At 39.3% G+C, this 144179-nt stretch overlaps 2 protein-coding genes and 1 pseudogene across 2 annotated transcripts; 1 reads left to right on the top strand and 2 right to left on the bottom strand.

Moving 5' to 3' along the window:
* Window positions 1-49667: 49667 nt before the first annotated feature.
* On the bottom strand, window positions 49668-57727 carry LOC121994790 (annotated as a pseudogene).
* A 573-nt stretch (window positions 57728-58300) lies between these two features.
* On the bottom strand, window positions 58301-59731 carry LOC121993930 (peroxiredoxin-2C-like). Its single transcript, XM_042548171.1, has 3 exons — window positions 59565-59731; window positions 58970-59049; window positions 58301-58614 (listed from the first exon to the last, which is right to left on the bottom strand). The coding sequence occupies exons 1-3, from the start codon at window positions 59717-59719 to the stop codon at window positions 58358-58360; spliced, it is 492 nt and encodes a 163-aa protein (XP_042404105.1). The 5' UTR covers window positions 59720-59731; the 3' UTR covers window positions 58301-58357.
* A 978-nt stretch (window positions 59732-60709) lies between these two features.
* Window positions 60710-114733, top strand: LOC121993929 (rRNA N6-adenosine-methyltransferase METTL5-like). Its single transcript, XM_042548170.1, has 9 exons — window positions 60710-60843; window positions 61041-61097; window positions 110931-111028; window positions 111223-111292; window positions 111668-111716; window positions 112459-112547; window positions 112627-112674; window positions 114281-114340; window positions 114602-114733. The coding sequence occupies exons 1-9, from the start codon at window positions 60784-60786 to the stop codon at window positions 114704-114706; spliced, it is 636 nt and encodes a 211-aa protein (XP_042404104.1). The 5' UTR covers window positions 60710-60783; the 3' UTR covers window positions 114707-114733.
* The last annotated feature ends 29446 nt before the right edge of the window (window positions 114734-144179 follow it).

The following is a 144179-nucleotide window of genomic DNA, read 5'->3' as shown; positions in this document are numbered from 1 at the left end:
AAGTATATCTACCATTCAAGATTAAGTACTTAAGTGTAGTGAAAATAAGTCCTTAAGGTTAGGACAAAACTCATACCAAACTCCGTATAATACTTAGCTTATTTCATGCTACTAAAGAAAGTACATATAATAGAAAGTACATATATTTAGTTGTACCAATATGAGTGTGTTAGAAGTGTGTACTCTTAATCCTAATATAATAGAAAGTACATATATTTAGTATATATTTCTTTGACTTATCAATGGGTGAGATTTAGTTCGATAAATCAAGAAGTCCGATAAGTTGGGAAATAATATTACTTATAGTGTGCGTTGTTGATTATAGAAGGAAACTGTGTCCTAGTGATCTAGGTTGATAATGTCCCCAAGAGGAGCTCATAAGGATTGTCATGTTAAACCCTACAGGTGGACTTAGTCTGACATGACGATAAGGTTGAGTGGTACTACTCTTAGAATTAGATATTAATTAAGTGAGTGTCAGTAGCTCATTTAATTAATGGGCATTCGATATCTTAAACACAGGGAGACTAACACACTCATAGTAAGAAGGAGCCCAAAATATAATTTGGGATTGGTGCGGTAGTTCAATAATAGTTCTTTAGTGGTATGAATTATTATTGATGAAATTAAGTTGTGTGTTCAGGGCGAACACGGGATGCTTAATTTCATCAACAGACCAAAATCAATTCCTCCTCTCGGTCCCTATTGTAGCATCTTAATTAAAGGGTAATATACCCACCTATACCCACCTTCCTACCCACCATTAGGTGGCCGGCCAAGCAAAGCTTGGAGCCAGGCTTGGGGCCGGCCAAGCCTAAAGGAGGAGCCTTGGTTTGTGGCCGGCCCTAGCTTGAAACCCAAGCAAGGGTGGCCGACCACAATTAAATTAAAACGAATTTTATTTTTTAAATTTTTCTTATGTGGATCACATGATTTAAAAGAGAGTTTAAAAATTTAAATCTTTCCTTTTATAAGATTCTACAAAAGATTAAGAGAAGGGTTAAATCTCTTTCCTTATTTGTAGATTAAAAGGTTGATTTTAATTTTGACATAAATTTTCCTTATTTGTAAATCATCCACATGTTTAAAGAGAAATTTTAATTGATAAAATATTTCCTTTTATAAACCAACCATGAAGAGATTTTAAAAGAGAAATTTTATTTTTAAAATTTTCGGAAACAAATAAGGAGATTTTAATTTTGTGTTTAAAATTTGCCTTATTTGGAGCAAAGGATGTGGCCGGCCATTAAAAGAGAATAAGGGAGTTTTAATTAATTTTTCCTTATTAGTTCATGTCAAGGAAAATAAGGAGATTTTAATTGTAATTAAATTTCCTTATTTGTCATGACCAAGGATATAAAAGAGAGGGTAGGGGTGACTTCATGAGACACAACCTCTTTTCTTTTCCTCCCTCTCTTCCTTGGTGGTGTGGCCGACCTCTTCTTCTTCTCTCTTCTCCTTCTTGTGTCCGAACCATCTTGTTCTCTTGGAGTCCTTGTGGTGGCCGGATCTAGCTTAGAGAAAAGGAGAGAACGGAGGCTTCGCTCTTCCATCCCTTAGAGCTTGGTGGTGGTGGTCGAACCTCTTCCTCTCTTGGAGTCTTGTGGTGGTCGAACATTGCAAGGTGAAGAAGGTGACTTGGTGGTTCTCATCTCGAAAGATCGTTGCCCACACAATGTCTGAGATTAGAAGAGAAATACGGTAGAAGATCAAGAGGTCATTAAAGTTTACAAAGAAAGGTATAACTAGTATTTATTTTCTGCATCATGCTAATTTTATTTCTTTGTAAGAATTCCAAACACAAGAGGCTAGATATTCTAGGTTTCAAATTTATATTTCGAATCGTGTTCTTTTGTTTTTCTTTTTTGAACTTGTGTTTCGATTGTTCTTTGTGGTTAACCTAGAGTTACTATGGGAAGGTTAAATATTGAATTTCCTTAAAAGGCTTTGTCTAGTCGGTAGTGGTTGCTCCCATATCCAAGAAGGCCAAGTGCCTCGCCATGCAGTACTGGAAGCTAATTTTGGGAAAAAAATATTTAATCGACTTTGTAACCTAGGTGATTTGGATCAAACGTGTTAAGTTCTGCAGGAGATCCAAGTCTAAACCTAAAAGAACAAATAAGTTAAATTGAGGATCAAACGTGTTAAGTTCTGCAGGCGATCCAAGTTTAATTTAAAAGAACACATGGTAGCTAGGAAAGGTTGAGACCTTGTACAAAATTTTTGTACAGTGGAACCATTAGGTTTTCCGAGTAGCAACCAACAATTGGTATCAGAGCTAGGGTTTGCCTCTGTGTGTTTGGTTTTCAATAGAATTATGCACATGACATACATAATTTAGGCAGGATAATAGTAGGATGTACTAACTCTGTGTATGTAGGATCCAACTATTATGGCTTATAGATATTGTGTGTGTGATTGGACCCTTGGACATGTCAAGGGCATTTTATTGTGTGTGCATGATTGTATGTAACTAATACAGCAGGAGCTGTGTTAGCCCTAGGGTTTATTTTACATTTTGTTTGATCTAGACCTCTTGTACATTCCCTTGTGGAATATAGGATCGATGTATGTAAAATTTATTTTATTGTTGTCGCGGATCGTATCCTTGCGAGGCGCGGTATCATTGAAGGACCAGAGGCGCAGCGGAAAAGGAAGCTCGATGGACCCGGCGGCATGAACCCTAGGAGTGGCAGCACGCGAAAGACAGTGATGGAAAAGGCCATAATAGTTGAAAAATTAATTTCCATATTTATTGTTTTTATTTACTGTGATGTGTGTGATGCTAGCCTAGGTTAAAATTCCTCACCTTAAATAATTAAGTGGGAGAGGGATTTTTAGGATAAAAATTTCACGGTCTCCATTACTGGTTTGTAAGTGATGCAAATAAACTTACGCGTTGGCTCTGAGTGCCTTCCTCCATATCAGATGAGTTTGTTTACGGATCACTAGATCAAACTTCTATTTTGGATGACTATAGGAAATTAATTAGGAGCGTGTGATCTTCCCCATCGGAAGGGGCACAATCCTATTTAATGGACTAAGTGTCAAGTAATGGTATATACTTAGGCACATTTAAAAGTATCCTCCCCATCGGAGTCACTGCTATTATTTGTGTGACCGAAGGAAGACCAACTATTAATTTGATTTGTATACGTCCACACTATCGTGGCAAGCAAAATCATCGATTTTTGAGGTGTTGGTTAATTTAAAATAATATTATTTTATGGAATCAATATTATTCTAAATTTAGAGTATTGACCAAACTTATTTGTGATTCTTAGGTATTCAAATGACCTTCAACCCACTAGCAGCTATTCTAAAAGAGAATAAACTTACTGGTCCCAACTATATAAATTGGAAACGAAACATAGACATTGTCTTGACTGCTGAAGGTTATAAGTATGTATTGTTAGAGGCCTGCCCTAATGCACCTAATGATGATTCTAGTGAAGAGGAGAATGAGTATTATAGAAAGTGGATGAACGCAGATGAAATGGCACGATGTTACATTTTGGCATCTATGTCAAATGTATTCCAACATCAGCACCAAGCCATGCCTACTTCTTATGATATGATGTTCAATCTCAAGGAACTCTTCGGACACCAGAATCGGGCTGCTAGGCAAGAGGCAATGAGAAATTTGATGACAGCCACCATATCAGAGGGCACACCTGTAAGGGATCATATCCTCAAGATGATGGCTTCCTTGAACGAAATATAAATACTTGGAGCAGAAATCGATGCAGAAACGTAGGTCGATATTATTCTCCAGACACTTCCTAGAAGTTTTGAGCAGTTTCGCCTGAACTATAATATAAACAAAGGGACATATACGTTGGCGGAACTTCTGACAGAACTTCAAGCAGCAGAAGGGTTATTTCGTCATAATTCTTAGACTCATTTTGCTGTAAATGTTTCTACTCCTAAACCGAAAGGAAAGAAGAAGAAGAAACAAGTTGGCTCAGCAAAGAAAGTGATCCGACCTCTAGGTACTGGACCAAAAGCTGGAGTGAAGAAGTCGAAAGCCAAGTGCTTCATTTGCAAGCAAACTGGACATTGGAAGGCGGACTGTCCTAATAGGAAAGTGAACAATAAAGGTATATCTTATTCTCTAGTTATTGAAACATGTTTAGCGGTGTTATCTACCAGCACCTGGTGTGTAGATACAGGAGCCACTGATCATGTCTGCAATTCTTTGCAGGGGTTCCAGGAAACCTGACGACTATATGAAGGGGAGATAACCGTCTACATGGGCAATGCTACGAAAGTGGCGGCTGTTGCAGTGGGAGACATCTACTTGTCTTTTGATAGGAATAGTGTTTTAGTTTTAAGAAATTGTCTCTATGTACCGACTTTTAGAAAGAATTAAATTTCAGTTTCTAAATTATTTGGGGATGGATATTCTGTCTATTTTGATGACAAGGTTGTTATCAAGAAAAATAGAGTTCTTATCTGTTTTGGTACATTGATTGATAATTTGTATACCTTAAATGCAATTACTCCCACAAAGCAACAAATGGAAATTAATAACGCATCTTCTAAATCTAATAAGAGAAAAGAACCTTCTGAAATGAACCAAACATATCTTTGGCATCTAAGATTTGGTCATAGTAATTTAAGTAGGATTCAAAGGCTTATAGCTGATGGACTCTTGGGTTCAATAGAGTTGGAAAACTTTCCAACATGTGAATCTTGCTTGGAAGGTAAAATTACCAAAAGACCTTTTAAGGACAAGGGGTATAGAGTCAAAGATGTGTTAGGATTGGTTCATTCTGATTTGTGTGGTCCTATGTCTATCCAGGCAAGAGGAGGTTTCGAATATTTTGTCACCTTTATATATGACTATTCGAGATATGGATACATTTACTTGATGCGCCGCAAGTCTGAATGCTTTGATAAGTTCAATGAATATAAGGCTGATGTGGAGAAATGTCATGGTAAAAGTATCAAGACACTACGGTCAGATCGTGGTGGTGAATACCTCTTAGGAGAATTTAGGAATTACTTATCAGAAGTCGGGATTCAATCTCAATTATCTGCACTCGGTACACCCCAACAGAACGGTGTGGCAGAAAGAAGGAATAGGACTCTTATGGAAATGGTTAGATCGATGATGAGTTATTCTGAATTACCTAATTCGTTCTGGGGATATGCTCTGGAAACGGCAGTGCATATTCTGAACCTGGTACCTTCTAAATCAGTATCTACTACTCCTACAGAATTGTGGAATGGGTGAAAGCCAGTCTAAGACATATTCGGATTTGGGGTAGTCCAGCACATATGCTGAAACCAGATGCTAATAAGTTGGAATCTTGTACAGAAGTTCACGTGTTTGTGGGTTATCCTAGAGGAATGAAAGACGGCTTATTTTATAATCCTAAAGATCAGAAGGTCATTGTTAGCACCAATGCCCGATTTTTAGAAGAAGACTATATAATGGATCACAAGGTCATGAGTAAAATTGTTCTAGAAGAAATTAGGGAGGACACGTCTAACTTAGTATCAACAGTACAAGATGAAGTACCACAAGAAACTGCAACACATGTTACAGATGATACACATTTGCAGACGATGCCTCGTCGTAGTGGGAGGGTTGTGAGGCAACCTGAAAGATTCATGTTCTTAGGAGAGTCTTCGGACTTGATCCCTGGAGAACATGAACCTGATCCCCGGGCATATGACGAAGCACTCCAAGATAAAGATGCAGTATCTTGGCAAAAAGCAATGAATTCTGGAATATAATCTATGTATTCTAATAAAGTCTGGGAGCTTGTAGAACCAACAGATGGTGTAAAAGCCGTTGGATGCAAGTAGATCTACAAAAGGAAAAGAGGGACAGACGGGAAGGTGGAAACCTTCAAAGCAAAGCTTGTTGCGAAAGGGTATACTCAGAAAGAGGGAATCGATTATGAGGAAACTTTTTCGTCGGTAGCCATGCTTAAGTCTATCCGGATTCTCTTATCCATTGCCGCTCATATGGATTATGAGATTTGGCAAATGGATGTCAAAACAGCTTTCCTTAATGGAAGTCTTGAAGAAAACATCCATATGAAGCAACTAGAAGGATTCATAGCAAAGGGCAAAGAGCATCTAGTATGTAAGCTTAATCGGTCCATTTATGGACTAAAGCAAGAGCTTCAAGATCTTGGAACATCTAGTTTAATGAAGTAATCCTGACCTATGGATTTATTCAATGCTCGGATGAGTCTTGTGTATACAAGAAGTGTAACGGAAACGTGGTGGTATTTCTTGTACTATATGTAGATGATATTTTATTAATTTGTAACAATGTCAAAGTATTATCAGACATAAGGGTATGGTTTGTTGGAGGATCGGTGGCTGGCTTGAAGGGGGGTTGGATAGCTAGGTCACCCCCAAATCGATTTCTTCTCTACAAAACGGTTAGTTTGCACAAGCGGAAATATAGAAACACAATGAAACACAAACAAGAACACAAACGCTAACACGCTCGATGTAACGTGGTTCGGAGATGATGCTCCTACTCCACGACGTGTCCTTGAGGTGGACGAGCCCTTGATCCTTCGGTGGATCAGTCCCCGGCAATCTCCGGATAGAGCTTTCTCCTTCTCGGTGGAGCAAACCTCTCACAAGATGATCTCTTCCTCTTTACAAGATAGAGTTTAGGGTTGGAGAGGAAGAGTGTTTGACTTGGAAGCTTTGGGCAAGATTCAGAAGGTTTACAATGAGTATCAGTAACCCCTTCAATGCCCCAAAGCTCCCCTTAAATAAGAGGAAAGAGTTGATCACCAATCAACTCAAACCCTGACACCAGTCGACTGGTCCATGCACCAGTCGACTGGTGCTAGCCGTTAGGCAACGCCAACGGCTCTCTTTAGAGCCCGTTTTCTGCCAACGGTCATGTACCAGTCGACTGGTCTTAGGACCAGTCGACTGGTCCCCTTAGTCGACAAGCACAGAATGCTTCTGTGCATTCTGTGAAGCTGGATCAGTCGACTGGTCCCATGACCAGTCGACTGATCCCAGTACATTCACTCCTCTCATCCTTTCCGGAGTCGCCTTTGAAGTCCTCTTCCTCGGCCTTCGTCCCTCAGATGCACCCGAGCCCGCGGCTCCTCTCCGTGCCATCCTTCACGCTGCCTTGAAGTCCACTTCCCTCGGCTCCACTCCATTACTCCTCGTCTTGCGGTCCTTCGGATGTCTTCCACACCACCCTTCACCGACTCAACGATCCGAGCCGTTGGATGAGCTTCCCACACTTGGCCGCACCAAGTTCTCATGTGTTCCACAAAGTCCTGCAAGACTCAAACACATATCAAATACATATGAAAGCCTAACTTAAACTCTTTGACACACACATCAAAACCTAGGTCGATTGCACCAACAATCTCCCCCTTTTTGATGTGTGGCAATATGTTTAAGTTAGGCATAAATAACAACTTTGAAAATTTTGAAGCAATATGTAAACATGAAGCATAAAACCCAAGCTCCCCCTTAACACATGCTTTCAATCTTAATTTTCAAAGATTAGTAAACCAAGTAGGTTACTAACTTAACTTAACCTTCCCTTTTCTCCCCCTTTGACACCATCAAAAATATTGTACCAGAGACGTACACATACTATGATATCAATTCTAATCAATGTTGGACCAAAAACTTGATTTCAGAAACCCTCATAGTGCTGTAAGGCTGGTACCAGTCGACTGGTACCTGTCACAGTCGACTGATACATGCTGAATTCGAATTTCAGCCTTCTGAGGCCAACTTCAGAAATGTATAAAAAAATTCCAGAAAATTCAAAAAATCATGAAATTTTGAACACATATTTCTTGACATGTTCTTCAATAAGGAAAAATATGTTTTCATGAAAAGTCAAAGTATTTTTGAAATTTTGACCAAATCTCAAAAATCTCAAAACCATGCAAGTTTGTATCAATTTAAAACCCAGTTTTGCACTCATATGTTTCAATATAGCTATACCATAGTAAATAAAACATAGGATTGTTTTCAAAAACATTTAAAATATCCAACTATGATCTATGGGCAAGATGTCCATTAATTAAACATTTGCTTTCCCCATAGTTGGCCTATGATCACTAAACATTGATACACTTCATAACTCATCAAAATGCCATAAGCATAAGTGAATTATTTGTATCATCCTAATATCTCACATTCATGGTTAGAAAATAATACAAATCATTGTGAGATAAAGGTAACCTCTACTTAGCCCTCTTGATCATAAATCTCTATCAAGGCTAAGCCCTCCCCCTTAAGGTCTCAAGTCAACCATATAGGAAAAATTTGAATTATTGACTTCCATGGTTGACTTGTCATAAAATCCTCTAACCCTTGAGGATTGATTTTGGTACCCAATAGAAATTCTTTCTAATTGGGTTGACCAAGTACTCTTTGGGGATCCATTTCCTATCTATGGTCTTTGTTTTGGATTGCCCCCTAGCAAGTAGACAATGATAGGTCTTTTCATTATTTTGTTCATTGTATCCTATCCCATTTTTCTTAAAACTTGCCCTTTGGCTCCCAATGATCATATTTAGGGTTTTAGAGCCAATTTCAAATTTCCTAAGGGCATTGGTAAGGTATTCTATCTTTTCCCTTAATTCCCTATTTTCTTCTTCTAAACATGATACATTTGAACTTGAGGAAGAAAAAACATGCTTATTATAGTCCTTAGAGCACATGGATTCTAATTTTTCTTCAAGCATGCTAATATCATGTTTCAAAGACTTGTTTTTCCTTTTTACCTTGAACAAGTCATCATTTGTGCTTGAAATAATTTTAATTAAAATATGAGGAGGAAGATTATGTACCTCACTTACCGAGAAGTCCGAATCCGATGATTGACCTCCCCCTTCACTTGAGCTCCCCTCTTCATCTTCACTTGAGCTCCTTCCTTCTTCTTGTTCGGATGAGGTGGAGGCTACATCATCAATCCCCATGAGAGCAAAATTGACTATGTGATGCTCTTCTTCCTCCGATGATGATGAAGGATCATCCCATGTTGCTTTTAGGTTTTGATCCTTCTTCCCCTTTTCTTTTATCTTCTCCTTCTTCTTCTTCCCTTCCTTCTTTTTCAAGAGAGGATAATCATCTCTTATGTGTCCTTCTCCTTGGAAATTATAGCAAATTATCTTTCTTGTCCTACTTTTGCTTCTTGAGCTTTTCCTAGCATGAGATTTGTTAGATGAAAATTTTCTAAAAGCTCTTCTCATTTTCCTTACCATATACGCCTCTTGATCACTATCCATTGAGGCGCTTGATTCTTCGGAGTCGGAGGATGGTGGGGATGAAGACTTCTTCTTCTTACCCTTTCCCTTGTTTGCCACAAGGGCTACTCCTCTTGATCTATTTGCTTCTCCCTCTAATCCTTCAACCCTTGTTTCGTGAAGCTCCATGGTTGAGAAGAATTCATCTAGAGAGCTCTTTTCAAGATCCTTTGAGATATAGAACGAATCTACAATGGAGCTCCATGTTGAGGATCTTGGGAAGGCATTGATAGCCTTCATTATGATGTCCCGGTTGGAGAGTTTCTCACCTACACTTGTTAGTCCACTTAAAATTTCTTTAATTTTAGCATGAAGTGTAGATACCTTATCTCCCTTCTCAAGCTTTACATTGTTGAGTTGAGTTCGAAGGAGGTCCCTTCTTGCCAATTTAGCCTCCGATGTGCCTTCATGAAGCTCCACTAGCTTCTCCCATAACTCCTTGGCACTTGAGTAGGTTCTAACTCTTGTAACTTCTTGTTGGGGAAGAACATGTAGTAGATGATGGATGACTTTCGAATTTGCTAGGTGTTCTTCCCTTTGTTTCTTGCTCCACCTTGTTTTCTCAAGTATCTTGTTGTCTTGATCCCTAGGCACTTCGAAACCATTTTCCATGATTAGCATAATATCAAAATCGATTTCGAAGAATACCTCCATTCTCTTCTTCCACCAAGAGAAGTCCCCTTCGAATTTGGGTGGATGAATGTTTGAGCCGGCCATTGATGATGTTGTTCTTCTTGGCGATTAGTCCGTTGAAGAGCGTCCTTGCTCTGATACCAATTGTTGGAGGATCGGTGGCCGGCTTGAAGGGGGGTTGGATAGCTAGGCCACCCCCAAATCGATTTCTTCTCTACAAAACGGTTAGTATGCACAAGCGGAAATATAGAAACACAATGAAACACAAACAAGAACACAAACGCTAACACGCTCGATGTAACGTGGTTTGGAGATGATGCTCCTACTCCACGACGTGTCCTTGAGGTGGATGAGCCCTTGATCCTTCGGTGGATCAGTCCCCGGCAATCTCCGGATAGAGCTTTCTCCTTCTCGGTGGAGCAAACCTCTCACAAGATGATCTCTTCCTCTTTACAAGATAGAGTTTAGGGTTGGAGAGGAAGAGTGTTTGACTTGGAAGCTTTGGGCAAGATTCAGAAGGTTTACAATGAGTATCAGTAACCCCTTCAATGCCCCAAAGCTCCCCTTAAATAAGAGGAAAGAGTTGATCACCAATCAACTCAAACCCTGACACCAGTCGACTGGTGCTATCCGTTAGGCAACGCCAACGGCTCTCTTTAGAGCCCGTTTTCTGCCAACGGTCATGTACCAGTCGACTGGTCCCCTTAGTTGACAAGCACAGAATGCTTCTGTGCATTCTGTGAAGCTGGATCAGTCGACTGGTCCCATGACCAGTCGACTGGTCCCAGTACATTCACTCCTCTCATCCTTTCCGGAGTCGCCTTTGAAGTCCTCTTCCTCGGCCTTCGTCCCTCAGATGCACTCGAGCCCGCGGCTCCTCTCCGTGCCATCCTTCACGCTGCCTTGAAGTCCACTTCCCTCGGCTCCACTCCATTACTCCTCGTCTTGCGGTCCTTCGGATGTCTTCCACACCACCCTTCACCGACTCAACGATCCGAGCCATTGGATGAGCTTCCCACACTTGGCCGCACCAAGTTCTCGTGTGTTCCACAAAGTCCTGCAAGATTCAAACACATATCAAATACATATGAAAGCTTAACTTAAACTCTTTGACACACACATCAAAACCTAGGTCGATTGCACTAACATGGTTGTCCAAACAATTTGATATGAAGGACTTAGGAGAATGTGTACACATTCTTGGGATCAAAGTTATAAGGGATCGCAAGAAAAGAATGTTGTGTCTATCTCAAGCTTCATATATAGATACAATCCTTGCTCGTTTTAGCATGCAAAACTCCAAGAAAGGTTTTCTACCTTTTAGGCATAGAGTGGCTTTATCTAAAGAGATGTCTCCGAAGACATCAAAGGAGATAGAAGACATGAAGGCAGTTCCTTATGCCTCGGCTGTAGGAAGTCTAATGTATACAATGCTATGCACGAGACCGGATATCTGTTTTGCCATGGGCATGGTTAGCAGATATCAAAGTAACCTTAGACAAGGACATTGGACTGTGGTAAAGCATATTTTGAAGTACCTAAGAAGGACTAGAGATTATATGCTAGTTTCCTAGGCAGATGATTTGCTCCCTGTGGGTTACACGGATTCAGATTTCCAATCGGATAGGGACAATAGTAAGTCAACCTCAGGATATGTGTTTACTTTAGGAGGTGGAGCCATATCATGGAGGAGTGTTAAGCAGAAATGCGTTTCAGACTCTACCATGGAAGCTGAGTATGTGGCAGCCAAAGAAGTAGTATAGCTCAGGAGCTTCTTAATGGACTTAGATGTGACTCCTGATTCGCCCAAAATTATTACAATTTATTGTGATAATAGTGGTGCAGTAGCAAACTCGAAGGAACCACAAGCCCATAAGGCAAGTAAACACATAGAGCGCAAGTACCACCTGATACGAGATATCGTGAAGCGAGGAGAAGTTGTCATCGCCAAAATTACATCAGCGGATAACCTGGCAGATCATTTCACTAAGGCCCTTCTAGCAAAATCTTTTGATCGGCATGTTGAGGGGATGGAAATCAGATATATGGCAGCAGACATGGCAGCTTAGTCTTTTAGTATAAGTGGGAGATTGTTAGAATGTATACTAAAAGCCTAGCTTTTGTAAACATTTGTTTTGAATAAAGAATCGCATTTGGTCAAATTATCTACATTTATTTATTAAGTGTAGTTGTTCAATTAATTTATATTGTAGATAACATAGTGTGTGGTGTCACACACAGAAGATTATGTTATCAACACTTTATAAATTATAAACAGTAGCTCACGATCAAGATGGAAAGGAACAAACCATTAGAAGATCGTAGTGTAATTAGGTATTAGTTTATCTTAGCTATATAATTACACTAGAACACTTAGAGTGTATTGAGTAGGACCATTTAAGGAAAGTTCATTTAATACTGACTAAATAAAAGAACTAGACCTTAGTTATTATAGAAGTGTGTACTCTTAATCCTAATATAATAGAAAGTACATATATTTAGTATATATTTCTTTGACTTATCAATGGGTGAGATTTAGTTCGATAAATCAAGAAGCCCGATAAGTTGGGAAATAATATTACTTATAGTGTGCGTTGTTGATTATAGAAGGAAACTGTGTCCTAGTGATCTAGGTTGATAATGTCCCCAAGAGGAGCTCATAAGGATTGTCATGTTAAACCCTACAGGTGGACTTAGTCTGACATGACGATAAGGTTGAGTGGTACTACTCTTAGAATTAGATATTAATTAAGTGAGTGTCAGTAGCTCATTTAATTAATGGACATTCAATATCTTAAACACAGGGAGACTAGCACACTCATAGTAAGAAGGAGCCCAAAATGTAATTTGAGATTGGTGCGGTAGTTCAATAATAGTTCTTTAGTGGTATGAATTATTATTGATGAAATTAAGTTGTGTGTTCAGGGCGAACACGGGATGCTTAATTTCATCAGCAGACCAAAATCAATTTCTCCTCTTGGTCCCTAACGTAGCCTCTTAATTAAAGAGTAATATACCCACATATACCCACCTTCCTACCCACCATTAGGTGGCCGGCCAAGCCAAGCTTTGAGCCAAGCTTGGGGCCGACCAAGCCTAAAGGAGGAGCCTTGGTTTGTGGCCGGCCCTAGCTTGGAGCCCAAGCAAGGGTGGCCGGCCACAATTAAATTAAAAGGAATTTTATTTTTAAAATTTTTCTTATGTGGATCACATGATTTAAAAGAGAGTTTAAAAATTTAAATCTTTCCTTTTATATGATTCTACAAAAGATTAAGAGAAGGGTTAAATCTCTTTCCTTATTTGTAGATTAAAAGGTTGGTTTTAATTTTGACATAAACTTTCCTTATTTGTAAATCATCCACATGTTTAAAGAGAAATTTTAATTGATAAAATATTTCCTTTTATAAACCAACCATGAAGGGATTTTAAAAGAGAAATTTTATTTTTAAAATTTTTGGAAACAAATAAGGAGATTTTAATTTTGTGTTTAAAATTTGCCTTATTTGGAGCAAAGGATGTGGCCGGCCATTAAAAGAGAATAAGGGAGTTTTAATTAATTTTTCCTTATTAGTTCATGTCATGGAAAATAAGGAGATTTTAATTATAATTAAATTTCCTTATTTGTCATGACCAAGGATATAAAAGAGAGGGTAGGGGTGCCTTCATAAGACACAACCTCTATTCTTTTCCTCCCTCTCTTCCTTGGTGGTGTGGCCGACCTCTTCTTCTTCTCTCTTCTCCTTCTTGTGTCGAACCATCTTGTTCTCTTGGAGTCCTTGTGGTGGCCGGATCTAGCTTGGAGAAAATGAGAGAAAGAAGGCATCTCTCTTGCATCCCTTGGAGCTTGGTGGTGGTGGCCGAACCTCATCCTCTCTTGGAGTCTTATGGTGACTGAACCTTGCAAGGAGGAGAAGGTGACTTGGTGGTTCTCATCTAGGAAGATTGTTGCCCACACAACGTCCAAGATTAGAAGAGGAATACGGTAGAAGATCAAGAAGTCATTAAAGTTTACAAAAAAAGGTATAACTAGTATTTATTTTCCGCATCATGCTAGTTTTATTTCTTTGTAAGAATTCCAAACACAAGAGGTTAGATATTCTAGGTTTCGAATTTATGTTACGAATCGTGTTCTTTTGTTTTTCTTTTTTGAACTTGTGTTTCGATTGTTCTTTGTAGTTAACCTAGGGTTACTATGGGAAGGTTAAATATTGAATTTCCTTAAAAGGTTTTGTCTAGTCGGTTGTGGTTGCTCTCATATCGAAGAAGGCCAAGTGTCTTGCCATGCAGTACTGGAAGCCAATTTTGGAAATAAATATTTAATTGACTTTGTGACCTAGGTGATTTGGATCAAATGTGTTAAGTTCCGCAGGAGATCCAAATTTAAACCTAAAAGAACAAATAAGTTAAACTTAGGATCAAACGTGTTAAGTTCTGCAAGCGATCCAAGTTTAATTTAAAAGAACACATGGTAGCTAGGAAAGGTTCAGACCTTGTACAAAATTTTTGTATAGTGGAACCATTAGGTTTTCCGAGTAGCAACAAACATCCGCAATTGCACAGATTCGTCGTCAATAATAAAAATATCGATCCCACAGGGACTGGTTATAAGCACTAGCAATTGTTCACTTAGGTTTAGCTAGACTACCAATGGTTTTGAATAATCTAAGGAAGAAAAGTCGGGAAGCAGAATTGAGAGCCGCAGGGTCAAAGTGTTCACTTGGTTGTGAGGAGTTCTAGGAGGTCGGTTTCGTCATGGTGGTATTGATGTGTCACGTTTTATCCTACACTCGCTGTCCTTTATCATGCGATTCCCGGAAGCTAAAGCGACTATTCTTAAGTGACAGAATAAAGAAGGACCTAAGAAGTCCTGTTACGATTTACCCCTGTCACTAGGGCGCCTCTGCAAATCTTGAGGATACGACTCTAATTGGTAAGTTAAGAATAGTGGTTAAGAGCTAAGTTTAGTCTCTTGCTTCCTTGGAGAGAATTTGCCTCTCCTTTTAAGGAAGTATCCTAGATGTCCGTGAACGGGTTACCCCTGTCACTAGGGCCCCTTGGGTGTGCGATCTAGGGATAATCCTCTACGAGGTTAACAAGTTCTTCACAATCAAGCAACAAGCAATTGAAACAAAGCAGGAAAGATCATCCAACGATTATAAGCATAATGCGAGTTTTACATCAATCCGAACCACGACTACTCTCTAATCCTAGAACAAAGGATCTACTCCATGAGTGCTAGAGAAATATCTGAAAACGTAGTGTAGACAAACATACAGTCTTCAGATATGGAGAGAGAAAGAAGGAATATGCTTATCAGATGACGACGAGTGGCCTTCCGATCCAATTCTCTGCTTCTAGAGTCAATGTGGTGGTGGAAGATCCCTGGACGGAGGTCCAAGATGGCGTAGGATAGCTCCAAGATCTCTCTTCCAATGACGGATCCTCCCCCCTCTAAAAAGGGTTAAAAACCCTTATATAGCTTAGGCTTCGGCCGCGGTGGCACAACCATGTAAGGATGGCACGGCCGTGCCCTTCTTTGACTCTGGCTGCGCTGCACGGCCGTGCCAATAGGCACGGCCGTGTGGTCTCTGGGCTCGGTCTCCTAGGGCACGACCATGCAGGGTTGCACGGTCGTGCAAAGCTTCGTCTCTGGCTTGGGGTGGCACGACCGTGTGCTGACTTGCCTTTGTCTTGGCTGCACGACCATGCAGGGTTACATGGCCATGCAGCTTTCCTCTCCTGTTTAGCCACACGGTCGTGCAGGGTTGCACAGCCGTGTTATCTGGCTTGTTCCGGTGCATCGATAATCCCTGTTCAAGCTCCGAAAGTCATCCCTGTCAACACAAAACCAAATAAAAAGCATATATCCGAACAAAATAATATATATATGATGAATATAAGATAAAAGAGGCGATCATGCGAAGAATATATGTGCATAAGGCAAGTGAACGTGCTCTATAACATATGTAAATGATCATAATATTTGCGCACATGACACCCCCAGACTTGAACCTTTACTTGCCCTCAAGCAAAATGCTACAAACTATGTTTATGAAATCCTACAGTGTTTCATAATCCTTAATGTATTCACCTAACTCTATCAACTAGTTTCATTGATAAGCATGACTGTGGAGTAACCTAAGTATGGCCAAGCATAAGTCCTTTATGCTCGGTGCAGTAAGTAGCTCAAACTCTTCAAGTTTCAATTTTCTGTCCTAGTTAACTCGTCATACAATCGAGTTCCTAATGTTCCCGGTGATAGGCACTTACCTGCCACACACTTAGTTCATTTTCCTTAAATCACACAAGGTCTCAAAGGGTACTTCTTGGAATCAAGAGAAACATAACATTCATTTTCCCAATAACCTAACTCGGTCTCAAAGGGGTGAATTGTTAGTTTCCACTCATGACAACTGTTTTTATTCCTTATTATATTTTTTTTTGTGCTATAGAGGTGTAGCACTTATTTCACATGCGATGCATATGTTGGGATTTAGATTTTTCAAATGAGCTTCCATGATCCGAGGTTATCCAGTAACCAAAATGTAAATAAGAAATCACCATGGGAACAAAAGTACTAAACAATTTGGATGAATCATAACTATTTTAAAAGTATATCTACCATTCAAGATTAAGTACTTAAGTGTAGTGAAAATAAGTCCTTAAGGTTAGGACAAAACTCATACCAAACTCCGTATAATACTTAGCTTATTTCATGCTACTAAAGATAGAGAAAGGAGATACACCAAATATACTAACACTATCTGAACAATACATGAACTAAGAAAATGTTGGACATTTTACTATTGGAAAAGTTGCAGAAGAAGTATGGATGGTCTTGATGTTCTCAAATATACTTCAGAAAGAAATGAAAAGAAAGTGCAAATGAAATGCGAATAAACAAAATAAGACCAAGTAAAACAAAAACTAAGAAAGAGAAATACTTGACTCGACTCAGGTTGTGCAACAACACCCCCCCCCCCCCCCCCAGACTTAAACCTTTCATCGTCTCGATGAAATCAATACGGTGGAGGAGGTGGGGGATAAGGAGGCCCCTGATGTGGGCCCGGGGAAATCTAGGCATACCAGGAAGATGGCCAAGGTGTTAATGATATTGATACAAGGCGTCTACTTATTGTCGAGTGATATCCATATCATCCATAAAAATTCTCATTCTTTCCTGGTCAACTTCATAATCCTGAATGAACCCAGTCACCTAACTATGAAAGTCTCTAGTGAACTGAAAATGATCTCGCACCTCCCTAAAGTGATCATCAGATAGCTTGAAGTGACCCTCCAACAATTGTTGTTGGGCATTGTGCTTCTCATGAAGGGACTCTAAAGAGGTGCGGAAGTTAGAAAAATCGAACCTAGAGGGTCCCGTGCCATAGGCAAAAGAGTGCCTAGGAGGTTTCGGATATTCGGAAGGTTGCAGGACACCTAATGACGAAGTCTCTTGGTGGAACTCGGTCTCTACTGCAGAGGAGGGAAAAGTCTCAGGGGCTGGATCAGTGATCACCCAATTCGCGGGGTTGCGAACTGAAGTGCACTCGGGACAAGGAAGGGGTAATGGAAAACCATAATTTCTAGGAAAGGCAAACTCATTCTCATCCCGACAAATCATCTTCATTGCAAGACAAGAATCGATGTCGATCTTGTCATTGCCATGAATAACCTCTAATCCATCAAGCTCACAACATAAATTAAATGCTATTAGAGTGATCAATCCACCAAACACTATCGTCCTCGAAGATGCCTTAGCTGCCCTTACAAGAGTTTGCAAGAATGGAATTCGGAATCAAAATCAACTTTCTTCAACATTGCCCAAAGAGAATAGAGTTCTATCTTTCTAACCACCCCGTCACTCTCTACTCGACCAAAGATCGTTTTGCTCATCACTCGGTGTAGGTATCTAAAGGTCTGGTTTTGCATGCGGGATGCCTTGGCTCTAGAGGATTCATAAGGGTCGTTTGATTCGGTTATTGACCTCCAAAATTCATTCCATCTAATCCCACCATCAAATCCTCAGGCACCACCACTAGGTAAACCAAAACAATCGTTAAAATCATTAAAAGTCCACCAAACTTCTTTATTCATCATCCTAAAAGTTACGATCCCTATGTAGTCCTCTTCAGATGAAAATTTAACATCATTAACATCAATTGAACTCGAGAATTCAAGGGCTAGACGAGGGTAAGTCGGTGCATGAGAGTACATAATATCATTCCAATCCAAAGAGCTAATCATCCAATCAATGTCATCCCTAATTCCTAGCGCATCCATAGTAACGGGATCCATATATTTAGTGCATACAATTTTTCTAGCAACAAGGTTATCATATCTAGCTTTTTTATCATGATTTCTAAAAACAATATTGAACTCATTTTCGTTACCTTCATCGCGTGCCACCATCTTTCCTTTACCTTTTGATGATGAAGCTTTCCCTTTGCCTTTGTCACCTCCCGGTGCATCTCCTTCTCCAGATCCACCACTTCCTCGACGAAGTCTCTTTAAGATCTGCGACATGATGAGCTTTGAGGAATTTTAGAGATGAGTCTTGAGGATGGGAGTGAGGGGAGAGAATGAATAAGGGATTTACTTCTCTTTTATAAATTGGTGGCTTGAAAAGGTGTTAGATCTTGATGTAGATCTAAGAAAAAGGGAACTCTAGAGGGGGAAATTAGGGTTAGATGAGGTGTAGTGGGGAGGAGAAATGTTTTGGGAGAGAAAGAGGTGAAAACCAGGGTTTCTTGGAAAAGAGTGTGGCACACACAGGCTGGGGCACGACCGTGTCTTATAGACACGACCGGGTTAGGTTGGGTGTTGCACGGTCGTGTCAAATGGCATGACCTCCTTCTTTCTCCCCTTGGCCGAAGTAGCACGGCCGTGCCGGATGGCACGGCCCCTATCTTCTTCTCCTCTGTACACGTCCGCACGGCCATGCCGATTGGCACGACCCTTGTCTCTTTCCTCTCTGCACAAGCCACACGGTCGTGCAGAGTTGCACAGCCTGTGGCCCTTTCTTTTTTGCTGGCTTCACACGGCCGTGTGAGGTCACACGGCCTCCTCCTTTAAGCTCGGGATGACTCGTCCTTCGTTGTTCTGACTCCTCTAATGCCTCCACACCCATGAACTACTCGCCGCCAGCTCGTGGAGGACATGCACATCCTGAAAATAAACAATCAAGAATAAAACACTTAATTAATCCTACCAAAGAAACAAAACATATAATGGAATGATAAACTAAAATGCAAAGACCCTTGGGTTGCCTCCTAAGAAGCGCTTGTTTTAGGTCTTTAGCTTACCCCGTTTCGGTCAGTGTGGACTAAATTCATGGGAGCACGACTCTCCTCCTAGGGTTGATGCTCTAGTCTGTGTTTTAAGTTTCGCTCGTGCAAGACAGATGTACTTCTTGTTGCTCGCGAGAGGGGAACTCTCATGGGAACTACACTCCTCGACTTTTTGTATGTTGGTCTTGTGAGAATTTCCCTGAGAAGAGGGGTTGCAGATGGAGGAATTAGATAAATCAAACTCGATCTTTTCTTTGCCGATCTCCAAGGATAACTTATGACTTTTTACATCGATGATAGCTCCAGCTGTGGCAAGGAATGGTCTTCCAAGGATAATCTGCATCTTAGGGTCTTCCTCCATATCCAAGATAATGAAATCTGTGGGAACTATACATCCACCCACTTCAACTGACACATCTTCCACTATTCCCATTGGGTATCTGCATGAATGGTCAGCAATTGCAGTGTCATAGTGGTCAATTTAATGTTTTGGAGGCCCAGATTCTTGCATAAAGAGTACGGAAGTAGGCTAACGATGCCCCCCCAAGTCATAGAAAGCTCTCGGTATCAGTTTAGAACTAATTTTACACGGTATGGAGAAACTTCTTGGATCCTGAAGCTTTGGTGGAGAATTCGCCGTAAGGAGAGCGCTGCAATTCTCTGTTAATGCTACAGTATCGAAGTCGCCCTTCTTCCTTCTGTTAGATAAAATTCCCTTTAAAAATTTTACGAACTTCGGCATTTGGTGCAGCGCATATATCAGTGGTACTTCTATGCAGATTTCTTTTATCTTCTTCAGGAATCGGTTGAATTCTTCGTCTTTCTGGGATGCTATAAGCTTCTGAGGAAAAGGGATCGCCTGATTCTGTGGGGTAGCTTGGAGAGTTTCTTCAACTTTTTTAGTAACCTCTTCTCCATCCCTGTTTTGAGTCTGATTGGACATTAGGAGAGTGGGCTCCTTCTCTGAGTCAAGCTCCTTCTAAGTAATGATTTGAGGATCTCCCATAGTACGTCCGCTCCTCAGCTCAATGCGGTTGCAATGTTCCACTGGATTTAAATCAGGCTTCCCTGGGAATGTACCCTGTGCTCTTGAGACGGATTGAGCTATCTGGGCTATCTGGCTGTCTTACATCTTCTAGTGTTTTTTTGAGTTTTCCAGGCTCTGAGTCAGTTGTTTGATATTGCTCCTCATCTCCTTTTGCTCTGAGATAGTTTCCTCAAGCATCCTTTCAATTCTGGACAGTTGTGAAGGTTGCTGTTGTCTAGATTGGTAACTCTGTTGCCCAGGCTGATAATTCTGATGTGCTGGTCCTTGATCCTGATTATTCCAGTACGAGAAATTATGGTGGTTCCTCCATCCAGGGTTGTATGTATTGGAGTACAGATTATTTTGCCTCTGATTATAGCTGGTTATTGCATCACACTGCTCAAGTTGGTTCATATGTGCCTGAATCGGCCCAAAGGGCCAAGTGTCTTGAGCGTGATCCATACTTCCACAAGTGTCGCAAACACATGCCATCGCATTAGCTGTGTTGTTCCCCATGACTTCAAATTTCTTGGTCAAAGTGTCCAGCTTTGCAGACATGAGTGTAACTACATCTACATCGAATTTCCCTAACGCTTTAATTGGATTCCCCGTAAAAGAGCCATTAGATCTTTCAGATGCCCATTGATGGTGGTTCTATGCCACATTCTCTATGATTTCTTCAGCTTCATCGAGGCTTTTATTCATCAGTGCTCCTCCTGCAGAATCAAGAGATACCTTTGTGTGATAATTTATTTCATTGTAGAAGGTGTGCAAAACCAATCATTTTTCAAGGCCAAATGGGGTCACTGTCTTAGCATACTCTTGAATCTGTCCCAAGCTTCAAATAATGATTCTGTGTCTATTTGCTTAAAGTTGGCAATCAGGTTCCTCATGTGAGCGGTTTTGCTGGGTGGGTAGAACTTATCCAGAAACTTCTGCTCACACTGCTCCCAGGATGATATGTTGTTTGCTGGAAGAGAGTTTACCCACTACTTGGCCCTGTCTTTCAAATAAAACCTGAAGAGAAGTAGTCTGACTGATTCTGGAGGGACCCCTTTCACCTTCATAGTGCCACAGATCTCGTAGAACAGCTCAAGGTGGTGGTTCGGGTCATCATGCGGTCTTCTTCCGAATTGATTTTGCTGGACCATGTGGATTACTGGGGGCTTGATTTCAAAGTTGTTGGCTTCAATTGGTGGACGGGTGATGTTGGACCGCACCCCTCGTGCATATAGTGCCACATAATCTTTCAACAGTTTGTCGGCCATTTCTGAGGATTCTTGTGCTGCTTGGAATGCCTTCTGTAAATTTCTTCTCCTCAGAAATGTCCTATCAATCTCTGAATCAAAGGGTAGTAGCTGTCCTGAAAGGTTAGCTCTACGCATGCAATAATAAAATATGGGATGTAATAACAGAATAGAAGAATAAACAAAAGAAATGCAAAAAATGAAGAAAAGAAGCAAAGCCTAGTCTAATCCAATATGATTGTTGCTAATGTTATCAACGTAGTCCCCGGCAACGGCGCCAAAAACTTAGCTTGTTACGTATTCGCAAGTGCACGGATTCGTCGTCAGTAATAAAAATATCGATCCCACAAGAACTGGTTATAAGCACTAGTAATTGTTCACTTAGGGTTAGCTAGACTACGAATGATTTTGAATAATCTAAGGAAGAAAAGTCGGGAAGGAGAATCGAGAGCTGCAGGGTCAAAGTGTTCACTTGGTTGTGAGGAGTTCTAGGAGGTCGGTTTCGTCATGGTGGTATTGATGTGTCACGTTTTATCCTACACTCGCTGTCCTTTATCATGCGATTGCCGAAAGCTAAAGCGACTATTCTTAAGTGTCAGAATAAAGAAGGACCCTAAGAAGTCCTGTTACGGTTTACCCCTGTCACTAGGGTGCCTCGGCAAATCTTGAGGATATGACTCTAATTGGTAAGTTAAGAATAGTGGTTAAGAGCTAAGTTTGGTCTCTCACTTTCTTGGAGAGAATTTGCCTCTCCTTTCAAGGAAGTATTCTAGATGTCTGTGAACGGGTTACCCCTGTCACTAGGGCCCCTCGGGTGTACGATCTAGGGATAATCCTCTACGAGGTTAACAAGTTCTTCACAATCAAGCAACAAGCAATTGAAACAAAGCAGGAAAGATCATCCAACGAGTATAAGCATAATGCGAGTTTAACATCAATCCAAACCACGACTACTCCCTAATCCTAGAACAAAGGATCTACTCCATGAGTGCTAGAGAAATATCTGAAAACATAGTGTAAACAAACATACAGTCTTCAGATACGGAGAGAGAAAGAAGGAATATGCTTATCAGATGACTACGAGTGGCCTTCGGATCCAATTCTCTGCTTCTGGAGTCGATGTGGTGGTGGAAGATCCCTAGACGGAGGTCCAAGACGGCGTAGGATAGCTCCAAGATCTCTCTTCCAATGACGGCTCCTTCCCCCTCTAAAAAGGGTTAAAACCCCTTATATAGCTTAGGCTTCAGCCGCGGCAGCACGACCGTGTAAGGATGGCACGGTCGTTCCCTTCTTTGACTCTGGCTACACTGCACGGCCATGCTAATAAGCACGGCCTTGTGGTCTCTGGGCTCGGTCTCCCAGGGCATGACTGTGTAGGGTTGCACGGCCGTGCAAAGCTTCGTCTCTGGCCTGGGGTGGCACGGCCGTGCCGGATGGCCCGGCCGTGTGCTAACTTGCCTCTGTCTTGGTCGCACGGCCGTACAGGGTTGCACGGCCATGCAGTGTTCCTCTCCTGTTTGGCCACACGACCGTGCAGGGTTGCACGACCGTGTTGTCTGGCTTATTCTGGTGCATCGATAATCCCTGTTCAAGCTCCGAAAGTCGTCCCTATCAACACAAAACCAAACAAAGAGCAGATATCCGAACAAAATAATATATATATATGATGAATATAAGATAAAAGAGGCGATCATGCAAAGAATATATGTGCATAAGGCAAGTGAATGTGCGCTAAAACATGCATAAATGATCATAATATTTGCGCATATCACCCATGTGGTTGGGCCACAGTTTTGATATGAGTTCAACAAGATTAAGTTAGATCTTATGGATTAAACGTGTGCGTGCAGAGACTTAGAAAAACACACAAGCATCCAAGATGGCATAAGACATAAGCAATCATAAAGGATGACATGGGAATGAGTTGACAGACTTAGTGCATCCGAGGAACGAGAAGTTATGAAAGAGTACTTTGATGGAACGAGAAGAGCACATAGGATTCATCCAAGGGATGAGGAGTCAGAAAGAAACTACTCTTGAGAAGAACAAGATTGAATTGGGGTGAGCTTAATTTAGGAGAAGAAAATCAGCCAGACGGCTCGAGAAGAAAATGGTCAAGTCTAGAATTTGACCGCTCCAAACACCCAGATGCCATCGCCACGTCAGTAGGAGTTGTTGCCAAAATGGATCAGGATGGCGTCCACATCAGCAAAGTCTAATTTCCCAGACCACTTCCTAGCACCTAGAAAGTGAGGAGTCATCTAGAGCCATTAACAAATCATTATCAGAGTAGATGGAGGTCTATAAATCTAGGAACTCAGACTATTTCTAGGTGCTTGAAAAGTGTCATGTCAGCAAATGGTTAAATGGAAGCCAAAGGTTATAAATAGAGTCCAAATCTAGAAGTAACACACTCATTTTAATTCAATTTTTTTAAATTTCTTTCAAGTCCTTTATTGGTGCTGGAAGCACTAACTAATCAAACTTGTGTTTTGATATTTGGAAAAGGTTTAAAGTTTAGCTATGTTGTGATCTAACAAGTCTAATTAAGTGTGTAGGAAAGTTCTAAGTGATCTTAGGCAAGGTGAAAGTCCTAGTTGAGGCTAGGCAAAGAAATCCTAGTGGACACTAGAAAAGTGGAAAGTCCTAGCTGAGGTTAGGTAATGAAGTCCTGATCCATGAGACTGGGTAAAGTCTTGGTAGGTCAAGGATATTGGGCGAAACGCTAGGGTCGAGGACACTAGGTGTAAGTCCAGGGGATCACGGACACCAGGTGAAAGACTGAACAGGTCAGGATTCAGACGTCTAGCGGAAAGTCTTGAGATCTCGGATGCTGAGCAAAAGTCCAGATGGTCTGGAGGACTAGTTTGGAAAAAAATTAATTTCTCTTGAGATGAGGAGATGAGGACACATTCCCTATAGAGGGAACAGTAGATGTCGATCCAAGCTAGAGTTTCAGTAAAACTCAAAATCAATACCAGACAGTCCAGAGACTATCAAAATTATTCTACTTTATATATATTATTTGTGCTTGTACTAACCTTGTATTGCATAAAGTTGATGGCTGGAAAAGAGGAGTCTAGGAGCCTGGAGCATGTCCAGTTGCAAGGATGTTTGAATACTTGGAGTTGCTCCCGGGTCAGTAGTGAAGAGGAGCCCCAAGATAGCTGTCGAGGCACCTGGACATTCCGAGCGCCCGGACGGGTCCAGGAGCACGGATCAGCAAAATTTCATCTTCGAGCTATGGTGCCACACGTTGGTTGGCCAACCCACATCAGCAGTCCAGGCGCCCAGAGGTGGTCTGGGCGCCCGAACATGGATAAACTTCTCGGGTAAAGTTTCGATTAGAACTCACCATGTCAGCACACTCCAGGAGCTTGGGAGGCGATTCAGGTGCCCAAATGGGGATATAAAAGGAGGATTCGGCCAATAGCTCAAGAATATCAATCCAAACAACTTTTACTCATTTGTGTTGATCACAAAAGCCCTCGATGACGCAGTAACACTGTTCTGATGACCGAAAGTGAGAATCTTCAGATCTGTTATTATCAAGATAATTTAGTTTACAACATTTAAATTATTGTAGTTCTTGTACTTAAATAACGTATCCTTATTCGAACTTCAAGTGGATATCCAATGAAAGAGATCGACGATCGCGGACCTTGGAGTAGGAGTCGTCATAGGTTCCGAACCAAGTAAAACCAACTTGTGTCATCTCTTTATTTTCTTTGTTTACTTCTTTATTTTCACTATGTATTCTGTGTTTTCCTAAAAACATAAAAAGCCATGAGTACTATTCATCCCCCCTCTAGCGCAATGATCCTACAATTGGTATCAGAGTAGGGGCGCTTTGAACTGGTATAACTACCATACACCTTTTTTCTATTTTCAAATTTTTGCTATAAGTCAGAATTGTTCTAATAACCTCTCCTGATAAATTTGTTGATTCTTCAAATTTTTCTTAAAATTGGTGTAACACCACTTGAGCTAATTTGTCACCTTATTCTCTTACCGCACTACTAATTCAAGACCAAGTCTTGGTACACTTTTTCTTGATTTTTATTTTTGTGAGATCCTCGATTTCAAATGGTCCATCAAGAAGGCTACAGTACCATGCACCCAAGTCTTTTATCCTGTGAGGATTTTGGATACTGGAAAGGCTGGATAGAATACTATCTGAAGTATCCAAGTTAAGATGTGGATTATCATCTAAACGGGCTTCTCACTACCACTCAATGGCACTAGAAAATTGGTGACATACATAATTGGGACCTACACATAATGAAGAAGGTCGAGGCTGACTCTAAAGCCACTCAAGCCCTACAATGTAGACTAATCAAAGAGGAGCAGAATTGAGTTAGTTCATTCACAAGCTCAAAGTATCTCTGGCATAAATTGATCGAGATTCACGAATGAACCTCTGACGCTAAGGTATGTAAGAAAGATCTATTTTTAAATAAATTATATAATATTAAAATGAAGAATGGTGAATCAGCCTGTCAACTACATGTCCGGATCCAAGATCTGCTCAATGGTCTCCACGAGATCGAATAGAAACTGGAGAACCGTGATGTAATAAGGTACGTGTTTAACGCCTTTCTAAGGAATACTTTGTGGGCATCGATGGCAGATGCTTATAAAGTATCTAAGCATCTTTCAATTATTAGGTTAGATGAGATATTTTCTGAGTTTAAATTACATGAACAAACTGTAGGACCGTTGCGACCGGCTAGAAGGGGGGTTGAAAATAGTCCTGCAAAACAAAAACAAAACAACCCTTCTCGAACTCTTAAACTAACACTTGTATAATAAACTAAGTAGATAAATAAAATATTAAAAGACAATGCACAAGTATTTACTTGGTTACAACCGATGTGATTGTTATTCCAAGAAAGTTGAAGCACTAAATACTCCTTCAGGCGGAGAAGCCTCTTACAATGTTGAAGCGCAGAAAACAGAAGCTTGACTCTAAAGCACACAAGCGTTGGAAATGAATTACTTCAGTTCGTTGAAAAGCTTCTAGACCAAGGCTATATTTATAGCCTTGGTTAGGGCACCCCGAAGGGGTTCCGGGTGCCCTGGGGGGATAAAACTTTATCCCCAATGTTCAGATCGAGTCAAAACTTGATCTGGTCAAAAACTCGGTTCCGGGCGCCTCGGGCTCGTTCAGGCGCCCCAGACTGTTCCGGCCGCCCCAGACTATTCCGGGCGCCCCGGACCAGTAAAGTCAACCAATGTTGACTTTTTCATCTGGGACCACTACTCCGGTTCAGTTTGCCTCGATCCGAGTCTTCAACTCCGAATCCGCTCGCATGGGTGATCTCTGCCACCCAGAAAAGGGCTCACTCCAACCCAAGTTCCGGTCTTCTCGAGCAGGCTTCCGCTCAGGCTTCTCGTCCCTCGGAATCACTGCGTGCTTCCTTCTCGTCTGCCAGCGTACTCATCCGCAGTCTTCGTCCCTCGGTCGCACCCCCATGCCGACCTTCTCGCTAGCTACGTCTCTTGCTCCCCGAGCAATCTTCCGCTCAGACTTGTCGTCCCTCGGAACCACTGCACGCTTCCTTCTCGTTCGCCGGTGTACTCTTCTGCAGCACATCATCCCTCGGACGCACCGCGTGTCGTCCTTCTCGCTAGCTGCATCTTCCGCTTGATTACCTATGCTCCTAAGCTCTTGCACACTTAGACACAAGGTTAAAAACAACACAGGACCTAACTTGTTGATCACACCAAAACAACCTTGGGGTTCCAACAATCTCCCTCTTTTTAATGTGATCAACCCAAGTTAAGCTAGGTTAAAAATAGACATAATAATAAACAATTTATATTGCAATAACGTGCAACAAGATAGAAAAATTAAATTTCAAAAATTTTTAATTTCTACCTCCCCCTAGACTTCTACTTTTTCCTTCTCCCCCTTTGATCACATAAAAATATGGGGTTGCAAGAAAAATCTAAGGGTTGATAACTTAGAAAACTTTTAAAAAAATTTCACTGATTTCTCAGAAAACATTTCTAAGTGAAAAAAAATTCTAAGTTAAAACTTTAAATAAGAGAATTTTTTAAGAATAAATCCTGACTTAGGCAACTTTACAAAAATATTTTTAAAAATTTTTCTAAGTAAAAATTTAAGTAGAAATTTCTAATTTCAGAAAAACTTTCAACTTAGAAAATAATAATTTTATTTTATATTTTTTTATTTAAACAAAATTTATTCTCAAGTTATTATCTTTTCTCTAATATCATTATGATATCTAAATTTCCATTTTAGTTTATTATAATTTCTTGAATGGCAATTTTTCAAATTGAAAGCGGGCAATATTAAATATGCAGAAAATTGTATCATGTTAATTTCTATTAGTTTGTCGAGAATCTTTAATCGACAAGCTATTATTCGAATTTCTTTCAACTCATTATTAGTTAATGATTTTTTAGATTTTAATTCGCAAAACTCTTTCAAGAAAGTAATTTGTAATTCGAAAAAATATTCGAAGAAAGTTTTCGACAATATTTCTAATTTGCATAATTCTTTCGAAAAAATATTTAGTAATTTACAAAAGTCTTCGGCAGAATTTCTAACTTGCAAAATTCTTTTGTCAAAATATTTTGTAATCCAAAAAACTCTTTCGATAATATTTCTAAAAAATTTTTAGGCAACGTTTTGATTGACTTAACCAATTGTTCAAAAGGTGGAGACCATACTTGACTAACCTTATCAGCTGTTGATTCTCCCCCTGTTGAGTTGCTTTCTTCCGAAGACTCTCCCCCTTCAGCGATGCTCATCTGGGATGAGCTTTCTATGTCCTCAGGATGGAATTCGGCTGTCTCGACAGTTTCCTCGTTCTCGGACTCTTCTGTCGGCGGCTCTGTGTCCATCGAGGAGTCGGATTTGACTTCAGCTGGTTCTTTGTAGAACTTCAAGAACTTTTCCCAAAGTTCTTTTGCGCTCTTGTATTCTCTGACTCTGTCGAGATCTTCTTTTGGTATTATGCTTAGGAGGTGAAATTCAGCCTTACCATTTGATATAAACTCATCATACTGCTTCTTGGTCCATAGGCGCTTGTCGATTTCTTCTCTGTTGATCTTCTTTGGTGTTTCATAACCAAATTTCATTATTAGAGAAATACCAAAATCAGAGTTAAGATATATCTCCATTTGTTGCTTCCAAAAAGCAAACTCCCCCTCAAATGCAGGTGGGTAGACGCTAGCTCCGGCCATCGTTTTGTTGCTTCAGTCGACGGTTAGTCCTTCTGAGGCGTCTCGGCTCTGATACCACTTGTAGGACCATTGCGGCCGGCTAGAAGGGGGGTTGAAAATAGTCCTGCAAAACAAAAACGAAACAACCCTTCTCGAACTCTTAAACTAATACTTGCATAATAAACTAAACAGATAAATAAAACATTAAAAGACGAGGCACAAGTATTTACTTGGTTACAACCGATATGGTTGTTAATCCAAAGAAGTTGAAGCACTAAATACTCCTTCAGGCGGAGAAGCCTCTTACAACGTTGAAGCGTAGAAAACAGAAACTTGACTCTAAAGCACACAAGCGTTGGAAATGAATTACTTGAGTTCGTTGAAAAGCTTCTGGACCAAGGCTATATTTATAGCCTTGGTCGGGGAGCCCTGAAGGGGTTCCGGGAGCCCTGGGGGGATAAAACTTTATCCCCAACATTCAGATCGAGTCAAAACTCGATCTGGTCAAAAACTTGGTTCCAGGCGCCCGGAAGGGCCCGGACTGTTCCGGGCGCCCTGGGCTGGTCCAGGCGCCTCGGACTGTTCCGGGCGCCCCAGACTGTTCCGGGCGCCCCGGACCAGTAAAGTCAACCAGTGTTGACTTTTTTTGTCCGGGACCACTGCTCTGGTTCAGTTCGCCTCGATCCGAGTCTTCAACTCCATATCCGCTCGCTTGGGTGATCTATGCCATCTGGAAAAGGGATCACCCGAACCCAAGTTCCCGTCTTCTCTAGCGGCCTTCCGCTCCGGCTTCTTGTCCCTCGAAATCACCGCGTGCTTCCTTCTCGTCCGCCAGCGTACTCATCCACAGTCTTCGTCCCTCAGTCACACCCCGTGCCAACCTTCTTGCTAGCTGCGTCTCTTGCTCCCCGAGCAATCTTCTGCTCCGGCTTCTCGTCCCTCGGAACCACCACTGTAACGACCTGACCCCTCGGCCCCTTGGGCGGCCACACTAGCAGCCCAACTGGCGGTCCCTTGACGGTCCCTTGGGCGGCCACAATGGCGGCCCAACTGGCGACCCCTTATGGTGGCCCAACTAGCGGCCACACTAGCCAAGTGAGCGCCACTCACTTGGCTACCAGGATTCATAAACTCTAATACTTATCCTGGAGATTTAGAGTTTGAATCCTGGGGAAGACAAAAATCCACTAGCTAGGGGTGGAAAGACCTTGTGAGTAACGACACGGCTGAGGGTCGTCGGTTGACGACATAAGGGGTCGCCAGTTGGGCCGCCATTGTGGCCGCCCAAGGGACTGCCAAGGGACCGCAAGTTGGGCCGCTAGTGTGGCCGCCCAAGGGGCCGAGGGGTCGGGTCATTACAATAAAAAAGCGCCTTTTTAATGTAACATCATGGCCCCTCAGCCCCTTGGGCGGCCACACTAGCGGCCCAACTGGCGGCCCCTGATGGTCCCTTGGGCGGCCACAATAGCGGCCCAACTGGCGACCCCTTATGTCGTCAACCGACGACCCTCGGCCATGTCGTTTCGAACTCTAAACCTCCAGGATAAGTATTAGAGTTTATGAATCCTGGTAGCCAAGTGAGTGCCGCTCACTTGGCTACCAGGATTCATAAACTCTAATACTTATCTTGGAGGTTTAGAGTTCGACTCCTGGGGAAGGCAATAATTCACTGGCCAGGGGTGGAAAGACCATGTGAGTAACAGCATGGCCGAGGGTCGTCGATTGATGACATAAGGGGTCGTCGGTTGACGACACAAGGGGTCGCTAGTTGGGTCGCTAGTGTGGCCGCCCAAGGGGCCGAGGGGCCGTGACGTTACAATATAAATTGTCACATTCCAGAGGAGTCTCTGCCAGAGAAAATTCCGACAACATCTTCCCTGTATGGGTGACAATCTGAACCATTTCTACAGACACACTATACCTCAGCCACAGGCGGCTGGAATATACACACAACCACGTAATTTATATGCAGCCTACTCGGCTGATACAATCAAAACACAACCACGCAGTTATATGTAAATCTAACAGCCCACTCGGCTGTACCAAAACCAAACACAGCGAAAATACAATGGACAACACATACAAACTAAAAACGAAGACTGCTAGCCGGCTAGGCTTACACCACATAACAAAACAACACTCCAGAAACAAAACCGGAACACAAAGATAAATGCACGAATTACATATACCGGAATAAAAATAAACAAAAACGGAGACAGGTCTTCTGATGTGACATGGAGACCGGCAAGCAGGATACTCCAAGCGACTCTATAAATAATCTGGTACCTGAAAAAGATAGTGTCGACGGGGTGAGTTCAACAACTCAGCAGATACCTAGTTGACATGTATAGTAAACTATAACAAATAGTAATAACTATGGAGTACAATCTCCTAAACAAAAGCTGGAAATACACAATAGAAAATGGCTGAAGGGAACTGTGCTCACCAGGGCCTCCTATCAGAATAGTCAGGTCGTCAGACCGAGAGTATCATAAATCCTGTATGCATGTCAAACATATGTATCCATCAAAATGCAGCATATAAGTGCAGCAAACACAATCAGTAAATGCATAAATGCGTATGATGCCAATGATGGGTCCTGGTCACCCCTGACGCTAGTCAGCCATCTCACATACGATAGTGAGATCGAGAGGGTAGGGCTATGACAACCGTACACTCTGCCGTCACTGTTCCTGATAAGTGACCGAGTGGATGGGATGCTGTCGGAGTACACATATCCTCCTACCCCCAAATCATAAGTGGGGGAGCTCAATGCTCTCATCTCCCGGTACACGATGACGGGGAGGGATCCCTACCGGCCACCACGCTGCATTACACTACCCATGAGCGGACCAACAGAGCCAAACAGAGCAAATCTGATGTGCTACCACGCTGCGTCACGCTACCCATGAGCGTCCAGCAGAACACCGACAAAGATGAAACTGGTGATGTGCTCAACAATAATGGAGCAGACTATCGCGCAACATGCAATCATGCGAATGGTGCATGACACTAAGCATGACAATATCCTGAACCAATCCATATATATATATATATATAAATGTGTACCATAGTATCAATAAGTTAAATCCACAAATCTAGGGTATACAGGTCAGCTATGGTATAACAACCTAAGTCCTGAATATAATAAGCATGGGGTGTCACTACCTCTATGAGCATATATATAATCATGTGGGTACTAGCATAAAATGCATAACAGGTGAGCAAACAAGAATGTAACCGGTATCCGGTAGTGACATACCGAAACAAGGATGAACATAATTATTATTAAAGGCTATAACCTACTAAACATATCAACATGACATTATCAAAGATAAGTCAAGGTACCGCCTCCAATGTAGATCGAGCTAATCAACCTCTATGTCGAAGTGCTCGTCCCGAATCTGAACCCTGTAATAATATGATATACAGATTTAGCTAATTACATATAATTTAATTAGCTAAATCAAATCCCCGAGAAGCTAACCTAAATCCAAATCTAATAGTTGATTAGGGTTAATTACCCTAACCTCAATCACTCCATTAAATTAATCTAAGCAATTAAATCTAATCACACTAATCATGTATCAACTAGTGGTATACTAACCATCTAGTAACCCATATCATCTCCAATTCAACACATACATAATTCATCAACAATACAAACCAATTACCTGTTGGGTTTTTCGAACCACGAAAACCGCTTTTTCGCGTCGCGGAAACCCCGAAACCCCGCCACCGGATCCGTGTGAAGTTTATAAACAAAAATTTCGAGTACGAGTTTACTAAAACCTAGATCTACTCTAGATCTACAAAGGAGAAGATCTTATACCTTCGATGCGTGCCCTTTTCGTATCCCGCTCGTTCAAAATTCGCCGGATTTCGAGAGTATCAAAATATATACTCCTCTATACGTATCCACACGAACACACTAGGTGGAGAAGACCAAACAAAGGTGTGCTAGCACCTAGGTTGTTCGACCAAGAAGGAGGAGAGGGAGAGGAGAAGGAGAGAGGAAGAAGATGATAGAATGACTTCACATGAATCAAAAATTCATTCTCCTTACAACATTAAGTGGCCGACCACATTAAGTGGTGTAACCCCCTTCACATTTAATGTGGAGGTCATTAAGAGTTGTAACCTCCATGAGATAACACACCATGATGATGTGGAGCATCAACATTGGTCCACATCTTGCCAACTCACTAATGATGTGGCAAATAGTCAAGTCAAACTTGACTCTTCATCTTCCCTCTTAAGTCAAGTCAAACTTGACCAAATCTCTCCCATGATTGATCTAATCCAACCATTTGATTCAAGCCAACTTAATATAATGAATCTAATTCATTTAATTAAATTGATTCAATGAGCCATAATCTAAATTAAACTCATTGAACACATGAATCAACTTGAGTCCAACTCAATTAGCCCAATTTGAATTACTATTAATCCAATTTAATTCATCACATGAATCTAATCCTCTTGGTTCATCATATGAATCAAATCTCCATCTAATTGTCCTTTGTGTGTGACCCTATAGGTTCTTATAATATTGGCAATGCTCCTAAACTCATTTAGAAGCATAAGTAATAAGCGGTATCTAGCAACACATCATTACTACCCAAGTTATAAGAATGTTGAGATCCAACATCACCTTGTGACTACTAATTGTGACTCCTCACAATATGTGACATTGTCCTTCTATCCTTGACATCTATATTGATCAATGTGAGTCATAGACCATGTCATCCTCTAATCAATCTAAATCTTGAACTCCAAGTAGACTCACTCAATCAAATGAGCTTAATATCTCATATTGACTCATTTGGGTATGGCCATGCACTTCGTGGTCTCACTCTATCAAGAATATTGATGTCACTCCCGTCATATAGGAGGGATAGATCCCACTACATCACTCACATCCCTCTGCATAATTTGTTACACACCCAGTAATCGCCTTTATAGTCCACCCAGTTACGGGTGACGTTTGACGAAGCCAAAGTACGTAACTTCTTATGTAGGGATCCATGGTGACTTCAGGTCCAAGGACCAATAGTCATACTAATAGCCACATGAGAAAGTATATGACACTCATATAACGATGCATGATACTTTCTCATGGCGGGTCATTCAGTATACAGTCTCCAATGCATACCCATGTGTCAACTTGATATCTCCATATCCATGACTTGTGAGATCAAGTCATCGAGTTGACCTACATGCTAGTCTCGTCACATTAACATTGTCCCTGAATGTTAATACTTGACTAGGAATGATTAAGAGTAGTGTTTCCTATATCATCTCACTATCGATTCAACCAATCGATTGATATAGGTAAGAACCTTCTACTCAAGGACACTATTATACTTAGTTATTTGGCACCAATACAAGTAAGTATAATAACCAAAACAAATGCCTTTATTAATATACAAGAATATGATACAATGAATCCATACAACAATCATCAAATGATTGGCTCTAGGGCTCTAACTAACAATCTCCCACTAGCACTAGTGTCAATCAGTGTAGGCTCTAAGCCCCAATGACCTAGTGTGACCATCATGCTTTCTCTGTGCCAAAGCCTTGGTCAAGGGATCTGCGATGTTATCCTCTGTAGGTACTCTGCAAATCTTCACATCTCCTCTATCGATAATCTCTCGAATGAGATGAAAACGCCGTAGTATGGTTGTTGGTCCGCTGGTGTGAGCGAGGTTCCTTAGCCTGCGCAATTGCTCCATTGTTGTCACAATAGAGCTCAATAGGATCAGCGATGCTAGGAACCACCTCAAGTTCAGTGATGAACTTGCGGATCCAAACTGCCTCCTTTGCTGCCTCTAATGCAGCAATATACTCGGCCTCTGTTGTAGAATCAGTGACTATGTCCTGCTTCGAACTCTTCCAGCTCACAGCACCACCATTTATGCAAAATATGAACCCTGACTGCGATCGATAATCATCCTGGTCGGTCTGGAAGTTGGCATCACTGTAACCCTTTACAGTTAGCCCGTCATCGCCTCCATATATCAAGAAATATTCTTTAGTCCTTCTCAAGTACTTAAGAATATTCTTGACCGCTATCCAGTGACTTTCACCTGGATCTGACTGGTATCTGCTCGTCACGCTCAAAGTATATGAGACATCAGGACGAGTACATAGCATGGCGTACATGATAGATCCTATGGCAGAGGCATAAGGGATCTGATACATGCGGTCTCTCTCCTCTCTAGAAGAGGGACCTTAAGTCTTTGAAAGACTCACGCCATGTGACATCGGCAGAAATCCCTTCTTGGAGTTCTGCATGGAAAACCGTAGGAGTACCTTGTCAATATATGTACTCTAACTTAGGCCAAGCAACCTCTAAGATCTATCTCTATAGATCTGTATGCCTAGAATGCGAGATGCTTCACCTAAGTCCTTCATTGAGAAACAACTCCCTAACCAAGTCTTGACAGACTGAAGCAAAGGGATATCACTCCCAATGAGAAGTATGTCATCCACATACAATATAAGAAAGACAACTGTGTTCTCTACAACCTTCTTGTAGACACAAGGCTCATCTTCATTCTTGATGAAACCAAACTGTTTGATTGCATCATCGAATCGAAGATTCTAGCTCCGAGAAGCTTGCTTTAGTCCATAAATGGACTTATGCAACTTGCATACTCTGCTAGTATGCTGTGGATCTACAAAACCCTCAGGTTGTGTCATGTACACATCCTCAAGCAGGTTTTCATTCAGAAACGCGGTTTTGACATCCATCTGCCATATCTCATAGTCATGGTATGCTGCAATAGCAAGCATGATCCGAATGGACTTAAACATCGCTACTGGAGAAAAGGTTTCATCATAGTCAATACCATGAATTTGCTTGAAAACATTAGCTACCAAGCGACCCTTATAGATAAGTCCATCCATGTCAGTCTTTCTCTTAAAAACCCACTTACACCCAATGGGTTTTACCCCTTCAGGTGGATCAACCAAAGTCCATACTTGGTTGGTGTACATGGATTCCATCTCGGATCTCATGACTTCTAGCCATTTCTCGGAATCTGGTCTCGTCACAGCTTCCTGATAGGTGGTAGGCTTATCCTCTATGAGCACAACGTCATCATGGTCAGACAAGAGAAATGAGTATTTCTCAGGCTGACGACGTACCCTATCAGACCTGCGAAGAGGTATGTCTACTTGAACTGGTTGTTGTTCCTCAACTCTTTGTGGAATGACATCATCCACAACACTTTGTGGTTCCAGTTCAACTTCCATCGAGGTTTCAGTGCTATGGTCCGCATCTTGAACTTCTTCAAGATCGAACATACTCCCACTAGTCTTTCTAGAAACAAAGTCCCTTTCTAGAAAGACCCCAGTCTTTGCCATAACTACCTTGTGCTGACTAGGAATGTAGAAGTAATATCCCTTAGTTTCCTTAGGATATCCAATAAAGTAGCACTTGTCGGATTTGGGTCCCAATTTGTCTGAGACTTGACGTCTAACGTAAGCCTCACAACCCCAAATCTTCATAAAAGACACATGGGCATCTCTCCCAGTCCATATCCTATATGGTGTCTTTATCACAGCCTTGGATGGAACTCGGTTGAGTATAAAAGCTGCCGTGTCTAGAGCATAGCCCCAAAGGAATGTAGGAAGATCAATGTGACTCATCATAGATCGCATCATATCTAATAGAGTATGATTTCTCCTTTCGGATACATCATTCCACTGTGGTGTTCCAGGAGGAGTGAGTTGGGATAGAATCCCACACTCAGCTAGATAGTCACGAAACTCATGGCTTAAGTATTCACCACCTCGATCTGATCGAAGTATCTTAATACTCTTGCCAAGCTGGTTCTGTACTTCATTCTTGAATTCTTTGAACTTTTCAAAGGATTCAGATTTATGTGTCATCAAGTACACATAACCATATCTACTGAAGTCATCAATAAATGTGATGAAGTACTTATAACCACCTTTGGCAGCGACATTGAAAGGGCCACATACATCACTATGTATGAGTCCTAACAAGTCAGTCGCTCTCTCACTGTGTCCATTAAAGGGAATCTTGGTCATCTTGCCTAGTAGGCATGACTCGCACGTCTCATAAGATTCAAAATCAAATGAGTCCAGCAAACCATCCTTATGGAGCTGGGATAAGCGCTTGTCATTTATATGACCTAAGCGACAGTGTTAGGGATAGGTTTGGTTCATGTCATTTGACTTGAACCTCTTGGTACTTATGTTATAGATAGGGCTCTCAAGGTCTAGAATATAGAGTCCGTTTATCAGAGCTGCACTACAATAGAACATATCGTTTAAATAGACGGAACAACATTTGTTCTTTATTATAAACGAAAAACCTTTCTTGTCCAAACAAGAAACTGATATAATGTTCTTAGTTAATGCTGGCACATAACAACAATCATCCAACTTTAGTACAAGCCCAGAGGATAGAGATAGAAAATAAGTCCCTACAGCAACAGCAGCAACCCGTGCTCCATTGCCTACGCATAGGTCCACCTCACCCTTTGTCAATGCTCTGCTATTTCTCAGCGCCTGCACATTAGTACAAATGTGAGAAGCACATCCGGTATCTAATACCCATGATGAAGAAATAGATAGATTGACTTCTATAACATATATACCTGAAGTGGAAGTCTCACTTCGCTTCTTCTTAAGATCTTCCAAGTACACCTTGCAGTTCCTCTTCCAATGCCCGGTCTAACCGTAGTGGAAGCAGGTAACATCCTTGGCGACCCCTCCTTTGGGTTTCAGTGTCTTTCCCTTGCCCTTGACTTGAGACTTTCCCTTACCAAATGAACGAAGTTGACTGTAACTTTTGGGCAAGGAGTGCAAGATCAAGTCAGTGGTCATCTCTTGATCAAATGGGAATCTCAATCTCTGTAGGTTCTCTATGTACCCAAGCATCTTGAGCACATGTGGACCTACAGGAGTCCCAACTTGCATCTTGCATTGAAACAGTGCCTTAGAGATCTTAAATCTCTCGTGCCATGCTTGTCCTTGATACAGTTGACGAAGATGTTCAACCATATCGTAAGCAGTCATTAACTCATGTTGCTTCTGAAGCTCAGAGTTCATGCTCGCGAGCATGAGACGGGATACATATAATGCGTCTTCTTGATGCTTCTTATAAGCATCTTGGTCAGCTCGCGTGGCAGTGGCAGAAGGTGCCTCCGGAATGGGCTATTCCAGAACGTACAGTGTACGTTCTTGAGTGAGAACGTTTCTCAAATTTCTGTACCAGTTCAGGAAATTTGCTCCGTCGAGCTTGTCCTTCTTAAGGACAGAACGCAGAGAGAAGTTGTTTGTGTTTGACAACATGGCAATTCTACAACAGAAATTAAAGCAAAAAATAAATATCATATTCCTTTTAATCATTTAATTAGGCCTTTAACTAAATGATGCTCCCACTAAATTCTATATAATTCATGTGGGACAAGATTCACATCATACTAACCCTTGAGTTAGCTTTGGCTAATACACCCAAGACTTAGTATGATCGGTAGGTAATGATTACTAATTACATCTCTATGCAACTCTTGTTTATAGGATCATTATCCGCAGTTATATTAAAACTTGAGTTAGCTTTGGCTAATACGCCCAAGAATTAATATAAATGTGATTTATGTCCTATCTTTCCAACCGTTGGAAGAATGCCTATAGTTGTACTTGATCCAACAGAGTTAACTAGTTACTCAATCTAATTGAGTTGTACTCACCCATGAGTTGATAGGCGGGACCAAGATTGTCCCTTCGTACCCTACCAAGATAATATGTGTTGCTCTGCTTTGGCAGATTCAACAACACATGTGATCGAGGTAGTGATAGGTATCACGGCACGGTAGATATTAGAGTTGACGCGATTTAGATCTAATCTAATCGTCGATGTGTATCAAATACTCGATTTAGATATAATCTAATCGTTAGGGTGCATCTTGTACATGATTTAGATCTAATCTAATCGTTAGGCACTAATTAATTACTAATCATGCATCATATACACACATAAGCAATTAATTAAATTATTTGTGATTAGTCATGGCCCTACTACGATCTTCTCAAGCCAATGAGAAGATCGGATGGTCAACCTAAGGTCAACAGCTTCTCAAACTCCTCCCTTTGACCACCTTGTGTTGCTCGCGCCCTCCTCGTAACTCCGTCTCGAGTGGACCTTCCACCGCTCCAATTTTATACATTACAATTTTGAAACTCGAGTTACATTCGAGTCTAAACTAATTTACAACAAGAATATAAAATAAAGAAAGGCACGAAGCGCAAGTCGCGAATCAAATATACAACATGCACATCACATAACGGCACGCAGGCCGTATTATGAATTACAACACATTTCCAATCAAATTGGGATTTTTTGGGCCATGACTATCACAAAAATAATATATAATTCTAAATTATATATTTTCATAATTTTCTGTAATTTTTCCATAATTTTTTACAATTTTTATGAGTAAAATTTTCCGGCGGTCCCGTTTAGCGATTTTCGGGCGCAATCGCGGAACGAATCCCCTTGCGGGGCCAGGGGGAGCGCCCCTACCCGTGATATAACCATCACGAGTGTTCCTAAGCGATCCTACAGCGCCTTAGACCACTGTCCCAAAAGGATTTGGGGCGAAACCTTGTCGTTTCGGAAAAATCTTCTCGGTAGTCGAAGCCTACAAGTGTCTAAACACTTGTACTTCGCTTCTACGAGAAAAATACCCATAAAAATCATAAAATACTTAAAATTACATAATGTTACAGAATCTATATTTTTCATAAAAATATAAACTAAACTCGTACAAGTCTTCGCACGTGGCTCTGATACAACTGTTGGGTTTTTCGGGCCACGAACACCGCTTTTTCGCATTGCGGAAACCCCGAAACCCCGCCACCGGATCCGTGCGAAGTTTATAAACAAAAATTTTGAGTACAAGTTTACTAAAACCTATATCTACTCTAGATCTACAAAGGAGAAGATCGTATACCTTCGATGCGTGCCATTTTCGTATCCCGCTCGTCCAAGATTCGCCGGATCTCGAGAGTATCAAAATAGATACTCCTCTATATGTATCCACACGAACACACTAGGTGGAGAAGACCAAACAAAGGTGTGCTAGCACCTAGGTTGTTCGGCCAAGAAGGAGGAGAGGGAGAGGAGAAGGAGAGAGGAAGAAGATGATAGAATGACTTCACATGAATCAAAAATTCATTCTCCTTACAACATTAAGTGGCCAGCCACATTAAGTGGTGTAACCCCCTTCACATTTAATGTGGAGGTCATTAAGAGTTGTAACCTCCATAAGATGACACACCATGATGATGTGGAGCATCATCATTGGTCCACACCTTGCCAACTCACTAATGATGTGGCAAATAGTCAAGTCAAACTTGACTCTTCATCTTCCCTCTCAAGTCAAGTCAAACTTGACCAAATCTCTCCCATGGTTGATCTAATCCAACCATTTGATTCAAGCCAACTTAATATAATGAATCTAATTCATTTAATTAAATTGATTCAATGAGTCAAAATCTAAATTAAACTCATTGAACACATGAATCAACTTGAGTCCAACTCAATTAGCCCAATTTGGATTACTATTAATCCAATTTGATTCATCACATGAATTTAATCATCTTGGTTCATCATATGAACCTAATCTCCATCTAATTGTCCTTTGTGTGTGACCTTATCGGTACTTATAACGTTGACAATGCTCCTAAACTCATTTAGAAGCATAAGTAATGAGCGGTATCTAGCAACACATCATTACTACCCAAGTTATATGAATGTTGAGATCCAACATCACCTTGTGACTACTAATTGTGACTCCTCACAATATGTAACATTGTCCTTCTATCCTTGACATCTAGATTGATCAATGTGAGGCATAGACCATGTCATCCTCTAATCAATCTAAATCTTGAACTCCAAGTAGACTCACTCAATCAAATGAGCTTAATATCTCATATTGACTCATTTGGGCATGACCATGCACTTCGTGGTCTCACTCTATCAAGAATATCGATGTCACTCCCGTCATATAGGAGGGATAGATCCCATCTACATCACTCACATCCCTCTGCATAATTTGTTACACACCCAGTAATCGCCTTTATAGTCCACCTAGTTACGGGTGACGTTTGACGAAGCCAAAGTACGTAACTCCTTATGTAGGGATCCATGGTGACTTCAGGTCCAAGGACCAATAGTCATACTAATAGCCACATGAGAAAGTATATGACACTCATATAACAATCCATGATACTTTCTCATGACGAGTCATTCAGTATACAGTCTCCAATGCATATCCATGTGTCAACTTGATATCTCCATATCCATGACTTGTGAGATCAAGTCATCGAGTTGACCTACATGCTAGTCTCATCGCATTAACATTGTCCCTGAATGTTAATACTTGACTAGGAATGATTAAGAGTAGTGTTTCCTATATCATCTCACTATCGATTCAACCAATCGATTGATATAGGTAAGAACCTTCTACTCAAGGACGCTATTATACTTAATTATTTGGCACTAATACAAGTAAGTATAATAACCAAAAAAATACCTTTATTTATATACAAGAATATGATACAATGAGTCCATACAACAATCATCAAATGATTGGCTCTAGGGCTCTAACTAACATTACCCTACTTCTTACCTTAATCCACGACCTCCCTTTTGTTGATCCACACAAGGAACCGATGTGGGATCAAAGAACACCACAGCAAGACCTCTTTGGTAATTCCTCCTCACTAATGGATGGGTTGCTGCCGGCACCAACAACACTGTAAACAATTCCAGCTCCACAAAACAGTCGTTTCTGTTGGATTCCTTCACTAAACAGAACAAGATGAGATCCGACAAGAAGATCACAAATCAAACAATACTTGTTAACATCCTAATAACAAAACAATCTATGAATCAAGCTGAACAGAACAGGAAGGTCTCAAGAAACTGATCCGAGATCAAACAAGATCTTTGAATCCCTAACCTTCTCGTCACTACCTTACCTTGATTAGCCGCCTCAAGAGATCATCGCCAGATCCGAATTCTCGCCTTGGTGATCTGAGCCCCACTCGACGTCGGTGATCTAGGGCACAGTGGAAACAAAAGGGTGACCACAATGAGGGAGAAGAAGAACCAAATCAAAAGCCTCCGCTTACCGATAGGGCAGAGGAGGATCGGCGGTGGAGATGGCTAGGGCACCAGGCGATCAGAGTTAGCGCCGAGCAGTGAACCTAGGGCAGAGGGCGATCGGCAGAAGAGAGGAAGAGTAGGCTCGGCTTCCCTGACTGAGGGCTTTGTACACAGGGAGAAAAGGAAGGTGCGTCGGTTTGGGGAAGAAGAGGAAACGGCACCGGCGTCAGCAGTTTTGGGAAGAGGAAGAATCGGCGACGATTTGAGTGAGGCGCGACGCGGGTAGGGGGAAGGAAATGGCGTTTAGGGGGGAAAGAAAAATAAAAGGAAATGTATTTATAAATAAAACATTTCCTCACCTAAACGGGTATCCTAAACAGCCTTTATCCGTACCCGTAATTTGTCCTCTCAAAACCCGGTGTACGAGCTTCGAAAAATTCTTAGAAAATTTCTGAAAATTCCTAAAAATCCCCTTATGGTGATTCACCCATTTTTCGGTATTTTACATTCTGTTCACTTGGCTACTAGGATTCATAAACTCTAATACTTATCCTGGAGGTTTAGAGTTTGAATCCTGGGGAAGGCAAAAATCCACTGACCAGGGGTGGAAAGACCTAGTGAGTAACGGCACGGCCGAGGGTCGTCGGTCGACGACATAAGGGGTCGCTAGTTGGGCCGTAATTGTGGCCGCCCAAGGGACCGCCAAGGGGCTGCCAGTTGGGCCGGGGTCGTGACGTTACAATAAAAATGCGCCTTTTTATTGTAACGACCCGACCCCTAGGCCCCTTGGGCGGCCACACTAGCGGCCCCTGACAGTCCCTTGGGCAGCCACTTGGCTGCCAGGATTCATAAACTTTAGTATTTAACCTGGAGATCTAGAGTTCGAATCCCGGGGAAGGCAAAAATCCACTGGCCAGGGGTGGGAAGACCTTGTGAGTAACGGCATGGCTAAGGGTCGTCGGTTGTCGACATAAGGGGTCGCCAGTTTGGCGGCTAGTGTGGCTACCCAAGGGACCGTCAGGGGCCGCCAGTTGAGCCGCTAGTGTGGCAACCCAAGGGGCCGAGGGGCCGAGTCGTTACAACCGCACGCTTCTTTCTCGTCTGCCAGTGTACTCTTCCGCAGTGCCTCGTCCCTCGGATGCACTGCGTGCCGTCCTTCTCGCTAGTTGTGTCTTCCGCTCGAGTACTTGTGCTCCTAAGCTCCTGCACACTTTGACACAAGGTTAAAAACAACACAGGACATAACTTAACTTGTTGATCACACCAAAATAACCTTGGGGTTCCAACACGAACTAATGCTACTTCGATCAAGAAAGTGTAAGTATCCCATGATAGTTTTGATGTGGTGAACCAAATTAAGTTAGGTCCTGTTGTATTTGATCCTTGTGTCTAAGTGTGCAGGAATTTATGAACATAAGAAGTCAAGCAGAAGACGTAGCTAGAAAGAACGATGGAACGGGATAGGAGCTGACAGGCTCAGTGCCTCTAAAGGATGAGGTACAGTGGAAGAGTACACTAGGGATGAGAAGGACGTGTATGGTGGTCTGAGGGATGAGAAGCTAGATACGAAGGCTACTCGAGGAGAAGGTCAGAGTTGGATTTTGATGAGCTCAACTGCGGTTAGCAGGAGCATCACCCATGAGAAGAGATCATCTTATGGAGATGATCTGCCTTATGGAAGGTGCCTTCCATGGCTTGGAGGGCGCCTTCGATGAATAGTACGAAGGAGCCTTCTAGCCATAGAAGGTGCCTTCCCTAGATGTTACCTGAGAATAATGTTTTATCCTTGGGAGATAAAGTTTATCTAATGGAAGGCACCTTGGACCCCTTTGAAGACACTTTTAAGCCGCGGATAACATTTTCTATAGGCTATAAAAAAGACTCCTAGACTTAGGAAATTAACAACAACTCTTATATTCATTTTTATAACATATTTATGAGCGCTCAATGAGTGTAAGAGGCTTCTCCGCCTACACGAAGAAGATTTTTTAGTACTTTCTTTTGGGTTTGATTAACAACCACCTAAGTTGTAACCAAGTAATTCTTTAGCCTCTTTTATTTTGTTAGTTGATCAATTGTTTTAATTTAATTGTACTGCTAATCTGAGTTGAAAGATCAAGAAATATTTAGCTTTATTTTTTACAACCAATTCATCCCCTCTTACCGGCCCCATCTACCAACAAGTGGTATCAGAGCTAGAATGTCTCAGAAGGACTAACCACTGATTGAAGTACTGAGGTGATGGTTGGACCGAGCATCTACCAGCCAAAATTCTAGAGAGAATTCGTGACATGGAAGAAACGCATGGAGGTATTCTTTAAAACATACTTTGAATTACTTTTAATAATTAAATATGACTTTGTAGCTCCCATGGACTCACAAGAAGGTGAAAAAGAGGAATACCGATAGACCGAAAAGGAGCAAGCAGACTTCGTAGCAAATGGATGAGCCAAATTCTATTTGTTGACCGTGCTACCTCCGCAAGAAGTCAGCAAAATCGGCATCTACGAATCATCAAAGGAACTTTGGGAGAAGTTCGTAGAGCTATATGAAGGTACGTCCAAAGCTAAGCTCACGAAATGGGATCTACTTTGGAACCAACTGACCAACCTTTGGCTGAAAGGAGAGTCAGTAGCACAACTGCATGCCAAGCCGGTAACTCTGAGATTCGTAAGTCTGGCGATTAACTCCTTCAGCTTGGACATAAAAACTGCATTCCTCAATGGAGACATAGAGGAGTCTATATATATGTTGCAACCAGAGAACTTTGATTCTAATGACTCAAAGCACCTAGTATGTAGATTAAAGAAGTCCATTTATGGTTTAAAATAGGCATCCTGTCAGTACCTAAAATTTGATCAAATGGTTATCTCATTTGGATTTAAAGAGAACTCTGTTAATCAGTGCATATATCTCAAGTTCAGTGAGAGCAAATTTGTTATACTTGTTTTGTATGTGGACTATATATTGCTTACGAGCAATAATAAGGGTATGTTGCATCAAACCAAGTCACTTCTATCTGATAATTTTGAAATAAAAGATCTTGGTGAAGCATCCTTTGTTTTAGGCATACAGATCTATCGTGATCGTTCAAGAGGCATTCTTGAACTTTCACAACAGACCTATATTGAAAAGGTGCTTATAAGGTATGGTATGCAAAACTGTACACCTGGTGACACACCTGTGTCAAGAGGTGACAAGTTCAGCTTGCAGCAGTGTCCACGGCTTGAACTTGAAATAAAGGAGATGGAGCAATTCCCATATGTGTCAGCAGTGAGAAGTCTCATGTATGCACAAGTTTGTACTCGACTAGATATAGCATTTATAGTGAGAATATTAGGCAGATATATTAGTAACCGAGGACCGTCATGTAACACCCCTAGAAAGCCAAGATAAAGTAAGGGCAATGAGAGTACGAATATAATGAAAAGAATGTGTAGATAGTCTACGTTGAATGTTACGATGGGAAGGATTTAGATGATTAAAAACTTTATGAAAGAAAATAAAGTTGAGAATATAAAGTTCTATACATGATTTATAATGGAAGGAATTAATGTAAACAAAAGAGATATAAGATATTATATATGCATGTATGAAATATTTATGCATAATGCATATACATGAATTATTTTGTACAAAAATATGTTAGGAGAAGGATTTGATCCTTGGTTCTCTTGTGGATGCATGCATGTGTTAACCAAGTGTGATAGGAGTGAATATTGTAAAAGGAGAGATGGGAATTATAATTAAAGGAAAGAAAGGAGAGAAATTAAGAGAAAGAAAAGAGAGAAACTCAAGAAGCATTTCTCTAGCATATTCTTTCTCATTAAGAGGAGAAGTAAATGAGGAGGATGAATCAAGTCAAGTTTTCCTCCCCTCATTTTAGTATAAATAGGCATGGAGGGGTGACTTCAACTTCATCCTCAACTCATTCTCCTCCTCTCCTCCATTGGTGCCGAGAACTCACTCTCTCCCTCTTTTCTTCTTCTTGTTGCCGAGCAACACAAGAGGAAGAAACCTCTTCTTCCTCCCCCTCTCCACCAAAAGACCTAGCTTCCTCCATTGGTGCCGAGCAAAGCAAGCAAGGAAGAAAGGTCCACAAGCAAGTTCTCAACTCTAGGAAACTTAAGCAAAGAAGGTAAGCTTCCCCTCACCTGCGGTACAAGGCTTTCATGTGATTTTCGGATTCTTTTTCTATGCCTTGAAAGAAAATTTTCCCCTATGTTTGTATACATATATGATGCATGATCAGAGGTGTATGTAACCCTAGAATTTCAATCAAAAATATTGTAAATAGGTTAGGAAAATTATTGTCTAACCAAACTAGTGCAAGTTTCCCTCTATGAAATGCTAAGGATCTTCTTATGGTTTTCTTGCTTGGAAGTTGATTGGAACCAAAAGAACCCCACTCTCATGTTTCGGCCAAGAAAGAATTTAGGGTTAGGAGGACCTTGAATTTAAAATAACTATGCTTATATGACATGATATAAAGTTCTTAAGAGTTGTATACTTGTATGTTGAAAGAAACTCATGAACCTTACTCTTAATATTTCGGCCATGGTAAGGTGATAGTTTAGAGAAGCTTAAACAAAATTCTAATATGCTCAATGACCTCTATGATATTATGTTATGAAAGATGATTAATGCTCTCATGTTTAATTGGAATGTAGAAAATTAGTTACATGATTTATGACATGTAAGATCACAAGAGTCCTAGCTTGTTTATGATCCAACCTTGTGTATGATGTTCTTAGTAAATCTTGCTATGAAATTACTTAAGGTTCCCATGCTTTAGGCCACTTAAAGGAAGTTTATATTCTATGAATTTCGGCCAAGTAAGGTTTAAAGGACCTAGAGGCCTTGGAAATGAAACCTAAGGGGTTAAAAGTACTTCTTATGAAAACTTGATAATGTGTGAATGTGATACATGTTTGTATGACCTAAATGAATCATTATGTGTTCGGCCATGAAGGGATAGATGCCCTAGAAACCCTAGAACAAAAATTAAATATGTCTATGTCATGCTGTATGAAAATGATATGATAATAAGTTAGAATGCATGATTGCTTTAGTTACGAAATGATATGCATAATGAAGTTATATTATGAAATATGCCATGATGTGTTATAGCATAGAAAATGTTATACATAATGAAAAGAAATGAAGTTATGTTATGATATGTAATAGCATAGAAAATGCTATACATAATGAAAAGAAATGAAGTTATATTATGATATGTGATAGCATAGAAAATGCTATACATAATGAAAAGAAATGAAAAAGAATAAATGCATGAAAGATTGTTAAGGACATGATATGATAGTTATGCATGATAAGTTATTTTTATGGTTTGTACCAAGGGTGGGCTCCGTAAACGTCCCGGGGTCGATGGAGTAAGACTCGGGCCTCGTCAGTAATGGGCCTTTGAGTGCCCTAGGTCGATGGAGTAAGACTCGGGCCTAGTATATATGCATGGTAGGGCTCAAGATTTGCTACCTTGGACCTACGCATTAAGTATGTGGTACAAACCGGGATCCTAAATGATGATGATATTAATTTCAAGTACTATTAAGTATAAGTTTTCAAATTCACAATGCATTGCCTACATTCATATGTGCTTGAATTATATGATGATATGATATAATGTCATGTGATATTATGATATGAATATGATGCCCTTGTATGTCTCATGCTTGTGATTTATTTGTTTTATGATATGATATTCATGCTTCTATGAAATGATATGTGAATAAGAAATATGCATGATATGTTTGAATAGAATGATATGTTATGCTATGATTAGTTGAGACGATGATATGTTGATCCATTCTTGATATACGATGATTCTCGGTTTTAGTGAGTAGGAAAGGAACTTACTGAGCCATGAGTGCTCATAGCTTACTTTCCTTGTACCGCAGATAAAAGAGAAAGCTGGATGTACAACGGAGCAGCAGGAGGAGCAGATAGTGATGTGTGTGGTGGTGGCTCGGCAAGAACGATTCGGATAAATTAATATTTTTAGTTATATGATCAATATATGCACATTTGAACAAATCAGAATATGTGATATCATGCTTAATAAATTAAATTCTTTAAAGTTTTTATTCTTCCGCTGTTATAACTAAAGCATGTACGTAAGTAGTATAAGAACGTAGCGCCGCCTTTGGTTGGGTAAGAAGGGTGGGCGTTACAGGTGGTATCAGAGCGAAGTTTTGCCAGCTCACTACACACACATCAAGCTCCTTCCTGTCGCTCCAAGTAAGTACAGTTGCTTAATTTATTTATATGCAAAAATTAGTATGATACTCTATGATACATGAATAATAGCCTAGGAAGAATACCTTAAGCTATACCCTAGAGAAGGGTGCATGATGACAAGTATGTGTTAAAAATAGTATGATACTCTAGGATGCATGAATGGTAGCTTAAGAAGGATACCTTAAGTTATACCCTAGAGAATGGTGCATGATGATAAGTAGGTGATATTCTAGGATGCATGAATGGTAGCCTATATACAAGAACCTTAGGCTATAACATAAGAGGAATAATGAATCTTTAAAATCTTGTAGAAATGGACTATATCCCGTTCGAATACAATCCCGAGGATGTAGAATATTTTGGCGAATACCTCGAGTTCGCGGATGAACCCGATATGCTGGAATACTTCGACAACTATGTGAGCGACTCGGAATCTCCGGAACACGGCGAGTTCGGAGAGGAAGATCTCGAGGAAATCGAGGAAGGGAATTCGGACGATAATGAAGATTCAGAAATTATGGAATATTATGAAGGAGAGAACGAGTTTCCTGAGATGGGCGAGGATGAATTTAACCTTGCTGAATACATGGAAATGGGTTTCAACCCCAACGATGTAATAGACTTCGAGTGGGGACTGAACAATGGTGTCGGCCTTTTTGCATGTCACAAGGCGCTCCAAATTAATAAAGATTGGAACCCATTTAAGCTAAATAGAATACGTGTAGTAAGGAGTCCCAAGTCGTATTTTTCCGAGGACTAACTAGTAAAAGTGTGTAAATTCTAGAGTTGGTTCCAATCAAAGTATTACATCACAAGATCAAAGAATAAGATCAAATAAGGTTCATTCTCATCTAAACATGATCCATTTCCTTCTCATCAAATAAGCATCAATTAAATTCAGATTTAAATGCACCATTGAATCAATTAATGCAATTCCCTCATCTTCAATCAACAATCAATTCATAATCGCATTCAAATTCAACACTTAACTCATCCACCAAGTCTTCACTTTTCACTAACAATCAACCACATTCTACAAAGGTGAACAATGAAAAGTTTAAGTGATTCATTCATCAATCAAGCTCATTAACAGCCACCTCAACATTCAATGAGTCAAACAAGTATTTCCTAAATTCATGAATTGACTAATCCTAACTTATAGAAACCGAAGCAAAGAATTTCAAGTAAAATAAAATTGCAAACCAAGTTAGTAGCTAACATTACTGTAATTGCAGAAATCTTAAGGAATTAGAATTCGAATCAGAAATAAGAACTGGGTTTTTGCAACAAAGAAAATCAAAACAGAATTGCATAAGAAAAACTCAAACAAATTAAAATAGCAAAGTAATGGATCAGATCTGAGGATCTGAACAGGAACATCAACAATTCAAAGACAAAACAAATAAAACTAAACCCTAAGCATTCCTCAACCAAATCCCGAACTCAACCTCCTCCAATCTGCTGAAAAACCAGTAGAAATGCTCTCGGAACCCCTATAAGCATTCAACAACAATCAAACAACCTTCCTTCTATTACCAGGAGATGATCATAGCACCAGGAAACCTCCCTTTAGCTTACATCCTTCTGGTAATCTCACTAGCCGAAGAACAGAGCCCAGGTCCTGTGAAGTTGCAAACCAGATCGAATGGCCAATTCAACACTGTTTGGCTGCGGAATGGAGATCGGAAAAGGTCCAGTAGCATCTGAGAAACCTCCCTTCAGCTCTGGTGGATGCGAAGATCGCCGATTGGGAAACCTCCACAATCGGAATCACGGCGATGAAACAGAACCCAAATCGTCGTTCGGGAAACCTCCCTCAAGCTCTCTGATCACCGGAAGATGAACGCCGGCAGCTGATGATCGTCGTCGTCGAAGAAATCTAGCTCACGGATCTGGATCGAGGAATGGGAGCAACGGCGCCGCAAGGAAGAAGAAGGAGAAACACTGTAGCAAAATCGCGAACACGCCGAGCCCAGCTACTGTAGCTTCTCACGCAGGTTTTTAAACCTCCTCAGTTCAGATCCAACGGCTGAGATTCATTTGGGCTAGATCAACGGTGGAAAGTCATCCAAAATCCGATCTGAATGTACTGATGTTGATCTAGGGTCTGGATCTACTCTCCTGTAGGTCGGATCGATCAGATCATCACTGGATGGTCCAGATCAGCCCAGTCTTCAATGAACGGTCCAGATTAATCCGGCTGGATCAATGGCTGGATGAACTCAGATCTGGATCAAAACTTCTGGATCTTCATAAATGGCTCAGATCTGCTCCCCTTTAAGTTGGATCGGCCAGATCTTCAACGGATGGCTCAGATCTACTCAATCTTGGATGAACGGCCTATAATGCTCCGAGGCTTGATCTTCTTGTTTAGCCCTTGATTTGAGCCCAAATGCAGCCTGATCTGATCGGGTCCATGACCCTTTTGATGCCTACAAAATAATAAGCAAATATTAGCATCAAATACCATGAAAATAGACTAATTTGCAATTAGGTCCAAAATTGATACAAAGTATAAAAATGTAGTGTAAATGTGGATTCTATATATGAAAACTACATCAAATCATGATTGTGTGAATGAGAATAGTATAGTAAAATCATGGTTATCAAACAACCTCGAGGGGGAACTAAACGAAGACCCGATGGAACCGGACGAACATGTTGAAGAAGACGAGGGAATGGATGAAGAGACAATAATTGACCCGGAAGAGGCATCAGAGATTCAATCTCCGATAATGCCTGATCCACCCCAGAATGATCTGGGCAAGTCGATACAGGTTTGGTTGATGATGACTACTACTCTCATGTCCTTTATGGCAGGAGTAGTCACAACCTACCTGGCCTTTTAAGAGAAGAAGTTATGAACAAAAAAATGTAGTAAAAGCTTTTGATGAATAAAAAGAGTAGAAATGATATCAATTTAAGCATGAATCAAGGTGGTCCCGCAAGGTTACACCAACTGCAGACTTCTATTGAAGGACCTTCAATAAGTCAAGGGAGATTAGAAGCTCCACCAACGTCTAAGGAATCTGAGCAGAAATTGTCATTCTAAGTTCGGGGACGAACTTTCAATAAGTAGGGGAGTTTGTAACACCCCTAGAAAGCCTAGATAAAGTAAGGGCAATGAGAGTACGAATGTAATGAAAAGAATGTGTAGATAGTCTACGTTGAATGTTACGATGGGAAGGATTTAGATGATTAAAAACTTTATGAAAGAAAATAAAGTTGAGAATATAAAGTTCTATACATGATTTATAATGCAAGGAATTAATGTAAACAAAAGAGATATGAGATATTATATATGCATGTATGAAATATTTATGCATAATGCATATACATGAATTATTTTGTACAAAAATATGTTAAGAGAAGGATTTGATCCTTGGTTCTTTTGTGGATGCATGCATGTGTTAACCAAGTGTGATAGGAGTGAATATTGTAAAAGGAGAGATGGGAATTATAATTAAAGGAAAGAAAAGAGAGAAATTAAGAGAAAGAAAAGAGAGAAACTCAAGAAGCATTTCTCTAGCATATTCTTTCTCATTAAGAGGAGAAGTAAATGAAGAGGATGAATCAAGTCAAGTTTTCCTCCCCTCATTTTAGTATAAATAGGCATGGAGGGGTGACTTCAACTTCATCCTCAACTCATTCTCCTCCTCTCCTCCATTGGTGCCGAGAACTCACTCTCTCCCTCTTTTCTTCTTCTTGTTGCCGAGCAACACAAGAGGAAGAAACCTCTTCTTCCTCCCCCTCTCCACCAAAAGACCTAGCTTCCTCCATTGGTGCCGAGCAAAGCAAGCAAGGAAGAAAGGTCCACAAGCAAGTTCTCAACTCTAGGAAACTTAAGCAAAGAAGGTAAGCTTCCCCTCACCTGCGGTACAAGGCTTTCATGTGATTTTCGGATTCTTTTTCTATGCCTTGAAAGAAAGTTTTCCCCTATGTTTGTATACATATATGATGCATGATCAGAGGTGTATGTAACCCTAGAATTTCAATCAAAAATATTGTAAATAGGTTAGGAAAATTATTGTCTAACCAAACTAGTGCAAGTTTCCCTCTATGAAATGCTAAGGACCTTCCTATGGTTTTCTTGCTTGGAAGTTGATTGGAACCAAAAGAACCCCACTCTCATGTTTCAGCCAAGAAATAATTTAGGGTTAGGAGGACCTTGAATTTAAAATAACTATGCTTATATGACATGATATAAAGTTCTTAAGAGTTGTATACTTGTATGTTGAAAGAAACTCATGAACCTTACTCTTAATATTTCGGCCATGGTAAGGTGATAGTTTAGAGAAGCTTAAACAAAATTCTAATATGCTCAATGACCTCTATGATATTATGTTATGAAAGATGATTAATGCTCTCATGTTTAATTGGAATGTAGAAAATTAGTTACATGATTTATGACATGTAAGATCACAAGAGTCCTAACTTGTTTATGATCCAACCTTGTGTATGATGTTCTTAGTAAATCTTGCTATGAAATTACTTAGGTTTCCCATGCTTTAGGCCACTTAAAGGAAGTTTATATTCTATGAATTTCGGCCAAGTAAGGTTTAAAGGACCTAGAGGCCTTGGAAATGAAACCTAAGGGGTTAAAAGTACTTCTTATGAAAACTTGATAATGTGTGAATGTGATACATGTTTGTATGACCTAAATGAATCATTATGTGTTCGGCCATGAAGGGATAGATGCCTTAGAAACCCTAGAACAAAAATTAAATATGTCTATGCCATGCTGTATGAAAATGATATGATAATAAGTTAGAATGCATGATTGCTTTAGTTACGAAATGATATGCATAATGAAGTTATATTATGAAATATGACATGATGTGTTATAGCATAGAAAATGCTATACATAATGAAAAGAAATGAAGTTATGTTATGATATGTGATAGCATAGAAAATGCTATACATAATGAAAAGAAATGAAGTTATGTTATGATATGTGATAGCATAGAAAATGTTATACATAATGAAAAGAAATGAAAAAGAATAAATGCATGAAAGATTGTTAAGGACATGATATGATAGTTATGCATGATAAGTTATTTTTATGGTTTGTACCAAGGGTGGGCTCCGTAAACGCCCCGGGGTCGATGGAGTAAGACTCGGGGCTCGTAATAATGGGCCTTTGAGTGCCCTAGGTCGATGGAGTAAGACTCGGACCTAGTATGTATGCATGGTAGGGCTCAAGACTTGCTACCTTGGACCTACGCATTAAGTATGTGGTACAAACCGGGATCCCAAATGATGATGATATTAATTTCAAGTACTATTAAGTATAAGTTTTCAAATTCACGATGCATTGCCTACATTCATATGTGCTTGAATTATATGATGATATGATATAATGTCATGTGATATTATGATATGAATATGATGCCCTTGTATGTCTCATGCTTGTGATTTATTTGTTTTATGATATGATATTCATGCTTCTATGAAATGATATGTGAATAAGAAATATGCATGATATGTTTGAATAGAATGATATGTTATGTTATGATTAGTTGAGACGATGATATGTTGATCCATTCTTGATATACGATGATTCTCGGTTTTAGTGAGTAGGAAAGGAACTTACTGAGCCATGAGTGCTCATAGCTTACTTTTCTTGTACCGCAGATAAAAGAGAAAGCTGGATGTACAACGGAGCAGCAGGAGGAGCAGATAGTGATGTGTGTGGTGGTGACTCGGCAAGAACGATTCGGACAAATTAATATTTTTAGTTATATGATCAATATATGCACATTTGAACAAATCAGAATATGTGATATCATGCTTAATAAATTAAATTCTTTAAAGTTTTTACTCTTCCGCTGTTATAACTAAAGCATGTACGTAAGTAGTATAAGAATGTAGCGCCGCCTTTGGTTGGGTAAGAAGGGTGGGCGTTACACGTCACACTGGAAAGTGGTAAAGAGAGTGATACGGTATTTACAAAGAACTAAAGGACATATGCTCATGTATCGGAGATTAGATCACTTGGAGGTGATTGGATATTCAGACTCTGATTTTGCTAGATGCTTGGATAGCAGGAGGTCCACTTGGGCTATATCTTCATGCTTGATGGAGGGGCTATATCTTGGAAGAGCGTCAAACAGACGCTAGTAGCCACTTCTACTATGGAGGCAGAGTTAGTAGCATGCTACGAAGCATCCAATCACGGGATTTGGTTGCAGAACTTTATCACAACATTACATATCGTTGATGGTATTGACAAGCCACTGAGGATTTACTGTGATAATAAAGCCGCAGAACTTTATGTCAAGAACCACCGCAGTTCGTCGAAGTCCAAGCACATCGACATCAAGTTTTTAGCGGTTAAAGAAAGAGTTCAGAGTTGTCAGATTATGGTAGAGCACATCAATACATATTTCATGTTGGCCGATCTACTCACCAAAGGCTTGGTGCCTAAGGTGTTTCATGTGCATGTTGTGGATATGAGAGTTCTTCTTATGGAAGAAGAACTCATCTAGTAGGAGTCTGTATTTATTTTTATTGCTCTATGCTAATTAATAAAGACAAACATTTATTTTGATTATTGTACGTACTTAAAGTTCAAAACATCAATGGGAATTTATATGTTCGTTTGACACTCTGACTATGATATCATCGTTTACTACTGTTGTTTAGCATTTGATGTTTGTAAATATGATATAGATTCATTTTAGAATCATACAGTTTAGATCATGATTTGCTATTGCAGTGTAACATAAAGTATTTTACAAATATGATCTGATATTTTTTGAGGTCATCTTAGGACAAGTTGGAAATTGACATATACTGATCATATTTCATGTAATTTCCACTCTACACATTCACATCTTGATCTAGCTATGTCATTAATGATATTGGAATCATGATTACTGTTAGGGCTTGTTACGATCATATACAATAGCTATGACCTCTTTAGCCCTATACCAATGAAGTTAATCGACCAGATTGTTTACAGGGGTATTTTGTACCAATAAAGTTGATATCAACTAAAGTTTTACTTATATTTCACATACAACTCACATATAGCCCAAGTGGGAGATTGTTGGATATAATTATCCCTATTAGGTGGGCTTATTTGTAAGTTGCACACGTGAATACGATCCGAACCCTTTAAAGTGATCTAACTTATGTCTAGTGGGTTTCGGGTAATTGGATGTGGATCTTATATGTGTAGAACATATAGTCCCGCATCTATTATCATATATTTATTGATAATAGATGTTCAGTATATATATGGACTTATAGTCTCACATCTATTATTATCGATAGGCTGATAATAGATGTTCACTATATATAGGGTTGGTCCCCAAATACTTAGGGAATAATCTTGACATAGTTTCTTGTTCCCCATTGACAAGAAGTTTTATAGCATCGTTATCCCTTAAGTCCCTTGGAAGACCTACCTTTTCTTTTTGCTGTTTCTTCTTCCACAGGATCTTCTGGACGATGCTAAAGGACAAAGATATGACTCTTCAATTAGATTTTTTGTCATTGTGTTTATGTATTATTATTTTCTTATGTCATGTTCTCGATGAAACCAAGATACATGCTCATATATTCTTGTTTTCCCTATTCGAATTCTTATTTCGATTATTTAGAATTCATGCGACTTAGGTTTTACGAGAACTATCATGCTCTATTAATCAGATAGAATTCCATGTTCTTTAACAGTGAACTTTAAAAAAACCAAGAAAAGAGTAAAGCCCGCACCAATCATCATTAGATCCAGTAGGAGTTTCATAAAGTGCATCTGCATTCTTCCATTTCTCCAAATACTTCACGTTCATAGGATCTTTCATCTTGTTTCCAATGAGTCGTTTATTATGTACAATAATAAAGTGGGCATCTCTTCATAGGTAGTTTCTGCCGTATGGCATTAACGACAGCACTGACCTAAAGGAAAAAAAAAAAAAAATCTCAGGAGGAAGATTAATACAACAGGAACTCTAAATAAAAGCAAAATTTGAAAGTATATTTGTCAACATTTTCTTGACGCACACCTTATTAACTGCGAACCGCTTCTGACAATAGAGAGCAACATTTGCTGCATCTACAACAGCTTCAAAAGGGCCATAGTAGTCCAACCATTTCTGTAATCAGAAATTGAGTTGTTAGTAACAAAACAAAATCGTGCAAATTGCTGGTGAAAACAATTAGACATAATTTCAAAAACCGCAATTGACTGAACTTTATCGTCAACATTTTACATGTTTGAAATGCATGAACTAAATACTCTCTCCACATTACTGGACAGTGATTTCGGGAGGGAGATCATACTTGAAACTTCTGAAAATTTGAATTCCTTTCTCTCTTGTTGGCCAGTGAGGCAACAGACTTGGCAAAGTTTTCTGTCTCAACTGGATCAAGATCGATGGTTGCTAATTTGTGACCACAAGACATGCAGACACCATCTACATCTACTGATGTGTGCGCCACACTCCATTTCCCTTTACCGAGCCAACCAAGCCCATGCCACCCCGCTCCACCATTCTCAATAGCCTCTGCTAATTCTTTCGCATCCCATTTCCTTTTCCCTAGTCTTGATGCGGTCAAACTCTTGAACCAAGCCTCAATCAGCTCTGCTGTGGACGCAGAGACCTGTCTCACATTAGTTCTAAGCTTGTGTAGCAGGTAATACACCTTGTCGCCTCTGCGAGCCGCAATGCTAATTCTTAGAAGTGCTTCCAACTCTGATTCTTCAGGTTGGATGCCATTTTCCGACATGTGAGCTTCAACTTCGAACGCCTTATCAATGTCGCCTTTGTTGCAGAAGGTGAACAATGCAGGACCATACGACCGCACCCTTGCAGTTATACCCAAAAGCTTCATTCGCTTAACACAATCAAAGGCCATGTCACCATCGTCCATGGACATTGCTATTCGAGCCACAGATGTTAGAGCTGCTTCACTCATGGCAATCTTCTCCGCGCACATCTTTTCATATATCTCAAGTCCTCTGGTTCTAGCATAGTCTCTGATGTCCTCGTTTACTCAAATCAGAAGAGAAGCTCTTCTACTTCCTTGGCCTGCATCTTCAACCACATCTCCATCAATATGCCAATCTGGATCGAATTTAGAATTAACACTACCGCTTTTAGCAGGATGAATGATGCCAACCGCCGCAGAAGAGCAAAGGTAAAGCAGCACATTGTAGTGGTATTGCTGCAATTTGATTCCTTGGCCGACCGCAGAGTGACAATGGCTTCCATGACATCACCAGTTTTGGAGCAGGAATCCAGCTTAATTTTCATCTCCTTTCCAGAAACCCTAGCTTCGGATATCTTGCCGTCCTTCTTCATCCACCTGTCGACTCCAATTTCACTCACTCCTCTCGCCAAAGGCTCCGCCTTTTCGCCTCTCGGCCACAAATTACCCTTCCTAGGTTTAGGAATTGCATGCTCCACAAGAATCTTCTCCTGGGCCGGCCGTTCTCTGTGAAGTGCTCGATGCTCGGTGTGGGTTCCATGAGCTGTGGCGCTTGAAGAGAGATCGGAGAAGGCGTGGACTCACGACGGTGGGTGTGAAGGGGGACGACAAGTGGAGGAAGAGGAAGCGGGGAAAGGAACGAGCTTTGCGGGGGAATCGAGATGGTGGAGTGCAGAATTCCACGGAGAAGGAAGAAATGAGGAAGTCGCTTTGCAAGGAAGCCATGCAGCGACGGAAGGATAAGATTCTTAAAAAGACATTTATAAATATAAATATTCACATAATATTTTGTTTCATCCCTTGAAAATTATACCCTTTTTAAAAATCCCCTCTAAATTGTAATGTCTGGAAAACAAAGGAATTTTAAAAAAAAAAATCAAGAAATAAATTATGACCATAATACTAATGATATTTTTGGGTTTTAGAAGGTAAAAAAAGCCAAAAGGTAAGCTTTCTTCAAGAATTTTTAAGGGTAAAAAAATAAAAAGGTATTTTTTTATTTATCATTAAAATAATATTTTATTCCGCTACCATATAAATAACTCAATTTTGAATATATTAATAATATTATATTATAACAACTATAAATATTATAAAGAATATTTTAGACGATAAAATTACCGAGATAATACATTCAATGCGATCCCACCCTTCATACACGAAAGGCTCTTTAAATATTGACAAATAATATTATTGGAATAAATCAATAAATTTATAATTTATAATTAGAATAATGTGGCGCCAAATTATCATTCTAAGAATTGATACTTTATTCAATCAAATAGTTGCATAGTCACTTAACTAGTAGCCTAACAAGCAAACTAACATAACAAATAAACATAGCACTATTCCTAGAGGAACTTTAGGATCTCTTCTACACCAGATATAGTGACTTCTCCCCCTCCTTCTTCGATGTTCGCAACTGTCACCACAAGGTTGTCGACGAGGAGAGCAAACCTTCGCGATCGAATGCCCAGACCCACCTCGGAGAAGTCCAGTTCCAACCCAAGGTCGTGAGTGTAATAGCTGGAACCATCAGCTAGGAATTTCACATGCCTGTTCTCAGGATACGACTTAGCCCATGTCTTCATCACAAATGGATCATTAACTGCATAGCAAGAGATACAGGAGTTCATGGATTTTACTATAGTTTTCTAAAATATAGCAAAAATTCATTGTTTTATAGTTTCAGATATTAAATATAAAAAAAATTATTATTTTAGTTTTAAATTTATCATCCAAGAAAAGAATTCATAGTTTGTAATGTTTTTTCATGAGTTGACACATCTGGGAATACAAGGCAGAAAGATACTAAAAAGTATTGTCACAAAAACTTTGTAGTAACGAGCAAATAGATAAATTGGAAATTGAAAAAAAAAAAACAAAAAACTCTAATAAGAAGATTTTTAGAAGTCGAAGGCCGATTGAAGAACAAAAACACAGACAAAAGAGGGGGAAATTACCGCTGATGAGGAGGATCTCGTCGACGCCTTTGGATTTGAGTTCCTCTGCACTTTCAATGAAACCGGGGACATGGTTCATGCTGCGAAAGCCAAAAGGGGTAAAATCATCTCAGAACGAATGAGGAAGCACAAAAGAACAGAACAAAAAAGGAGAAGAAGCATAATTAAGAATCAAGCGTCATAAACGCAAGTGCTAGTGCTAGTGCCAGATCTTGATTAGCCGACACTATTTTCAATGATCCGATGGGTAGATTGAAAAACACCAAACGAGTTTACATTCGCATAAAACGAAAAAGAAATGAGCTCGACACGAAGCAGCGTTATTGATCTCAAAGGACCTTTCCTTGTCTGTGAACGATATGTTAACGAGATTCGGGGAAAAAAAACTAGAAAAGTTTCGGTATTATTCAAGTAGAACACCAAAATGTTCGATCCAAAAGGGCAAAAAAGCATATCATTGCCGTAGAGAGAGAAAAAGGGACTCGCATAAAACTTAAAAAAGTCCGATCTAAAAGAAGCATTAACGACGTTTGTGACCGATCTGATCGCGAGATTCGAAACAATCAAGAAAATTTTGGGGTTTTAAGAAGTTTACCTGCAAATGGGTGTGAAGGCGCCGAGGACTCCGAAGATGATGACCTTCTTGCCGGCGGCAAGCGAGTGTATCGGGATCATCCACAATTGGTCGCTCTCATCGAACCAAGCCAAATCTCCATCCGGGAGAGAATCGCCGACGACGATCGGAGCCATCTCTCTACGGAGTTGTGGAGGTAGAAGATGGTGCAGCCTCTCTCCTTATAAAGTGATGGGAAACTTTCGGTTCACCCCCTTCATAGTTTTCCAAATAATAAAAATACCCTCAAGTTTTTATGGAAAAAACTTCCTGTTTCAACATAATAATATGGTAACATTTAAAAATAAAAATAAATAAATGATGAATATTTTGCAAAATAGAAAAATTGTCCATATAAGTAAAAAAAATATAATTAAAGGAAAGAAATTATTTTCCTTTTTAAGAAAGATATGGAAAAAACGTTGGAATGTTTTTTAAAAGGAAAAAAGAAATATATATATCTATATATAAATAAATTTGCAATATATTTTCTTTATTTACGTCTAATTTAAATCTATATAAAAATAAAGGAAACATTTTATTTTTCTTATTTTTATTAAAGTTAACAAATCTTTGGAGAGAGCATTCACATTTTGGTTCCGATTTTTGTTTCATATTTCGAATTAATAATTTATAAGAATTGCGATTGTAATTTCATACTAATTGTAAATTATTGAATTATTCTTTATTAAATAAGAAAGATTATAGACAAGTTATTTTGGAAACATATCGTCCCAGAATCCCAATATATGTCAGTAACACCGATTTCGTTTTTCCGCATTCTAACGTTTTATTTGTGATATAACGTTTTGGCTTTGACAAAATTGCAATATATTTTATTTATTTACGTCTAATTTAAATCTATATAAAAATAAAGGAAACATTTTATTTTTCTTATTTTTATTAAAGTTAACAAATCTTTAAAGATCATTCACATTTTGGTTCCGATTTTGTTTCATAATTCGAATTAATAATTTATAAGAATTGAGATTGTAATTTCATACTAATTGTAAATTATTGAATTATTCTTTATTAAATAAAAAATATTATAGACAAATTATTTTAGAAATATATGGTCCCAGAAACCCAATATATGCCAGAAACCGATCCCGTTTTTCCCCATTCTACCGTTTTATTTGTCATATAACGTTTTAGCGGCTTTGACGAACTGTCGCATCGCGTTCCTTTGATCCGCTTCGAGATGAAGCTGAAGCAGCTCGAGGGCCTCCTTGGCACTCTTCAGCAGTTCTCCCACCCAAAGGTTCTGCGTTGTTCCTTTTGTCGTCGAATATGTTCTCTTTTCTCTCCCACTCTACTTTATTACTGGCAATTGAGTGATTCCATCACTAGTGTACTTATGTGTGCGCCTTTGATGGATATCTTTAGAATAGAAATGGGAAAGATATTACCTGTCTTTGTTGATTTATTGGGAGATGATCTTTGTTTCTGGCTGCGCAGATAGAATTGGAACAATATCCCACAGGACCACATATTGCGTCTCGGTTACTTTATACGGTATTCATCTGTTCTTGTTGGTTTCCGAATTAGTTTATTGCGAAAAGTACTTGAAATTGATAATGGCAATCGTATAGGATATCAATATCCTCTTCTTTTTCTTTTCCTTTATCTATCAGAGTCTTACTCTATTTGGTTGTGCATCTTGCTCGTTTTGCCAGTGCATGTACAGCTCAGTTTGTTTTTCGAATCTACTTAGAAATTAGAGCTTATCACTCACAAAATTCATTGCTTCTGTTTCAACTTGCCATGTCATTTAGTCTGTTCAATTAAAAAAAGGATTGCTTTTTAAAATTCTTCTAATGTATTTCAGTCTCAATGAATTTGGAACAGTGATCCTCTAGTAATTCCGTCATTATTTTTCCTTATATCTTTGCATAGATTTTACTTCCTCAATATTCCATTTTGGTGCAGATTTGTTAAATGTTAGGCTTTGGAAAACAAGCACTAGGCAATTCCGGCATCAAAATAATAAAGTTTCTCTACTTTTATTTCTAATACTCTGATTTCTTAAACTTAATTGTGACACCTACAGTTTGAATGTTTGTTTGGTCTTTAAAATTTTAAAATTATGAAAATCCTTTAGGTTGTCTCTATAAGAGAAAGAAACAAGAGCAGGAAGGAAACAATGAAGAGTGATAAAATTGATTATTACCTTGGAGAAACAACAAAGCTGGGAAGCAGAAGGTCATGGGATAAATGTTTTTCTTTCTCTCCAAATTTATGTTGGGAATATGTTCATAAAACAGATATTTATTATTAATTGCTGAATTAAATAAAAGAAGCATTTATTTTATTATTTGATTGTTTTATGTTTACTTGTATAAAAATGAATATCTATATAAAATCCATAATATATTGTTGTAACTATGATTTTAGTATATAAGATTGTTATATACAAGAGGATTAAAATCATAGATAATATATTTAAAATGTCCATGATTGATTAAAATATGGATCTTTAATTGGAAATCATGAATGCAGTTTGCTGACATTATGAATATGATAGTCTTATCCGGACAATCAGTGTAATGACACTAAGCAGAGACATTTTATATAATATGATTATATAGGACAAGGACCAGATGTGATTTAAGGGTCTATGTTTAAGTACCGTTACAAAGACTCAAATCTACATCGCTAAGATGATCATATGTAGATCAATCTAAATCCTGAGTAATTATAGATTCCTTGTTTGTATTAACAGGTCTCTTGATTTGTTTGTTAGAACCTATTTTAAATAATAGGCGTAACACTTACATTTTGGAGACTCAGTTATATATTCAGCTGTGAATATGATTTATAGATACGGAATCCGTAACTTCCGAAAGGATGCTAGAATGGTTCTCTTGAGTGTTGATTCTAGCACTGAATAGTTTGATCGCTCTAATTCATAATTAGATTATGATTTAACTATTCACTAGTGAATCAATGGTACTTAACGTTTTAGATACAAATAGAGAGGTAAAACGGTAATTTCGTCTAGCTCTATTTGTGAACTATGAACGGAGGGTTGATCGACATGTAATGATTATATCAATGGACTGTTCAAATCATTTGAGTAAATATGTTCCATAATTCTCAAGAGTGCAATTCCGGATTTTAGTGGAATAATCTCAGAATTAATAAATTAGATAATTAATTAAAGAGCTTTAATTAATTGTATCTAAATTTATTGGAGCTTGAAATTATGGGTCCATGGTCCCAAAACTATCTTCGTATAATCATGATGGATACTCTTAAATAATTAATTTGATTAATTATTTATTCTTACAAAATTTATTAACTAATAAAATTGTTTATTATTTTAACTAAAATGAGATATTCTATTTGTAATTTGATTACGAATAAAATATAAAAAAGAGAAATAAGATATTTGAATATTCTATTTGTAATTTAATTACAAATAAAATATATATAAGAGAGAAATCAAGTATTTAGATATTCTATTTGTAATTTGATTACGAATAAAATATAAAAGAGAGAAATCAAATATTTGGATATTCTATTTGTAATTTGATTACAAATAAAATATATATAAGAGAAAAAAAAAATCAAGTATTTAGATATTGTATTTGTAATTTGATTACGAATAAAATATAAAAGAGAAAAATCAAATATTTGGCAATATTATAAATTTTCCCTCCCACTTTATAATACATGTTCCCATTTTTTCTCTTCCACTTTTGTATACATGTTCCCCTCTTTTCTCTCCCACTTTATAATACACGTTTCCCTCTTTCTCTCCCATTTTTATAATGCACGTTTCCCTCTCTCCTTACTATATAATACATGTCTCTCTCTCTCCCGGGAACAAAAGAGGAGAATTTTTGGTGAAAAATTCGATAGTTGATTTTGTGAGAAAAGTTAAAAGAGCTAGCCCACACTTTTGTCCATCCGTTGATTCGAAGAATTGGCGAGGAAGATCGTGGCGTTGGAAGAACTCCGGCAACCTGCGAAAAACTCCAGGGACCTGCGAATCTTAGGCACGAGCTCAAGGTAAAGATTATATTTTTGTAGAATTATAAAGAAAATATTATAATGTTTGCACGTTGAATTATAAAAGATTTTATAATTAAACAAGATCTTTTATTCGATCTAAACAAAATTATTTTGTTGTGAAAAATTTTAAAAGTTATTTAATCTATTTTTCACACGTTCTGTTGCGCATCGTACAATTAAATACCAACAAATAGTATAAGAGCTAAGTTATTGGAAAACATTATGATATTTTAATTATATGAATGATCACGTGATTTGTTCGATATTTGATTGAATGTCATGTATTATATTTTTTTATTAATGCATGATAGTGATTGGCTAATTTTATGACTCTGTTTGTTTCTGATTTTATTATTAAGATCAGGATAAAATTATTTTCTTTAATTACCAAAGAGTTTGGATTTTATGGATGGGTAGTTTTCTAATTCCACCGTACACTTATTAGCATAAAAGACCCATTGTTCCAGTATAACATTGTTTTATTTAAACTAGTTGATATATTTAATAGTTTTGATAATTAATGTAATTATCAAAAGTTAAATATTTCGATTACTTCAGTGGACAAAATTGAATTATCCATTTTTAAATATTTAATAGTTTTGATAATTAATATAACTATCAAAAGTGAGATATAGTTTTTGTATTTAATATAATCATCAAACCAGAAGGAATATAATTATTTTATTCAAAATAATTAATTCATTTAATAGTTTTGATAAATAATGTAATTATCGAAAGTTAAATAATTGGATTCAAAAGTTGATAAAATTAATTCAATTAGTTAATTTTATAATCTTGACAAAATAGTACAAGGTCACCAACTATTAATTAGAGACAATTAAAAATTACAATTTTAACTCAATTCCATATTTTATTCAATGATGTTTTATGTTCATGATAACAATATGTCATTTAGAATTAGATGTGTCTATTCTGTGCATTATAGCATATCGGATATTGCATGTTGCAAACATCATGTATAATTGTAATTCATAAATTGTTTATGTTACAATTAATTAGAATTATTGAGAATTCTATAGACCTAGGTAATTACGACATGAAATGTCTAATTAATAATATGATTATTAAAATCTAGGATTAGTGGATGATTAGTTATCTATGAAATTAAATAATGAGTAATTATTTATTGGTCTCCTTCGTTGGTCTAGCACCGTGAGAGTTAGAATGACGCCTCTTAACGCTTTGATTTCGTTACCCTATGGGTGGTGCCCGTTTTGATTCAATATCAAGGCTAGATCTCTGATGATAGAATTTTTAATGTGTTTTAAGTTTGACCCGCCCTTACGGTGGCACTCTAGAGTTAAGTCTAAAATTTGAAACGAAGGTTTTACTCATAAAGATATGAGATCAAAATTGTTGATTATATCTTTGACCAATTTTTTTTCGGTAGTTAATATGTGTGTGAATAAAAGTTATTTTGGCACACATATGTTAATCAAGAAGAGTCTTGGTTTGACTAAGCAAGCAATGTGACCTTCCCAACGATGACATCATTCTTCGTGGATAGTTGAATTATCGAAGGAATAGTATATGAGATTTTGGATTTTATCCTTGCATTCTTACATCATGTTTACTATTTCTAAATATATACATATGGATATTCTTTTCAAACAATTTAATCATGCTATTTATTTGAATTCAGCAATAATGTCAATGGGAAATCCAATTATGTCTTTACTCACAAACAATACTTTGACTGGGGAAAACTTTCCTAAGTGGAAGAGCAATATTAATATCGTGTTGGTCAGTGAGAACAATAGGTTTGTTCTTACAGAGGAATGCCCATCGGTACCACCTGCAAATGTCACTCGTGTTGTTAGAGAACTGTATGACCGTTGGATTGCGTCCAACAATAAGGCTAAGGCATATATGCTTGTGAGCATGTCTGATGCACTAAGAAGCAAGATGGAGCCCAAAGAGTGTACTTTTGAGATCATGGAATCTCTGTAAGAAATGTTTGGGCAACAATCTGAGCAAGCTCGTCATGAGGCCACAAGAAAGTACACAAATGCAAGAATGATTCTTGGCACTCATGTTCGTGATCATGTCATGCCGATGACAAATTATTTTTCTGAGGCTGAGATGCATGGGGCTGTAATTGATGAGGGTACACAAGTGAGCATAATTTTGAATTCGCTCTCTAGTGACTTCATCCCGTTCACCAGCAACTATATCATGAATAAGCTGAATTATGGGATGACTCAGCTGCTGAATGAACTACAAACCTTTAAAGCTATCTCAGGACTAGTGAAGAACAAGGCTGAAGCAAATATTATTAATAAACCCAATTCTTCAAAAGGTTTGAAGAGAAAAATGGCTAAAGGTGGTAATCTGGTGGTAAATTCAAAAAGACAAAGGATGGGTCTAAGAACAACAAAACCAGATGCAAGAAGGCTGAGAAGAAACCTAAAGGAAAATGTTTCCACTGCAGTGTAGATGGACACTGGAAAAGGAACTGTCCAAAATACCTCGCAGAGTTGAAGGAGAAGAATAAAGGTAAATTTAATTTACTTGTCTTAGAAGCTTGTTTAGTAGAGGATGACTTCTCCTTCTGGATAGTTGATTCAGGAGCCACTAATCATGTTTGTTCTTCTATACAGCTACTTAGTTCTTTAAGGGAGCTTGCTGATGGGGAGTTGACACTTAGAGTTGGCAACGGGGCATTAGTTTCAGTCAAGGTAGTGGGAGTCACCCATTTAAATTTTAAAAATAAATATTTAGTGTTGAACGATGTTTATTTTATTCCTGAATTTTGTAGGAATTTGATTTCTATTTCAAAATTGCATGAACAATTATTTGGTATTTCCTTTTATGAAAATGGAATTTCAATTTCAAGAAATGGTCTTGAAATTTGTCATGCAGGTATGAAAAACGGGTTATATGTCCTTAAGCCTAGTGAATATTTATTATTAAATACTTAACTATTCAAAGTAGCTTATCCAAAATCTATCAAAAGGCAAAAGCTTACAAATAGTGATGAAACATATCTATAGCTCCTTAGATTAGGTCATATTAATTTAGATAAGCTAAATAGACTAACAAAGGATGGTCCTTTGAGAGAGTTAATTGTTAACACTCTACCAGTTTGTGAATCTTGTCTAGAATGAAAATGACTAAAAGACCTTTCTTTTTGAAGGGCGAAAGGGCCAAAGAACCGCTTGAGTTAGTGCATACTGATGTGTGTGGACCATTGAATGTCCACGCATGAGGAGGTTATGAATATTTCATCACATTTATCGATGATTATTCAAGATATGGATATGTTTACCTAATGAAAAGGAAATCAGAAACTTTTATAAAGTTTAAGGAGTTTCTAGCTGAAGCTGAAAAGCAATTAGATAAATCACTAAAAAAAAAAAAAATACTTTGATCAGATCGAGAAGGTGAGTACCTTAATACAGAGTTCAAGAATCACCTAATTGAGAAAGGGATTATATCCCATCTCTCGGCTCCTAGAACTCCGCAACAAAATGGTGTTGCCAAAGAAGGAATCGAACTTTGTTGGATATGGTTAGATTATTGATGAGCTATGCCTCGCTACCTACATCTTTTTGGGGGTACTCTTTACAAACAACGGTCTATATTTTGAATGTGGTACCATCAAAATCAGTCCCTAAAACCCCAATAGAAATGTGGAATGAGCGTAAACCTAGTTTACGCCATTTTAGAATTTGAGGATCTCCAGCACATGTACTAAAAGGGAAATCTAGGAAATTGGAACAACAAACAGAAGTGTTTTTGTTTGTTGGCTACCCAAAAGGCACGAGAGGAGGTTTGTTTTTTAGCCGACAAGAAAAGAAAGTATTTGTATCAACACATGCTGCTTTCCTTGAGAACGACTATATGACAAACTTCAAACCTCGAAGTAAAGTTATACTCGAGGAATTGCTAAATGATCAAATCATTTCACAACCGATGTTTGTTGAAGATAATAGGAAAGAAGTAGAAACCACTATTCTTAATCAGGAAAGTTTGGTACCTAGACGAAGTGGGAGAGTTCTTAGAACTCCTGCCCACTACAGACAAGACGGTGAAACAAATGTTGTTGTAGCCGATACCAATGATGATGATCCATCATCATATCAACATGCAATGAATGATCTTGATAAGGAAAAATGGCAAGAAGCCATGAACCAAGTGTTAGGATGTATACTAAAAGTCTAGCTTTTGGTATAAATATTTATTAGAAATAAAGAATCACATTGGTCAAATATCTATATTTATGATAAATGTAGTTGTCCATTTTAGTTTATATTATAGATAACATGGTGTGTGGTATCACACACAGAATATCATGTTATCAAGAGCCTTAGAAATTATAAATAGTAGCTCACGACCAAAAATGAAAAGGGACAAACCATTAGTACGGTCGTAGTATAATTAGGTATTAGTTTATCTTGACTATATAATTACACTAGTACACTTAGAGTGTATTGAGCAGGACCACCTGAGGATTGTTCATTTTATACTGAATAGATAAATGAACAAACCTCTGTTATTATGGAAGTGCGTACTCTTAATCCTGATATAATAATAAGCACATATACTTAGTATTTATTTCTTTGATTTATCAATGGGTGAGATTTAGCTCGATAAATCAAAAGGCCTGATAAGTTGGGAAATGATATTAGTTATATGGTGTCTTATTAATTATAAAAGGAAACTGTGTCCTAGTGCGCTAGGTTGATGATGTCCCCTTGAAGAGCTTATAAGGATTGTCATGTTAAACCCTGCAAGTGGACCTAGTCCGACATGACAATGAAGTTGAGCGGTACTACTCTCGGAGCTAGATATTAATAAAGTGAGTTGTTAGTAACTCATTTAATTAATGGACATTAGATATCTTAAACATAGGGAGATTAACGCATTCATGATAAGTAGGAGCCCATAGTGTAATTTAGGATTGGTGTGGTAGTGCAATAATAACTCTCTAGTGGAATGAGTTATTATTGATGAACTTGGGTTGTGTGTTCGGGGCGAACATGGGATACTCAAGCTCGTCGGGAGGCCAAAACCAATTTCTCCTCTAGGTCCCTGTCGTAGCCTCAATAAAGCGTTAAGTCCATCCAAATAAAAACTCATCTTGGTGTCCAAGAAGGGGGCTGATCCAAGGCTTGGTGACCAAGCCAAGGGTCGGCCACCATCTCCTTAAGAGGGTCTGCCCTTTTTCTTGGTGACCAAGCAAGTAGGGGTCGGCCATAATAAATTCAAATAGGAGGGGTGTTTTGAATTTTTAAAATCTTCTCTTTGTAGAAAACTACAAATTTAAAAGAAGGATTTTAAATTTACAAAACTTTCTTTATTTGAATTAGGCCACATGGTTTAAAAGAGAGTTTTAAAAGTTTTAAAACTTTCCTTATTTAAACCATCCTCATGGTTTTTTAAAAGAGAGTTTTAAATTTAAAACTTTCCTTTTTGTAACCATGTTAAAAAAAGAAATTTTAGAAGAGAAGTTTAAAATTTTAAAACATGGTTTTAATTTTTAAAACTTTCCTTTTTTAACATCCACAATAGGAAAGAGAGCTTGTAAAATTTTATAAGAGGATTTCTTCTTTTATAAAATTTTATAAAAAATATTTTTCTCCTTGATGATGTGGTCGGCCACCCTTGCTTGGTGCCCTAGCAAGGGGTCGGCCAATCAATCTATGATTGATGATTGAATCAATCAAGAGGAAAGAAAAGGAAAAATAAAAAGGGAAAAGGAAAAACAAAAGGAAGATTTTATTTTTTTGTAAAAGTCTTTCCTTATTTGCCTTGGACAAGTAATATAAAAGAAGGGGAGGAGAGACCTCATATTATCATGAATTCTTATTTTCTCTTCCTTTTACTCTTCTCCAAAAGGACCGGCCCCTTGCACTTATGCTAGGGCCGGCCACCTCTTGTGGTTTCTCAAGGTGGCCGAATACAAGAAGGAGGAGAAGAAGAAGAGGAAGAAGAAGAAGAAGGATTGCATCAATTCTCTCATGGTGGCCGGTTTTCTCCCCTTTCCTTTCCTCTTGCTCTCTTTTGTTCCTTAGTGGTGGTGGTGGTCGAATCTTAGAGAAGGAGGAGGAGCTTTTGGGTGGTGTTCATTTTGGAGGATCGTCGCCCATACGACATCCAAGAGGAGGCGAGGAATACAGCAGAAGATCAAGATGTCATTAGCTACAAAGAAAAGGTATAACTAGTTATTTGTTTTTCCGCATCTTAACTAGTTCATATTTCTTTGATTTGATCTTATAATACCAAACACAAGAGGTTTACAAATTTAGGAAATCAAATTTTTTGATTTTGTGTTCTTTTGTTTTTCTTTTCGATCTTGTGATTCGATTGTTCTTTTTGGTTAAACCTAGGGTTTTTGTAGGGAGATTAAATATTAAATTTATTTAAAAGGCTTTGTCTAGTCGGTGGTGGATGATCTCATACCCAAGAAGGCCAAGTGCCTCGCCATGCAGTACTGGAAGCTAATTTTAGAAATTAATATTTAATCGACTTTGAAACCTAGGTTGATTTGGACCAAACGTGTTAAGTTCCACAGGCGATCCAAGTCTAAACCAATAAGAACATATAAGTTAAACTTAGAATCAAACGTGTTAAGTTCCGCAGGTGATTCAAGTTTAACTTAAAAGAACACATGGTAGCTTGGAAAGGTTCAGACCATGTATAAAATTTTTGTACAGTGGAACCATTAGATTTTCTAAGTAGCAACCAACAAGTGGTATCAGAGCTAGGTTATAACCTCTATGTGTTTGGTATTTAGTTAATTATGCATACATGTCATACATAATTAATACATGATAATAGTAGGATGTGCAAATAGATTAATTCTGTGGTTGTAGGCTCCAACTATTATGTCCATGTGTTATGTGTTTGTGTGTGATTGGACCCTTGGACATGTCAAGGATATTTTATATGTGTGTGCATGAATGTATTATTAAAATACAGTAGGAGCTGTATTTAGATTTAGGTTTTTATATTTTGTTTGATCTAGACTTGATGTACATTCCCTTGTGGAATATAGGATCGATAAATGTAAAATTTTATTTTTATCGCGGATCATATCTTTGTGAGGCATGGTACTATTTGTGGACCAGAGGTGCAGTGGAAAAAGAAGCAAGATAGATGCGACAACTGGACCCGGTGGTGGTGGCTAAAGATGGCAGCAGCTAGGGTTGACGACACACGGAGGACAACTATGGATAAAGGTCATAATAGTTGGAAATTAGTTTTCTTATTTATTGCCTTTTGTGCTGTGATGTGTGTGCTTGTTAGTATGCATGTTAAGTAGGCTAGCATAGTCAAAATTCCTCACCTTAAATAACTAAGTAGGAGAGGGATTTTAAATAAATTCCACGGTCTCCATTACTGGTTTGTAAGTGATGCAAACAAACTTGCGTGTTGGCTCTAAGTGCCTTCCTCCTCAACGGATGAGTTTGTTTGCGGATCACTAGATCAAATTTTCTTTAGGGATGGTTATAGGAAATTATCTAGGAGCGTGCGATCTTCTCCAACTGAAGGGGCACAATCCTGTTTAATGGACTAAGTATCAAGTAATGATATACACTTAGGTACTTTTAATAGTATCCTCCCCAACAAAGTCACTGCTATTATCTGTGTGACTGAAGAAAAATCAACTATTAATTTTATTTGTCATAAAGTTAGGTTGACAAGATAATAAAATTAATGGGTAAAATCTCCTCTTACAAATGTTTGATTTTGTATACGTCCACACTAACGTGGCATGCAAAATTTTCGGTGTTTGAGGTGTTGATTAATTTAAAAATAATATTATTTTGAGGAATCAATATTATTCTAAATTTAGAGTTTTGACCAAATATAATCCTTGGTTAAAAATCTCTCTTACAAATGATTGAATTTGTATACGTCCACACTAACGTGGCATACAAAATTTACGGTGTTTTGAGGGATTGATGAATTTAATATCATTTTAAATTCTGACCAAGTATTTTGTGATTCTTAGGATCCCCTTGCTATAATAGACAATAGACTTAGTAGTCCCAATTAGGAAACAAAACTTAGACATTGTTGAACTTCTTGAGGTCTGTCTTAGCGTGCTAGATAATGATTCTAGTGAAGAGGAGATTAAGTGTCATAGGAAATGGGTTAGGGCAGATGAGATGACGCGGAGTTACATTTTGACTTCTATGTCAAATGTGCTGCAACATCAGCATCAGACCATACCGACTGTCTATGACATGATACTCAATCTCTCTTCGGATACCAGAATCAGGCTGCTAGGCAAGAGACCATGAGAAACTTAATAATGACCATCATAACTGAGGGGACACCCGTGAGGGATTGTCTTCAAAATGATGGTTCATTTAAGTAAAGTAGATTGTCCTCATAGGAAAAAGAACGATAGAGGTATATCTTATTTTCTAGTAGTCGAAACATATTTAGTGGTGTTATATACCGGTACCTAGTGTGTAGATACGGAAGCCACTGATCATGTCTGCAATTCATTGCAGAGGTTTCAGGAAACTTGACGACTACATGAAAAGAAAATTACTGTTTACATGGGCAAAGCTATGAAAGTAGCGGCTGTTGCAGTGGGAGAATCTTATTTATGAATAAAATATTGTTTTAGAAATTGTCTTTATGTACTAAGTTTTAGAAAGAATATTGTTTTCAGTTTCTAAAACTTTTATGAATGGATATTATGTTTCTTTTGATGACAAAGTTGTTGTCAAGAAAAACAGGGAAGTTATCCATTTTTATACATTGGTGGACAATTTAAAACACTCTTAATCCAATAACTCCCACGATGCAATAAATGGTAATTAAGAACTCATCTTCTAAAAATTAATAAGAGAAAGGAACCTTCAGAAATGAACCAAACATATCTTTGGCATCTAAGGCTAGCTCATATTAACTTCAGTAAGATTCAAAGATTAGTAACTAATGGATCTTTGGGTTCATTGGTGGTTTAAACCTGTGAATCTTGCTTGGAAGGTAAAATGACCAAGAGACCTTTTAAAGCACAGGGGTATAAAGCCAAAAATATGTTAGAATTGGTTCATTCTGATATGTATGGTCCTATGACTATCCAGGCAAGAGGTAGTTTCGAATAGATGACTATTCGAGATACGGGTACATTTACTAGATGCGCCGCAAGCCTGAGTGCTTAGAGTACAAGGGTGATGTGGAGAAACATCATGGTAAACGTATCAAGACATTACGGTCTGATCATAGTGGCGAATACCTCTTAGGAAAGTTTAGGAGCTACTTATCAGAGGACGGGATTAATTCTTAACTGTCTGCACCTGGTACACCCCAACAAAATGGTGTAGCAGAACGAAGGAATATGACTCTTATGGAAATAGATCGATGATGAGTTATTACCAAATTCATTTTAGGGATATACTCTGAAAACAGTAGTGAACTTAGTACCTTCTAAAGTCAGTATCATCTATTTCCATAGAATTATGGAATGAGCATAAGCCTAGTCTGAATCATATTTAGATTTGGGGTAGTCCAGCACAAAAGAGATACTAACAAGTTGGAATTATGTACAGAAGTTCACATGTTTGTAGAATATCCTATAGGAACGAAAGGTGATTTATTTTATAGTTCTAAAAAGATCAGAAGGTCATTGTTAGCATCAATGCCCGATCTTTAGAAAAGGACTATGTATTAAAACCACAAGCCCATAAAATTGTTCTCGAGAAAATTAGAGAGGACACGTCTAACTTAGTACCAACAGTGCAAGATGAAATACCACAAGAAACTGCAATACGTGTTACTAATGATACATAACCACATATAGTACCTCATCGTAGTGGGAGGGTTGTGAGGCAACCTGATAAGATTCATGTTTTTTGGGAGGGTCTTTGGACTTGATCCCTGATAAACATGAAACTAATCCCTCGACATATAATGAAGCACTCCAAGATAAAGATACAGTATCTTGGTAAAGTACAATGAACTCTAAAATAGAATCTTTGTAATCTAGGAGCTAGTAGAACATCCAAATGGTGAAGCCATTAGGATGTAAATGGATCTATGAAAGAGAAAGGAGGATAGACGGGAAGGTGAAAGCCTTCAAAGCAAGGCCTGTTGTAAAAGGGAAACCTTTTCATCGGTAGCTATGCTTAAGTCTATCTGGATTCTTTGCTGCTCATACGGATTGGCAAATGGATGTCAAGACAGCATTCCTTGATGGAAGTCTTGAAGAAAACATCCATATGTAGCAACCAAAGGGGTTCATTGAAAAAGGCAAAGAGCATCTAGTTTGTAAACTCAATCGGTCTATTTATGGATTGAAGTAAGCTTTAAGATCTTGGAACATCCAATTTAATGAAGTAATCCAGTTATATGGATTTATTTAGTAACCAGATGAGTCTGGTGTATTCAAGAAGAGTGACAAAAATGTTGTGGTATTTCTTGTACTATACGTAGATAATATTTTGCTAGTTGGCAATAATATCAAAGTATTATCAGTCGTAAGGGTATAGTTGACCAAGCAATTCGATATGAAGGACTTGGGAAAATGCGGACATATTTTTGGGATCAAAGTAATAAGGGATCGCAAGAAAGAGATGTTGCGCTTATCCCAAGCTTTATACATTGAATAAATCCTAACTCATTTTAGCATTTAAAACTCCAAGAAAGGTTTCTTGCCTTTTCAGTACGGAGTACCTTTATCTAAAAGAGATGTCTTCGAAGACATCAAAGGAGATAAAGGAGATGTAGGCATTTCCTTATGCTTCGGCTGTAGGAAGTCTAATGTATTCGATGCTATGTATGAGACAGGATATTTGTTTTGCTGAGGGCATAGTCAGTAAATATCAAAGTAAACTAGGACAGAGATATTGAACTATGGTAAAGCATATATAAGTACCTGAGAAGGACTAAATTTTACATGCTAAGTTTACCAAGCAGATAATTTGTTCCCTGTGGGTTATAAGGATTCAGATTTCTAATTAGAAAGGGACCATAGGAAGTCAACCTTAGGGGTTTGTGTTTACTTTAGGAAGTGGAGTCATAACAATGGAGAAGTGTTAAGCAAAGATGCTTTTCGGACTCCACCATGAAAGCTGAGTATTTAGCAGCCTCTATGGCAACCGAATAAGATATATGGCTTAGAAACTTCAAGATGGACTTAGAAGTGATTCCTGGTTTGCCCAAATTTATCACAATTTATTGTGATAATAGTGGTGCAGTAGCAAACTCGAAGGAACCACTAGCCCATAAAGCAAGTAAGCATATTGAGTGTAAGTACCACCCGATACGAGACATCGTAAAACGAGGTGAAAATGTTATCATCAATATTGCATCAGTAGATTACCCGGCAGATCCTTTCACTAAGGTCCTTCTGGCGAGAGCTTTTGATAGACATGATGAGGGGATGAGAATCAGATGTATGGCAGTACATATGGCAACATAGTCTTTTAGTATAAGTGGAAGATTGTTAGGATGTATATTAAAAGCCTAGCTTTTGGTATAAACATTTATTAAAAATAAAGAATTCCTTTGGTCAAATGTCTACATTTATAATAAATGTAGTTGTCCATTTTAGTTTATATTGTAGATAACATGGTGTGTGGTGTCACACACAGAAGATCATGTTATCAAGTGCCTTATAAATTATAAATAGTAGCTCACGACTAAAAATGGAAAGGGACAAACCATTAGTACGGTCGTAGTATAATTAAGTATTAGTTTATTTTGACTATATAATTATACTAGTATACTTAGAGTGTATTGAGCAGGACCACCTGAGGATTGTTCATTTTACACTGAATAGATAAATAAACAAACCTCTGTTATTATGGAAGTGCGTACTTTTAATCTTGATATAATAATAAGCACATATACTTAGTATTTATTTCTTTGATTTATCAATGAGTGAGATTTAGCTCGATAAATCAAAAGACCCGATAAGTTGGGAAATGATATTAGTTATATGGTGTCTTATTGATTATAAAAGGAAACTATCCTAGTGCGCTAGGTTGATGATGTCCCCTTAAGGAGCTCATAAGGATTGTCATGTTAAACCCTGCAGGTGGACCTAGTCCGACATGACAATGAAGTTGAGCGATACTACTCTAGGAGCTAGATATTAATTAAGTGAGTTGTCAGTAACTCATTTAATTAATGGACATTCGATATCATAAACACAGGGAGATTAACGCATTCATGATAAGTAGGAGCCCATAATGTAATTTGGGATTCGTGTGGTAGTGTAATAATAACTCTCTAGTGGAATAAGTTATTATTGATGAACTTGAGTTGTGTGTTCGGGGCGAACACGGGATACTCAAGCTCATCGGGAGGCCAAAACCAATTTCTCCTCTAGGTCCCTATCGTAGCCTCAATAAAGCCTCAAGTCCATCCAAATAAAAGCCCATCTTAGTGTCCAAGAAGGGGGTCGACCCAAGGCTTGGTGACCAAGCCAAGGGTCGACCACCATCTCCTTAAGAGGGTCGTCCCTTTTGCTTGGTGACCAAGCAAGTAGGGGTCGACCATAATAAATTCAAATAGGAGGGGTGTTTTAAAATTTTAAATCTTCTCTGTCACGCTCCGGAGGAGTACCTGGCCGAAGAAATTTCGGCAACATCTCCCATGTACGACGGACAATCTGAAACTTTTCTATATCATCAAATACCTCAGCCACATGTGGCTGGAATAATAACAAAAATATATAAACAATCACACAAACATCCACGCAGTTTATATAAATAAACAAAACAGTAATACAATGACTCGAAAACAACCCTACTCAACTACACTCGTAAAGCTCAAATCCGACGATAAGACCAACTTACCTCTTCTGCCGTCCAGGCAGGCATGTAGGAAAAGCAAATCCAAACCAAATTTATCGACATCACAAAATCCATACAATGTCCATACCATCAAACAGAACAAGTTTAGCATAATCTAAGTAAGAAAACAAAAAGACCAACAATATGTTGGGGTTGCAAGGTTGCAAACATAGTCCCATATTGGAAACACATGGGAAAGATCATGGGTTTATAAGAGAAAAGATATCTTCATTGGCATGAGGCCTTTTGGGTAGAGCCCAAGAGCAAAACCATGAGGGCTTAGGCCCAAAGTGGACAATATCATGTCATTGTGGAGATATATAAATTCTTTTCGATCCTACAATTGGTATCAGAGCCCTGACTGCCAGAAGGTTTAACCGCCGACTGTGCACAAGAGCTATGGTCTGATTGAACCATGTGAGTACAATATTGACCTCAAACAAAGAAAGTGGGGGCTCCTATGTTTGGATCAAGAGGACCAGACACCAGGCAGGAAGTCCTAGTTGCGGCTAGGCAAGGAAGTCCTAGTTGCGGCTAGGCAAGGAAGTCCTAGTAGGTCGGGTGGACCGAGGGGCAGGAAGACCTGGTGGGTGCACCAGGCAGGAAGTCCTAGTTGCGGCTAGGCAAGGAGGTCCTAGTAGGTCGGGTGGACCGAGGGGCAGGAAGACCTGGTGGGTCGAGGATCAGACGTGGGAAGCCTATGGTCCTTTGTTTGAGGGGGGGATTGTTGGGGTTGCAAGGTTGCAAACATAGTCCCATATTGGAAACACATGGGAAAGATCATGGGTTTATAAGAGAAAAGATATCTTCATTGGCATGAGGCCTTTTGGGTAGAGCCCAAGAGCAAAACCATGAGGGCTTAGGCCCAAAGTGGACAATATCATGTCATTGTGGAGATATCTAAATTCTTTTAGATCCTACATTCAAATAGGAAATTAAGGAAAAAGGTAGAATACCTCACCATAGCCCTTAGAAAATTTGAAATTGGCTCAAATACCTTAAACATGATTATTGGGAGCCAAAGGGCAAGTTTTAAAAAAAATGGGCTAGGATACAATGAACCCAATAATGAAAAGACTTATCATTGTCTACTTGCTAGGGGGAAATCAAAGACAAAGACCATAGATAGGAAATGGATCCCTAAGGAGTACTTGGTCAACCCAATTAGAGAGAACTTCTATTGGGTGCCAAAATCAATCCTCAAGGGTTAGAGGATTTTAGGTTTAGTCAACCAATGAAATCATAGTTCAAATCCTTGAAAAATGGTTGACTTGAGACCTTAAGGGGGAGCACTTAGCCTTGATAGAAATTCATGATCAATAGGGCTAAGTAGAGGTTACCTTTATCTCACAATGACTTGAACTATATTCTAACCATAAATGTGAGATACTAGGATGATACAAATAATTCACTTATGCTTATTGCATTTTGATGAGTTATGAAATGTATCAATTTTTAGTGATCATAGACCAACTATGGGGAAAGCAAATGTTTAATTAATGGACATCTCGCCCATAGATCATAGTTGGACATTTTAAATGTTTTGAAAACAATTCTATAATTTATTTACTGTGGTTTAGCTATTTTGAAACATATGATTGCAAAACAAGGTTTTAAATTGATACAAACTTGATTGATTTTTAAAGTGTTTGAGTTTTTATCAAAACTTCAAAAATATGATGAATTTTCATGAAAACATATTTTTCCTTGTTAAAGAACATTATAAGAAATATGTGTTCAAAATTTCATGATTTTTCGAATTTTCTAGAATTTTCTATGCATTTCTGAAGTTGGCTGTAAAATGCTGAAATTCGGGTTGGTTTGTGCCAGTCGACTGAGACAGATAGCAGTCGACTGGTAGCTGTTTTCCAGCACTTTCAAGAGCTGGTTTTGGGTACTTTTAAGTCCACATTGATACCATAGTATGTATACATGTTTGGTACAATTTTTGATGGGGTCAAAGGGGGAGAAATGCAAAGGTTTAAGTTAAAAACCTAAATATGTGCAAAACTTGAAAATTATGGTTGAGAGCATATGTTAAGGGGGAGCTTGGGTATTATGCTTCATGTTTACATATTGCTTCTAATTTTCATGTTGATATTTATGCCTAACTTAAACATATTGCCACACATCAAAAAGGGGGAGATTGTTGGTGCAATCAACCTAGGTTTTGATCGGTACGATCATAGTTTTGATGTGTGTGTCAAAGAGTTTAAGTTAGGTTCACCCTTGTATCTGATATGTGTATTTGAGTTGTGTAGGTTCGCAAGATACGCATGCGACTCAAGTTGATGGCTTCGGGTACGGTGAAGGATGAACATCCGAGGGACCGTGGAAAAGGCAGCGAGGACAAGGGCCGAGGGAAGCAATTTCGAGGCATACGCGAAGGATGGCATTGGGGACGAGCCGCAGGCTTGAATGCATCCGAGGGACGAGAGCCAAAGAAAGTATGCTTGAAGGTTCTGTTAAAGCTGCAAAGGAAGCGTCAAAAGAGTCGTAAGGGTGAGGGTACGAGTGCACGAGAGAATGTACTCGGAGTAAAAACATAAATTCTAGGGTCTCATCAGAGCAAGATCTTGTAGCCGATCGCATGTTTTAACCGATCGTGCGATCGCAGCCGATCGGGCGCAACAGAATGGTTACATTCGTTCGGTCGGTGTAGATCGATCGCAAGTTTTAGCGATCGCGATCGCTAGTTTTAGCAATGATCGGGTATATGACCGTTGGTCTGAAAGTAGCCGTTGGCTACCTCCAGCGGTAACACCGATCGATTGATGCAATTGACTGGTGCCGAGATGAGTTGATATGATGATCAACTCTCTCCTCTTATTTAAGGGAAGCTTTGGGGCTTGAAGGAGGTTACTCATGCTTATTGAATAACTCCTTGTCATTGCCCAAAAGCTTCCAAGCCTACTCTCTTCCTCCTAAACCTAAGTTCATCATTGTAAAGAGGAAGAGATCCTTTGTGAGAGGTTTGCTCCACCGAGAAGGAGAAAGCTCTAGCCGGAGATTGCCGGGGACTGATCCACCGAAGGATCAAGGGCTCGTCCACCTCAAGGACACGCCGTGGAGTAGGAGCAAGCAATCTCCGAACCACGTAAAAGAATCGTGTTAGCATTTGTGTTCTTACTCATTGCTTTCTTGTTTTAGTTTCATTTCCGCTTGCGCAAACTAACCGTGTAGAGAAGAAATCAAAGTTGGGGGTGACCTAGCTATCCAACCCCCCTTCTAGCCGGCCACCGATCCCCTACACAATATCCTCGAGGTCTGCAGGGACTAGCAACTGGAACCCTCTCCTGACAGCATCATCCTGAAAATAACAACAATGGAGGCGGGGTGAGTCCAACGCTCAGCAGGTACAACTGATATACAAAGTAAGGAATTAACATCTAGCATTAATCATGCGTACAATCTCCTGATATAAGAAGGATAAAAATGCAACTGAAGGAAACAGGAGAAAACTGTACTAACCAGGACCTGGGTATAAGGACAAACAGTCCGAGTGATATAGAAATCCTGTATGCATGTCAAACATAGGCATCCAAACAATATGTAGCATATAAATGCAGCAAACACAAACACAAGCCATAAATGCATCATGCATATGATGCCAATGTCATGGTCACCCCTGACGCCAGTCAGCCAACTCACAACAAAAGTGGGACCGAGTGGGTAGGGCTGTGAGGACCGTGCACTCTGCATCGCTACTCCTGATGAGTGACCGAGAGGACGGGATGCTGTCAGAGTACACACATACTCCTACCCCAAATCATAAATGGGGGAGCGCAATGCTCTCATCTCTCGGTACACTATGACGGGGAGGGATCCCTAATGTGCTAACACGCTGCGTCACACTACCCATGAGCGGGCCACCGGAGCACCGGAAGAGCAAACTGACGTGCTACCACGCTGCGTTATGCTACCCATGAGCGTCACAACGGAGCACCGAGCAGTGATGAAACTGGTAATGTGCTCGACAATAATGGAGCAATCTATCACACAGCATGCAATCGTGCGAATGGTGCACGACACTAATCCACAAAATATCCTGAGCTAATCCATATATATATATAGAAAGTGCATCATATGTCAATGAATCAAAACACCGGTACACAGAAGGTACTAAAACCTAGGTCCTGAGCATGGTGAAACATGGTATATCACTACCCCTATAAGCATGCATAAGCAGGTAAGGAATATCATGAAATGCATAACAAGCAATCAACCAATCATGTAACAGGTATTGGGTAGTGACTAACCGAAACAGATGAGAAACATAATTATTGTAATTTGTTAAATTCACTACTATGTATATCAAATGACATAAAGTCAAAAGTACCCGCCTCCAATAGGAATGTCCAAATCCGACATCGAGATGCTCGTCTCGCGTCAAAGTCCTGTGTCATAATATTTACACATATTTTATTTAACTAAATTCTCAATCTTCGATTAACATGAAAATGGATCTACCCTCCTTTGCCACATCGAAACACCTCTGAAGATTATTCCAGATCCTACTCCTCTTATAGAAAACAATCAGTATTATACAATCCAGGTAATCGAGGTCAGAGCTTACCCTATTCGGCCATTGCCTCTCCACGAAGGATCCCTAATAACGGTACACAACAGCGACAAATAGTGAGCAGGAGAGGTCTACTATTTGCTCACAGCAAAATTTTCGACAAGCAACTGCTATACACGCCTCACTTCAGGTTTCAATGTAAATAATAAAACTAGTAACAATGAATATAGGCAAAGCTGTGAAATCTCACCGTGGATGATCAGAATGGGGAGGGGTTGCCGGCTGTGAACTAGGGCTCGGCTGTGAAGACCAAGCTAGGCATGAGAAGGCGGTCGTCTACCGGCGCTAGAGCAAAGAGAAGGGCTCTGCTCAACAATCGAAGGAAAGGCTCGGCCGACGGTGCTCGCGCGTCGCCGGTGCTTGGGACAGGGAGGAAGAAGGGAGGCGACGTCGACACACAAGAGGAGAATCGGCTCGCTAGGGCACAAAGTGTCACGCCCCAGAGGAGTCCCTGTCCGAAAAAATTTCGGCAACATCTCCCCTGTACGGCGGACAATCTGAAACTTCTACATAACACATATACCTCAGCCACAGGCGGCTGGAATTATAACAATAAATAAAAACAATCACCACGCAGTTTATATAGATATTCAGAAACAATAGTACTCTGACTCGAAATCCACCCTACTCAACTACACTCGAAATACTCAAATCCGACGAACTCACCTCTTCTGCCGTCCAGGCAGGCATGTAGTAGAATAAAACCAAATCATACCAAAACCATCAACTATAAGAATTCGTACAAAATCCATAAGTAAAACCAACACAAGACTAAGTTCAAACATAGTCAAATAAGAAACAAAACAAAATCAAAAGACAACTACAGCTGGTGGTCTGCAGGGGACTAGCAACTGGAACTCTCTCCTGACAGCATCATCCTGAAATATAACAACAATGGAGGCGAGGTGAGTCCAACACTCAGCAGGTACAACTGATATACAAAGTAAGGAAATAACACCTAGCACTAATCATGCGTACAGTCTCTTGATGTAATAAAGGTAAATGCAAACTGAAATAACAAGAGTATACTATACTAACCAGGACCTGGGTATAAAGACAAGCAGTCCGAGAGATATGGAAATCCTGTATGCATGTCAAACATAGGTATCCAAACAATATGCAGCATATAAATGCAGCAAACACAAACACAAGCAATAAATGCATCATGCATATGATGCCAATGATGCGTCCTGGTCACCCCTGACGCCAGTCGATCATCTCACACAATAGTGAGGCCGAGTGGGTAGGGCTGTGACAACCGTGCACTCTGTCGTCACTACTCCTGATGAGTGACCGAGTAGACGGGATGCTGTCGGAGTACACCTATCCTCCTACCCCAAATCATAAATGGGGGAGCGCAATGCTCTCAACTCCCGGTACACGATGACGGGGAGGAATCCCTGTCGGATAACACGTTGTATCACACTACCCATGAGCGGACCAACGGTGCCTAACAGAGTCCCTGCTACAACACACTCTGCCTGAATCGACCACTAACCCATGAGTGGTGGTGTGTGCAGATCCATGTAACTGGCGATGTGCTCAACAATAATGGAGCGGACTATCGCACAGCATGCAATCATGCAAATGGTGCATGACAATAACCATAAAAACATCCTGACCTAATCCATATATATAGAAAAGTGCACCCTAGGTCAACGAATCCTATCGAACAAAGGTACACAGAAGGTATAAAACCTAGGTCCTGAACATGGTGAAGCATGGTATATCACTACCCCCTATAAGCATGTATAAACAAATAAAGTATACATGGGATGCAAATCAAGAAATCAATCAATCATGTATCAGATATTGGGTAGTGACTAACCGAAACAAATAAAGGACATAATTAATGCAACTTGTTAAATTCACTACTATGTATATCAAATGACATAAGTCAAAAGTACCCGCCTCCGATAAGAAAAGTCCAAATCTGACTCCGAGATACCCGTCTCACGTCAAAGTCCTGTGTCACCAATATATATACATTTTTATTTAGCTACAACTCATATAAATAGCCAAATAAAAATCTCTAACACTAAATTAGGGCAACAACCCTAATCATAATTTCATTAATCAATTAGAGTTAAACTCATTAACCCTAACCCTATCCACCCTTCTATTGATCAAGGTTTATATATATATATATATATATATCCGACCTAACATAATAATTTCAAATCCAATTTCATTTTCCTAACCTTCCTTCAATTCGGTGCATACTACAGCAAAAGAAACAACTGCACTACACCTTACCTCAATTCACAGTCGTTACAAGAACCAATAGCCACCAAATGGAGTGACTACCCAACCACAGCACAACCCCACAGCAACTGTAGCTCCACGGCTAAGGATGGTTACTGTTGGAAAGTGTAGCTGCTGTTGGAACCCCGATCCTCAACCAGCGCAATGAACCTACAATTACAGATCACTATACGTAACTAGCATGATCTTCCACCCAACACAAGTGCTGCTCACAACACAACACGAATCAAAGCACAAAACCAACACCAAACCTTAAACCCTTACCTTCAAGATTGCTGGCAATCAGAGAGTAATGAAATTAAGGATTGGTCACTGATACTAGGGCACAGAGGCAGCGGCAAGGAGGGAAGTGAAGAGGATCGGCTCGGTTATGGCTGCAGTGACTCTGTGCCGGTGATGAAAAGCCTCGGCAGTGGCATGTAGAGGAAGGACTAGGACTCACAGAAGGACGACGATGTCACGAGCCGAGGGAGGAGGAAATCGGCCGGCTGAACCCAACCTAGGGCACCGGAGTACTGTCCGAATCGGCCGGAGAGGGTCACGGGTCGACCAGTAAGGGAAGAGGAAGAAAGAACGCTGCGCGGTGATCGGCGCTAGGGCAGAGAGGGACAGCAGCCGATGCTAGGCTGAGGAGGAAGATGAAGAGAGGCTTCGATCGGCGGCAGTGTTGCTCAACTAGGGCAGAGGCGATCGGTTAGTGCTCGGTATCTCCACACGTAGGGCGACAGGGGGTCAGCGGTGGCTCTCGTCGCCGGCGGCAGAGGGGGTTTAGGCACAGACGGCGTCGCTGTGGTGGCGTCGAGGAAGAAACCGCCGGGCCGACGGTTAGGGCAAGGGAGGAGGAAGGTGTCGGGCGTGAGAGGAGAAGGGAAGAGCGGATGAGGGCAGCGGGTTTTGGCGAGGAAGAGAAATAAGAAAAAGAAATAAGAAAAAGTAAAAAGAAATTATAAAAGAAATAATTCCTCGCTTAAATGGGTAGCCTAAATTGGTTTTCTCCGGGCCCCATTTTCAGCCCCGTTAACTCGTCCATACGAGCTCCGAAAAATTCCAGAAAAATGTCCAAAAATTTCGGAAAATTCCCTTATTCATATTCGCCTATTTCCGGTATTTTACATTCTCCCCCACTAATAAAAATTTGGTCCCCAAATTTCGTTATCTACCATCAGCAAGTACTAACAACAGATATAGAGTATAAATGCTGAACGGTAAATTAAATCACATACCTCAAGTGAAAAGGTGGGGATATCGAGCTCGGATCGTTTCCTCGAGCTCCCAAGTAGCCTCCTCGTCCGAATGATGCTACCATCCGACTTTAACCAGTCAGATAGTCTTGTTTCGCAACTGACGCTCTTTCCGGTCGAGAATCTGTACCGAAACCTCCTCATAAGTAATGTCAGGCTGAACTGGAACTGAAATATCTGCTAGCACATGCGTCGGATCGGATACATATCTCCTCAGCTTGGATACATGAAATACATCGTGCACGCCTGACAGGGACGGTGGTAGTGCCAGTCTGTAAGCTACCGCTCCGATCCTCTCCAAGATCTCGAAAGGACCAATATACCGCGGAGCTATCTTACCCCTGAGGCCAAATCTCTTCACCCCTTTCGTGGGTGAAACTCTCAGAAATACATGGTCGCCAATAGAAAACTCCAAAGGTCTGCGTCTCCGATCTGCATAACTCTTCTGACGGTCCTGCGCCTCTGACATCCTCCGTCTGATAGTACGGACCAACTCTGCATCCTGCTAAACTCTATGAGGTCTCAACAACTGGGCCTCTCCAACCTCATCCTAGAGGACGGGTGTCCGACAAGGTCTACCATACAACGCCTTAAACGGTGTCATCTGGATAGCCGAATGAAAGCTGTTGTTGTAGGCAAACTCTACCAGCGGCAGATGGTCCTCCCAACTGCCTCCGAAATCCATAACACATGACCTCAGCAGGTCCTCTAAAGTCAGAATAGTTCGCTCTGACTGTCCATCTGTCTGTGGATGGAAGGCTGTACTGAAACGGAGTTGTGTGCCCAAGGCCTGCTGTAGACTCTGCCAGAATCGAGATGTGAACCGTGGATCTCTATCCGAAATGATACTCAACGGAACACCATGTAGTCTGATGATCTCTCGGCAATACAGATCTGCCAATCGATCCAGGGAATCAGTCCTCCAAATCGCTAAAAAGTGCGTGGATTTGGTTAATCGATCAACGATTACCCAAATCGCGTCATGGCCTCATCGTGTCCTCGGCAAACCCACCACAAAGTCCATGGTAATGTGATCCCACTTCCACTCAGGAATAGGAATCCGCTGAAGAAACCCTGCAGGTCTATGGTGTTCAGCCTTCACCTGCTGACAGACAAGACATCTAGCTACAAAATCCGCGATGTCTTTCTTCATACCGTTCCACCAGTAGGAACGCCTCAAGTCTCGATACATACGGGTCCCGCCTGGATGGATCGCAAATCGAGAACGGTGAGCCTCCTGAAGTAGCTCCTGTAAGACCGGATGAGACTGAGGTACGTATAATCTGCCTCGGAAGTATATAACACCCTTCTCATCTCGTGTAAAATCGGCCTGCTACCCAGAAGCTATCTGACTGCTAATGAACTGCAAATGCTGATCACCAGCCTGGGCCTCTCGGATCCTCGTCCGGATCGATGACTGAGCAACCATGGTAACAAGAATACCCTACTCTGTCGGTCCCTGCTCCTCAAGATCTAACTCAGAGAAACCCTGAATCAAGTCTGTAACTGAAACTCGGTGACAAGCCAAAGTCCCTCTGGACTTCCTGCTGAGTGCATCTGCAACCACATTAGCTTTCCCCGGGTGGTAGCTAATGGTACAATCATAATCCTTCAGGAACTCCATCCATCTCCTCTGTCGGAGATTAAGCTCCTTCTGAGTGAAAATATATTTGAGACTCTTATGATCAGTGAGAATCTCAAATGTAATACCGTATAAATGATGGCGCCAAATCTTCAATGCATAAATGATGGCGGCTAACTCCAGGTCATGAACTGGGTAGTTCTTCTCATGCTCCTTCAACTGACGAGAAGCATAAGAGACTACTCTGCCGTGCTGCATCAGAACAGCGCCCAAACCTTGTAGAGACGCGTCGGTATAGAGTACAAATCCATCCTCTCCAGAAGGTAAAACCAAAACTGGAGCCGACACTAATCTCCGCTTCATCTCCTGAAAGCTGGTCTCGCAATCCTCTGTCCACATGAACTTCATGCCTTTCCTGGTAAGACGTGTCAATGGCATAGCAATACGCGAGAAACCCTCGACAAAACGTCGGTAATATCCAGCCAATCCCAGAAAACTACGGATCTCCTGAACTGATTTCGGCTGCTCCCAACCGGTGACAGCCTCGATCTTCTGAGGATCAACTGAAATACCTCTGCTAGAGACCACGTGCCCCAGAAAACCGACTGGATAGCCTGAACTTCGCGTACAGCTGATGCCGTCTAAGAGTCTCCAAGACTATACGAAGATGCTGTGCATGCTCCTCCTCGGAATGCGAATAGACCAATATGTCATCAATGAAAACGATAACAAACTGATCCAGATACTCCAGAAAGATGCGGTTCATCAAGTCCATAAACACCGCTGGAGCATTGGTAAGCCCAAATGGCATTACCAAAAACTCATAATGTCCGTATCTGGTACGGAATGCTGTCTTCTGGATATCAGAATCTCTGACTCTCAGATCAATCTTAGAATACACTGATGTACCTCTGAGCTGATCAAACAAATCCTCAATCCGTGGTAATGGATATTTATTTCTGACGGTCACTGAATTCAGCTGCCTGTAGTCAATACATAACCTCATGGTACCGTCTTTCTTCTTGACAAATAGAACTGGAGAACCCCATGGTGAAACACTAGGGCGATAAATCCCTATCCAAAGCTCCGGAGTTGAACCTTCACTGCTCAACTCTTTCTGTCATACGATCACGAGCTTTTGATGTCGTGAAGTTCCGAATCACTCAATAGTGAACTCCACCGCCTTCCGGGAGGCAAACCATGAAGCTCCTCGTGGAATACATCCGGATACTCTTGGACTACGAAAGCGTCGAGAGTCGCGAATCTGTCTCCGATTAATCGAGATAATAGAAAACCATGACGGTCGTGAGACAGCCCTGAATCACCGAAATAATCGAGATGCCGTCATCTCGATGCCAGTGAAACTCCACGAGGGTTGGTTCGGAGGCCGGAAGGTGACCAATCAACGGTAGCATGATATAATGACAACCAATCCATGCCAAGAATGATATCAAACTCGATCATCTCCAATACTAGAAGATCTACCGTAAGTGTCATGTTGCCAAAGTCTAACGGGCAACCTCGACCTCTTGGGTGACGTCTAAAGTATCACCGAACGGTAGAGAGACAGTCAATCGCTGCAATCTAACATGGGTAATCTACCAATCTCCCGCATAAAGGTACGGGATATAAAAGAGTGCGAATTACTAGTATCAATCAAAATATCGTGGAAAGTGCATAAATGGAAATCGTTCGGAAAACGGATCCGTCGGCCGAGCTCTGTAATCGCATGAACACGACCGTCTCTGGCGGAGGAGGAGGAGGTGGTGCGCGGTAGGTAAGCTCGCCACCGAGGCGCTTCGGATAATGTGCGAGAAGACCGAGAGGATGGTGGATCGTGGTGGGACCGAGTCTGCACTGCCGAGTCGGATAATAAGGTCTCGGAACAAAACTCCGGGGTGCTATGAAGCACTGGAGTACTCTGCCCAAGCATGCCAAATGTTCCTGAGGAGGCTGCTCCCGTGAGGAATGGGCCGCCCTCCTCGATATGCCTCGATCGACTAGACTGCCCCTCGACCTGACCCTCCGGAAGTCGTGTGCTGAGCCTTCAGCTGACAATCTTGGCTCTGGTGCCCAGGCAGTTTGCAATAAAAGCAAACTGGCTGTCCCAGAGAGAAAGCTGGGGTAAGGTGATCTCTGGATCCACATCAGAAACAGTGAGTATCGCTGGAAGATGGTTGCCGGTTCTGCTGAGAAAATCGGGAATGTCCTAAAGAAGACCGCCCAGACTTCTGAGGCCTACGAGATACCCCAGAAGAACTCTGACCTGACGGTCTGCGACTACTCCGATGCTGTCCTGTCGCCTGTGTCTGCTGGATCTGCCCTGATGTCTGACCCGTATGCTTCCTTTTCCTGTCCGGATATGCTGTCTGCTGAGCTAACTCTATCATCAAAGCTCGATCCAGTGCATCAGAGTAAGATGTGATCCCTAAACCGGCAAGCCGTACATGCAGATAACTATCCAGTCCCTGAATAAACTGCATCATGCGAGTTCTGTCCTCCGCAACTAACTCTGGACAAAACTTAGCCAAACGGTGGAATTCAGTATTATACTCGGTCACTGAGCGGTTGTTCTGCCTCAGACTCATAAAATCTTGTCAGTGAGCCATCTGATATGACAGTGGAAAGAAGCGGCTCTCAAAAGCCTCTCTGAACCTGGTCCACGTGACGTTGCGCTCACCAATAATAGAACGCTGAGTAATCCACCAAGCATTAGCTTCATCCCGTAAATGGTAGGCAGCCAGCTCTGCTTTCTCCCACTCGGAGCAAGCCATATAGAAGAAAGTCTGCTCCATAGTCTCTATCCATGACAGAGCCATACTCGGATCGAGATCTCCGCAGAAAAGAGTGAAACGAGTCTTCATCGACTCAGCTAATGCTGGAATCCTAGCTCGTGTAGCGACAATATCAGTGAGCTGTGTCGGGACGGCTGCAGAAACTGGGTGCTACAGGTGGTACCGCTGAATAAATCGGAGGAGGAACTCCGGTGTTCTCAGATATATCAAGTATAAGCCGTGGTATTGGGGTGAACAAAAGTGGCGCGGTGGAGGTACTGAGGTAATGGTACCGGATATGGTGCATTGCTACTCAGAGCACCGGGGCACGGTGCCTGGTGTCGAGATCCAAGTGGCGGTGGTCAATCTGTCGGCCGGAGCGTATGTCGTGCACGCCAATGGTACCTCGATGGTACCGGAACTCAGGGATAGGTACGCTCGGACAACCGAGGTAGGTACCTCTATAGGAGCCGGGTCTCGAAGCCCAACGTGCCCGCGAAGAGTCGGTCCACGGTGACGGGCTCACTAACGGGCATCTCCGCATATCCAGAGATCCGTGGTCCTCGCACGTGGTCGCCCAGCACCACGTCTCGCAGAATACTAGTAGATCGTCTCATATCTGTTAAATTAAATTACAGATATTACTACAAATAAAATAAACATCATACCTATTTGCTGTCTGGAGATGTTCCGTCGCTGTCCAGTCCCCAACTTTTGACCTAAAAATTCCGAACGAGAATATCGCCGGAAATCCAAATAAATCCGAAACGGAAATTCGAAACATAACCATATCGAAAATCCGAAAATGCCTAGTTTGACTCGCAAACCTGGCTAACCCAAATATCCAGAATACCAATAACAGGTATCCGATAAATCTCCAGAACACCAAAAGCAGGTATCATAACCCTGCTCTAATACCAATAAATTGGTATCAGATAAATCTCAAAATCCAACACACGGAAACCAACCAAGTATCGCCAAACCTTGGTATCAGGTTATCCCAAATATCCAAAATACGAAAACAAAGATCGTAAAACTGTGCTCTGATACCACTAAATTGTCACACCCCAGAGGAGTCCCTGTCCGAAAAAATTTCGGCAACATCTCCCCTGTACGGCGGATAATCTGAAACTTCTACATAACACATATACCTCAGCCACAGGCGGCTGGAATTATAACAATAAATAAAAACAATCACCACGCAGTTTATATAGATATTCAGAAACAATAGTACTCTGACTCGAAATCCACCCTACTTAACTACACTTGAAATACTCAAATCCGACGAACTCACCTCTTCTGCCGTCCAGGCAGGCATGTAGTAGAATAAAACCAAATCATACCAAAACCATCAACTATAAGAATTCGAACAAAATCCATAAGTAAAACCAACACAAGACTAAGTTCAAACATAGTCAAATAAGAAACAAAACAAAACCAAAAGACAACTACAGCTGGTGGTCTGCAGGGGACTAGCAACTGGAACTCTCTCCTGACAACATCATCCAGAAATATAACAACAATGGAGGCGGGGTGAGTCCAACACTCAGCAGGTACAACTGATATACAAAGTAAGGAAATAACACCTAGAACTAATCATGCGTACAGTCTCCTGATGTAATAAAGGTAAATGCAAACTGAAATAACAGGAGTATACTGTACTAACCAGGACCTGGGTATAAAGACAAGCAGTCCGAGAGATATGGAAATCCTGTATGCATGTCAAACATAGGTATCCAAACAATATGCAGCATATAAATGCAGCAAACACAAACACAAGCAATAAATGCATTATGCATATGATGCCAATGATGCATCCTGGTCACCCTTGACGCCAGTCGATCATCTCACACAATAGTGAGGCCGAGTGGGTAGGGTTGTGACAACCGTGCACTCTGTCGTCACTACTCCTGATGAGTGACCGAGTGGACAACTCTCTGTACACGATGACGGGGAGGAATCCCTGTCGGATAACACGTTGTATCACACTACCCATGAGCGGACCAACGGTGCCTAACAGAGTCCCTGCTGCAACACACTCTGCCTGAATCGACCACTAACCCATGAGTGGTGGTGTGTGCAGATCCATGTAACTGGCGATGTGCTCAACAATAATGGAGCGGACTATCACACAGCATGCAATCATGCAAATGGTGAATGACAATAACCATAAAAACATCCTGACCTAATCCATATATATAGAAAAGTGCACCCTAGGTCAACGAATCCTATCGAATCAAAGGTACACAGAAGGTATAAAACCTAGGTCCTGAACATGGTGAAGCATGGTATATCACTACCCCCTATAAGCATGTATAAACAAATAAAGTATACATGGGATGCAAATCAAGAAATCAATCAATCATGTATCAGATATTGGGTAGTGACTAACCGAAACAAATAAAGGACATAATTAATGCAACTTGTTAAATTCACTACTATGTATATCAAATGACATAAGTCAAAAGTACCCGCCTCCGATAAGAAAAGTCCAAATCTGACTCCGAGATACCCGTCTCGCGTCAAAGTCCTGTGTCACCAATATATATACATTTTTATTTAGCTACAACTCATATAAATAGCCAAATAAAAATCTCTAACACTAAATTAGGGCAAAAACCCTAATCATAATTTCATTAATCAATTAGAGTTAAACTCATTAACCCTAACCCTATCCACCCTTCTATTGATCAAGGTCTATATATATATATATCCGACCGAACATAATAATTTCAAATCCAATTCATTTTCCTAACCTTCCTTCAATTCGGTGCATACTACAGCAAAAGAAACAACTGCACTACACCTTACTGATTCACAGTCGTTATAAGAATCAATAGCCACCAAATGGAGTGACTACCCAACCACAGCACAACCCCACAACAACTGTAGCTCCACGGCTAAGGATGGTTACTGTTGGAAAGTGTAGCTGCTGTTGGAACCCCGATCCTCAACCAGCGCAATGAACCTACAATTACAGATCACTATACGTAACTAGCATGATCTTCCACCCAACACAAGTGCTGCTCACAACACAACACGAATCAAAGCACAAAACCAACACCAAACCTTAAACCCTTACCTTCAAGATTGCTGGCAATCAGAGAGTAATGAAATTAAGGATCGGTCACTAATACTAGGGCACAGAGGCAGCGGCACGGAGGGAAGTGAAGAGGATCGGCTCGGTTATGGCTGCAGTGACTCTGTGCCGGTGATGAAAAGCCTCGGCAGTGGCATGTAGAGGAAGGACTAGGACTCACAGAAGGACGGCGATCTCGCGAGCCGAGGGAGGAGGAAATCGGCTGGCTGAACCCAACCTAGGGCACCGGAGTACTGGCCGAATCAGCCGGAGAGGGTCACGGGTCGACCGGCAAGGGCAGAGGAAGAAAGAACGCTGCGCGGTGATCGGCGCTAGGGCAGAGAGGGACAGCAGCCGATGCTAGGCTGAGGAGGAAGATGAAGAGAGGCTTTGATCGGCGGCAGTGTTGCTCAACTAGGGTAGAGGCGATTGGCTAGTGCTCGGTATCTCCACACCTAGGGCGACAGGGGGTCAGCGGTGGCTCTCGTCGTCGGCGGCAGAGGGGATTTAGGCATAGACGGCGTCGCTGTGGTGGCGTCGAGGAAGAAACCGCCGGGCCGGCGGTTAGGGCAAGGGAGGAGGAAGGTGTCGGGCGTGAGAGGAGAAGGGAAGAGCGGATGAGGGCAGCGGGTTTTGGCGAGGAAGAGAAATAAGAAAAAGAAATAAGAAAAAGTAAAAAGAAATTATAAAAGAAATAATTCCTCGCTTAAATGGGTAGCCTAAATAGGTTTTCTCCGGGCCCCGTTTTCATCCCCGTTAACTCGTCCATACGAGCTCCAAAAAATTCCAGAAAAATGTCCAAAAATTTCAGAAAATTCTCTTATTCGTATTCGCCTATTTTCGGTATTTTACACAAAGGAGGTCACTCGGCTGCGGAGAGGGAGAAAGGAAGTGCCGACTTCCCTTGGTCCAGGGCTTATGCACGCGTGGGAGAGGAGGAGGGAACCGCCGAGTGGCGGTTAGGGCATGGGAGCGGTGTCGGGAGGAAAGGCTCGGGTCGGTGACAGAAGAAGTAGAAAAGGAGAGAAAAAGAATAGGAAAAGAAAATAAAAAAGAAAAAGGAAATGATTTAAAGTAAATAAACATTTCCTCGTTAAGATGGGGTAGCCTAAACAGGCCTTTTCGGGACCCACTTTTATCCCCGTAATCTCATCCGTACGAGCTCCGAAAAATTCCCAAAAAATTTCTAAAAATTCCAGAAATTTCCCTTATTAATATTTGCCTATTTTCGATATTTTACATTCTCTTTGTAGAAAACTACAAGTTTAAAAGAAGGATTTTAAATTTACAAAATTTTCCTTATTTGAAATAGGCCACATGGTTTAAAAGAGAGTTTTAAAAGTTTTAAAACTTTCCTTATTTAAACCATCCTCATGATTTTTTTAAAGAGAGTTTTAAATTTAAAACTTTCCTTTTTTTGTAACCATGTTAAAAAAGAAAATTTTAGAAGAGAAGTTTTAAAATTTAAAACATGGTTTTAATTTTTAAAACTTTCATTTTTTAACATCCACAATAGGAAAGAGAGCTTCTAAAATTTTATAAGAGGATTTCTTCTTTTATAAAATTTTATAAAAATTATTTTTCTCCTTGATGATGTGGCCGACCACCCTTACTTGGTGCCCAAGCAAGGGGTCAGCCAATCAATCTATGATTGATGATTGAATCAATCAAGAGGAAAGAAAAGGAAAAATAAAAAGGGAAAATGAAAAATAAGAGGAAGATTTTATTTTTTTGTAAAAGTCTTTCCTTATTTGCCTTGGGCAAGTAATATAAAAGAAGGGGAGGAGAGGCCTCATAATATCATGAATTCTTATTTTCTCTTCCTTTTACTCTTCTCCAAAAGGGTCGGTCCCTTGCACTTATGCTAGGGCCGGCCACCTCTTGTGGTTTCTCAAGGTGGCCGAATACAAGAAGGAGGAGAAGAAGAAGAGGAAGAAGAAGAAGGATTGCATTAATTCTCTCATGGTGGCCGGTTTTCTCCCCTTTCCTTTCCTCTTGCTCTCTTTTGTTCCTTAGTGTTGGTGGTGGTCGAATCTTAGAGAAGGAGGAGGAGCTTTTGGGTGGTGTTCATTTTGGAGGATCGTCGCCCACACGACGTCCAAGAGGAGGCGAGAAATACAGCAGAAGATCAAGATGTCATTAGCAACAAAGAAAAGGTATAACTAGTTATTTGTTTTTCCGCATCATAACTAGTTCATATTTCTTTGTTTTGATCTTATAATACCAAACATAAGAGGTTTACAAATTTAGGAAATCAAATTTTTCGATTTTGTGTTCTTTTGTTTTTCTTTTCGATCTTGTCATTCGATTGTTCTTTTTGGTTAAACCTAGGATTTTTGTAGGGAGATTAAATATTAAATTTATTTAAAAGACTTTGTCTAGTCGGTGGTGGATGATCTCATACCCAAGAAGGCCAAGTGCCTCGCCATGCAGTACTGGAAGCTAATTTTAGAAATTAATATTTAATCGACTTTGAAACCTAGGTTGATTTGGATCAAACGTGTTAAGTTCCGTAGGCGATCCAAGTCTAAACCAATAAGTGTTAGTTAGAGCCCTAGAGCCAATCATTTGATGATTCTATGGACTCATGTATATCATATTCTTGTATATATATTAAGGCGTTTGGTTTTTTGGTTATTATGCTTATTTGTATTAGTGCCAGATAAAATAAGTATAGTAACGTCCTTGAGTAGAAGGTTCTTACCTATATAAATCGATTGGTTGAATCGATAGTGAGATGATATAGGGAACACTACTCTAAATCATTCCTAGTTGAGTATTAACATTCAGGGACAATGTTAATACAATAAGACTAGCATGTAGGTCAGCTCGATGACTTGATCTCACAAGTCATTGATATAGAGATATCAAGCTGACACATGGGTATGCATTAGAGAATGTATACTGAATGACCCGCCATGAGAAAGTATCATGGATCGTTATATGAGTGTCATATACTTTCTCATGTGGCTATTAGTATGACTATTAGTCCTTAGACCTGAAGTCACCATGGATCCCTACATAAGGAGTTATGTACTTTGGTTTCGTCAAACGTCACCCGTAACTGGGTGGACTATAAAGGCGATTACTGGGTATATAACAAATTATGCAGAGGGATGTGAGTGATGTAGATGGGATCTATCCCTCCTATATGACGGGAGAGACATCGATATTCTTGATAGAGTGAGACCACAAAGTGTATGGCCATACCCAAATGAGTCAATATGAGATATTGAGCTCATTTGATTGAGTGAGTCTACTCGGAGTTCAAGATTTAGATTGGTCAGAGGATGACACGGTCTATGCCTCACATTGATCAATCTAGATGTCTAGGATAGAAGGACACTTGTCATATATTGTGAGGAGTCACAATTAGTAGTCACAAGGTGATGTTGGATCTCGACATTTCTTGTAACTTGGGTAGCAATGATGTATTGCTAGATGCCGCTCATTGCTTATGTTTCTAAAGGAGTTTAGAAACATTGCCAACGTTACAAGAACCTATTGGGTCACACACAAAGAACAAGTGGTTGGAGATTGGGTTCATATGATGAACCAATTGGATTCAAATTAGACTTATTGAGTTAGACTCAATTAGATTCAATTGTTGAATGAGTTTAATTTAGATTTGATTCATTGAGTCAATTTATATTAATGAATTGAGATTCATTAAATTGAAATTGACTTGAATCAAAGGTTGGATTTAACTCAACAAGGAAGAAATTGGTCAATTTTGACTTGACCAAATGGAAGTTGAAACATCAAGTTTGACTTGATGTATTGCCACATCATAAGGATGACTCATCCTTGCCACATCACATGCCAGCTCATGGAGGTTACAACACCTTTCATCCCATTTAATGTGGCCGGCCACATTAAATGAGGGAGTTATTTGTGTGGCCGGCCACACTAAAGGATGAGTTGTTTTTCATTTAGTGCGGATTGATGTGTGTTAATTGTCTCTTCTTCCTCCTAGCTCTATTCCTCCTTTCTCTTGCTGTTTTTCAGTGACTTTCATGGTGAGGAGAAGATGGTTGAGTGAATCCAAGAGCAAAGGAAGAGTGAAGGTCACAAAGGAAGGATACTACTAGTGAGTGTATTAGATTTCTTTTATACCTTCTTCTTTTCTTCCTTTCCAATCCCATTCGAGAGCTCTAGAAAGTGCTAGCACACTTGGGGCTCTCTTCTCCATCCTTTGAGTGTGGGAGACACTCCTTGTTCGTGTGGATATCATTAGAGAAGTGTCTACGTTGACACTCTTGAGATCCGGCGTACCGTTGGACGAGCGGGATTTGCGAGGGCACGCTTCGAAGGTAAAATGGTTTTTCCTTTGTAGATCTACTGTAGATCATAGTATAAAACTCGTATTTGTGTTTTCGAAATTTTTCCTTGCACGGATCTACGGCTTTGGGAGATTCGGGGTTTCCGCGACGCGAAAAGCGGTTTTCACGACCCGGAAAAACCCAACAGTGGTATCAGAGCCACGTGCAAGGCGAGTACGAGTTTATTTTTTGGTTTTATGAAAACTAAAGTTTCTGTAATTTTCTGTAAAATTATGATTTTATAGTTTTTATGGGTAATTTTTCCGTAGAAGCGAAGCACAAGTGTCTCGGCACTTGTAGGCTTCGGCTACCGGAAAGATTTTTCCAAAACGGCTTCGTTTTGCCCAAAATCCGTTTGGGACAGCGGGCTTGGGTGCCATTAGATCGCAAAGGAGCAACTCACGATGGTTAGATCGTGGGTAGGGGTACTGCCCCTAACCCCGCAAGGGGATTTGCTCCGTGATTGCACCCGAAATCGCTAAAAACGAACCCGCCGGGAAGATTTTTCCGAAACGGCAATGTCTCAGCCCAAATCGTTTTGGGACAGCGGGTTTAGGCGCTGTTGGATTGCAAAGGAACCCTCGCGATGGTTAGATCGCGGGTAGGGACGCTGCCCCTGGGCCCCGCAAGGGGATCCGTTCCGCGATTGCGCCCGAAACCGATAAACGGGACCGCCGGGAAATTTTACTCGTAAAAATTGTAAAAATTATTTTTAAAATTATAGAAAATTATGAAAATATATAATTTTGAATTATATATTAATTTTGTGATAGTCATGGCCCAAAAACCCAATATGATTGGTTGTGTTGTAATTCATAATACGGCCTTTGTGCCGTTATGTGTTTGCGAGTGTTGTATTGTATTCGCGACCTGCGCGTCGTGCCTTCTCTTATATTCTTGTTGTAAATTAGATTTAGACTCGAATGTAACTCGAGTTTCAAATTGTAATGTACAAATTGGAGCGGTGGAGGGTCCACACGAGACGGAGTTCCGAGGCGGGCACGAACAACACAAGGTGGTCAAAGGGAGGAGCTTGGAGAAGCTGTTGACCCTAGGTTGACCATTCGATCTTCTCATTGGCTCGAGAAGATCGTAGTAGGGCCATGACTAAATCACAAATATATTAATTAGTTAATTGCTTATGTATATGATGCATGTTTAATAAGTAATTAATTAATTAGTGCCTTACGATTAGATTAGATCTAAGTCGTGCACATGATGCACCCTTGCGATTAGATTAGATCTAAGTCGTGCACAAGATGCATCCTTTTCGATTAGATTAGATCTCGATCGAACCAACTCTAAATGCCTAACCGTGCCGTGATACCTATCACTACCTCGATCACATGTATTGTTGAATCTGCCAAAGCAGAGCAATACATATTATCTTGGTAGGGTACGGAGGGACAATCTTGGTCCCGCCTATCAACGCATGGGTGAATACAAACTCAATTAGATTGAGTATTCCTAGTTACTCGGTTGGATCGAGTCAACTATAGGCATTCTTCCAATAGTTGGAATGATAGGTCAAAATCACATCTATATTAACTCTCGGACGTATTAGCCAAAGCTAACTCGAGTTTTAATATAAATGCGAATATTGATTTTATAAACAAGAGTTGCATAGAGATGTAATTGGTAATCGTTACCTACCGATCATACTAAGCCTTGGGCGTATTAGCCAAAGCTAACTCAAGGGTTAGTATGATGTGGATCTTGTCCCACAAGAATTATAGAATTCAGTGGGAGCATCATTTAATTAAAGGCCTAATTAAATGATTTTAAAAGAATATGATATTTATTTCTGTAAATTTTCTGTTGTAGATAACCATGACGTCGAATACGAACTCTTTCTCCCTGCGTTCTGTCCTTAAGAAGGACAAGCTCAACGGAGCAAATTTCCTGGACTGGTACAGGAACCTGAGAATAGTTCTCACTCAGGAACGTAAACTGTACGTTCTGGAGCAGCCCATTCCGGAGGCTCCTCCTGCCACTGCCACGCGAGCTGACCGGGATGCTTACAAGAAGCATCAAGATAACACATTAGATGTGTCCTGTCTTATGCTCACAACCATGAACTCTGAGCTTCAGAAGCAACATGAGTTGATGAGCGCTTACGATATGGTTGAACATCTTTGTCACCTATATCAAGGACAAGAAAGGCACTGGAAGAGGAACTCCAAAGAATACCTGGAAGATCTTACGAAGAAGAGAGATAAGATTTCTACTTCAGGTATACATGTTATAGAAGTCAACCTCTCTATTTCTTCATCGTGGGTATTAGATACCGGATGTGCTTCGCACATTTGTACTAATGTACAAGCGCTGAGAAATAGCAGGGCATTGACGAAGGGTGAGATAGACCTACGAGTAGGCAATGGAGCACGAGTTGCTGCTATTGCTGTAGGAACTTATCATCTATCTCTTCCCTCTGGGCTTGTACTAGAATTAGATGATTGTTGTTATGTGCCTGCCTTGACTAAGAACATAATTTCAGTTTCTTGTTTGGACAAGAAAGGATTCTCGTTTATAATAAAGAACAAATGTTGTTCTATCTATTTAAACGATATGTTCTATTGTAGTGCACCTCTGACAAACGGACTCTATATTCTAGACCTTGAGAGCCCTATCTATAACATAAATACCAAGAGGTTCAAGTCAAATGACCTGAACCAAACCTATCTCTGGCACTGTCGCTTAGGTCATATAAATGACAAGCGCTTATCCAAGCTCCATAAGGATGGTATGCTGGACTCATTTGATTTTGAATCATATGAGGTATGCGAGTCATGCCTAAGAGGCAAGATGACCAAGACCCCCTTTAGTGGGCACAGTGAGAGAGCGATCGATTTGTTAGGACTCATACATAGTGATGTATGTGGCCCTTTCAATGTCGCTGCTAGAGGCGGTTATAGGTACTTCATCACATTTACTGATGACTTCACTAGATATGGTTATGTGTACTTGATGACACATAAGTCCGAATCCTTTGAAAAGTTCAAAGAATTCAAGAATGAAGTACAGAACCAGCTTGGCAAGAGTATTAAGATACTTCGATCCGATCGAGGTGGAGAATACCTTAGCCATGAGTTTCGTGACTATCTAGCTGAGTGTGGGATTCTATCCCAACTCACTCCTCCTGGAACACCACAGTGGAATGGTGTATCCGAACGGAGGAATCGTACCTTATTAGATATGGTACGATCTATGATGAGTCACACAGATCTTCCGACATATCTATGGGGATATGCTCTAGACACGGCAGATTTTATACTCAACCGAGTTCCATCCAAGGCCATGATAAAGACACCATATAGGATATGGACTGGGAGAGATGCCCAAGTGTCTTTCATGAGGATTTGGGGCTGTGAGGCTTACGTATGACGTCAAGTCTCAGACAAATTGAGACCTATTTCATCGGATATCCCAAGGAAACTAAGGGATATTACTTCTACATTCCCAGTCAAGACAAGGTAGTTGAGAAGATCGTCTTTCTAGAAAGGACTTAGTTTCTAGAAAGACTAGTAGGAGCAGCTCGATCTTGAAGAAGTTCAAGATGCACAACAATAGCACTGATGCCTCGATGGAAGTTGAACCGGAACCACAAAGTGTTGTGATGATGTTGTTCCACAAAGAGAGGAACAACAACCAGCTCAAGTAGATATACCTCTTCGCAGGTCGATAGGGTATGTCATCACCGAGAGATACTCATTTCTCTTGTCCGACCGGGATGACGTTATGCTCAGAGGATGAGCCTACCACCTATCGGAAGTTGTGATGAGAGATTCCGAGAAATGGCTAGAGGCCATGAGATCCGAAATGGAATCCATGTATACCAACCAAGTATGGACTTTGGTTGATCCACCAAGGGGTAAAACCCATTGGGTGCAAGTGGGTCTTTAGGAGAAAGACTGACATGGATGGACTTATTCATAAGGGTCGCTAGGTAGCTAAAGGTTTCAAGCGATTCATGGTATTGACTATGATGAAACCTTTTCTCCAAGAGATGTTTAAGTCCATTCGGATCATGCTTGCAGCCTACCATGACTATGAGATATGGCGGATGGATGTCAAACCCTTTGAATGGAAACCCGCTCGAGGATGTGTACATGACACAACCTGAGGGTTTTGTAGATCCACAAATACTAGCAGTATGCAAGTGCATAGGTCCATTTATGGACTAAAGCAAGCTTCTGAGTGGAATCTTCGTTTCGATGATGCAATCAAAGCTGGTTTCATCAAGAACGAATATGAGTCTTGTGTCTACAAGAAGGTTGTAGGAGATATAGTTGTCTTCCTCATTGTATGTGGATGACATACTACTCATTGGGAAGGACATCCCTATGCTTCAGACTGGGCTAGGGAGTTGCTTTTCAATGAAGGACTTAGGTGAGGCATCTCGTATTCTTGGGATACAGATAGATAGAGATTGCTGTTGTCGCAGCATATAGCATGACAGGCCGCCATGCAACTCCAGTGATTACACACATGGCGAGTCTTCGAAGACTGTCCTCTTCAGAGATGGATCGTATCACATCAGGATCGATCATGTATGTTGTTATCGACCGACACCAGATGCTTGAGCATGGAGTAGATACGATCATCAGTGAAAGTCATCGATAGCGTCAGAATATTTTTACTTCAAGAAGAACTAAAGAATATTTCGATACGAGGCAACGAGCTGTCGCAGAGGGTTCGCAGCTGACGTTACCGGCTCGCCGCGGTGGCGAGGGCGTAGGCCCGGGCCGGGGCGTCGAACCGCGACGCGAACGCCTCCGAGCACCGTGGCGGGGGTCAGCGCGCCGATCACCAGCCGGTCGGTCTCGGACAACAACGGAGCAGCGGCGAACCTCGCTCACACCCGTTACACGGCGCCCATCTCGATGGAGATGAAGATTTACAGAGGCAACATCGCATCCACGCAGACCGCACAAAGGAACATGATGGTCACAGTCAGCCCAGAGCCCATCGATGGCACCAGTGCTGGGAGACAGAGCCCCAGAGCCAATCACCTGACGATTCTACGGACTCACGTATATCATATTCTTGCATTACGCTTATTCGATTAGAAGCGCCGATAATAGCAGTAACGCCCGAGCAGGGTTCTCACCATATCGATTGTTGAACGAGTAGATAGAGAACACTACTCAATCATTTTGTCACATTCGTGACAATGCCACACACAAGACCAGCATGAGCCGATGACTGATCGCGTCATCGACATAGCGACAGTAGAACGCATACCCGCCAGTATCATGGATCGCTATAGTGCACATACTCACGTGGCCATTATGACTATTGTCCAGACCGGTCACATGGATCCTCACATGAGTTGTATTGCTCGTCCGTCACCGTAATCGGTGACTATAACGACATCGGCATATAACAACAGCGGAGGAGTGATGATGGATCTATCCCTGACACGATATTTGAGTGAACCACCCAAGTCAATATGAGATATTGAGCTCATTTGATCGAGTAGTTCACGAGTTAGATTGGTCGAGGCCGATGCCACATCGATCAATCCAGATTCAGATAGGACTGTCATATTGGAGTCACAGTCACAGATGTTGATCTCATTTTAACGTTAGCACGTCGCCATTGCCAGCGAGTTTAGAACATTCAACGCACACAAAGAACAAGTGGTCATTGTTCATATGATGAACCAGATTGTTCAACGACGACTATTGAGTTAGACTCATCAGATTCAATTGTTTAATTTAGATTTGATTCATTGAGTCAATATTAATGAATGAGATTCATTAAATGAAATTGACTTGAATCAGCGTTGATTTAATCAACAGAACGTCGACTGACCAACGAAGTTGAAACATCAAGTTGACTGATGTTGCCATCATCAGATGACTCATCCGCCACACACATGCCACGGAGGTTACCACTTCATCCCATTTAATGCCCACATTAAATGAGGAGTTATTTGTGGCCGCCACACAAAGGATGAGTTGTCATTTAGTGCGGATTGATGTGTGTTAATTGTCTCTTCTTCCTCCCAGCTCTATTCCTCCTTTCTTGTCAGTGACTTTCATGGAGGAGAAGATGGTTGAGTGAATCCAAGAGCAAAGGAAGAGTGAAGGTCACAAAGGAAGGATACTACTAGTGAGTGTATTAGATTTCTTTTATACCTTCTTCTTTTCTTCCTTTCCAATCCCATTCGAGAGCTCTAGAAAGTGCTAGCACAGTGTGGGAGACACTCCTTGTTCGTGTGGATATCATTAGAGGAGTGTTTACGTTGACACTCTTGAGATCCGGCGTACCGTTGGACGAGCGGGATTTGCGAGGGCACGCTTCGAAGGTAAAATAGTTTTTCCTTTGTAGATCTACTGTAGATCGTAGTATAAAACTCGTATTTGTGTTTTCGAAATTTTTCCTTGCACGGATCTACGGCTTTGGGTGATTCGGGGTTTCCGCGACGCGAAAAGCGGTTTTCGCGGCCCGAAAAAACCCAACAGTGGTATCAGAGCCATGAGTTCCGTGACTATCTAGCTGAGTGTGGGATTCTATCCCAACTCACTCCTCCTGGAGCACCACAGTGGAATGGTGTATCCGAATGGAGGAATCGTACCTTATTAGATATGGTACGATCTATGATGAGTGTTGGGTTTTTTCGGGCCGCGAAAACCGCTTTTCGCGTCGCGGAAACCCCGAATCACCCAAAGCCGTAGATCCGTGCAAGGAAAAATTTCCAAAACAAAAATACGAGTTTTATACTACGATCTACAGTGGATCTACAAAGGAAAAACCATTTTACCTTCGAAGCGTGCCCTCGCAAATCCCGCTCGTCCAACGGTACGCCGGATCTCAAGAGGGTCAACGTAGACACTCCTCTAATGATATCCACACGAACAAGGAGTGTCTCCCACACTCAAAGGATGGAGAAGAGAGCCCCAAGTGTGCTAGCACTTTCTAGAGCTCTCGAATGGGATTGGAAAGGAAGAAAAGAAGAAGGTATAAAAGAAATCTAATACACTCACTAGTAGTATCCTTCCTTTGTGACCTTCACTCTTCCTTTGCTCTTGGATTCACTCAACCATCTTCTCCTCACCATGAAAGTCACGGCAAAACAGCAAGAGAAAGGAGGAAGAGAGCTAGGAGGAAGAAGAGACAATTACCACACATCAATCCGCACTAAATGAAAAACAACTCATCCTTTAGTGTGGCCGGCCACACACATAACTCCCTCATTTAATGTGGCCGGCCACATTAAATGGGATGGGAGGTGTTGTAACCTCCATGAGGTGGCATGTGATGTGGTAAGGATGAGTCATCCTTATGATGTGGCAATACATCAAGTCAAATTTGATGTTTCAACTTCCATTTGGTCAAGTCAAAATTGACCAATTTCTTCCTTGTTGAGTTAAATCCAACCTTTGATTCAAGTCAATTTCAATTTAATGAATCTCAATTCATTAATATAAATTGACTCAATGAATCAAATCTAAATTAGACTCATTCAACAATTGAATCTAATTGAGTCTAACTCAATAAGTCTAATTTGAATCCAATTGGTTCATCATATGAACCCAATCCAATTGGTTCATCATATGAACCCAATCTCCAACCACTTGTTCTTTGTGTGTGACCCAATAGGTTCTTGTAACGTTGGCAATGTTTCTAAACTCCTTTAGAAACATAAGCAATGAGCGGCATCTAGCAATACATCATTGCTACCCAAGATACAAGAAATGTCGAGATCCAACATCACCTTGTGACTACTAATTGTGACTCCTCACAATATATGACAAGTGTCCTTCTATCCTAGACATCTAGATTGATCAATGTGAGGCATAGACCGTGTCATCCTCTGACCAATCTAAATCTTGAACTCCGAGTAGACTCACTCAATCAAATGAGCTCAATATCTCATATTGACTCATTTGGGTATGGCCATACACTTTGTGGTCTCACTCTATCAAGAATATCGATGTCTCTCCCGTCATATAGGAGGGATAGATCCCATCTACATCACTCACATCCCTCTGCATAATTTGTTATATACCCAGTAATCGCCTTTATAGTCCACCCAGTTACGGGTGACGTTTGACGAAACCAAAGTACATAACTCCTTATGTAGGGATCCATGGTGACTTCAGGTCTAAGGACTAATAGTCATACTAATAGCCACATGAGAAAGTATATGACACTCATATAACGATCCATGATACTTTCTCATGGCGGGTCATTCAGTATACATTCTCTAATGCATACCCATGTGTCAGCTTGATATCTCTATATCAATGACTTGTGAGATCAAGTCATCGAACTGACTACATGTTAGTCTTATTGTATTAACATTGTCCCCGAATGTTAATACCGACTAGGAATGATTTAGAGTAGTGTTCCTATATCATCTCACTATCGATTCAACCAATCGATTGATATAGGTAAAACTTACTCAAGGACGTTACTATACTTATTTTATCCGGCACTAATACAAATAAGCATAATAACCAAAAACCAAACGCCTTTAATATATATACAAGAATATGATATACATGAGATCATACAATCATCAAATGATTGGCTCTAGGGCTCTAACTAACAATCTCCCACTAGCACTAGTGCCAATCAAGATAGGCTCTAAGGCCCAATGACCTAGTGTGACCATCATGCTTCCTCCGTGCCAAAGTCTTGGTCAAGGATCTGCGATGTTCTGTAGGTACTGCAAATCTTCACATCTCCTCTATCGATAATCTATGGAAGCGCCGTAGTATGTGCTGGTGTGAGCGAGGTTCCTTCGCTGATATAGCTCCATTGTTGTCACAATAGAGCTCAACTGGTCACGATGCTAGGAACCACCCAAGTTCAAGATGAACTTGTGGATCCAGCCTCCTTTGCTGCCTCGATGCAAGAATATACTCGGCCTCTATTGTAGAATCAGCTACTGTCCGTCGAACTCTTCCAGCTCACAGACCACCATTTAAGCAAAACACGAACCCGACTATGATCTATAGTCATCCTGGTTTCTGGAAGCTAGCATCACAGTAACCCTTTACAGCTAGCTCATCATTGCCTCCATATATCAAAAATATTATTTAGTCCTTCTTAAGTACTTAAGAATATTCTTGACCGCTATCCAAAGACTTTCAGACTGGTATCTGCTCGTCATGCTCAAAGCATACGAGACATCAGGTCGAGTACATAGCATGGCGTACATGATCGATCCTATGGCTGAGGCATAAGGGATCTGATCCATGCGGTCTCTCTCCTCTCTAGAAGAGGGACCTTGAGTCTTCGAAAGACTCACGCCATGTGACATCGGCAGAAATCCCTTCTTGGAGTTCTGCATGGCAAACCGAAGGAGTACCTTGTCAATATATGTACTCTGACTTAAGCCAAGCAATCTCTTAGATCTATCTCTATAGATCTGTATCTCAAGAATATCGATGTCTCTCCCGTCATATAGGAGGGATAGATCCCATCTACATCACTCACATCCCTCTGCATAATTTGTTATATACCCAGTAATCGCCTTTATAGTCCACCCAGTTACGGGTGACGTTTGACGAAACCAAAGTACATAACTCCTTATGTAGGGATCCATGGTGACTTCAGGTCTAAGGACTAATAGTCATACTAGTAGCCACATGAGAAAGTATATGACACTCATATAACGATCCATGATACTTTCTCATGGCGGGTCATTCAGTATACATTCTCTAATGCATACCCATGTGTCAGCTTGATATCTCTATATCAATGACTTGTGAGATCAAGTCATCGAGCTGACCTACATGCTAGTCTTATTGTATTAACATTGTCCCTGAATGTTAATACTCGACTAGGAATGATTTAGAGTAGTGTTCCCTATATCATCTCACTATCGATTCAACCAATCGATTGATATAGGTAAGAACCTTCTACTCAAGGACGTTACTATACTTATTTTATCTGGCACTAATACAAATAAGCATAATAACCAAAAAACCAAACGTCTTAATATATATACAAGAATATGATATACATGAGTCCATACAATCATCAAATGATTGGCTCTAGGGCTCTAACTAACAATCTCCCACTAGCACTAGTGCCAATCAGTATAGGCTCTAAAGCTGTTGACCCTAGGTTGACCATTCGATCTTCTCATTGGCTTGAGAAGATCGTAGTAGGGCCATGACTAAATCACAAATATATTAATTAGTTAATTGCTTATGTATATGATGCATGTTTAATAAGTAATTAATTAATTAGTGCCTTACGATTAGATTAGATCTAAGTCTTGCACATAATGCACCCTTGCGATTAGATTAGATCTAAGTCGTGCACAAGATGCTTCGATCCGATCGAGGTGGAGAATACCTTAGCCATGAGTTCCGTGACTATCCGTGCAAGGAAAAATAAGTTAAACTTAGAATCAAACGTGTTAAGTTCCGCAGGCGATTCAAGTTTAACTTAAAAGAACACATGGTAGCTAGGAAAGGTTCAGACCATGTATAAAATTTTTGTACAGTGGAACCATTAGGTTTTCTGAGTAGCAACCAACATCAAGAAATAGAGTCAATGTACTCTAATTCGGTCTGGGAACTTGTAGATCCACCTGAAGACGTCAGGCCCATAGGATGTAAATGGATCTTTAAGAAAAGAGAGGTGTGAATGGAGAAGTAGAGACTTTCAAAGCTAGATTAGTGGCAAAGGGTTATACCCAAAAGGAAGGAGTTGATTATAAAGAAACTTTCTCTCCGGTTGCCATGATAAAGTCTATCCGCATTCTCTTGTCCATTTCCACTTGTCTTGACTATGAGATTTGACAAATGGATGTTAAGACAGCTTTTTTGAATGGTCATCTTGAAGAAAGCATCTATATGGTGCAACCAGAAGGGTTCATAGTTAAAGATCAGGAGCAGAAAGTTTGCAAGCTACAAAGGTCCATTTACGGACTTAAGCAAGCATCCAGATTATGGAATCTTAGGTTTGATGAGATTATTAAGACCTATGGCTTCCAACAAAATATTGATGAACCTTGTGTTTACAAGCTCATTAATGCTAAAAGTGTGGTTTTCTTAGTCCTTTACGTAGATGACATTTTACTCATTGGGAATGATATAAAAGTGTTATCTCATGTAAAGACATGGTTGACTGAGCAATTCCAAATGAAAGATTTGGGAGAAGCAAGTTATGTTCTTGGGATCCAGATTATTCGGGATAGGAAGAATAAACTCCTAGCATTATCTCAAGCAACTTATATTGATAAGGTGCTCACTCGTTTTTTCGATGCAAAATTCCAAGAAAGGTCTCTTACCAACTCGACATGGAATTACTCTTTCCAAGGCACAATGTCCCAAAACATTGCAAGAGGAAGAGCATATGAGACGTATCCCATATGCATCAGCAGTGGGAAGCCTTATGTATGTTATGTTGTGCACTAGGCCTGATATTTGCTATGCAGTGGGAATGATTAGTCGGTACCAGTCAAACCCAGGATTAGATCATTGGGTTGCAGTAAAGCATATTCTCAAGTACCTGCGAAGAATAAGAAACTATATGGTTGTCTATTCAGGAGGAGTCCTGAACCCCTTGGGATATACTGATTCTGATTTCCAGTCAGATAAGGACTCTCGAAAGTCGACGTTTGGATCAATATTTATTCTTGGTGGAGGAGCAGTTGTTTGGAGAAGCATTAAACAATCCAGCATAGCAGATTCTACCATGGAGGCGGAATATATAGTAGCTTGTGAAGCCGCTAAGGAATCAGTTTGGCTGAAAAAGTTCTACTCTAATATGGAAATAGTTCCAGATATGGATAAACCATTAACCCTGTATTGTGACAACAGTGGGGCTGTGGCAAATTCGAAAGAACCACGGAGTCATAAAAGAAGCAAGCACATAGAAAGAAAGTATCATCTCCTTAGGGAGATTGTACGTCGAAGAGATGTCGACGTTATGAAGATAGCGTCGAAAGAGAACCTTGCCGATTCGTTCACCAAGACATTACCTGAAAAAATGTTCATAGGTCACTTAGAGGAAATGGATCTTAGAGATATGTCTCATCTGCTTTAGGTCAAGTGGGAGTTTGTTGGGAATATGCCCATAAAACAGATATTTATTATTAATTGTTGAATTAAATAAAAGAAGCATTTATTTTATTGTTTGATTATTTTATGCTTACTTGTATAAAAATGAATATCTGTATAAAATCCATAATATATTGTTATAACTATGATTTTAGAATATAAGATTGTTATATACAAGAGGATTAAAATCATAGATAATATATTTAAAATGTCCATGATTGATTAAAGTATGAATCTTTAATTGGAAATCATGAATGCAGTTTGCTGACATTATGAATATGATAGTCTTATCCGGACAATCAGTGTAATGACACTAAGCAGAGGCATTTTATATAATATGATTATATAGGACAAGGACCAGATGTGATTTAAGTGTCGATATTTAAGTACCGTTACAAAGACTCAAATCTACATCGCTAAGATGATCATATGTAGATCAATCTAAATCCTGAGTAATTATAGATTCCTTGTTTGTATTAATAGGTCTCTTGATTTGTTTGTTAAAACCTATTTTAAATAATAGGCGTAACACTTACATTTTAGAGACTCAGTTATACATTCAGCTGGGAATATGATTTATAGATACGGAATCCGTAACTTCCGAAAGGATGCTAGAATGGTTCTCTTGAGTATTGATTCTAGCACTGAATAGTTTGAGCGCTCTAATTCATAATTAGATTATGAATTAACTATTTACTAGTGAATCAATGGTACTTAACGTTTTAGATACAAATAGAGAGGTAAAACGGTAATTTCGCCTAGCTCTATTTGTGAACCATGAACGGAGGGTTGATCGACATGTAATGATTATATCAATGGACTGTTCAAATCTTTTGAGTAAATATGTTCCATAATTCTCAAGAGTGCAATTCCGGATTTTAGTGGAATAATCTCAGAATTAATAAATTAGATAATTAATTAAAGAGCTTTAATTAATTGTATCTAAATTTATTGGAGCTTGAAATTATGGGTCCATGGTCCCCAAACCATCTTCGTATAATCATGATGGATACTCTTAAATAATTAATTTGATTAATTATTTATTCTCACAAAATTTATTAACTAATAAAATTATTTATTATTTTAACTAAAAGGAGATATTCTATTTGTAATTTGATTACGAATAAAATATAAAAGAGAGAAATCAGATATTTGGATATTCTATTTATAATTTGATTACAAATAAAATATATATAAGAGAGAAATCAAGTATTTAGATATTCTATTTGTAATTTGATTACGAATAAAATATAAAAGAGAGAAATTAAATATTTGGATATTCTATTTGTAATTTGATTACAAATAAAATATATATAAGAGAAAAAAAAATCAAGTATTTAGATATTCTATTTGTAATTTGATTACGAATAAAATATAAAAGAGAGAAATCAAATATTATATTTGGCAATATTATAAATTTCCTCTCCCACTTTATAATACACGTTTCCATTTTTTCTCTTCCACTTTAGTATACATGTTCCCCTCTTTTCTCTCCCACTTTATAATACACATTTCCCTTTTTCTCTCCCATTTTCATAATACACGTTCCCCTCTCTCCTTACTATATAATACATGTCTCTCTCTCTCTCCCGGGAACAAAAGAGGAGAATTTTTGGTGAAAAATTTGATAGTTGATTTTGTGAGAAAAGTTAAAAGAGCTAGCCCACACTTTTGTCCATCCGTTGATTCGAAGAATTGGCAAGGAAGATCGTGGCGTTGGAAGAACTCCGGCAACCTGCAAAGAACTCTGGCGACCTGCGAATCTTAGGCACGAGCTCAAGGAAGAGATTCTATTTTTGTAGAATTATAAAGAAAATATTATAATGTTTGCATGTTGAATTATAAGAGATTTTATAATTAAACAAGATTTTTTGTTCGATCTAAATAAAATTATTTTGTTGTGAAAAATTTTAAAAGTTATTTAATGTATTTTTCACACCTTCCGATGCGCATTGAACAATTAAATACCAACAATTTATCCATCCAGATCTGGTAGAATTATCCTTGCAACTCCTTGTTTTTTTGCTTCCAGTCTCCTCTGCATGGCCCTCCTGATATCTCTCTAGTCTTTTGCACCCATGTCCACCTTTGGTAGAAGATGAGGCTATTATAGAAAATTAGTTTTTCCTTCTTACTTCCCTTTTCTCCAACCCAAACACACCACATAAAGGTACCATTTTCGTTACTTAAAATTTTTTATCCCTACTTTCTTTCCTTATCCTCTGTTGAATTTTCTGCACTCAAGCAAACATACCCTTTAGATGTTTTGATGGATGAATATGGGCAATGAGGAGAGAGTTTGGTTGTTAGCTTCTATAATTCATTCGGATTGACTCATTGATTCAAAATAGAGGTTGGATAGCTTGCTTTCATAAGCTAAGTGTTTTATTTAATTTCTAAGTAATGTGTGTTAATTTGGGAGGTTCCTTTTGCATCTTAGGATGATAGTTTTAATATTTAAAGCACTTAATCCCTAAGAAGTTCAGTCTGTGCAAATTTTGTTGATATATCTTGTTTTTGGGTACTTTTTTCTTTTTATATTTTGTTGATGGTGAATTCCATTAAATCCCCTTACGATCTAGTACTTCAATTCTTTGCTAATCAAATTATCCAGAACTACTTCTAAGAACAATATTTCTATATTTTCTTTTTTTCATTATTTTTAACAGGTAGAAAATACATATGGAAATATAAGTGGCAAGATTGTAGCAGATTTTGGTTGTGGTTGTGGTACGTTAGGATTAGCAAGTGCACTTTTGGATGCGGAGTAAGCATCACTTCTCATATTTTTGTTAATCTCTCACACTGAATTCAACCTTTTAATTTGGTGCAAGCTTTTAATGACTTACATTGTTCAATATTTTTTTCATTATATATTGAAATATGTTGATAGAATATAGTTTGGTGGTTATGATTGATTTATCTATTTGATAATGCATATGATTTCTGTTACATGGACAGGCAGGTCATTGGCATTGACATCGATCCCCAATCTCTAGAGATTGCTTCAGAAAATGCTGTAGATCTGGAGGTAACATTATTTATATTCTAAAGTTGTAATTTGTCATCACTCCTCGCAATGACATTTTGGTACTTGGTTTCATGGTTTGTGCTGTCTGAATTCTAAACAAATAAAAGAATGCTGAATGCCTACTAATTTTAGAGTTGACTAGCCAAAGTGTATTTAAATGTGATATAAGTTCTAAATTTTCAATGTTGGAGATTGTAAGAAACTGATTTGGGATATTCTGTACTAATTGATTCAGAATACTTTCCATTCGTCAGATGAATTTTTGCCTTTCTAATTGTCACTATCAATTCCTTATTTACCCATTTTTGTTTTTCATGGTTTTATACATCACAAAAAGGCTAACTCGAACCTTTTGGTTAATATATGTTGATGCAGCTGGAAATGGATTTCATGCAGTGTGACATTAACAACTTAAGATGGAGAGGTAATCCCAACCCAAGATCTCATTTTTCTGTGCAAAGACGCAATGTTTTCATTATCAAGACACCAAATAGACTTTCTATTCTTTTGTTTCCGAGTATATATTTGTGGAACTTTACTATGTTGTAAATATTTGAAATTATGAGATGCATCTGAAATGATTTACTTAGGTGAGAGAATCAATTCATTAACTTGTCAGCTGACCAATTTTTATCCCAGAATGCATAAATCCATGTCCGTATTAGCCATTCATCTGCTTATATTTCTTCATTAGCTCACCACTAGCCCACTAGGTTTTGTGGATCTATTTTCAGAAAATGCTTTTGAAGCCTAGTGGAAGATTACACTATCACATAAGGCCTTTCCAACCTCAACATGCCTAAGATAGGTCCATTCTAATAACAATTGAAATGGCTCGCTTGGATGAGAGATTTGATCCATCAATTCGTTAGACTCAACCACGATCCGAAAGGAATGTTTTAAATAGCCGACAGCCGAAAAATGTGAGACTCTTTCCTCCATTTCCTTATTCAGAAACAGAGGCAACTGTTGAGGTTTGAAATTCACTGCCAAGCTACAATCCACTTCAGCACAAAGTTGGAATTAGTCAGTCTTCATTTTGAAGTTTGAATCATAGTTTCTGATCGCAAGAAAACAGTGTGAAGAAAAGTTTGTTTGTTGAAATTATTTCTTTCTTTTCTTATTGGAGAAATCGAGGCAATAGACATCTTAAATTACTGTTGCAGATCATTTGGTGCACACTGTTGTCATGAATCCTCCTTTTGGAACTCGGAGAAAAGGATCTGACGTTGAGTTTCTTGCAAAAGCTTTGAAGGTAAAGATTGTTCTTCTTGCATGCATGGTTTAGTTAGCAATGATTTGGTTCCTCAAGTTCCTTGGCTGATTCTCCACAGGTCGCTTCTTGTGCAGTCTACTCTTTGCATAAAACTACCACCAGAGATGTAAGTTGCTTTCTTTTGCATTCTTTTGGGCTTGCTAGAATTAAATGTGCTGCTTCTTATGTCAGTAGTACTTTCTCTTCTCCTAGTTGAGAGATTCCTTTAATGGATCTAAAATTGTTATACACATTATCATCTGATGCTTTATAACAAGAGCTTTTACTGTGACGGTGTGTTTGGATTTTGGAATTGAATGAATAAGGAATGGAATACCTACTCCTAGGGAATGAAATAGACAATGGATTTATTAAGAATGAGTTATCCTTGGTTTGGTTTATGAAATGTAATAGACTTAGAATAATGATTCGTGTTTGGCTCGTGGGAATGTTATAATAATTTTAACAATGATAAAATTTCTATATGAAATATTTTGTTCATTCGTTTAGGTCGCACAATCTAGTCCAATTGGTATATTTTGCCTGTAGGCGCAACCGGCTTGTTATCCTCCGATCTGAGCCCTCAAATTTCATTGAGACCCACTCAACCTGCCTAGCTCATTGATGCAGGCCCAACTGATGTTGAAGCTCAATATGAGCCATCAAACTTCAAACGAACTTAACTTTTAACTCGAAATTCAGAATCAGACTCTGTCCATCGTCACACATGCATAATTCGAAACCAACGTTTATTATGGGTGAAACCGTAATCGTCAAATTTTCAGCCCCAAATTCTACCTTTTAAACCCTTTTCAGGTCTTTTTGCTATTTTTGATAATTTTTATTTTTAGGTATTTAGGGTAATTTTCATATTTATAGTATTTTTTAGAGAGGATTTGATCTGCATTTTGATTTGAGTTAAGATCATTAAGCTAATTACTTTCCTTTTCGGATATAAATCTATTTCCTTTTTTTACAAGATTGTAATTAAGATATGTTAATTGTAATTTCTTTCCTTAATTGAGTCTTATGTGTGGTCTATATAAGAGTCATGTTTAGATGTTGAGGGATTAACCCTCGAATTTTAATAAAAAGTTTCCTCTTGGAGGCTCCTCTTCTTGTTCTCTCCTCAAGGTTTCCTCTTCTCGTCAACCTGCAGAATAATCGCTATCTTGCCCAACGTCACTCACCTGCCAAACCAGCTTAATTGGCCATCCTACTTACTCTCATCAGTTCAATAAGCTCATTTAACTGGTTTTCCCAACTTGATCCAACCGTGCGTTATACCTTATTTGTTCATAATATATGTTTTTAGAGAGTTAAATAAGTATATGTTCTTGAAAAATAAGGCAAAATATTCCTGCCATAGAGTGAACTCATTCACTTAGTCCAATAAGCAACAACTGCTCATTCGGCTTTCACTCCAATAAGTCCAATTGACTGTTTTGTGCTACTGAATCCAATCATGCACTCTTCTCTACTCATTCTTAAGATATATATGTAGAGAGAGAGAGTTAGAACATGTATTCTTGAAAAATAAGGCAAAATTATTTACAGAATAAAATTGAAAAAAAATCCCCAGGAATATGAGAAATCTCAATTCCATAAAATTTGGTATTCATCTTTACAAACAAATATAGGAATACTTCTGTCTAGAATAAAATAGTTATTCCCATACCTTATAGTTGTTTGGATATCCCCCTAATATGGTCTCATTTATTTGTGGTGAACAGTATATAAAGAAATTTGTCGTTCGAGATTTGAACGTCAGAACTGCAGAAGTTTTATGTGAGGTATTCTAATTTGTGAAAATTCTTTGTGATAATATAACCTTGGATATGTTCATTACCAAAGGTTTTCAGTTCTTGAATGGTTGGCCTGATTACTTGGATGGAAAATATGAGGAAGAAGAGGGAAAGTATCTAAAAGATGAACACAAATGATTGAATTAATAATATAGTTTTGTGATCTTTCCCTCCAATCCTCGCATCTTCGATCCAAGTAATGGAAATGGACCTTTTAGCGACAAGTAATTCTGTTTGTTGGTATTGTAGCTGCGGTATGATGTGCCACAACTTTACAAATTTCTCAAAAAGAAAGAGTTGGATATTGCAGTAGATCTCTGGCGCTTCGTCCCAAATGCCAACCAAGCACTGTAGTCAACACTCCTCAGGCCAATCTAGAGCGCATAAAAGTCAACTCACCTCTCAAGATTGACCTTGTTGTTGAAGTTAGAAGCCTCTTTGAAGAGAACAAAAGGCCATGATCTCTTCCCAAACCATGAATCATTCGAAGAGTTTATTTTATGCATGAGTACTCCTGTGACTTTTTTTTTTGAAGTGTTGCCTATTTGTTCATATCTGTTTGTAGTTAAGCATACCAAATCTGTATAAGATTTAAGATATTAGGAAGATTCTTCATAATGGAATGGATCAGATCAGTGGGAAAATGGAATCATTAATATTGATTATTTTAAAATATTCGAAGGTATTTTTTTAAATATAAAATGAGAGATTTCTCCAGCTTGGATCGAATAAAATGACGTGGTTGAATTTTACTAGTTGCTTTACCAAAGTTTATGTAGGATCGAAAAACATATCAGAATCGGCATGGGTGAATACTATTTGTGTTTTTTTTTTTACATTTTTTTAAGTAATAGAGAAAACACAAGAGAAATAAAGAAGAATAAAAGAAGATCAATAAAATCTAAATTAATATGTCATTTATATTTGGTTCGGAGTGTGACGATTTCTACTTTAAAACTCACACTTGTTGAGTATTTATTTGAGGCAATCTACTAAAATTTTTGAATGTTTACACAATTAGTTTGAAATGAAAGTAAAAGTAAACTAAAACTAATTATACCAACGGCTTTGAAATGGAAACTCATGCGTAGTCGTTGTCGGGGCAATGTTCAGGAGTCATGTAGAGCTTTATGGAGCAACGTGTAAGAACGGAGGATGTAGAGAGTTGTTGTCGCTTGTATTGAAGTTTTATACAAAGGGAGAATAGGACTTTTATGGAGCGTTGAAGGCACCTCCAGCCTTGTCTAAGACGCCTTCAAGTGTAAATTAGATCACTTAAGCTTCGGTCATGATAAGTTGTGTGGATTGCGACCTTTATGTACCCCAGGGCGCCTTCCAGGCGTTTCGAGGCGCCGCCGCTGCCGCCCTCCAAGACGCCTTCCATGCACTCCAGGGCGCCTCCCCACAACGAAAACTTTATCCCCAAAGTTCATCCGCTCAAGGGAGTTTCCGCCCTATCCAGTGTGCCTTCGCATAGCTCCAAGGCTCCTCCAATCATCTCCAAGGCGCCTCGAGCACTGTTCACCTAAGGCTAACTTATGCATTTTTACTCCTATAAAACATATTAGTCTAAATACAAAAAGATACCATACAAAACATAGTTAGCTGTCCGGTTCTGACTTTTAGATTTCCAGTGAAATCTTAGGACGAATCGACGCCTATTGTTCTCTCAATGGGGAGCGCATCCTCATATACTCCTCTTAGGAGAGTTACCTTTTGCCAAACACTTGTTTGGACTTTTGCTTAGCATCTGACCTTGACCTCCGAGACCTTGACCTCCGAGACTTCTGTTAGACGTTCGATCTTCTACCCGCCTAGATTTCTGCCTAGTGTTCGCGACCCCCACGACTTCTGCCTGATGTCTTGATTTGCAAAATGCTCAATCCCTTGATCAGGACTTCGTGCCCATCCCTTGACTAGGACTTCATGCCTAGTCCCTTGACCAGAACTTCGTTGCTTAGTCTCAACTAGAATTGCCTGTACACTCAGGTAAACTTGTTAAATCACAACACATCTTAACTTTAAACCCTTTGTCATTATCAAAACTAGGTTTGATTACCTTGTACTTCTTGTTGGGATATGCCCAATGCGGTATGTACTAAAAACATGTTTCGTAAACATGCACAGCAGAAGACTAAATGATAAATAAACTAATTTATTACATCACACATATCACACAAATACAAGATACAATCGCGCAAACAAGATCATAAAATAAAATGAAATTGAATAACAATTATTCTAGATATACCTTACGAATGACCTGTAACGAGAAGGGCATTAACCTTTTGTGACTTTATCGAACCTCGCTTCTATTCGTATCCACACCGAGCTCTTCAAGACAACTCCAAGAGAACAAGCTTCGCCTACAGAAGATACTAGCCACGAGCGAAGGAGAAGGATCAAGAAGAAAAAGAAACACAAAGAAGAACTTTTCCTTCTTTGATGGCTCACAACAACAAGAGAGTAGGACCTCTTGTTGTGGTCGACGACAAGAGAGAGGGAGAGGAGGAAAGGAGTACTGGGTTTAGGTTTTCTAAAAACCTAATCAAGTTAATAATTAATTGTGCATTAATTTTCTTTTAACGATATCAATGTATAGTAATCTTTAATGAGTTGGATTAAAAAGCTCAAATCTAATCCATTATGCCTTAACCAAAAATTAGCCCATTGACCCTTGGTTTGATTCACAACTAAATCAAGTTGGTTCATGGTTAAACTAAATTGGTTCATGACTAAACCAAATAGGGCTCAACTCTTTCATAAGAGATGTGGCTCATTCGTGCTTCCGTTTTGATAAATATTTTCATATATGTCTCATGTATGGTCTAACCACACATTTATCCCTTGATATGAGAATCCTATTCTCTAACTTATTTTCGTCTTTTAGAGACTCGTAGTGCGTGTGACCTAATAAGTTCTGATTTATCTTGGCCATCCAAAATTAACAACTTAATTATGTAACGATGATGAGTGACACCTAGTAGTTGATCTCAAAACTAATTCTGAACCCTTCAGCAGCTACAGTAAATCGTGTCTCATTCCTTTCACTCGTCTTAAACCCACTTGGTTCAGGACATGGTCTATGTGTCTACCTCCACTAGGCTGACTATGTTGGATCAAAACGTGCTAGGGAGGGGGGGGGGGGGGTGAATACCGCTCGTGGCTTTCATTTATCGAAATCAGAAATTCGACGAGAGTTAAGTAGCGGAATAAGAAAACAAAAAACACAAAAAATGACACAAATATTTTTATTTGGTTCGGAACCTTGGGCGACTCCTACTCCAAGGTCCACGATCGTTGAGCGTTTACTTTGGGCAACAACTATAATAACATAAATGTTTACAAGAGTATTACAATTTAACAGTATTGAAAAAGTTATACCGACAACAAGAATTGAAGATTCGCAGCTTCTGGTCATCGGGGACTTGTTGTAGCTCAGCCGGATCATCTCGTTAGCAGTGCACAGCTGAAAGATGGCTTGAGATATGATTGATTAAGCTGTTGGTCGAGTACTCCTTATAAAGCCTATTGAGAGGCACCCTCAATCCCCTTAAGGGCGTCTCCAATCGCCGAGTTAGCCACGCGGATGAACGCTGAAGAAGTTGCCGCTGATCCACTTGAAGGCGCCTCCGTAAGCCTTGAGGGTGCCTTCAAGGCTGTCTGAGGTGCCTCAAACCTCCATGAGGGCGCCTCCAGCTCCGCTACGCGCACCTCTGATCTTTTTCACCCGAGGCGCCTCTAAGCTCCATGAGGGCGCCTCGGGTACTATTCACCCGAGGTAAACTTTGCTCTTTTGACCCTACAAAACATGTTAGTCCACAAAACAACAACATATCTTGTAAAACAAAGTTAACACATAATAATAGCATAAGAATAAATGTATGACAGTCACCAGACTGTCCGGTTCTGACTTCGGATTTTCGACCGAAAACCCTAGGTCGAACCGATGCCTACAGTTCCCTCCGTGGGGAACGCGTCCTCACCTATTCTACTCAGGAGAGCATACCTATTACCAGTCCGATCCTCCAAATTGATTGGACTTTCTGCCTAGGGTTACCACCCCCTAGGACCTAGGGTTACCACCCCCTAGGGGTTTTCGCCGCCTAGAGTTACCTCCCCTTAAGACCTAAGGTTACCCTCCCTTAGGATTTCCACCACCTAGGGTTACCACCCCCTAGGACCTAAGGTTGCCGCCCCTTAGGGTTTTCCTCCACCTAGGGTTACTACCCCTAAGACCTAAGGTTACTGCCCCTTAGGATTTTCCACCACCTAGGGTTACCACCCCCTAGGACCTAAGGTTACCGCCCCTTAAGATTTTCCACCTATCTAACCGCAGTTAGGACTTTCCTGTAAACTCATTTATACTTGTTAGATAACAATTAACCTTAACTTTGAATTCCTTTACCATTATTAAAACTTGGGTTCGATCATCGGATGCTTCCCGCACCAATAATCTCTCCCTTTTTGATTATGGCAACAAAAATTCAAAGTTAAGTAAAATGATGCTTATAAAGAATTTTTTAAAGGTATCATAAGCATGACAGTATAAAGTTAAGTACAGTAAGTGCAGAACTCCCCCTTAGTAAAAAGCTTAAGTACAAAAAAACTCCCATTTAATAAAAAGTTCCTCTTAAATTTTAATTTTTTGAATTTCTTTGAATTTTCTTATACTCTCCTCTTTGCCATATATCAAAATCATCAACAAAAAGAAAGTAAATAAAAAGTTGACAAAGTGATCATTTGACCTTAGCTAAAAATAACTTATTTTAAGAAGTATAGCTTTTAAAATTTTAACTTTGATAAACTTAAGTTTTGAACCTTTCTTTTTCACAACTTAGCTAACTGTTGTTTTCAAGAACATAGTCATTAACTTTAGAAAAATATTTAAAAGAGTGAAAATTTTAGCTAAGGGATAGTGTTTGACATGAAAAGGTAACTTAGCAAATTTTGAAAAATATGTGAAAACAAAGAGAAACACTTAATTAAATCATTACTCTTTTAAAGAAGGGAGTTTAATAGGAGATAGAATAAATATTTAGTTTCAAAAATAAATTTTCTTGTGAGTGAACAAAGTTTTAGATTTAAATAGGAGGTTAAGCTATTTTGTAAATACTTTAAAAAACACTTAGTTTTTTAGAAGAATATTCTTATAAGATTTTATCAAGTGAAATTATAATCTCAAAAACAAAGAAGGGCTCCTCCTTTGTGATGGAGGTGCCTTTGAGAGGCGCCTTGCCGTTTTATATATATTTTTTATATATTTTTTAAATTTATTTATAAGATAGGTTTAGGTTTATTAATTTACTTAAGTTAATCTAAATGGTTAAGTTTAAGTTAATTAAATAAATTAAGTTTAGTTAAAGAGTTAATTAATTAATTTAAGTTGACTAATTAATTTGATTAAGATTAATTTTGATTAGGTTTAACTAATAAGTTTGATTAATTACATTAAATAATTTGTTAAGTAATCTAATATTAAGTTAATTAATTAAGTTAAATAATAAGTAGTTTTATATTAAGTTGATTAATTATTATAATGTTGATTAATTATAATGTTGATTAATTATTTTAACTTTAGTTTTTAAAATAATTTTCAAATAGTTTTTAAAATAATTTTCAAATAGTTTTTAAAATAATTTTCAAATAGTTTTTTTAAAGTAAATTAGATTAAGTTCATCCTAGATCTATCTCACCCAATATTAAGTTATTAATCAAGGAATCCTATGTAGTTTTGTGAGATGGTTATTTTTAATTTAGATTATGTCTAAGGATTAATTTATATTTGAGTTAAACTTAGGTTTTCTAATTAGTTAATTAAATACACATTTCAAAGATTGACTCCCAGGCAGTGGCGGGACACTAGGTCTTCTTGGGTATGAGATCATCCACCACTTTTTAGACAGACCCTTTCAAAGAAATTATATATTTAATTTTCTTTTTAAAACCCCTAGGTTTAACTGACAAGTGTAAATTACGCCTAGGTCCTTAATCTATCCTAATTTAAACATGCATATTACAAAGAAAATAAAATAAACAATCATCAAGCAATTTTATCTATTTATTAAGATAGTTTTTCTATTGGCTCCCCCTGGATCATAGCCTTGATGTGGTCTATCAAGGTAATGGACTTGATCCTTAGGGACCCAATATTTAACCAAGTCCAACTTGATTGACCAAGTTGGACTTAGGTACCCATGCTTGGACTACCTTTCTATTCGGTCTGTTAACAAGCGATAGATAAGACCGATACTTTCTTTTAGCTTTAAACCCTAGTCCAGATCGATTGTATACGACCTTCTATTTTCCAAGAATCAAGTCAAGATTCTTGGAACCCAGTGTAAACCATTCCAATGCAATCTTCAAATCCTTGACTTGAGTTTTCAGGCTGGAATTCTCATCCTCAAGCTTTTGGACTTGAGTTGAGGTTCCAGTCTAAACAGGGTCAGTCAAGGATTCGGAGTTAATCACTTCTTTAAGGGATGTTACCTCCTTTAGAAGTGATTTGATTCGAATGTTGGATTTTACTAATTTATGCATTAAGTAATTAATTAAATTGTACAAATGAGACGTACTTACAAAGGGGTTAGGCCCTTCGAAAACGGATATGGATCTGTGACTTCTCTCGGACTCAGCTTCCGACTCGTCCTCGCTTCCAGATTTATTGATTTGGCCCCGGGCCATCATTGCAAGAAAACTTGGCTACTTGAGTTCTTCATCGTCGGACTCTTCTGAAGAAGACTCATCCCAGGTAGCCTTCAGAGCCTTCTTCCTGCTTGGTTTCTTCACGCCTTTCTGGTTCAGACAGTTCACCTTGATGCACCCCTTTTGGTTGCATCTGTAGCAGGTGACTTCGACTTTCATCTTTGAGTTTGGTTGGGCCTCCTTAGACTGGATTACCTTTTTGACATCCTTCTTATTGAAGCCTTTCTTCTTTATGTAAAGCTTCCTCACCAGGTTGACGAGTTTGGCCGTGAGCTTGTCGTCTGAATCCAGTTCTTCTTCTGACTTCGGTTCGGTTCTGCGTCTTGTTTTGACTCGCGCGCTCTACCTGTACTTGCAACTGAAGCTATACCCTTCTCGGCCGGACGTGTGTTAATTTGTTCATGTAATTTAAATATTGTGAAAAGTTCATCTAGCTTAATTAAGGAAAGTGTTATGATGTATACTAAAAGTCTAGCTTTTTGTATAAACATTTATTTTGAAATAAGAATTAAATTGCTCTACATTTAGTTAAATGCAGTTGTCCATTTAATTTATATTGTATATAACATGGTGTGTGGTGTCACACAGAAGATCATGTTATCAGTTCCTTATAAATTATAAATAGTAGTTCACAACCAAGATGGATTGGGACAAACCATTGGAATGATTGTAATGTAATTTGGTATTAGTTTATTTTGACTATAAAATTACATTAGTACACTATGTGTGTATTGAGCAGGACCATTTGAGGTTGTTCCATTTATACTGTCTGCATAAAAGAATAGAACCTCTGTTATTATGGATGTACGTACTCTTAATCATGATATAATAACAAGCACATATACTTAGTATTTATTTCTTTAATTTATCAAAAGTTGAGATTTATTTGTTAAATCAATAGGCCTAATAAGTTGGGAAATAATATTATTTATATGGTGTGTTATTGATTATAGAAGGAAATTGTGTTCTATTTATTAGGATGATGATGTCCCCTTGAGGAGTTCATAAGGATTGTCATGTAAACCCTGCAGGTGGACTTAGTTCCGACATGACAATAAAGTTGAGTGGTACTACTCTTGGAGCTAAATATTAATTGAGTTGTCAGTAACTCATTTAATTAATGGACATTTGATATCTTAAACACAGGGAGATTAACGCACTCATGATAAAAAGGAGTCCATAATATAATATGGGATTGATGCAGTAGTTCAATAATAACACTTTAGTGGTATGAATTATTATTGATGAACTTGAGTTGGGTGTACAGGTCGAACATAGGAAGCTTAAGCTCATCAGGAGGCTAAAACTAATTCCTCCTCTCGGTCCTTGTTGTAGCCTTTATAAAGCCTTGCATTCACCTGTTTTGATTTTCCTTCCTACCCAAGAAAGGGGCCAGCCACATCCTTGCTTGGTGCCCAAGATGTGGGCCGGCCAAGCCTTGCTTGGTGCCCAAGCAAGGAGCCGACCATGATTAAAGAGAAAAGGAAGTTTTTGTTTAAAGCAAAATTTTGTTAAAATCTTTCCTTTTATAGCTATCTACAATAGATTAAAAGAGAGATTTTAATTTTATTAAAATCTTTCCTTTTTTGTAGTTATCTACAATGGTTTAAAAGAGAGATTTTAATTTTATTAAAATCTTTCCTTTTTGGTAACCATCCATAATAGGAATTAAAAGGGCGATTTTATTTAAAACAAACTTTTGTTAAAACTTTTCCTTTTATAGCTATTTACAATGGTTTAAAAGAGAGATTTTAATTTTGTTAAAATCTTCCCTTTTTATAACCATCTACAATAGGAATAAAAGAAAAATTTTGTTTAAAACTTTCCTTTTTAGCCGCTAGCAAAGATTATAAAAGAGGAGGAGGGTGGTGACCAAAAATAACCTAAGCTCTCTCTCTCTCTCTCTCTCTTTTCCTCTTGTGGATGGCGCCCATATCTTTCTTTTCTTCCCTTTAGGGCGGCACCCACTTTCCCTCTTCCTCCCTTTCTTCCCTCTAGGGCCGGTGCTCCATCTCCTATTGGTGGTCACGACTTGAAGGAGAAGAAGAAGAAGAGAAGTATCACTTTGCGACCGATGGTTTGGAGGAGAAGAAGAAGAGAAGGAGGCATCATATTCTAGCATCTCTTAGTGGTCGAAAGCTTGGAAGGAAAGGAAGGAAAAGGTTCGGGTGTTTTGTCTTGGTAGATCGTCGCCCACATGATGTCCAAGAGGAGGAGAGGAATACAGCAGAAGATCAAGAGGTCTTAGCATACGAAGAAAGGTATAACTAGTTAATTATTTTTGTTGCATACTAGTTTAGTTTTTCTTTGTATGGATCCTGAAATACCAATACAAGAGGCTAGCGATCTTATGTTTCGATTGAGGTCTCTGTAGTTAAACCTAGGGTTTACTGTAAGGAGTTTAAATATTTAATTTCTTTGAAAGGCTTTGACTAGGAAGTGGTGGATGATCCCATACCCAAGAAGGCTGAGTGCCTCGCCAATGACTTGGAAGCCAATCCTTGAAATAGATATTTAATCAACTTCTGTAATATAGTTTAACTTCTGAAGAACACATGGGTTGAACTTGGAGTAAAAATATTAAGTTACGTTTCCAATCCAAGTTTAACTTCTGAAAGAACACATGGGTTGCTAGGAAAAGTTCTGTGCTTATACAAATTTTTGTACAGGGGAAACAGAACGGAATTCCGAGTAGCGCCAACAATTGGTATTAGAGCTAGTTTTCTGCCTCTGTGTGTTTAGTTTTCAGTTAAATTATGCACTTTTATACATAAATTTAGGCAAGATAATAGTAGGATGTGCAAATAGATTAATTCTGTGGTTGCAGGCATCCTAGTTCCAACTATTATGACCCTATTATGTTTTGTGTGTGATTGGACCCTCGGGCATGTCGAGGGCATTTTATGTATGTGCATGATTGTAATTATTAAATACAGCAGGAGTTGTATTAGTTTTAAGATTTTACATTCTATTCGATCTAGATTACATGTACATTCCTTTATGGAATATATGATCGATAAATGTAAAATTTTATTTTGTTGCAGTTCGTCTCCTTGCTATGTGTGGTGCTACCTTGAGGACCAGAAGTGCAGTGAAAAAGGAAGCAAGAAGGATGCAATGACATAGACCCTAGGGCCGGTGGCCAGGGTTGGCGGCGGCTAGGGTTAGCGGCATACGGAGGACAGCTATGGATGAGGCCATAATAGTTGGAAAATTATTTTTTCATATTTATTGCCTTTATGTGTTGTGATGTGTATGCTTTTGTGTGTTGTTTATATGTGCTGTATGTGTGTGCATGTTAAAATTCCTCGTTTTTAAATAACTAAGTGGGAGAGGAATTTTTAAAAATTCCACGGTCTCCATTACTGGTTTGTAAGTGATGCATTCAAACTTGTGTGTTGGCTTAAAGTGTCTTCCTCCACATCGGATGAGTTTGTTTGTGGATCACTAGATCAAACTTCCTCTATGGATGATTATAGGAAATTATTTAGATTTATGTGATCTTCTCCATCTGAAGGGGCACAATCCTATTTAATGGACTAAGTATAAAGTAATGGTATACACTTAGACATATTTAATAGTATCCTCCCCATCGGAGTCACTGCTATTATTTGTGTGACTGAAGAAAAACCAACTATTAATTTTATTTGTCATAAAGTTAGGTTGACAAGATAATAAAATTAATGGGTAAAACCCCCCTCTTACAAATGTTTAAATTTGTATACATCCACACTATCATGGATACAAAATTTACGGTGTTTTGTGGAGTTGGTGAATTTTAATGATATTGTTTAAGGAATCAATATTATTTTAAATTCTAAAGTTTTGACCAAATATTTTATGATTCTTAGGATTTCAAATGACTTTCAATCCTCTTGCTATTATATTAAAATAGAACAAACTTACTGGTCCTAATTGCATTGATTGGAAATGAAACTTGGACATTGTCTTAACTGCTGAAGGCTACAAGTTCATACTTTTTGAGAACTGTCCAAGCTTGCCTAATAGAGATTCTAGTGAAGAGGAGATTGAGTGTCATAAGAAATGGGTCAGGGCAGATGAAATGGCGCGGTGTTACATTTTAGCTTCTATAACAAATGTGCTGCAACATCAACATCAAGCCATGCCTACTGCTTATGACATGATGCACAATCTCAAGGAACTCGGACACCAGAATTGGGGTGCTAGGTAGGAGGCTATGAGAAATTTGATGACAACTACCATGACTGAGGGGACACCCGTAAGAGATCATATCCTCAAAATGATGGCTCTTTTAAATGAGATGGAAGTCCTTGGAGCAGAAATCGATGGGGAAACCCAGGTTGATATCATTCTCCAAACACCGCCTAAAAGTTTTGAGCAGTTTCGCCTGAACTACAACATGAACAAAAGGATTTATTCATTGGCGAAACTTCTGGCAGAACTTCAAGCAGCAGAAGGGCTATTTCGTAGAAGTTCTCAAATTCACATTGCTGAAAACATTTCTGCTTCTAAGCTGAAAGGAAAAAAGAAGAAAAAGAAACAAGTTGGTTCAGCAAAGAAAGTGAATTAATCTTTAGGGACTAGGCCGCATGTAGGTGTGAAGAAGCCAAAGGGCAAATGCTTCACATGCAAGTAGTATGGACATTAGAAAGTGGACTATCCTCACAGAAAGGAGAACAATAAAGGTATATCTTATTCTCTAGTGGTTAAAACATGTTTAGTGGTGTTATCTACCGGTACCTGGTGTGTAGATACGGGAGCCATTGATCATGTCTATAATTCATTGCAGGGGTTCCATGAAACTCAATGACTACATAAAGGGGAGATGACTATCTACATGGGCAATGCTACAAAAGTGGTGGCTGTTGCAGTGAGATATGTTTATTTATCTTTTGATAGGAATAAAACATTGATTTTGAAAAATTATCTTTACGAACCAAGTTTTAGAAAGAACTTGATAGTTTCTAAACTATTTATGGATGCATATTCTATTTCTTTTGATGACAAAGTAGTTATCAAGAAAAATAGGATAGTTATTTATTCTGGTACATTGGTTGGCAATTTGTATACTCTAAATCCAATAACTCCCATGATATAACAAATGGTTAGATCAATGATGATTTATTCAGAATTGCCAAATTTGTTTTGGGGATATGCTCTGGAAACAGCAGTGTACATTCTGAACTTGGTACCTTCTAAGTCAGTACCCTCTACTCCCATAGAATTGTGGAATGGGCGTAAGCCTAGTCTGAAACATATTCAAATTTGGGGTAGTTCAGCACATGTGCTGAAGGGAGACACTGATAAGTTGGAATCACGTACAGAAGTTCGCTTGCTTGTGGGTTATCCTAAAGGAACGAAATGTGGTTTATTTTATAGTCCTAAAGATCAAAAGGTCATTGTTAGCACCAATGTTTGATTTTTAGAAGAGGACTATGTAATGAACCACAAGCCCATGAGTAAAATTGTTCTTGAGGAAATAAGAGAAGACACGTCTACTTTAGTACCAACGGTACAAGATGAGATACCACAAGAAACTACAACACGTGTGATAAATGATACACAATTACAAGTAGTGCCTCGTCGTAGTGGGAGGGTTGTTAGGCAACCTGATAGATTCATGTTTTTGGGAGAGTCTTCAGACTTGATCTCTGGTGAACATGAACCTGATCTCTAGACATATGATGAAACACTGTAAGATAAAGATGTAGTATCTTGGCAAAGTGCAATGAACTCTAAAATATAATCTATGTATTCTAATCAGGTCTGGGAGCTTATGGAACCACCAAATGGTGTAAAAGCCATTGGATGTAAATAAATCTGCAAAAGAAAAAGAGGGACAGAAGGGAAGGTGAAAACCTTCAAAGCAAGACTTTTTGCAAAAGGGTATAATCAGAAAGAGGAAATCGATTATGAGGAAACCTTTTCACCAGTAGCCATGCTTAAGTCTATCCAGATTCTTTTATCTATTGCCACTCATATGGATTATGAGATTTGGCAAATGGATGTCAAGATAGCTTTCCTTAATGGAATTCTTGAAGAAAACATCTATATGAAACAACCAGAGGGATTCATTGTGATGGGTAAAGGACATCTTGTATGTAAGCGCAATCAGTCTATCTATGGACTGAAGCAAGCTTCGAGATCTTAGAACATCTACTTTAATGAAGTGATCCAATCTTATGAATTTATTCAGTGTCCGGATGCGTCTTGTGTATACAAGAAGAGTGACGGAAACGTGGCGGTATTTCTTGTACTATACATAGATGATATTTTGCTCATTGGCAATAATGTCAAAGTGTTGTCAGACGTAAGTGTATGGTTGTCTAAGCAGTTTGATATGAAGGATTTGGGAGAATGTGCACATATTCTTAGGATCAAAGTAATAAGGGATCATAAGAAAAGGATGTTGTGCTTATCCCAAGCTTCATATATTAATACTATTCTAGCTCATTTTAGCATGCAAAACTCCAAGAAAGGTTTTCTACCTTTTCGGCATGGAGTACCTTTATCTAAAGAAATGTTTCCTAAGACACCAAAGGAGATAGAGGAGATGAAGGCAGTTCCTTATGCTTCGGCTGTAGGAAGTCTAATGTATGCAATGCTATGTACGAGACCGGATATCTATTTTGCCGTGGGCATGGTTAGCAGATATCAAAGTAACCCAGGACTGGGACATTGGACTGCCGTAAAGCATATATTAAAGTACCTGAGAAGAACTAGAGATTATATGCTGGTTTACCAGGCAGATAATTTACTCCCTGTAGGTTACACAGATTCTGACTTCCAATAAGATAGGGACAATAGTAAGTCCACCTCGGGGGTATGTGTTTACTTTGGGAGGTGGAACCATAGCATGGAGGAGTGTTAAGCAAAAATACGTTTCGGACTCCACCATGGAAGCTGAGTATGTGGCAATCTCTAAGACAGCCAAAGAAGCTGTATGGCTCAGAAACTTCTTGATATACTTATATGTGATTCCTGGTTTGTCCAAAATTATCACAATTTATTGTGATAATAGTGGTGCAGTAGCAAACTCGAAGGAACCACGAGCCCATAAGGCATGTAAATACATTGAGTGCAAGTACCACCTGATACGAGACATCGTAAAGCGAGGAGAAGTTGTTGTCGCCAAGATTGCATCAGAAGATAACTTGGCAGATCCTTTCACTAAGGCCTTTCCGGTGAGAAATTTTGATGGACATGTTGAGGGGATGAGAATCAGATGTATGACAGCATATATGGCAGCATAGTCTTTTAGTATAAGTGGGAGATTGTTAGGATGTATAGTAAAAGCCTAGCGTTTTGTATAACCATTTATTTTGAAATGAGAATCATATTGGTCAAATGTATGCATTTAGTTAAATGCAGTTGCCTATTTAATTTATATTGTAGATAACATGGTGTGTGGTGTCACACAGAAGATCATGTTATCAGTTCCTTATAAATTATAAATAGTAGCTCACAACCAAGATGGATTGGGACAAACCATTAGAATGGTTGTAGTGTAATTTGGTATTAGTTTATCTTGACTATAAAATTACACTAGTCCACTATGTGTGTATTGAGCAGGACCATTTGAAGTTGTTCCTTTTTACTGACTGCATAAAAGAACAAAACCTCTGTTATTATGGATGTGCGTATTCTTAATCCCGATATAATAACAAGCACATATACTTAGTATTTATTTCTTTAATTTATCAATGGGTGAGATTTATTCATTAAATCAATAGACCCGATAAGTTGAGAAATAATATTATTTATATGGTGTGTTGTTGATTATAGAAGGAAAACTGTGTCCTATTTATTAGGATGATAATGTCTCCTTGAGGAGCCATAAGGATTGTCATGTAAACCCTGCAGGTGGACTTAGTTTCGACATGACAATGAAGTTGAGTGGTACTACTCTTGGAGCTAGATATTAATTAAGTGAGTTGTCAGTAACTCATTTAATTAATGGACATTCGATATGTTAAACACAAGGAGATTAACACACTCATGATAAGAAGGAGCCCATAATGTAATATGAGATTGGTGCGGTAGTTCAATAATAACTCTTTAGTGGTATGAATTATTATTGATGAACTTGAGTTGGGTGTTCGGGTCAAACACTGGAAGCTCAAGCTCATCAGGAGGCCAAAACCAATTCCTCCTCTCGGTCCCTACTGTAGCCTCTATAAAGCCTCTCATTCACCCATTTTGATTTTCCTTCTTACCCAAGAAAGGGGCTGGCCACATCCTTGCTTGGTGCCCAAGCAAGGGGCCGGCCAAACCTTGCTTGGTGCCCAAGATGTGGGCCGGCTAAGCCTTGCTTGGTGCCCAAGCAAGGAGCCAGCCAAGATTAAAGAGAAAAGGAAGTTTTTGTTTAAAACAAAATTTTGTTAAAATCTTTCCTTTTATAGCTATCTACAATGGATTAAAAGAGAGATTTTAATTTTGTTAAAATCTTTCTTTTTTTGTAGCTATCTACAATGGTTTAAAAGAGAGATTTTAATTTTATTAAAATCTTTCCTTTTTGGTAACCATCCATAATAGGAATTAAAATGGAGATTTTATTTAAAACAAACTTTTGTTAAAAATTTTTCTTTTATAGCTATTACAATGGTTTAAAAGAGAGATTTTAATTTTGTTAAAATCTTTCCTTTTTGTAACTATCCACAATAGGAATAAAAGGAAAATTTTGTTTAAAACTTTCCTCTTTAGCCGCCAGTAAAGATTATAAATGAGGAGGAGGGTGGTGCCCAAAAATAACCTAAGCTCTCTCTCTCTTTTCCTCTTGTGGCTGACGCCCATATCTTTCTTTTCTTCCCTCTAGGGCCAACACCCACTTTCCTTCTTGCTCCCTTTCTTTCCTATAGGGCCGGTGCTCCATCTTCTATTGGTGGTCACGGCTTGAAGGAGAAGAAGAAGAGAAATAGCACTTTGTGGCCGGCGGTTTGGAGGAGAAGAAGAAGAGAAGGAGGTATCCTCTTCTAGCATCTCTTATGCTCTGTTTACTCTGAAGCGCGGATGGAGAAGGGAAAGGAATCTATAATGGAAAATTATCCTTAGAGGAAAAGAAGAGAAAGGGTGAAGAAATCCTTTCCTTTACATGTTTGTTTCTCTCGATAGAGGAAGATGAATTCATATAACGTAATTTTGTAGATAAAAAAGGGTACATGCGTCATTTTTTTTTTATGTATATGGTGTAATTTTATGAGTTAAAAAGGATACATGCGTCATATTTTTTTGGTATATGGTGTAATTTTGTGAATGAAAAGGGGTACATGCGTCATTTTTTTTCCATCCGCTGCTTTCCATCCGATTTTGAGGTGATTGATTTTGGCTCTAAAACCATCCGTTGATGGATTGCGTTTCTCTTCCATTTAAAAATTTTAATGAAGTAAACGACGGAAACTTTTCCACTATGGAAACTTTTCCTTAGTTTTAGTTTCCGCTCTCCCAAGTAAACTGACCCTTAGTGGCCGAAAGCTTGGAAGGAAAGGAAGGAAAAGGTTCGGGTGTTTTGTCTTGGTAGATCGTCGCCCACATGACGTCCAAGAGGAGGAGAGGAATACAACAGAAGATCAAGAGGTCTTAGCATACGAAGAAAGGTATAACTAGTTAATTGTTTCCACTGTATACTAGTTTAGTTTTTCTTTGTATGAATCCTGAAATACCAACACAAGAGGCTAGCGATCTTGTTCTTCGATTGAGGTCTCTATAGTTAAACTTAGGGTTTACTGTAAGGAGTTTAAATATTCAATTTTTTTGAAAGCCTTTAACTAGGAAGTGGTGGATGATCCCATACCCAAGCAGGCCGAGTGCCTCGCCAACGACCTGGAAGTCAATCCTTGAAATAGATATTTAATCAACTTCTGTAATATGGTTTAACTTCTGAAGAACACATGAGTTGAACTTGGAGAAAAAATGTTAAGTTTTGTTTCCAATCCAATTTTAACTTCTGAAAGAACACATGGGTTGCTAGGAAAAGTTCCGTGCTTGTATAAATTTTTATACAGGGGAAACATAACAGAATTCCGAGATGCGCCAAAAGAAAAATCCTTAGAAACCTTGTACGCATCTACCATGGATACCCACAAGGTATTCCTCGGAAAGGAGCTTAAGGCATACCTTAGGATGTCACGGTTCTCCACTCTTTGTCCAATCGCGTGAAGCCCATTGATTAGATCTTGGATCCGAGCGTGGAGCTGGCTAGCCGTCTCACCTTCCTGTAATTTAATATTATATAATTTGTTAAGTAATAAGTCACGCTTACTTACCTTCATGTTGGACATGTCCTCGTGGAACTCGTTCAACTTTTGCCACAGTTCTTTGGCGCTCGAGAATGGGCTAACGCTGTAACGCTCGCCCCTTTAGGTGGGCGCTAAGGCTACCCTAAGGGACGGGGTTACTTACACCTACCTAACATACATGTGCATATGATCTCATGGCAGCGGAAGATATTTATCATATGCATTTTTTTTACATGGCATGTGAACCGTAACCATACTAATACTCATGCATAGCTTAATCTATACTTGCTACTTGAACATGAATCATGATCTTATAAATCTACTGACATGGGAGAAGACATCATAATGCATAACATACCAGTTCAAGTTATCAGCATAAACATAAGGTCCAAACTTAGTTCACATGCACAGTTCAACCAAAAAAATTTTAAAACTAAATAGATCTATCCACCATGCCACTTCCACACACACTCCCTGCCTTTCCTGCTGCTCCCCTTAGTTCATCCATTCCTTGCCTTTCTCTGTAGTACAAGGAAACATAAAAACTATAAGCCCTAAGGCTTAGTAAGTTCCTTTCCTACTCATAAACCCATAAATCATGCGTACACATAAAACATATCATAGCATGTGAAAGACATAACATAACCACATCATAGTATGTGAGAACATAACATGAAACATATCATAGCATGTGTGAACCTTTCATGAAACATATCATAGCATGTGAGGTCATAACATGATACATATCATAACATGTGAATACATAACATGAACTAATAACATGATCATCCAAACATCATAGACATGATTCCAAAAGTGAATAAGTGTAAAGGAAATCATATAACATGTACATGTAGATGCAAAATGTTCCTTTGAAAACATGCATAATGAAATGAACATATACAACATGTGTTTTTTTTTCATATCATATACATACTTGAACATAATATCAACATAAGGGCCCGGCTTGTTCCACATACATACATAATGCGCGCAATCCCTAGGACAGGGTAGCTAGCCCCGAACTTACTAGAGATCTAGGTCCGTTCATAGTCCGTCGACCTAGGGGCGTACTAAGGAGCCCATCCCTTTTTACGAGGCCCGTTTCATAGACCATCGACCTCGGGGCACTTATGGAGCCCACCCTTGGTACAAGCCATACAAAAATAAAATAGCATGTCTTACATATCATATATCATGTTTCTTATCATGTCATCATACATATCATGTTCTTGTCTTTTCATACATGTCATATCATGAAGAGAGCTCTAGATCCCAACTTAAGGGAAACATCTCTTTATCGTATCATGAAGAGTGCTCTTGATCCCAACTTAAGGGAAGCATCTCTTAGGCTTTTCTTCTTACATAAGCCTTTCATAACATATCTCATAAACCATAACATGTTCTTATCATAATATAAAGCATAGCATGTTACATGGAACATAACATTTATCATATCATGAAGCATAACATATCATTTCATGAAACTTAGCATATATCATATCATGAAGCATAGCATATCATATCATGAAACTTAGCATATATATCATATCATGAAGCATAGCATATCATATTATGAAGCATAGCACATATCATATCATGAAGCATAACCTATATCATTCCATGAAACATAACATATCATCTCATATCATGGAGCATAACATATCTTGTCATATCATGAAGCATGAAACTTAGACAAACCATATATATCAAGAATCATACAACATGAGGAAACATAAGCATGCATAGTTAAGTTCAAAAACTTTTCTTAAACCCATTCTTTCATTCTTGGCCGAAACCTTACTAGCATCAATTCTAGACTTTGGCCACCATAAAGAGCATGAAACTTCAACCAACTATAGATAAATAATCATACAACATAAAGAAGCATAGACAAGCATAGTTAAAATTCAAGACCTTGTTCTAAGCTCATGCTTGGCCGAACCCTAAAGTGAGGTTCTAAGATTCATTTGTACAACATGTAGCATGGAAACTTATCTAATCTCATACTAAAAATCATACAACATGTAGAAACATAACTAAGCATAATTAAGTTAGAAAAACTTAACTCTAAGCTTATACTCCACCTTGGACGAAACCTACAATTAGGGTTTCAAGTCTTCTAGTGCATAAAGTCTTAACCTAGCTTCATACAAGTTATCATACTTCATGGATGAACATAAACAAGCATGGTTGGGTTTTAAATTTTAACCCTAAGCCTCATATCTTACCTTGGCCGAAACTTCACTAGGGTTTTCATTTTTTTTTATACAACATGAAGCATAAAACCTAAACTATCATCACATAAGAGTTCATTCATCAATCATGTTATCATAAAGGAAACCTTGTTCTAACTTCATTTCTATTCTTGGCCGAGACTTACAAATGTGATTCCATTTCTTCTAGTGAAACATGTAATATAAAGACTTTACCTAACCACATACAAGATATCATACCTCATGAATATGCATAAACAAGCATGATTAGGTTTAAAATCTTGTCCCTAAGCTTCATATCTTGTCTTGGCCGAAACTTCTACTAGGGTTTTCATATATATATATTTTTTATACAACATGAAGCATAACACTTAAAACTATCATCACATAAAGTTCATTCATCAAAGCATGTTATCATAAAAAAAAGATCCTTATTCTAAACTTCATTTCTATTCTTGGCCAAGACTTGAAGATAGATTTCTCCAAATTTATCCAATATAGAGCATGGAAAAAAAACTAAACTATAAACCTATGAAAAACATGCATCATGAAGGAGCATAACAAATATGTTTTCTTTTCAAAACTTTGCCCTAAACCCTATGATCCATCTTGGCCGAAACATTAGGTTAGGGTTCCAAATCTTTCAATAACATATAAGGCCTTAAAACTTAAACTAACAACATATGAAAGATCCTACATCATATAAGAGCATAGGCAAGCATGTTACCAAAAGAACTTTGCCCTAGACCTCCTGTTTTTGTCTTGGCCGAAACTTCAAGGTGAGGTTCTAAACGCTTTTTTTTTTGTACAACATAAAGCATAATTTGTAAACTTGTTAATCCTAAGTGACCACCAATCTATCTTGGCCATAGCTTACAAGAAAACTATAAGGTTTCAGAAAAACATTTTCATACGAAAAACAAACCGACAACTACTTGTACTGCAGTGAGGGGATACTCACATCCTTTCGCTTAATTTCCTAGAAGAAAAAGCCCTTGGTTGTGAAGTTTTTTTTTTTTCCTAGAAAGCTTGCTTCTTGGCTTGGTTCGACAATGGTGAGGGAGAGAAGAAGTTTCGGTGGAGAGGAATGAGGGAGGAAGAAGAGAGCAAATGAAGATTTTCATTTATTTTCTCTTTTTATTCCAATTGTAAAGAAGAAGGGAAAATGGATTTTTCCTTCTCTTTTCTTTAACTCATCCCTTAATGAAAAGAGCAAGCAAGAATCATCTTTTCATTGAGAGGGAGAAGGCAACTCCAACTTCTCCTTCTAAATAAGAGAAACCTTTTTCTTACTCTTAACTATATTGTCCCTTCTCTTCCTAACAATACATTCTCTTGACTCATTGGTTATCAAATACATATATCTAGTAAGAGGTCCAAGGTTCAAACCTTGGTCATCTCTTTTTGGTTCTATTTTATTATTTTTGCAAATTTACACATAAGGCGTATTTTGAACCATGGTAAAAATATGCAAACTTGCTAAATATTCTAGGGTGTTATAGTCCCCCATTCCTCATAAAAGTTCATTCTCGAACTTAAAATAGCTCTGGGTACTTTTGTTTCATATCATCTTCGCGTTCCCAAGTGGCTTCTTCAACCCGTTGGTTTTGCCATAGTACCTTTACCAAAGGCACCTCTTTGTTCCTTAGTCTTTTGACATCTCGGTCTAGTATCTGAACTGGTCGGCTCTCGTAACTCAGGTCCTCTTGTACCTGGACTGTCTGTGGCTCGATCACTTGGTCTGTGCTAGGTATACACTTCTTAATCATTGAAGCGTGGAATACATTATGGATTGCCGACATTTCTTGAGGCAGCTCTATCTCGTAAGCTACCTTGTCGATTCTTCTCAAAATTAGATATGGTCCCACGTATCACAGACTTAGCTTTCCCTTCTTTCCGAATCTCATCACTCCTTTCATAGGAGTTACCTTGAGAAATACTGAATCTCCAACGTTTAATTCTAACGGCCTACGCCGTTTATCTACATAATTCTTCTGCCGGCTCTGAGCAATTTCTATTCTTTGGCGAATGTTCTGTATAGCATGGGTGGTGTTGTCGATGAAATCTGTTCAAAATCCCATTTCCTTTTTTTCACCACCTTCGTACCAGCATATAGGGGATCTGCATTTCCTCCCATACAAAGCCTCATAAGGTGCCATTCCAATAGTAGCTTGGTAGCTATTGTTGTAGGCGAATTCCACTAAGCATAGATATCAGCACCAGCTTCCCTTGAAGTCTAAAGCGCACGCCCGTAAGATGTCTTCTAGTACTTGGTTTACCCTTTCTGTCTGTCCGTCAGTCTGAGGAAAGAAGGCAGTACTGAACAATAGCTTCATGCCAAGAGCCTTCTGAACACATTCCCAGAAATGTGAAACAAAGCGACCATCTCTGTCAGAAATGATGGTCTTAGGAATCCCATGTAATCTAATAATTTCCATGACATATACTTGAGCTAGTTGCTCAATTGAGTAAGTCATCTTGATTGCTAAGAAGTGAGCGAATTTCATAAGTCTATCTACGATTACCCAAATAGCATCGCAGCCGTTCGTCGTTTTAGGCAGTCCTGAGATAAAATCCATAGAAATGTCCTCCCATTTCCATTCTGGGATCTGAATTGGCTACAGTACTCCTCCAGGTCTCTGGTGTTCTGCTTTAACCCTCTGACAAGTCAAGCAGGTACTGACATACTGAGCTACATCTCTTTTCATACCGAGCCACCAGAATTTCTTTTTCAGGTCTTGGTACATCTTGGTGGATCCGGGATGCATCGCATAGGGCGTTGCATGGGCTTCTTCCAGTATCTTCTTTCGCAGCTCTGGATCTTCGGGAATACATAAGCGATCCTTGAGGTATAATATTCCATTGTCAGCGATACGGAATCCGTCATTCTTTCCTTCGAAGACCTTTTGCTTGATCCTTTGGATGCTTGGGTTGCGGGTTTGCTTCCCCAATATATTGTCGAACAGTGTCGGCGCTATGGTCAGGGTAGAAAGCTGTCCGGACATATCTTCGACCCTGTAGCACATATTTGAGTCTATACGACATATTCCCAGGTGCTTCTTCCCGCAGGTGGTATACTGAGAAAACATGAGTTGCTTGCTTGCTAGTCCACCCTTGGAGTTAGTCCATTGTTTCCTCTTGCCACTGTGATTTCCTTTCCAGTTGGTTCGGGTATCCTGAGATTTCTGTCCTCCCGGCTGAGTTTGACTCTTGCCATCGCTCATCGCCTTCTGATAGTGTTCGGTGATCAGGGCACTGCTGATTAATTCTTCGGCGGTCTACGGTCTATTAACTCTGCCGGCCACATTCAGAGCTATCTCAGGTCTGAGCATTTTCAGCATGAGTCTAACCCTTTCTCTTTCAGTGCTAACCAATTCTGGACATAAGCGCGCTAAACGGTTGAATTTCTTGACAGCTTCATTAACTGACAGATCACCTTGTCGGAACTCGGTGAACTCATCATAATGCCTGTTTGTCACCCTCATATGGAAGAATTCTTCGAAAAATTCTGTCTCAAAGTCTGTCCATCTCATCTGATTTATTTGTCATTTTGCTTTGACTCGGTCCCACCACATTCTGGCATCGCCAGTAAGGCAGAACGATGCGCATTTGACTTTCTCATGCTCAGGCCAATCCAATAACTCCACTATGCTCTCCACAGTCTTGAACCAGGCCTGCGCGCCCCATGGTTCACAGTTACCGGAGAAAGCTTTCGGCTTCAGTCTCTGCCACTGAATCAAATATGCCTCCTGACGAACCACTGGAGCTGGGCCTACCAGTGGTGCAGGTGCCGGTGGCACGGGTGCAGCTGCAGGTATGACTAGCATCGTATTCTGATTCCCAGGTGGGGTAGCAGTATTCCCTTGCTGATTCATTAGAGCAGTGATTATCTGTTGTTGTTCTGTAACCTGACGCTGGAGCTCAGTGACCACATGCATCAGATCCGGTGGAGGTACTGTCTCCTCTGCTCTAGTATTGCGTCTTCTAGCCATGCTTCTCTTCATGAATAACAAGGCTAGCATAAGTTATTATTATTCCTAATCCACCATCATGCATACTTAAACTAAAACTGTAACTCATCACATAATAATAAATAAATAAATAAAAATGGAGTAGACATGTATACTATCAAAGCATTATGAAAGAATAAATTTAAGCGTGAGCATCATAAAAATTTAAGCATAAAAATTCTTACTTGGAGCGGCAGGATGTAGGCTTGATGTGTGTGTAGTGGAAGGTAACTTGGCTCTGATACCGAACTGTAACGCCCGCCCCTTCAGGGGGGCGCTAAGGCTACCCTAAGGGACGGGGTTACTTACACCTACCTAACATACATGTGCATATGATCTCATGACAGCGGAAGATATTTATCATATGCATTTTTTTTTACATGGCATGTGAACCGTAACCATGCTAATACTCATGCATAGCTTAATCTATACTTGCTACTTGAACATGAATCATGATCTTATAAATCTACTGACATGGAAGAAGACATCATAATGCATAACATACCAGTTCAAGTTACCAGCATAAACATAAGGTCCAAACTTAGTTCACATGCACAGTTCAACCAAATAAATTTTAAAACTAAATAGATCTATCCACCATGCCACTTCCACACACACTCCCTGCCTTTCCTGCTGCTCCCCTTAGTTCATCCATTCCTTGCCTTTCTTTGCAGTACAAGGAAACATAAAAACTATAAGCCCTAAGGCTTAGTAAGTTCCTTTTCTACTCATAAACCCATAAATCATGCGTACACATAAAACATATCATAGCATGTGAAAGACATAACATAACCACATCATAGTATGTGAGAACATAACATGAAACATATCATAGCATGTGTGAACCTATCATGAAACATATCATAGCATGTGAGGTCATAACATGATACATATCATAACATGTGAATACATAACATGAACTAATAACATGATCATCCAAACATCATAGACATGATTCCAAAAGTGAATAAGGGTAAAGGAAATCATATAACATGTACATGTAGATGCAAAATGTTCCTTTGAAAACATGCATAATGAAATGAACATATGCAACATGTGTTTTTTTTTTTCATATCATATATATACTTGAACATAATATCAACATAAGGGCCCGGCTTGTTCCACATACATACATAATGCGCGCAATCCTTAGGACATGGTAGCTAGCCTCGAACTTACTAGGGATCTAGGTTCGTTCATAGTCCGTCGACCTAGGGGCGTATTAAGGAACCCATCCCTTTTTACGAGACCTGTTTCATAGACCATCGACCTCGGGGCGCTTATGGAGCCCACCCTTGGTACAAGCCATACAAAAATAAAATAGCATGTCTTACATATCATATATCATGTTTCTTGTCATGTCATCATACATATCATGTTCTTGTCTTTTCATACATGTCAAATCATGAAGAGAGCTCTTGATCCCAACTTAAGGGAAGCATCTCTTTATCGTATCATGAAGAGTGCTCTTGATCCCAACTTAAGGGAAGCATCTCTTAGGCTTTTCTTCTTACATAAGCCTTTCATAACATATCTCATAAACCATAACATGTTCTTATCATAACATAAAGCATAGCATGTTACATGGAACATAGCATTTATCATATCATGAAGCATAGCATATCATTTCATAAAACTTAGCATATATCATATCATGAAGCATAACATATCATATCATGAAACTTAGCATATATATCATATCATGAAGCATATCATATCATATCATGAAGCATAGCACATATCATATCATGAAGCATAGCCTATATCATTCCATGAAACATAACATATCATCTCATATCATGGAGCATAACATATCTTGTCATATCACGAAGCATGAAACTTAGACTAACCATATATATCAAGAATCATACAACATGAGGAAACATAAGCATGCATAGTTAAGTTCAAAAACTTTTCTTAAACCCATTCTTTCATTCTTGGCCGAAACCTTACTAGCATCAATTCTAGACTTTGGCCACCATAAAGAGCATGAAACTTCAACCAACTATAGATAAATAATCATACAACATAAAGAAGCATAAACAAGCATAGTTAAAGTTCAAGACCTTGTTCTAAGCTCATGTACTTGCTTTGCCGAACCCTAAAGTGAGGTTGTAAGATTCATTTGTACAACATGTAGCATGACAACTTATCTAATCTTATACTAAAAATCATACAACATGTAGAAACATAACTAAGCATAATTAAGTTAGAAAAACTTAACTCTAAGCTTATACTCCACCTTGGCCGAAACCTACAATTAGGGTTTCAAGTCTTCTAGTGCATAAAGTCTTAACCTAGCTTCATACAAGGTATCATACTTCATGGATGAACATAAAAAAGCATGGTTGGGTTTTAAATTTTAACCCTAAGCCTCATATCTTACCTTAGCCGAAACTTCACTAGGGTTTTCATTTTTTTTTTATACAACATGAAGCATAAAACCTAAACTATCATCACATAAGAGTTCATTCATCAATCATGTTATCATAAAGGAAACCTTGTTCTAACTTCATTTCTATTCTTGGCCGAGACTTACAAATGTGATTCCATTTCTTCTAGTGAAACATGTAACATAAAGACTTCACCTAACCACATACACGATATCATACCTCATGAATAAGCATAAACAAGCATGATTAGGTTTAAAATCTTGTCCCTAAGCTTCATATCTTGTCTTGGCCGAAACTTCTACTAGGGTTTTCATATATATATTTTTTTATACAACATGAAGCATAACACTTAAAACTATCAACACATAAAGTTCATTCATCAAAGCATGTTATCATAAAAAAAAAGAACCTTATTCTAAACTTCATTTCTATTCTTGGCCGAGACTTGAAGATAGATTTCTCCAAATTTATCCAACATAGAGCATGGAAAAAAAACTAAACTATAAACCTATGAAAAACATGCATCATGAAGGAGCATAATAAATATGTTTTCTTTTCAAAACTTTGCCCTAAACCCTATGATCCATCTTGGCCGAAACATTAGGTTAGGGTTCCAAATCTTTCAAAAACATATAAGGCCTTAAAACTTAAACTAACAACATATGAAAGATCCTACATCATATAAGAGCATAGGCAAGCATGTTACCAAAAGAACTTTGCCCTAGACCTCCTCTTTTTGTATTGGCCGAAACTTCAAGGTGAGGTTCTAAACGCTTTTTTTTTTGTACAACATAAAGCATAATTTGTAAACTTGTTAATCCTAAGTGACCACCAATCTATCTTGGCCATAGCTTACAAGAAAACTATAAGGTTTCAAAAAAACATTTTCATACGAAAAACAAACCGACAACTACTTGTACTGCAGTGAGGGGATACTCACATCCTTTCGCTTAATTTCCTAGAAGAAGAAGCCCTTGGTTGTGAAGTTTTTTTTTTTCCTAGAAAGCTTGCTTCTTGGCTTGGTTCGGCAATGGTGAGGGAGAGAAGAAGTTTCGGTGGAGAGGAAGGAGGGAGGAAGAAGAGAGCAAATGAAGATTTTCATTTATTTTCTCTTTTTATTCCAATTGAAAAGAAGAAGGGAAAATGGATTTTTCCTTCTCTTTTCTTTAACTCATCCCTTAATGAAAAGAGCAAGCAAGAATCATCTTTTCATTGAGAGAGAGAAGACAACTCCAACTTCTCCTTCTAAATAAGAGAAACCTTTTTCTTACTCTTAACTATATTGTCCCTTCTCTTCCTAACAATACATTCTCTTGACTCATTTGGTTATCAAATACATATATCTAGTAAGAGGTCCAAGGTTCAAACCTTGGTCATCTCTTTTTGGTTCTATTTTATTATTTTTGCAAATTTACACATAAGGCGTATTTTGAACCATGGTAAAAATATGCAAACTTGCTAAATATCCTAGGGTGTTACAAACGGGGTTCAGCTCCTCCTTGGTTAGGCCGCACTGAAGTGTACTGGTTGCTCTGGTGTTTGCTTCTACTTTCTTTATGAGTGCAGCATCCCAATTCTCACACGGAATTGGTTTGCCAGCGTTGTCTATTGGAAGGTCTAGACCGATTTTGATGATCATCCAGACTTCAAAATTTGTTTGGAGATATGACTCCATCCGACCCTTCCAGTAGCCAAAATATTCTCCGGTGAAGAGCGGAGGTCGGGTTGTAATATAGCCTTCTTGGAGAGCCATAAAATCTTGCACGAAAAAAAATGAACAAAAAATGTGTCCCAGGACTTGATCTTGGATTAGTAGTGCAGGATAAAAGAAAAATTAGCTCGCGTTCTCGAGTGGTGTTGCACCAACTTCGAGAAAAATTCGATTATGAAAAATCAGATCAGAAGGCGGCAAAAATACCGACTCCGATCGACTCTGAAAAATTGAAAATCACCATGAAAGAATGCTTGACTGGTGGTTGCACAAAATCAAAACGACCCCGCTTTGATACCAATTGTTGGATCGAAACGCGCTAGAGGGGGGGGGGGTGAATAGCGCTCGTGGCTTTCACTTATCGTAATAGGAAATAAGATGAGAGTTAAGCAGCGGAATAAGAAAACAAAACACACACAAAACGACCCAAGTATTTTTACTTGGTTCGGAGCCTTGGTGACTCCTACTCCAAGGCCCACGCTCGTTGAGCATTTACTTTGAGCAACAACTATAATAGCTCAAATGTTTACAAGAGTATTATGTTGGAGCAATCGTAATGGTCTGCGGGACCATGTGTTTTGGTGTTTGGGCAAAGGGTTTAAGTTAGGTTCACCCTTGTATTTGATATGTGTATTTGAGTTGTGCAGGTTTGCAAGATACACATGCGACTCAAGTTGATGGCTTTGGGTCTGGTGAAGAATGGAGCATCCGAGGGACCGTGGACAAGGCAACAATGACAAGGGACGAGGGAAGCGACTTCGAGGCATACACGAAGGATGGCATTGGAGACGAGCCGCGGGCTTGCATGCATCCAAGGGACGAGAGCCAAAGGAAGTAGGCTTGAAGGCAAGAGGTCAAAGCTGCAAATGAAGCGTCAAATGAGTGATAAGGGTGAGGGTACGAGTGCATGAGAGATTGTACTCGGAGTAAAATCCTAGTTTTAGGGTTTTACTATAGCAGTACTGTAGTAGTCGACTGCATGTTTTAGCAGTCGATTGGTGCAGTCGACTGGCAGCGAACAGAATGTCTCTGTTCGCTCGGATAGTGTGGAATCGATTCGTTGGGATGTAACGGTCGAATTTCCACAGAGGGCAGTCGACTGCATGTTTTAGCCGTCGACTGGTAGGCGGGGTTTTCCAACCCGTGGCCTATATAACCAAGCCTTGGAAGTTTGGTTGAGGTTGACAAAATTAGTGGTGGCAAACCCTAATTAGTAGTCTACTTGTGCTCAAAGGTTTCCCTTGTGTCCAAGAGGTCTTGGTGAGTTTGTGGTGAGGTTTCTCCACCCACAAGGATGTTGGAGTGTATACTGAAAGCCTAAGCTTTGTAAACATTCATTATGAATAAAGAATCACATTTGGTCAAATTTTCTACATTTAGTTGTAGTTGTTCAATTAATTTATATTGAAGATAATATAGTATGTGGTGTCACATACAGAAGATGATATTATCAGTACCTTATAAATTATAAACAGTAGCTCACGACCAAAATGGAAAGGAACAAACCATTAGAAGGTCGTAGTGTAATTAGGTATCAGTTTATCTTGACTGTATAATTACACTAGTACACTTAGTGTGTATTGAGTAGGACCATTTGAGGTCGTTTCTTTTATACTGACTTTATAAAGAAACAAAGACATCGGTTATTATGGAAGTGTGTGCTCTTAATCCTGATATAATAACAAGCACATATATTTGATATTTATTTCTTTAATTTATCAATGGGTGAGGTTTAGTTCGATGAATCAATAAACCCGATAAGTTGGGAAATGGTATCACTTATAGTGTGTGTTGTTGATTATAGAAGGAAACTGTGTCCTAGAGATACTAGGTTGATAATGTCCCCAAGAGGAGCTCATAAGGATTGTCATGTTAAACCCTGCAGGTGGACTTAATCCAATATGACGATAAGGTTGAGTGGTACTACTCTTGGACTTAGATATTAATTAAATGAGTTGTCAGTAACTCACTTAATTAGTGGACATTCGATATCTTAAACACAGGGAGACTAACACACTCATAATAAGAAGGAGCCCAAAAATGTAATTTGGGATTGGTGCGGTAGTTCAATGATAGTTCTCTAGTGGAATGAATTATCATTGATAAAATTAAGTTGTGTGTTCGGGGCGAACACGGGATGCTTAATTTTATCGGGAGACCAAAACCAATTCCTCCTCTTGGTCCCTATCGTAGCCTCTTAGTTATAGAGTTCTATACCCACCTATACCCACCTTCTATACCCACCCAATAGGGGCCGGCCAAGCTAGCTTGGGAAACAAGCTAAGGCCGGCCTAGGTATAAAATTGGGTGGCCGACCCTAGCTTGAACCCAAGCTAGTAGGGCCGGCCAAATTAAATTAAAAAAGAAATTTAATTTTAATTTTTATTATTATGTGGAAGATATAATTTAAAGAGAATTAAAATTAAAATATCTCTCTTGTAAAAGATCTACAAAAGATTAAAGAAAGAGATTAGATCTCTTTCCTTATTTGTAGATTGGAGAGATGTTTTATTTTCTCTTTAGAAATTATTCACATGTTGATAAAATTAAAATTATAGAAATTTCCTTTTATCAA

This window comes from Zingiber officinale, chromosome 6A (genome assembly GCF_018446385.1).
Source record: "Zingiber officinale cultivar Zhangliang chromosome 6A, Zo_v1.1, whole genome shotgun sequence".
Lineage (NCBI taxonomy): Eukaryota > Viridiplantae > Streptophyta > Magnoliopsida > Zingiberales > Zingiberaceae > Zingiber > Zingiber officinale.
The sequence above is the reverse complement of the archived record's forward strand: the minus strand, read 5'-3'. Positions and strand labels throughout refer to the sequence as shown.

Excerpts from the sequence above, each read along its gene's own strand:
- LOC121993930 (XM_042548171.1), bottom strand. The coding sequence starts at position 59,719 with ATGGCTCCGATCGTCGTCGGCGATTCTCTCCCGGATGGAGATTTGGCT. Across the intron at positions 59,050-59,564 it reads GCCTTCACACCCATTTGCAG|CATGAACCATGTCCCCGGTT; the intron begins GTAAACTTCTTA and ends TGGCTTTCGCAG. Across the intron at positions 58,615-58,969 it reads CGAGATCCTCCTCATCAGCG|TTAATGATCCATTTGTGATG; the intron begins GTAATTTCCCCC and ends CTTGCTATGCAG.
- LOC121993929 (XM_042548170.1), top strand. The coding sequence starts at position 60,784 with ATGAAGCTGAAGCAGCTCGAGGGCCTCCTTGGCACTCTTCAGCAGTTC. Across the intron at positions 112,548-112,626 it reads TTCTTGCAAAAGCTTTGAAG|GTCGCTTCTTGTGCAGTCTA; the intron begins GTAAAGATTGTT and ends GATTCTCCACAG. Across the intron at positions 112,675-114,280 it reads ATAAAACTACCACCAGAGAT|TATATAAAGAAATTTGTCGT; the intron begins GTAAGTTGCTTT and ends TGTGGTGAACAG.